This window comes from Dasypus novemcinctus, chromosome 14 (genome assembly GCF_030445035.2).
Source record: "Dasypus novemcinctus isolate mDasNov1 chromosome 14, mDasNov1.1.hap2, whole genome shotgun sequence".
NCBI classification, from domain to species: Eukaryota; Metazoa; Chordata; class Mammalia; order Cingulata; family Dasypodidae; genus Dasypus; species Dasypus novemcinctus.
The window spans coordinates 104,675,993-104,788,712 of NC_080686.1; the positions used below are offsets into that span (position 1 = coordinate 104,675,993).

Here is a 112,720-nt window from a genome sequence, read left to right on the forward strand (position 1 = left end):
CAGGCCCCCAGCCCTTCCTCTCGAGCCAGCAGGCTGCACACCAGTGACCTGGGGGCCCCTCCAGCACGGCCCCCACCAAGCCTCTACCGTTAGCCCACCTGGGTCACACAGGCCACGCAAGCTGTAGCCAGCTGCGGGGACGCCACCAGCTCCTCTCAGCGCAACACGAGGTGACAAGGACAGTTTCAACGAGGGCCATCCTGAAATAAGCTCTTGGAAGGGGGGCTGAGGTGGTTCTCCCTGCTTGGGCCCACCCTGAGCACGAGGCCTCAGGCTTACCCGTTTGGAAACCTTGAGCCTGTTCTCATCCAAACTGCAGAGCACAGGCCCCTCCACTGGGGCCAGGCACTGATGACACTTACCCCGTCAGACCTGGACCACAAACATCCCGAAGGACGTGGCGCTCCAGAAACCTCCCGAGCACGGCCGCCTGTCGCTGACGGACGAACGGGCCCCCGGTGCTGGGTGGACAGCCGACAGCCACCAGCACCCGCTCTGCAGCGTTACGGTTACTCCAACAGGGGCCTGAGTGAGGCCTAACGTGGGGACGCGCGGCTTGTGTTTGTTTACTGTGTTTATTTATTGTGTTTATGGTGCAGTATGAGGCTGGGATCTCGAGGGCTGGTGCGCTGCTGGAGGGGTGCCGCGCCCCATGGGGACAGGCCTAAGCCCGCTTGTTCCCAAATACCTGCCTCAGGCCAGCTGCCTGCACACACGCCTGCCAGGGACCCGCGTCTGGGGCTGCGGGCCCCGTCTCCTGGGCCGGCGCTGGGCAAGCAGGGCCCCCCTCCCCCATCCCTCCTGCCTCCCCCTGCTCCCGGCCCACCTGGAGGCCCTCTGAGGAGCAGGGCCGACCCAGCGGATGGTCTGAGCAGGTCGAGAACCCAGAACCACCCTAAAGCCGCCGAAGAGAAGCACTGCACTCAGGTGACCCGAGGACACCTGGCGGAGGGGAGGGGGCAGCGCCACCCGGCCCTTGGCCCAGCTCCAAGCAAGGCGGGCAGGAGACCCTTCGAGAGGGCGGGCGACGGCCGCCGGGGGTAGGCTTGCTTTCTGGCCATGCACGAAACTCCACTACCGCCCTCCAGTCTTAACACGCTGAGGGTGCTGGGGTCTGCGCTGGCCCTTCCCGGGGAGGACGCCCACACCACGGGCAGCGCCCTCTGCTCTGCAGGAACGCCCTCACGTGAACGGGAACAGAGCAGCGGCTTGGACACAGTGAAGCACGACCTACAAGACGCCAGCAGCGACGGGCAGGGCAAAGCCAGAGGTTAGTTCAGGGCATTAAACACACTTAGCCTTTCGATACAAAGAAAATTCAAGTCATTTATTGAAAAACTGCTTGGTTTCGTCTTGAAATATATATTTGCTTTAGAATGATGTATTGCAGCATGATTCTCATGCATTTTAAAGTCCTTTACTTAAAAAAAAGTCAGCTGGAGGCGGCAGGAGTGTCACAGCCGCCGCGGCTTACCCACTGGCTGGGCAGGCCTCGCTGTCTCCTGAAACCAGTGGGTGCAGACGAACCGCTTTGAATGCGAAAAGCATCAACTGTGAGAGAGAGACTGCGCTGTGAAGCACGGTTCTGAACAGCTGAGGTGTCTGGGTACTGCACTCCCCCGGAACCTGAGGGCCTGGACAGACGAGGAACACCGCGTCGAGTCACTGGCTGAGGACGCATGCCTTCTGTTCCAGGCGGAACGGCGTCTTCGCAGCTCCGACTCCGGCGTCAAGCGAGGTGAGCAGGTGAGGAAGCTGGCAGAGATCATGGCGTGTGGGCCCTGGCGCTCACACGCGCCCTGCGCAGAGGCCAGCCGCCACCACACCCCGAGGTAGGCCTTGCTGGCAAGCCCGCGGAGGCTGCGCTGTGCCCGCCGCTCGGCTTGCGCGATTTTCCCAACGAGTGGCGTGCGGATGACGCGAGCGTCACGAGCAGCCTGCGGCTTCCTTCCCCGAGCCGGGGCGCGGAGGCCACCTGGCCTCCCTGGAGGGGCTTCAGACAGGGCTGCCGGGGACCGGGGCCGGGCACGGGCGCGCACGCGCACACACGCACGCACGCACAGCGAGGCTCTGGGATGGGCTCTGCACGCGGCCGCTCCCCACCCCCGAGCGAGAGCTGCCCGCGGGCGCCTCCTCGTCCCCTCCTCCCCGGGGTGGCCCGGCCTCTGCCCGCCGCCCACGGTCGGCGCCGCCAGCGCACAACTGTCAGATTCTCCAAGGGAGAGAGGAGAGGCTGTTCTGAGACAGGCCCGGTTGAGAACCATAAAGTAAACTCCTCTCCAGCAGCTGCAGCACCAGCCGGATGCGGGGAGACTGACGCCGGAGGTCCAGAGGCCTGGAGGCAGCCACAGGGAGCAACAGCTAAGGAGAGGTTTAGTCACCGACTCCACTGCCGCTACCTGAAGCATTTGGGTGGGACACCGCAAGGGATGTCACAACTGGTCAATTTCAATTATAATCTTAGAAATACAAAATCTTATTCTTTTCTAAATTGTGTAGTCTGTATTGCAAATTCGTTTTACAATTTAAAAACATGCAGAATAATATACCTGCAGAATAAAAGATAGAGTTGAAATCAAAAGGTCTTTTTCAATTAAAAAAAAAAAAAGGATTTCAAATGATTTCTTTTAATTGTGGAAAAAGTACTTAGTGTGGTATTTTTGCCTCGTGGCTCGAACCTGCGCTAGGAATTACGGCGCCTCGACTACTCCCGTGCGTGGACTCGGCGCCGCGCTTCAAGCGGCAGCGGCTGCAGCCCGCCTGGCAGCGTCGCCCCCGCCCGCCCGCCTGGAGCCCCGGCGTGGAATGTGTGGACGGCGGCGCTGGCTCAGACCACGGACTCCGTCTCGACCGGTCCCTGCAGGCCCTCCTTCCGCGACAGCTTCAGCACGGTGGGCGTCTCGCCGCCCACGTCTGCTTGGCTGCCCGCTGGCTGCGACGCCAGGCCCTTCTGCTCCTCCTTGGCCTCCTCGGCCACGTCGGGGTAGATGACCAGGAACGTGGCCGCCAGGAAGCCCAGGAAGGAGCCCACGGAGGCCACCACGGGGATGACGCGGACTGTGCCGACGGCGTCTACCACGCTCCCGAGGGCCGACGCCACCAGGATCTGGGAGATGTAGACCTGGCAGGAGAGGATGGCGCAGTCGATGCCGAAGCCGCGCCTGGAGTTGCCGGGGCTGTGGTGGACGTACTGCAAGAGAGAAGGACAGGGGTGAGGCGCGGAGGAGCCGGGGGCGTGTGATCTGGGCGTTACCGCGGAGCACTGGGCACGAGCCTGGCTCCTGCTGGGCTTCCGGCAAGCACGCTGCCCGCGTCCCAGCCCCGCTCCAGGGCGCGGGAGAGGCGGGAGGCCGAGCTCACCGGGCAGGCCGGGGGCGGGCGCGGGCCCCAGCCTGAGTGAGCGTTGGCTTCCCTGGGTCCGCCCGGCGGTGCGACGAGGCGATCTCAGCGCTCCCAGCAGCACCGCCTCATCGGGCGTGCGGCCGCAGCTCACCGGGCAGACAGGCAGGGCCAGGGGACCCTCATTTTTGTTTCTTGAAAAAATATGCAAAAGAAATCTGGTGTAGCTATTCTGCTAATATAGTAGACATAAGATTTATTACACAAAGTCCCTTTTTTAGAGGGAATTTTATTCCTAAAGATAACTTAAAAATATATAAATCCTCTCAGAAGATAAAAACAAAACTGTGAATGTGTGCACGTAGTCTCAAAATAGAAAAGGAAAACTAAGAGTACAGCAAAATAGACCAAACCAACAGGGGATTTTAATCCACTTTTCATGAAGCGGACAAAAACCCAGTAAGAGAAGGGAAGGGCTCGGCAGCGGACAGACTGCGCAGCGACCTGGCCTGACTGGCGCACAGACGGGCGCGGCGCCCTCGGGGTGCGGGAGGTGCCTGTGGCCGCCTGCCCGTGTGGGGCTGCAGGGGCGGCCTGTTAGCCTAAGGGCTGGGCCACGCAGAATGTGTTCTCTGTTGCGGAATCAACTAGAAATCGTTAGTGACAGGGTAACTAGAAAATCCCCAAGTGCTGGAAATTCATCAACACACTTCTAAATAATTCACGGTTGAAACAGAAATCACAACAAAAATTAGAAAAAAAATTAAACTGAAGGAAAATAAAACAACATATTAAAATTTGCAGAACACAACTAAAGGTGTGCTTAGAGAGAAATTTATAGCCTCAAGTGCAAACATCAGGATGAAAACTGCAAATTAAACCTAAAAAAAACAGAAGGTAGGAAATAATGACGCTAAGTGCAGCGATGAACAAAACGCCCAGCAAACACACACTGCAGAAGACGGGGGGCGCCAACCTTCTTTCCAATTACGTTAGCTCCCAGGTAATTAATGCCAGGACCAAAAAAGAGGGCATCGTTGCAGGTTCTGTGGATACCACAAAGATCATATTATGAATAATCTAATGCCAATAAATTTCAGAGTTCAGATTAAACAACAAATTCCGAGAAATACACAATTTAGAGTATCATCCTTCGTGCTAAAATGTTAAATACTTCCCCTCTGAGACTGAGAGACCACGGCTACACAGCATTGTATCAGAGGCTCTACCTACTGCAACAAGGCAAGAAAAAGAAAATGTATGGGGATTTGAAAGAAATAAAACTTCCATTACACACAGATAATATGACTGTGTATGTGGAAAGTCCAAAAGAATCTATGAGGGCAGCGGACTTGGCCCACTGGTCAGGGCGTCCGTCTACCACATGGGAGGCCCGCGGTTCAAACCCCGGGCCCCCTTGACCCGTGTGGAGCTGGCCCATGCGCAGTGCTCATGCGCGCAAGGAGTGCCGTGCCACACAGGGGTGTCCCCCGCGTACGGGAGCCCCACGCGCAAGGAGTGCCCCGTAAGGAGAGCCGCCCAGCGCAAAAGAAAGTGCAGCCTGCCCAGAAATGGTGCCGCCCACACGGAGAGCTGACACAAGATGACACAACAGAAAGAGACACAGATTCCCGCGCCACTGACGACAGAAGCAGACAAAAACAAGAACGCACAGCAAATGGACACAGAGAACAGACAACTGGGGCGGGGGAAGGGGAGAGAAATAAAATAAATCTTAAAAAAAAAAAAAAAGCTGTGGCCACTGAGTGGACCACAAAAAAGCCTGAAGTGCTGCCCCAAGCCAACTGCACGGGCGAGTCACTGACACGAGGCCAGAAGACGGGACAGAGGCCCCCTCTAGGGAGGTGGAGGCGCTCGGGGCCGCCGGGGCTGGTCCTGCTGGGCTGCTCGGACAGGCCCAGCTTCCCGAGGGTGCTCTCCTTCCCAAACACCCATTAAGTTGCTGACACCTGACGCGCACCCTTTCCATATTCACCTTGCACTCCGATTACACGGCGTAATTTAAAAATAATGCTGCCGTTAGATCCCCACTGGTGGTGCATTTGGGGTGCACCTAACGGTCAGCTTACCTTGCCTGAGTAATTCTGTAAGCGACTGGAGACTAACTAGTTTGGGTTTAGGAGGAAAGAGACGTGCGCTCCTGGTGTTTTTTCTCCTTTCCCTTTCCAAGGCTCTGCCTCTTAAAGCTGGGGCCATGACCAGCTGTGCCCTCAGCGCAGCCGCAGGAAACGGGGCTGGACAGGCTCGCCACGTGCTGACAGCACCACAAACACTGCGTGTCCAAGACTGGGCTGCAGCGTAAGGTACTTCTGCGGTAAACGCTACCCTGGTCTTGGGCCCTCGACTCATGCTCGTTTCCTACTGATGACCCGTTGAAACGATCACGTGTGGGTAAGTGAAACGCGCCTTCCTTAGTCTATCCACCTGAAGGGTTCAGCTCCGCCTCAAGGGGCGTGGAGAGGAACGAGCACGGCCTGGAGCCGGACAGACCTGGGACGGGCCCCGGGGTCGGCGTCCAGCCCTGGCGCCCCCGGCCCCGGCGCACCTGCTTGGCCTCGTGGTACTGCCCCAGCAGCGCGTAGGGGCAGTAGGAGATGCTCATGGAGACGATGCCCATGGTGCTGAGCATGGCCATGGCGACGTAGACGTGTGTGAACATGGCCATGACGGCCGTGCCCACCGAAAAGCCCAGGGTGCCCAGCACGTAGATGACGCGGATGCTCAGGTCGTAGTTGTCCAGGTACTTCTGTAGCAGGGCTGCAGAGAGAGGGCGGCTGCGGGAGCGGCTCGGGACGGCTGCGTCCCTCCCAGGCCCTCCCCGCGGCTGTGGCACTGACCTCCGACCCGGCTCAGGTACACACAGCCACTGCCGCCCATGCCCACCCACCCCGGGTCACACAGGCACCCCGACAGCCAGGCACCCTGCCCGCCCACCAGGCTTCCTGATCTCGGGCCATCCCTCAGGACATCCCCCTCCCCGGCCCCACACCCATGGCTTGGCCCCGCCTGCAGCACCCTGGGGGCTCCCGGACCCGCCAGGCCTGCACAGGGGGTCTGCTCTGCCCCGCCCCGGGGCTCCCCTCTCCTCTGGAGGGCAGCACCTGTCCGCAGGGGCTGCCGCCCACACCCGGCCCTGGCTTCGGGATGCAGGTCACTGCTGGATTGCTGTGGCTGCTCTCCAGCCACCCTTCCTGACCTCTTCCAGGGTGCGTCTCCAGAGCCCCCCGAGCGCGCCTCTGTCAGAACCCGCAACACCCTGATTCTTGCAGGCGGGCAGCCGGCCAGGTGGCGTTCCAGGACACGGAGGGCGGGACGTCTCGTGCTCGTCCCCAGGCCAGGCCGAGGCCAGAACAAAGCCGGCCTCCCCCCTCCCCCTTCAGCTCGAGGGTGGGCAGCAGCCCAGCCCGTCTTCCCAGGCCTGCCCAGGCCGCGCCACGCCAGGAGCCAGCCACCTGCCCCTCTGACGAGCGAGAGCTGTGCCTCAGGGGCAGCCTCTTCCCAGGGCCAGAGGCTCCCACTGCCCCTCGCCCGTGGGCCTCGCCCCCAGGACGGGGCCACCATGTCCTCTGCCTGCCCCGTGCCCTCCTGCTTGGCTCCCCGGCTCCTGCAGGCACCGGCAGCACCCCGTGCCCGCCCTGCTCTCTGTCACCGTCGGAGGCCAGCTCTGAGCCCCCAGGGCCAGGAAGTGGGTGGCTGGGGGCCAGCGAGCTGCTGCGACAGGGGACGGGGCCAGGCGTCTTTCCGAGCGGCGGCCTTGCTCGCTGCAGGCAGAGCTGCTGCCGGAACCGCCTCGGGAGTCCTGGCCTCCAGGCAGCACCGGGTGCCGCCACGTCCCTGCCGCCGGGCAGCGCTTACCTGAGCAAATAGCACCAGTGGCCGCGTAAATGACCAGGCCCCAGCAGCCCATCTTCACCCCGGCGTTGTAGGCGTGCCAAGCGGTCGAATTCGAGGGTGCCTGTTTCAGAGATAGAAACGTGTCTCAGGGGGTGGGGCAAATGCCAGTCTCTCTGGATAAGAGCGCTTAGTCCCTGTTTCAGCTGCAGGCAGCTGCTTATCTCAAAAGAAATGATGAAAACTATACTCGAAGGGTTCTCCCAGCCTCCCAGAGCCGTGCCCTTCTAACGTGTGGTGACTGCCATGCGCCTGTCAGGAGTGGCTGCTCCGTCCCTCGCCTGCGTCTACCTGGACCTGCTGGGCCAGAGCTCAAGCCCCCTCTCTTCCGGGCCTCACCCAAGAGGCCTGCAGCCAGGCTGGGCAGCTCAGAGCAGACACCCAAAGGTGCCGGGCCGCGGGGTGGGCCACCCAGACCTCCCAGCCGGCCCGGCCCAGCCCCCGTGCGGCCACGGGCACGGGCCCAGCCAGGGCTGGGGTCTGAGGAGCTCACAGCCGGGCCTGGCCAGGGCCGTGGGAGGTCATGGGCCAGCCGCTCTGTCTGGGGTGGTGGGGGGCGGGCTCACCTGAGGTCTGCTTTAGAGACCCCAGCCCAGCCCCGCACCCCAGCTCGTCGCCAGGCCCGTGCTGCCGGCTGGCGCCCGCGTGCCCACTCAGCCCTGCACGCCAAGCCCGGCACAGCGCGGCCTGCGCCCCACGCCCGGCCCAAGGGCTCGAGGACGCGCGGCCTCGGCGGCCGGTGGGCGCGCCCCGCGGAGGGGGGTTCACACGCCGGCGTCGCCCGCTGCCGCTCGCGCCTTCCCGCGCGCGCCTCTCCTCCTCGGCGCCCCCGTCCCGCACGCCCGGCAGGGGAGGGGGCGCCGCTCACCTTGGGGTCCCCCTTGAAGATGACCTGGCCCATGAAGTCGGTGTAGAAGACGGCCTCGGCGATGACGGAGAACCAGGTGAGCAGGTGGCAGAGGCAGAGGCGCAGCAGCTCCCGCGGCATCTTCAGCATGGAGAGCCAGAGCAGCCGCACCGTCGTCTCGCCCTCGCCCTCGCCCTCCTCGCTCTCCGTGTCCCCGCTGGAGGTGGTGGCGCCGCTCTGGTTGCGGCGCCGGCAGCGCTGCCGCTGCCGCTGCTGCAGCTCGTACAGGTCGTTCATGCTGCGCGAGGGCTTGATGAGCACCACCGCGTTGGCCCGCCGGAAGCGGTAGCAGTGCGAGCCCATCTTGCCGTAGTAGGAGAAGGTGCTGGAGGCCTGCCGGCGGAACGCGTGCCGCCGCCGCCGCGCGGAGCCCAGCGCGCCCGAGGGCTTCACGTCCCCGCGGGTGTAGCCCCGGAGCACGTCTCCGCGCGGGGAGCTGCTTCCGTTTGGGACTTTGGCTTCGTTCAAGTGATTATCGAGCAGCCCGCCGTCGTCCCTTGCGCCTTCCCTGAGGAACGCCGACAGGCGGAGTGGCGTGGCGTCCGCCAGCTCCTGGCTGGTGCTCCGCGGGGTGCTGGGGCTGGAGGCGTCGCGGAAGATGGACGGCTCGATGTCGCGCAGGAAGAGCAGCTCGGGCTCCAGGTCCAGGGCCGCGTCGGGCACGTGGAGCGCCGAGTCGCTCTTGCTCCGCACGATGCCCACGTCGAGGTAGTCAAGGCTGAGCTCGTGCTCCGACTGCACCTCGTCGGGGAGCAGGGCCACGCCGTAGGGCCCGGCCCCATCGGGGGCCTCTGCGCGGGCAGCAGCCAGCAGGGGCCCGAGCCTGGCGTGGGCCTTGTCAGCGCCCCGCTCCTGCTGGGGGCTGTACTGCTCCTCCTCGATGCTGAAGAGGTGAAGGGCCACGGACACCGTGAAGACGATGGCGGCGAAGAAGAAGAGCACCTGGTTCTGCGTTTTGAACCAGCTGCCCAGGAACGTCTGCGTCCAGTCCAGGCCTCCCAGGACGTAGCCGACGGCCCCGCCAAGGCCTGGGGGTGACAGAGAGCAGAGCGCGGCTGTGAGGAAGCAGGAGCGGCTCGCGCTAAAGGTCTAGAAGGTTCCACCCTCCGGTGGGGCAGGGCCACTGCTCAGCTGCAGCTACGTTACCAGGGAGGGGCCACTGCGTACGGACGGCGAGGAAGGAAACGGTGAGGAAAAACAGAACAAGGGAAACATGAAAAGCCGACTCGAATCTAACCAAATCTGCAGAACCCAGCTCAGAACCGGGGGCGAGCCGCGGCCGGAACCCGCCTCCTGTGCAGGCGACTCCCCCGGGGTCCTCCCTGGGCATTCCCGCTCCCTGGGGGGGCCCACACGGGGCCCTCGGCTTCTCCCACTGGGGAGGCCGCCACCATGCCGGCTGGCCCCCCGCCCTCCCCACTCCCAGCTCCCACCGTCCCCTGGTCCCGCTGGGTCCCGTGGTCAGCAGAGGACGCCCCGGTGGCCCTCCAGCCAGAGCCCTGTGGCTCTGAGGCCCTTGGCCGCGAGTGGCCAAGGATGCAAAGGGAGCCGCCACCGTGCAGGACCGTGTCGCCTGCCCAGAAGCTCGGGAAGGGGCCTGCCAGGGCGCCAGCACCCAGCCCCCGCGCCGCCCATGCTCTCCGTGCACCAGGACCCAGGCCGGGGCGAGCATTACCGGCAGAGAAGGCGTGGATGTTGAGGGCCATGTCCTGCTCCTCGCTGTCCACCACGTCCAGCAGGTAGGCGCGGATGGGCCCCTCCGTGGCGTCTGCGCTGAAGTCCAGGACCACCACGCCCAGCACCGTGAGGACGATGCCCACCGGCTGCCGGCCAGGGACATCGCCGAGCGCCAGACCTGCGTGGGGCACACGACCAAGGACAGGTCCAGGGACAGGCGCCGCACCTTGGGGCGTCGCGACCACGTGCCCGGGGCCAGGAGGGGCGTCCACGCCCCGTGCCCCGGGCCCTCGGGAAAGTGGCTGGCCTCTGTTTCCCATGCTGGCTGGCAGCAGGGTTATTTTCCCTCCTTCCTCACAGCAGATGTCCACAGAGCCTTAAAGAGCTTCTCCTCCTCCTCTTTTTAATCAAAAAGGAGAAAACAGCCCCTCCTGTCCCCACACCGCCACGATGGCAGTGGCTGCGCGGGGAGCAAGATGGACGCAAGTCCGCGCTGCCCTGCGTGGAAGCTAACGCCAGCCCCACCCCAGGCCTGGGTGCCAGGGGGGAGCATGCGGCTTTGTCTGCCTCGGTGCCCCCGCCCCTGGCACAACAGCCAGCACCAACGCGCAGTCGTATCGCCTGAAGGGATAACGCATCCAAAACTGCCGCCTTCCAGAAGGAAGACCCGGTTGGACCGGTCTTTCCAGTGCTCTACAGTTAGCACACATTTCTTTATTTTCAAAGTTTCTTTAAGAAAACTTCATCTCTGATGGCCAATCCTCAGACTGTTCGAAGAACCAGGCTGCAGCCAAGGCATCCAAAGGAGACCCACAGCTACCTGCACGATATCCCGGAGGGACTCGAGACCTGGAGGAAAGTAACACCGCAGCGCACTAACTGCTTCGCTGGGCGATTTCCAAGCTAAGTCTCTGATCAGCCTGGCTTTCCGGGAGAGATGCAGCCACGAGGAGAAAGATGCTAATGGTCTCACCTCCTGAGCGGGTTTTAAACCCCCCCAAAGCAGCTTTGATCACACCTGAGTTCCACCTGCCGCAGAGGAATCTGCTCTTGAGCCCAGGGATCAAACTGCTCTCCCACAATGGACGGAGCCCCCTTCACTGCTGGTGAGACCCTGCGGGACCCACCCTCTAGCAGAGAGAGGGGGCGGCGGCAGTGGCTGCAGGTCTGCAGCTGGGCCCAGGGCCAGCACGGACATGGAACACCTGCCCCCAGGAGGCCGCGAGGGGGCTTCTGGCTGGGAGCCCTGCTGCCTCCTCCGGCGGAGCTGCCCGTGGAGGGCGCGGGGCCCGAGGCGGTGCGGGCCAGCCAGCGTGTCGGGTCACTTTCGGGTGGGGTCAAGCCCGAGAACGTGCCTAAGACAGCATTCTCTCTGAACCTCAGTTTTCTTCTCAGTCAAAATGAAGGAAGTAAAGGTGACTCCCAGGCCCCAGCTGCCCCAGGCCCTGCAGGTGCCAGGACGAGTAGCAGCCCCTGGACTTCAGCCTGGGGGTCTCGGGGAAGCTCGCCCCCAGCCCCATCCTCACGGAGGGCTCTGATAAGCTAAGCAACTTTCGCTACACCGCTACCAAGTTTTCAGTGCACGTACTCCTCTTCCAGAACATTCCAACACCACAGCTACCATATGAACTGAGGCAGACCTGGAGGCAAAGGTCTCTATTTCAGAACAGATTATGCTCCTGTCTTAAAAACTTGTTGCCAGAAAATAAGGTTTTCCTTTGGACAGTTTGATAGGTGCCCTGAAGACAAACATTATTTTCCCACACACAGTTGCTTTAATTAAAAACAACAAGAATAGGCAAAACGGAACAAAACACACACGTGGAACAAAAAACAATACAAATATTGAATTAGGTTCTGGACATTTTCAATACCACATCTAAGAAAAGGAGAAAAAAAAAAGAAAAGATAATTTCTGAAAAAATGCTGGAAACAGGATGCGGTGTCAGATATGCATTAAAACAAATGGATCACAACAGGAAACCTTTTCCCTGTGAACAGGTTGCTCCGGCTTTCCCAGCAGGCCGGCTCCCGCGCTGCCGAGCGCGCCGTGCCAGCAGCCAGCGCCAGGGCAGCTGGCGGCCAGGCCCGGCTCGGCCACCCGCCCCTGAAGCGCAGGGGGCCCGGCCCAGAGCCCGCCGAGCCAGTGAACACGACGCCCCCCCGGCAGGGAAGTCACCGGCCAGGCCTCCGCTGCCCGTGCTCTGGGCTGCGCAGCACTTACCGATGGCAGAGCCGTTGAGGAAAAGCGCGATGCCGAAGAGGACGCCGATGCAGAGCGCTAGAATGAACGGCCGCCGGCGGCCCCAGCTCAGGGTGCAGCGGTCACTCGCGGAGCCAATGAGGGGTGTGCAGATGAGGCCGAAGATGGGGCTCAGGAACCAGGTGAGGCTGTAGTACTGCTCCGGGAGGCCTGGAACAGCACACGCCAGTTACACGCACACGCAGGCACCGGGGACACACACGTGCACACAGACACGCAGGGACACGCAGATCAGAGGCTGCTCAGGGTGGACCTGGTCCACCTGCGAGGTGCGGTGATGCTAAACCAGCCACCCCCGCACTGTGAGGACCAAGGGCCAGGGCCCGGAGCCGCCGAGGGCAGCCCTGGACTCTGGAGCCCGGGCGGGCCTGCAGCCGGCCCAGGTCCATCACCAGGGCTGGGAAGGAACGCGCGCACACGGCGGACACACAGCACGCTGGAGCCTGGAAGGCCCCTCTGGAGAGAGCCTGGCCCAGGGCCTGCGGCAGAACCCAGGGCCTTCTGGCACGGGAGCCGCCAACGCCACCTCAAGGGTGCTGCGCACTCTTTCTCCGAGCCCAAGACACTGTCCCTCGACAACGGACAGCCCAGAGCAGGAGCTGGATGGGACCGCGGCTCCAGAGAGGCCGTAGGAACCCAAGCCAAGTGCACACTGGGCTTCGCGGGCTGACTCGGGGCGGAGGGGCCAGCTGCACCCGACATGGCCCCAGGTGGGGTCCGCTCGTGGTGTCCAAGCGGCTGCTGAGTGGGGGACAGGAAAGAGCACCAGCTGCGTGCCCAGCTCGAGTTCGGCCTGGGGGTGGGTTATCGTGCCAGTCTGTAGATGTGGACTCCGAAGCTCAGAGAGGTCAGGCAACCTGTCCTGGGCCATGCAGCTGGAGGACTGACAGCCAGGGCTGCCTGAGTCCAAGCCCACCCCCCCACTCTATGTGCTGCTCGCACTGCCCCAGCCCAAATGCCTGCTGGCAGCAGAACGGGTAGACGACGAAGCAGCTGTCCCAAGAAGCTCTCCCCAGCAAGGAGGAGCAACAAGCCACAGCGACTCGCCAAGGCAGGGTGGCCTCTGGCGCCTCCCTGTGAGCCTGAGGCCAGACACAGAAGGGCACGTCCTGAGAGGCTGGCCACAGTGCGTGCAGCAGGGTGGCCTGCAGCGGGCGCGCGGGGGCGGGCTGGGGGCGCGGGGGCGCGCATGCGCATCCCGTGACCAGGATGGCGGTCACGTGCTGTGCTCACACGGTGGCAACTCGTCGAGCTGGGGACCTCGGATCCAAGCACTTCGGCATGTTGAACTTTAATGGAAAAGTTCACTTAAAAAATCAAGGCACGCAGGCACCGGAGAGGTGCCTGGCTAACAGCGACCCCAGCACAGAAAACTGAGAAATGGAACATTGTGTTGAACTGGTAAAAAAAATAAGCTCGTGGAGAGGAGGAAATCATTTTCAAAGAAGGGAAGCACCTTTCAAAATTACTGCTAACGTGCCCATTAAAGCATGGATGCGTGCAGGCTAGAATTTAAGGTGTTTGCTTTGACCTTGACCTATACACGACTTCAGGAAGGTTGAGTTTTATTCCTGTTTGAAGTCAGCAAAATGCCTCAGGAAACACGAAGCCTGCTGAGTGGGCTCCGGCGGGGTGTGCTGTGCTTAGGCGGCAGGCCCTGGCTCCTCATCTTTCATCGCCCAAGCTCTGCGGAAAAGGAGCAGCAGCTGCTGCCCGCCGTGGCGACGGTGGCCACGCTTAGGAATGCGCGGCCCGTGCAATGGGGCCTCCCTGCAGGGCCACGGCCCATGTGTGCCCATGGCACCTGCCTGCCCCACGGCGCCTGGCCCCGCCTGCCCGGGCCTCCGACGCCCGGAAGTGCTTCTGGCTGCCTGCACACAGGCTGACACCCGCCTCCCTGCCTTTGCTCAGCACCTCCTGTGCCCCTCCCTTACCTGGGCATACCACTGCCACTGTCATTTCCACATCGCATGGAAGCCCTCAACGCGCCTTGGGGAGACGGAGCTCCCTGTGGGCAGTGGCTGCTCAGCTGCCTCTCCCCGCTGTTGCCCACCTGGGCAGCAGACACACACGGAGGCACTGAGTGCTTGTCGAGCTGTGCCAAATGTGCAGGAGCCGGGCAGGGAAGCCCACTGCGTCCCGCTTGGGGTGCAAAGTCCACGTCTACTGGTCAGGTCTGCACTCCCCGTTCTGCCCAGCCGCTCCGCTGACCTTCTGCTCACTCCCTCTCCTGACCCAGCACTGCCACCCGGGCCAGCCCACAGTCTCCAGCACCACCTCTGCCCCTGCTCCCAGCGGCCTTCAGTGTGGCCTACCAACTCCTCTCCCAGATCCTCAGCCCCGGAAGGCCACCAGCTGCTGTCTAACTGGACGCTTTGCTTCCTGCCCTCCCAGGCCTGGCCTGGCCATACGCACAGGACCCTGCTAGCATCGCAGCTCGGGCACTGGCTGACTGGTGGGACGCTGGTCCGGGCACTGGTGGCCTGGCACCCACGTGATGAGTGGCCTGTGGGCTCCGCCCTGAGAACGCAGCCAGCAGACCGCAGACGTGGCCGCCCTCATGCCTCCCGGTCCAGGGACAGGCAGACAGCAGCAAAACAGCACGCTCGTGGAGAAGCCTGCACGCAGGAGCGCCACAGGGCGACCCGGGGTAGGGAAGCTCACGGTGCCACCGAGCCGAGGCCAGCGGGGCGAGCAGGCCAGGGAGAGGAGCAGGACGAGCTGCAGGCAGCGGGGGCAGCGTGGCGACGAGGCGGTCGAGAGGGCGGAGCTGTGCTGGCGCCAGCTGCCTCCTCGGGCCCTGCTGCCTCGGGACAGGACCTGCCTTCGGCGTCGGCAGGACCAGCGCCTGCGGTGGGCCCTGCGGCATTCCAGCCTGCTTGCTCAGGCTTCCTCCAAACCTGATGCCACATCCTGCGGACACCGTCTGCTGGCCGTGACCCTGGCCGAGGCTGCAGGGGTGCCATGCACGCGCGCCCAGCTGGGAGGTTGGCCGGAACCCCTCTGCCATCACCTGTGCTATTGGGAGAACCTTCCGTGTACACTCAGGGCTTCTCTAGTTCTCCGGGTCCATGGCTCTGAGCAGGGGTTGGCAAACCACAGCCTGGGGCCAAACCTAGCAGGCCACCTGTTTCTGTGCAACCCACAAGAGTTTTTACATTTTTAAACGGTTGAAAAGTTGGAAAAAATTCAAAACGAGACTATTTTATGTAAAAATTCTATGAAATTCACATTTCCATGTCCCAAATAAAATCTTACTGGAAGACGGCCATGTTCATTTGTTTACATAAGGCCGTGACAACGGGAGGGCTGAGCCGGGCCAACGGGGACCACGTGTCCTGCAGCGTCTAAATACCGACCGCCGGGCCCTTCACAGAAAAGGTGCGCCCGCCCGCCCCAGCTCCAGGAGGTGGCTTGGTCTTGGCATTGTTGAGAGCGGCTTTGCCTCTTGTGATTTTCTCTTTACTTGTGTCCCCAACGAGCCTCGACTCTGCCCACAGGGACGCTCGAACACGCGGCCGTGGCCGTGGGCCTGGAGGTGAGTCCCCGGCACACGCACGCTGCGGCAGTAGAGGGCCTCGCGAGCGCGCCTCCCTCGGAGCGCCTGCCAGAGCAGCACCCAGGGGCGCTGTGTCCTGTGCCAGAGCCACTGCTCTTCTAAGGCCGCGCGGCCCCAGGGAGAAGGCGGGTCCGGCTTCCTGCGCACACCCCCAAGCCCCCGGCGGCGGGACCGAGCCCAGCTGCACGTTCCCAGAGCCGGCGCTGCTGTGCCAGTCCTCAGTGCGCCGCCCGGCCTGGGGGGCCTGCCCGCTGTGAGGGGCCGTGCTGGGGTCGGCGAGCGCGTGCAATGGTGCCGCGGCGGGGGGCGCCAGGATGAGCCTCTGCCTGGGGTGCGCTGCCGTGGCAGCCAGGCATGGAGGGCGGCGCGGGCCAGGAGAGGCTCCCAGGGACGGCGTTCGTAGGAGGGGCTTTGGAAATTCACTCCTGTCTGGCAAGAGGCGTGTAATCTGAACCTGACCGCTGTGGGGAGGGGTGCTGCGCGGGCCAGGCCCACGCTTGACTCGCTGCTGCCCGCCCGGGGAAGAGCAGCGGGCAGGCCTCGGGAGGGAGGGGAGCTGCCTGTGCGCCCCCCAGAGCCTGCGCCACAGCAGGCCGTCCCGACAGGTGGCACCCCCACGCCCCTCTTCCCCCGCCCCCCCCCCCATGCCCAGACCCGGAGGCACGCTGAAGCCACGCCACCCCCCACTGCCCTGGAACCTGCTCCAGGTCACAGCAACACTCTGAGCCCCGGGGGTCTCCCAGGGCCAGGCATCGACACCCACCCCACGACTCCAGCCCCGCCCGCCACCTCCAGGCCCAGGGCTGCCTCCTCCCGCTCCAGGCCCCACCTGTGCCCTCCAGAGACCGTGGGGCCAGGGCCAGGCTGCCCCCACCCCCCTGATCGAGGGGCCGCTGCGGGCCTCGCAGGGGATGCGGCGCGGCGCTGAGGACGGAGCACCCCCAACACCCTGCCCTCCAGGGGACCAACAGCGTCCCATGAAGCAGTGGGTCCAGGGCCCCACAGGCCCCCTGGGCATGGAGCAGGGGTGCGGCTTAACTGCTCCCCTCACCCAGGGCGCCAGAGGCCATCTCCCGAGGGACAGCAGTCAGGCCAGGCCAGGGACCAGGGGACCCGGGGGAGTGGACCCGGGGGCACAGACCAGATGGTGACTGCGCTCCACCGGGCACTGGTGGGCAGGGGGCTTCCCTGACACTCTGGACCGAGAAGCCTGGGCACGGCTGGGTCACACCCGGGCAGCCCGTCTCCAGCCAATATGCCCACCCCTCACCTACTGCTGACTCGCCCAGCGGGCCATGTGCAGGCCAGCGCAGCCTGGGGACAGGCTGGTGGCGAGGTGTCCGCTCGGCCGTCATCTGCATGCCCACAGGACCCCGGAGGCACAAGAGGAGCAGAGCCCAGGGGAGGCTCCAGCCACGCCCGCTCCGCTCCGGGACAAATGCTTGGGGCCCCCAGAGCTGACACCTGCCCCCACTGTGCTGGGCGCCAGCCGGTCACTTCAACCAGCTGCCGCGAGGGCCCAATGGAGTGAGAGGTATCAAATGTCCTATGAAAGTGGGGTGCAAGCAGGGTCTCCCACACTCCTGCTGACACAGCCGGGGGTGCCAATGGGACCACCAGCAGCAGGCACCGCCCAGCACTAGCCATGTCCAGATGGGGAAACCGAGGCATGGGGAGGTTATGTGGCCTTCCCAGGATCACACACGGGCCAGAGCAGTAGTCCATCGGGAAGGCTGGCTGCAGAGGCTGGACTCCTAACCAGCGCAGGGTGTCACCCCCGTTTTGTGGGTGGGCCCCACTTCCCAGTGGATCTCGGGCTCCTTCTCAGATGTGCAGACAGATGCCACACGAATCCAACAGCTCCGGCCCCCAGGCAGCCCCGGGGCGCCGTCTCCTGGAGGGCTGTCCCTGGAGGGCTGCTCTGCCAGCAGGCCCCGCATCCAGGGGCTCGGGAGGCCGCGGCCACGGCCCTGGGAGAGCCAGAATCCCACCAGAGCGCCAGGGGAACCAACTGGGGGGGTCGGGAGGGGTGCCGCGGCTGCGCGGGCCGAGGAAGGTGGGCGTGCCCCAGAAAGCCTTTCTGCTCAACTCCCTACAAGTAAACTCTAGGCTGCAAAGAAGGTTTAAGCGCCAGGCACTCGGCCCTTGTTTCAGAGCTCCCACGGCAGAGCTCACGGACAGCCCTGCGGGAAAGTGGACACGGTGGGGGCGTCCGGGGCCCGGGGCAGCGGGCTGCAGTTAGGCATGTTGGCCAACAGGATAACTGTTACACACCATTTCTTTAAAGGAATCAGGAAGCGCACGGGGTGCAGCCGCCCCCTCCAGCCCGCCTTGCGCCCCGAGCGCCCGCTGCCCACAGGCTGCCCTGAGCCACCGGCAAGAGGTGCGCTGGGACGCGGTGGCCGCGGCACTTCCCAGAGAGCTATAAACAAACAGCACGCCAGCTCCTAGTAAATAACTGTTGTTTTTTTCCAGGCAGAAGCTGAACAACAATGGTGGGAGCAGGCAGGCTCACTGTTCACAGGAAACACTCACCGTGTCCCCTCCAGGCACAGGGCCGTGAGGTCACAGGACGGCGCGCCCGCCCCCATTCACTGCGCGCCTTTTGATAAACTGGTGCATCGGGGAGGGGGGGCAGCGGGAAAGCTGCCTGTAAGTGCTTAACAAAGGATCTGAAACAGGAGTGGGAACTCATACTCCTTCTCTCAATGAACAAAGCCTTCCACATCAAGATACGTTTGTATTATTAGACAAAATGTCACAAACACAGTAAATCCATGAGAACCAGCTCTCGGTGGGAAACACTTGACATCCTCGAGTGACCTCTGACGGCTTAAGTCAAAGATGAACGACCACGACCATCCACTCTCGGGACCACAGGCCTGGGAAAGCAGCAGGCCCTGTCCTTTGGAGGCAGGCGCAGACGCACAAATGCCACGTGTCCCCGGCTCATGCAGCAAGACCCACGAAGGGCTGCTCTGCGGCTCTGGGGAGGCCTTCCTGGGCAGATACTGCAGCCAAAGGGGAGGGGGCACAGAGCAGCAAGGAACATTCCAGAATCACTGGAGTCATGGGACTGCTAGGAGGAGGGATGCAGAGGAAGGAAAGGAAGCTCAGGTGCTTGGGGCTCTGCTTCCAACAGCACCTTCCTGCCGTTTGAAAGCAGAGGGGAGTGTAGCGGCACGTGCCCTTCCTCCTGCCACCACAGGGGCCTCTGGGCCCCTCCACACCCGGGTGCGTGGGCGAGGCCATGGAGCCCCTTTCCCAGGAGAGGCCCAGCAGCGGGAAGGCCGAGAGGAGCTGGGCCCTGAACTCGGCGCCCGGGCAGGCCTGGCCGCGGCTGCGCTGCGCAGGGGTGGAGGAGTCACCGGCACTCAGGAGCACGACGATGGCAGCGCAGGAGCAGCTCTGAGAGAGGGGCTGCTACAGAGACCCCGCCGGCTCTCGTCCGGCCACTTTCCCCACACCGCGAGCATCCTCAGGGAAGGCTGTGGCTGTAAAGAGGCGACATGGAAGGCCAGGCTCCGTTTCTCCACTGAGTGCTCCCCACAGGTCTGCAATGGCCAAAAGGGCTCCCCACACTTGGAGCGGGGGCTGTGGGAGCAGCCAGCACTCAGCGGTGGTGCTCAAACCAACGCAGGACCTACTAACGTAATTCTGGCAGTTTCAAATGATCTTTCTTCTGGTAAAACCATCATTCACGGCTCCTTACGTTGCTGCCTGAGGCTGGGCTGAGGGTCAAGGGAACAAACGGCCACGGCCACCGCCAGCCGCAGCGCCAGGGCCTTCACCACCCTGTGCAGGGGGTGCTTCTATTTGTAAGTGAGGAGGGGCCTCGACAGGCCAACAGACTCGCTTGGCCAGATCCGAGTAAGGCCTTGAGGCCCCAGTGAACCACAGGGGACCCCGCCGCCCGCTTTTCTGCTATTTTCAAACAGACCTTTGGTGCCCGGCATCCAGGGAGCTTCCGCGGCCCCTGGGCCCTTTGGGGGTGCGGCCAGTACAAGCCGGGCCCTGGCTGCTCTCTGCCCTGGCGATGACACCAGCCACCCGTCCTCACAGCTCCTTAGGACAAACGCCGCCAGGACCAAACATCCCCTTGATGACGCCGGCGATGCCGTCTTAGGTGAACAGGAGCTATGGCTCTTGGCCCTGGATCCCAGAAGACACGAAGCGCCCTGCTCCAGGGTCAGGGCCTGCTGCCACCCTCTGCAGCCCGTCAGCGCGGGTTTGTTATTCCCAGACACTAACTGAAACCCCTGACCTAAGGTGTGGAGATTTTTCTGAGACTCAGGCCTTGGAGTGCACGGAGAAACAAAAAGCTCCTCAACCAGCATGCCCAGAACCCAGCTCCCGGCCTGCCACCCCCAAATCCAGACCCCTCTGGGAGGCCCCATCTCAGGAAAGACACACCCACCCTTAAAGCTGGCTGGACCCCCGGGCCGCCCCGGGCCCCTGCGCTGAGCCCGCATCTCGGCGTTGCTGTTGTCGCTACACCGTGGTCCCAGCCGCCCCCTCTGCTCTTGTCCCTGCTGCCCACAAAGGGCCGGCACAGGCTGCTCTGGCCACCCAAACATGCGTCAGCCCACCTTACTCCCTGGGCCCTCACAGGAGCCGAGAGTGCTGCTCTCGAGGGCACCAACCTTTGCCTGCCTCTCTTTACAGCCCCTCGGCAGCCAGGGACCCTTCACAACCCAAGTGAGGCCATGCCACACCACTGCTCAGACCAGCACCTGGAAGGAAAGCCAAACCCTTCCCAGGGCCTGCTAGGGCCTGCCTGCCCCTGGCCGTGCCGCCCCGCGCCCGCTCCGGCTCCAGCCACCCCACTTTTGGTTCCTAGGACACAGCTGCTCACCTCCACGGCAGGGCCTTCGCCACAGCAGTGGCTCTGTGCGGACATGCCCCTTCATCTTCGCAAGGCAGCCTCTCCTGTCACTCAGATGCTCCCCCATGGCGCCCACGTGGCCTTCAGTGCACCCCTCACCATCCCAGCTCCTCTGTCCACTGCTTGCCGTCCTGCTATCTGGTGTGCACTTCAGGACAGCAGGGTCTCACCCGCCACCAGGTCCACCCAGGACAGCACTGGGGCACCCATGCTCTCAGCACACACAGCTGCAGCGAGGTGCCTGGTACGGCAGCTCCCGCCGGCCTCCCAGGGGCAGAGTGCATGCCAGCACTGAGGCAGAGCGGCTTGAGCACGTGCGCGTGGGGCGCCAGGCCCTTCCAAGCCAGAACCCCGCAGCGCCCACAGCTGGCTCGCAGCCGAGCCCCGTGGCACCTCCTGCTTCCTGCTGGCTGCAGGTCCTGGGAGTGGGTGGCCCAGCACCCGGCAGCTCACATGCCGGGGCCATCGTGGCTTCAACAGGGTGCGGGCACCCCCCGGCAACCGAGGCTGCAGTGGCGTCGGGATTTAAATGGGCAGTGACCTCGGAGCGCCGGGACTGTGGGTGAAAGCCTCGTGTGAGGTCACACAGGCCCAGTCTGAAGTGAGCTCCCTGCGGTCCGCAGCCAAGCCCCGCCTCCTGCCAAGCCCCGCCTCCTGCATCGTAACTCGGGTCAGGCCCCCGGGGGCCCTTCAGGAGCAGGAACTGGAAAGTTCCCCGCCGCTCTCCAGAGCCACAGAGCGGCTGGATCCAAACCACCCGGCCCACCCCAAAGGCCCAGCCTTCCACCCAGAGCCCACAGACGTGAAGGGGCAGGTGCGGGGAGGGCGTGGGGGTGAAGGGGGGCATGGGGGGCGCAGGGGGGTGCAGGGAGGGCACAGGAGGCACAGGGGGGTGCAGGGGGGCACGGGGGGGGGGGTTCCAGGGGCTCCCTCTCGAGAGGGTCTCAGGGAAGGCCTTGAGCGGCCCAGGGCCCCTGAATGTGGGAAAAGGGGGTCCTGCAAGGCGAGGGGGCCTCCGAGCAAGGGGCGAGTGGGGAGGAGGGTGCAGGAGGGACGAGCAGCAGCAGGGGGGCAGGCCCTCGCCCAGGGCGTGCCCCAATGCTCCCCACCTCCAGGCGCTGCACACCCAACTGCTGGGCTGAGGCCAAGACCACAGTCAGTGGGGCCTCCTGGCACCGCCCAGAGGGAATGGACGCAGCAGGCGGAGGCCGCCCGAGGCCCCGCCCAGTCCACTCCGCGACTTTGACTGGCCCAGACAGGAACCACCTCACCACGAGTGATGCGCCACGGCCGGTGGGGCCGAGCAAAGCGTGCTCTCCCGGGCTCGGGTTCTGGCTCCTAAACCTCTGGCTTCCTTGGGTACACAGCGCCCAGCGTCGACAAGGGCAAACGCGCGAGAACCCGGAAACGCCGCCTTGCCACACAGCTTCCGAAAACGTGCTGCCCCAGTGCACCTGAGCTGGGACGTAAAGCGAAGGTGCCGCGGCCACGGGAAGGCGGCGGGGACGACGGACGCTCACCTGTCGTGGCCCGGCGCTCAGCTCACCCAAGCGTTTGCCATCCTCGTGGGCGGCCTGCAGGAGAGGCTTCCCAGGGCCGGAGGCTGAGCGACCCCAGGTCGCACCACCTGCCAGCGTCACACAGCCACGCAGACCGGAGGCGGGAGGGGCCCCGTCCAAAGAGGACCGCTCCCCAGTGCACAGGCCTCAGGGTCCCCACGAGCCACGAGGCCTCCCCCGGCCGACCTGGGCTGGCTCGTGCCCAAGGCCTGCCCAGAAACCTGCACACGCCCTTCACTCCGCAGTTCTAGACCGTCACTTCTGGGCAAGCAGGAGAGAAAAAAACAAAACCAGCACCCCTACTTTATATATTCGGTAACAAGTGGCTAGAAGCACCGGTGGCCCGGGGGAGTGCTGGCGGGGTCTCAGGCCCCCTCGAAGAGTGCTGTCACCAGGGCGTCAGGCTCGCACAGCAGTGCCGCCAGCACCGGGCCAGGCGGGGCCTCCGGGGAACGTTCACACCCCCGCCGCGGCCGATTTCAAGCCCCCTGCATGACGGCACTGAAGGCGCAGTGGGGGAGAGGCGCAGCCTTCCCACGACACCGCGCGGAGGGCCTGGCCAGCAAAGGCAGGAGTTAGTACAGTGAAAGAGGTAGGAAAAGAGCTCCAAGCGTTCACTGCCATGGCTTTTAACCTAACTGCAAGCATGTCATTTAATTTTTAATAATGGATGTGTGTGGCAATCCATTCACAAAATCCTGAAATTTAACAATCAGTTCTCATAAACTGCAGATACCTGGAAATTACAGATCCAATCATTATACTACTAATACATCCTACCTCCTTCCACAAAGTACATTTGAAAGCGGCATCCACACCAGGGAGCCAAGAGGGCCTACAGCTGCAAGCAGGAGAACTGCATCCATCGTCCAAGTGGAGTCGAGGACCCCTCTCGACAGACGGGTGGAGTGGACACAGGCATCCCAGGATGGAGGAATAGAGTATAGATTAGAGTGGACTTACTGATATTCTATTCTGGAACTAATGTGATTAGTAGTGGAAATAAATGTAACACTGAGATGGAGAAAGTGGCCATGGTAGCTGCTGAGGGTGGGAATGGGAAGAGAGATGTGATGTGGGGGCATTCTGGGACTTGGAGTTATCCCGGGTGGTACTGCAGGGACAGTTACTGGACATTGTATGTCCTCCCATGGCCCACTGGGTGGACTGGGGGAGACTGTAAACTGTAACATGGACCATTGACCATGCGGTGCAGCAGTGCTCAGAGATGCATTCACCAAGTGCAATGAATGTCCCGTGATGATGGAGAAGGTTATGGTTATGGGGGGAGTGGGGTGAGGTGGGTGAGGGGTATATGGGGACCTCATATTTTTTTAATGTAACATTAAAAATAAATAAATTAAAAAAAAAAAAAGAAAGTGGCATGAAAATGCTACTAAAAGAAAACAAGCAAGCCTTTGGAAATGAGGGGAAAAGTCCACTCTCCGTGATGGCGCTACCCCAGGCACCACCAGGGCCTGGAGGGCAGGAGAAAGTCGCTGGCGGCCTCCTTTGTGACACCACTACCACACACAGCACGTGCTCGGGAGACCCCTGCCTGCTCGCCTCTGCCCATGGTACGGTGCCGTGGCCGGGCCACAAGAAGCCAGCAGGATGTGGGCTGTGGAAGTGGCAGGCTGAGCCGGCACCCCTGGCCCGGAGGGGGCCCTGGGCCTGGCTCTGGTTTGAATCTCGGCTCCCATGTGCACGAGCTCGGCGGGCGGCTGTCTTCTCGCCTGTGACACCTGTAAGACACTGCCTTCCGATTTTCCAGAGGACCGTGACATGGGCTAGCCCGCGGCTGGGCCGAGCACCCACACACGAAGCCTTACTGCTGGGGTCTGCACGGGGAATCTGGAGGACTGGGAAGCCCCCTGCCCCTGCGCTTCTCCCTTCCTCGATCCTCTCTCCCCTCAAGGCCGAGTTCACCTCCGTCGTGCTGGCCTGGGGGTCTGGAGCAAGGGCAGCGGCCCGGGAGCAGCCACCGCAGGTAGAGGCACGGGAGCTGCGGCTCTGGGGGAAACTGAGCTGACCATCGACATCGACAATTTCACAAGGTACAATCTATATTTACACGTAATTCAAACCGATCCTAGCACTCCTGGGAGCCTGGGCGAGCTGCTTCCCCCTTCTGAGCCGCGATTTCCTCACACGTGGCACAGCCTTGCTGTCGTCTGCCCTGGGATCCTTACGGGGGCCGGGGGGTGACAAATGAGCCGCCTGGCCGTGTGGAAAGCGAGCTCTGATGCCCAAGTAGGGCCCACTCCCTGCACCCCTGCTCCCCCATTCCCACATTCCCCCTTCGCCCTATTACCTGCTGTGCCTCTCCACCCAATGGGGTGTCGGACGGCACTCTCTCCCAGAGCACCCGCGTTGCCCAACATTACAAGGCGGTCAGGGCCCTGAGTGAGGGCAGCTTGTCTCTGGAACGTTCTCCTCCACACGGCCCCCGGCTTGGGCCCTCACACCCGTCTCGGCCACGACGGCAGCCCGAGCTGGCCTCCCCACCCCGCGGCCCGCCTCCGTGCTGGCTGGACCAGCAGAACCAGACCCAGCTTCCACACGCTTTGGCGCAAAGGCCCCGCGTGCCATGGGTTGGCGAGGTCCAGTGCCTCCCTCCGCACACAGCAGGCTCCGGGCTTGCCCCCGCCGGCCTGGACGGTCCTTGTGCGCTGTGCGCCGTGCTGTTCAGTGGCCCCGCGGCCACCCTCCCTGCAGGCAGGAATCTGAGTAGCTCCCCGGACGCCCGGTGCGCGCTGCGCCCTTTGCAAAGTGCAGCGGCTCTGGTCCTGCGTCTCCCTCAGACTGAGATGGTCTCCACACTTAGCTCTGGGGTCCAGAGCGGGGCACTGCCGAACGCCGAGCTGGGAAATAAGAGCCCTGGTTCCTCCTCTGAGCCATGCGCCACCCGCAGAAAGGCTCCCCCACACCCCTCTCGTCCAGCACCCCCCCCATGCAAACCTGAACTCCAAGCTCGCCTTAAGTTTTCCGCTTTATGATACGCCAAATTTGCAAATATCATGTACTTTTAATAAACTACGTCCAACACAAGGTATTAGGCTGACATTTGAGTTTCTTCTCTGTAATTTCCCCCAAATAATTTATAAATAGGAAGCTATACACTTCCTGCCCACTCTTCTTTTTTAAAAGGGAGGAAATGAACTAGCCTCTACCAAAAGCAAATCTCACTTATATTTTATTTATATAACGTACGTATTTGTGTAAGATTTAGATAGCTAATTTTTCTCAAAGCAGTTTTACTCACACACCACCCAAAGTGTACAGTCAAGGGCTGTCAGTATAATTGCAGAGCTGTGTTTTCATCACCAGTCAATTCCAGAACACTTTCACTGCCCCAAAAAGAAAAACCCCGCACCCCTTATACTCCCTATTACTGACACTTAGCATTGGTGTGGTACCTTTGTTACAGGTAATGGAAGAATATTAACGTATTACTGTGTTGTCCATAGTTTGCATTAGGTGCATTTTCCCCATACATCACCCCATTATCAGTATCTTGTATTAGTGATGCACATTGTTCTGGCTCGTGGAAGAACACTCCTGTATTTGCACTAGTATCCACCGTCGTCCTCCCCACAGGGTTCACTGTGCTACACAGTCCCACATTTTACCCCTATCTTCCCTGCTAGTAACATACATGACCCCAAACTTCCCCTTTCGACCCACCTGCACACATAATTTAGCACTATTAGTTACACTCAAAATAATGTGCTACCATCACCTCCATCAATTCCCAAACCTTTACTATCAATAGACTTTCTGTACAAATTAAGCATCAGCTTCCCAATCTCTGCTCCTTATCCTATCGCTGGTAACCTATATTCTAGATTCTAGCTCTATGAGTTTGCTTATTATATTTAGTTCATGTCAGTGAGATCATATAATATTTGACCATTTGTGTCTGGCTTTTTTCACTCGCCATGATGTCCTCAAGGCTCATTCATGTTGTCATATGCATCAGGACTCTGTTCCTTCCTACAGCCGGGTAATATTTCATCATGTGTATATACATGACGGAGTTTTGTTTATCCACTTGGGTTGCATCCATCTTTTGGAAACTGTGAATAACGCCACTATGACCACTGGTGCACAAACGTCTGTTTGTGTCCCTGCTTTCAGTTCTTCTGGGTATATATGTAATAGCAGGATTGCCCGATCATATGTCATTCTATCCTTAACTTCGTGAGGAACTGCCAAACTGTATTCCACGGTGGTTGCACCATTCTACTTTCCCACCAACAATGAATAAGAGTTTCAGTTTCTCCACATTCTCTCCAACACTTGCAGTTTTGTTTTTTTTGGTTAAAAAAGTTTTTTTACTAATGGTTATTCTAATAGGCATGCAATGATATCTCATTATGGTTTGGATTTGCATTTCCCTAATAGCTGGTGATGCCGAGCTTCTTTTTAGGTGCTTTTTAGTGATTTGTTTTTTCCACTGGAAAAATTCAAGTCTTTTGCCCATTTTTAAATTGGTTGGCTTTTTATCAAGTTGTAGGATCTCTTTATATATCCTTGATATTAAACCCTTGACAGATATGTGGTCTTCAAATATTTTCTCCCATTGATTGGGCTGCCTTTTCACCTTTTTAACAAAGTCCTTTGAAGCACGAAAGTATTCGATTTTGAGAAGGTCCTGTTTATCTTTTTCTTTCATTGCTTGTGTTCTGGGAGTAAAGTCTAAGAAACTACCATCAACCACAAGATCTTGAAGATGCTCCCCACATTCGCTTCTAGGGGTTTCAGGGTCCTGGCTCTTTAGGTCTGTGATTAACTTCGAGTTAAGTTTTGTATAAGGCGTGAGATAGGGATCCTCTTTCATTCTTTTCACATATGGATTAGACAGCTAATTTTTAATGACAAAATCACCCATCTAGAAAATATTTTGCTACACATTCCATACTGATTGTTTTAAAGAGCAAAGGAAAGAAGGCATTTATCCTAAAATTTACCATTAAAAAAGGATGGGAAAAAACCACTTCTCCCCATGATTCTACTTGCATTTTTTAATATGTTTAGAGAAAATATTAAACACTTGTAGAGCAGTTCCTTTGAGATGCCTGCCTCGAGAAACAGCACACCTTCCCCAAGAGGCAGGAGAGGCAGGAAGCCCCAGGGGCGCCCCCCTGGAAGGGCCGTGGTGGGGGGAGGCGTGGGGTGCAAGGGACACGCACGTGAGCCGTGGGAATGTAGGTGCCACTGCAGGGTGCCTGGCCATGCTGGTGTCTTGTCTTTTAAGTTCAACGTATGTTTGGAATATTTTACCTTTTGGTTAATTTAGTTTTAGCTTTCATCATAAACTTAAATGACTGTTTTTCGCAGGAATAATCGAAACAAGTTTTTCTGTCTTCTTTTATTCCAAGCATATATCTAGCTCATCTTCTGTCACTATATTGTAATTTTGAAAATTATTACGGTCTAATGAGTTTGGAAATTGCTACAATATAATATAATGCTTTTGCTAAAAGTTTTTCAAATGACTGTTTTACTAGCGTTCCCGGCAACTACTAAAAGCGGGCAGCCCCGTCGGGTCTCTGTTAAGTTACCTCCTTGGGGTGGCAGGGAAGGCCCCCATGATCTGGCCTCAGCGCTCCGGTCTCCTCTCACCCTGCCCTGTGCTGCACCCGAGCACTGCCGCCAGGCCCGCCCTGCCTCCCTGCAGAGCCCTGCCTTCCCTCGCCCAGCCTCGCCCTACTGTGCCCAGCACCACCACCTCCGCGCAGCCTCACGGCCTCCTGCTCTTTCTGGGTGGAGCCGGGAGCCCCTCTTTCCTGTTCCCCTGGCACCCACGCTCACCTTCGTTAGAGGAGATGACGACCTGCATTTCCAAGGAGTGCCTCCCGGGCAAAACTCACCACCTTAGCCCCAAAGCCCGGGAGGGCTCCCAGCACCCAGCGAGCCCGCGAAGCTGGCGAGGTGAAGGAATGATCCCCCCAAGCCTCCGCAGTCTCCCCAAAGCAGGCCAGTCCCAGGGCTCCACACGTGCTCCCACACACACCTGACCGCGCGGTACGTCCAGGCCTCTACCCGACCTGCAGGCACAAGCGCCTCCGTTTCACCCTTGCACCGGCCCCTGCCTGGCACCCAGCACCTAGCAGGCTGGTGCTCAGTAAGTACTGATGAACGAACGACGGCCTACGACTCCCTGGGACCAGAACACGACAGGTGACGTTTCATTATTCCTGAAGGACCATTTGGAGAGTGAGGCAGTCCAGACTCACCAATCCAAACACAACATCCCCCACAAAAAGTTTTTCCATCATTTTGGTTGAAATTCAGGAGACTCTGGCAATCTCCAGCCCAAACATACGTTGTCCTGTTGGTAAGCTGCCGGGTGCCTCTGGAGGAAGCAGTCCCTGGGCACCCTGCGCTCCCGCGGAATCCCAGGCAGAAGCCAGGGTGCCCCCACCTCCTAAAGCCCCCCCGCTGGACAAAGCAGCAGAAGCTTGGCCACGTGCCACCCTCCCCGTTTTCTTTAACGCTTCCCAACGGCAGGCAATCCTGCATTTAGCTGGCTGCCTTGTAGGCCTGCCCACTGCACCGGGCGCCCACAGCACTGGGCGCCCACAGCACCGAGCACCCACCTGAGTGTCCCGCAGGACGTGCCTACCCCGAGGGCCTTGGACCTGCCTCGTGAGGCCCTGGGGCTGTCCAGTCACTGCCTCTGCACGGGGAGCGCTGGGCAGCCATCTCTACATCCAAGTTGGGAGGAGCGGACTGCTGGTGCCTTTGGCAGTTCCTCCCCGGAGCCAATGCCAGGCATGATGCTGGATGCCGGCAGGCAGCGCCCAGGGGCCTGCGGCAGACCTGGCCCTGCTCTTGGGAGCTGGCAAACAAGCAGCCAAAGGTAGGGGCTCAGGCAGAGGGAGGTGCCAGAAAGGAGAAACCATCGGGGCGCTGAGATGGAGCATCCTGGGAGAGCCGTTCCGGTCACACCTCCCCGGGCTGCAGAAGCCTGCGTTTCCAAGCAGCGGAAGAAGCAACAACCGCAACCTCCGTTCAGATGGACACAGAGACCATCAGGGAGGCGGCGCGGCAACCAAAAGCTCCTCAACTGAGGGCGACGGGCCAAGCTAGCGCATTTGTCAGCTGCTGACAAAAGCTGAAGCGCTGACCGCAGGGTGAAACCTTGAACCCGGCGGCCTGCTCTTGGCGGCCGTGCTGGCCCCGGCCGCCTGCCACCAGCGCCGTGGGCTGAGGTCCACTTGCATGGGGGCCCAGCCCAGTGAGCCCCGGCCCCAGCTCTGCTCCCCCAGGCAACCGGAGCTCGGGACTCTTTCCAGGCATTTAGCGACGAAGCTCCCGCCTCCCCGGGCTGCCACTTACACCTGCAGGGGAGCAGGGCCACCCGACCCGAGGGCCCTGCGCAGGGCCACTCACACCTGCAGGGGAGCACGGCCACCCGGCCCGAGGGCCCCGCGCGGGGCCACTCACACCTGCAGGGGAGCTCGGCCACCCGACCCGAGGGCCCCGCGCGGGGCCACTCACACCTGCAGGGGAGCGCGGCCACCCGACCCGAGGGCCCCGCGCGGGGCCACTCACACCTGCAGGGGAGCGCGGCCACCCGACCCGAGGGCACCGCGTGGGGCCACTCACACCTGCAGGGGAGCACGGTCACCCGATCCGAGGGCGCCGTGCGGGGCCACTCACACCTGCAGGGGAGCACAGTCACCCAATCCGAGGGCGTTGTGCAGGCCCCGCGCCGCGGCAGTGCTCTCGGCCGCTAACGCAGGGCTGGCGGCCTGGGCTGCGGGGAGGCGGCGGGTCGCGTTCCGGCTCTCCGACAGGATTCTAACCCCTGTCGGGTAGGAACCGTGGCAAAGCGATCCACAAGGCACGGGGCAGGAATAGTTCTTGCCAAAAAAGACCCCAGCTTGGGTAGCCAGCTGCGAGGGCTCCTGTTTCAAAGCAGGAAAGCAACGGAGAGAGGGCGATGTGCAGGAGCCCCCTGGGGGCTGGACGCCGCAGACAAAAGCCACAGGCTTCCGCTGTGCCCTCGCCCAAGCGTCCCTATAAACCAGGGAAATTCCTAGACAGAGTCACACGCGTCCAGGGCAGGGCGCACCTCTGACTTCACATGAAGCCCCCGGGCAAGGGCAGGTGCCGTTTCCTAACTCCACACAAGTCAGTCTTCAAGGCCTGAAACACTTGTCCCTTGCTCCGCTCTGGAAAGCCTCAGCCGAACACATCCTGCAGAGGGAGCCGCAACCAGCTGTCCAGCAGCCACCCGCTGAGCGGCACCCGTGACTACGCAAGGAGAGGCCTGACCTCAGCTGGTGCTCGGAATCATGAGCTGCGCCCACCGGACGCACGAGGCCGCGGCTCTCCACGCTAACCGTGAGCTGCGCCCACCGGACGCACGAGGCCGCGGCTCTCCACCCTAACTGTGAGCTGCGCCCACCGGGATGGCACGAGGCCGCGGCTCTCCACTCAACCGTGACCTGCGCCCACGGGGACGGCACGAGGCCGCGGCTCTCCACCCTAACCGTGAGCTGCGCCCACTGGACGCACGTTCCCGCGGCTCTCCACCCTAACCGTGAGCTGCGCCCACCGGACGCACGAGGCCGCGGCTCTCCACCCTAACCGTGAGCTGCGCCCACCGGACGCACGAGCCCGCGGCTCTCCACGCTAACCGTGAGCTGCGCCCACCGGACGCACGAGGCCGCGGCTCTCCACCCTAACCGTGAGCTGCGCCCACCGGACGCACGAGCCCGCGGCTCTCCACGCTAACCGTGAGCTGCGCCCACCGGACGCACGAGGCCGCGGCTCTCCACCCTAACTGTGAGCTGCGCCCACCGGGATGGCACGAGGCCGCGGCTCTCCACTCAACCGTGACCTGTGCCCACGGGGACGGCACGAGGCCGCGGCTCTCCACCCTAACCGTGAGCTGCGCCCACCGGACGCACGAGCCCGCGGCTCTCCACCCTAACCGTGAGCTGCGCCCACCGGACGCACGAGGCTGCGGCTCTCCACCCTAACTGTGAGCTGCGCCCACCGGGATGGCACGAGGCCGCGGCTCTCCACGCTAACCGTGAGCTGCGCCCACGGGGACGGCACGAGGCCGCGGCTCTCCACCCTAACCGTGAGCTGCGCCCACCGGACGCACGTTCCCGCGGCTCTCCACCCTAACCGTGAGCTGCGCCCACCGGACGCACGAGCCCGCGGCTCTCCACGCTAACCGTGAGCTGCGCCCACCGGACGCACGAGGCCGTGGCTCTCCACCCTAACCGTGAGCTGCGCCCACCGGACGCACGAGCCCGCGGCTCTCCACGCTAACCGTGAGCTGCGCCCACCGGACGCACGAGGCCGCGGCTCTCCACCCTAACTGTGAGCTGCGCCCACCGGGATGGCACGAGGCCGCGGCTCTCCACTCAACCGTGACCTGCGCCCACGGGGACGGCACGAGGCCGCGGCTCTCCACCCTAACCGTGAGCTGCGCCCACCGGACGCACGAGCCCGCGGCTCTCCACCCTAACCATGAGCTGCGCCCACCGGACGCACGAGGCCGCGGCTCTCCACCCTAACCGTGAGCTGCGCCCACCGGACGCACGTTCCCGCGGCTCTCCACCCTAACCGTGAGCTGCGCCCACCGGACACACGAGCCCGCGGCTCTCCACGCTAACCGTGACCTGCGCCCGCTGGACACACGAGCCCACGGCTCTCCACGCTAACCGTGACCTGCGCCCACTGGACGCACGTTCCCGCGGCTCTCCACCCTAACCGTGAGCTGCGCCCACCGGACGCACGAGGCCGCGGCTCTCCACGCTAACCGTGACCTGCGCCCACTGGACGCACGTTCCCGCGGCTCTCCACCCTAACCGTGAGCTGCGCCCACCGGACACACGAGCCCGCGGCTCTCCACGCTAACCGTGACCTGCGCCCGCTGGACACACGAGCCCGCGGCTCTCCACGCTAACCGTGACCTGCGCCCACTGGACGCACGAGCCCGTGGCTCTCCACTCTTCCCGAGGACTTGGGTCCGAGGACTCGGCCCGCGTGGATTTCACACATCAACCTCACCGGGAGCTGCAGGAGGCAGCAGGGTCCCGAGGGCTGGCCTGGGGGGCGGCACCCTCGGAGGGAGGCTGTGGACGGCTCCGCCGGCCCCAGCGCCCTCTTCCTCACACTGCTGGGAGGGAGGCTGAGCAGCCCTAGCACACGTGGACACTGAGGCTTTCCTCACGGCAGGCCTTGAAAGGGCAGGCTTTTCCCACAGGAAGTAAAGGTGGATTTCAAGTTACTACACAAAACAATTCCTAGGAATCCTGATTCATACTAAGCTACAACGTAAAACGGAAAAGACTGGTTTTTAAAAATAAAAACAGACATACACAAAATGAACAGAGTACGGATGTGACTTGAGTGGCTGAGCGCCTGCTTCCCACAGGGGAGATCCTGGTGCCTCCTAAAAACAGAAAACAAGCAAACAAATGGAAAAAACCACCTCAGGGGAGCAGATGTGCTCAGGGGTTGAGTGCAAGCTTCCTACATACACAGGCCAGGGTTCAATCCCTGGTCCTGGCACCTCAAAAAAACAAAAACCATAATCTCTAGTCATTAACTCTGCCTCCTGATTGTGGCACAGAAAAGCATATCAATGGGAAATGGATAGGGCTCAAGCGATTGGGCGCCTGCCTACCACATGGGAGGTCACTAAGTAACCAGTGCTTCCTAAAGAAGACAGCGAACTGGACAAACAGGCAGGCGCGGCAAGCTGACACAACAGGATGATGCAACGAGACACAAGAAGAAAAACATAATGAGAGACTCAACAAAGCAGGGAGCTGAGGGTCCCAGTGCCTCCTAAAGAGGACGAGCAGGATGGCGAGCTGGCGTAACAGGCAGGTGTGGCGAGCTGACGTGACATGATGATGCAACAAGAGACACAAGAGGGAAAACATAACCAGAGATACAACAAAGCACGGAATGGAGGTGGCTAAAGTGATTAGGCTCCTCCTCCCACATTGGAGGTTCCGGGTCGGTTCCCAGGGCCTCCTTAAGAAACAAGGACGATGACCAGACACAGCAAGAGCAAACAACAGGGGGGTGGGGAGAGACAAATAAAACATATCTTTACTTAGAAAAATCAAAGCTAATCAAAAGGACTTTCCACACACAACCCCACAGGCCCCTGTTCCTCCCCGGGCGCCGCAGCCGTGGGGACGCTCACCCAGGGCCCCAGGCCTAGCCCACCAGTTGAGCCGAGAGCCCACGACAAGACACCTTCTCTTCTCTCCCCCTCCTCTTCCCTCGAGTTCTCCGTCCTGAACCGGAGGAGGACAAGCCAGGGGAGGACGACTCCAGGCCAAGACCAAGCCCTGCAGCCGCCGCCTGCTCGAGGGAGGCCCGCTCCTGGGGGCACAGAGCAGTCTGCTGCTAACACTGCCTTTTAAAGGGAGTGGCTTCGAGGCGGCAGCTCTGGCACCCGTCCTCGCACCCCCCGCGGCCCGGCAGGCGTGGGCAGTGGGGGCGGGCAGGGCGCCACCCTCTGGGCACACTAGGGGAGCAGGGGCTGCCTACTGGAGCAGCCCCCAGCACCCAGACCACCCCAGCCTGGCGGGAGTTGCCACCAACACTAACGAGACTGAGCCCCGACGCAGGCTGTGGGGCCCGCCCGCCTGCTCCCCGGGAATCCTGGGGCTGGGGCCTGGGGCCGTGGACATTCTCAGGACACAGCACAGTCAACAAACAGCGTCGGAATTCTGCACACAGCGAACACGGCACCCCGAAGCGGGGAGGAAGAGGTGAAGCACGGAGCAGATCCTCCACGCGGCGAGGAGGAGCAGGCGGCCGGAAGCCAGGGTGCGGCCGGCTGAGACCAGCACAGAGCCGCCCCGAGAGGAGCGCCCTCAAAGCTGCAGCGATGCGAACGCTGCGTGCCCGTGGGAGGGCCCGGCACCAACGCGGGGTATGGCCGCGGGGCAGACCGGGAGTGCGCGGGAAGGGGCCTTTGTCCCTTCTGCATGGCTCGTCTGCAAACCTACTACAAGTGCTCTAAAAAAACACACATAAAAGAGGAATCGGAACGGCTGTGGACTTCTGACTGGCAGCACTGGATGCCACAAGACAATCAAGGACATCAAAGATCTGAAGGCACGCACTCACCTTCTAAGCTAGAATCCTGCACGCTGCCGCCTGAGCAAGGGGTTGATAGAGGAGCACATGAAAACGTTTAAGAGACACAAGGTCTTAAAATCAATATTGCCTCCCATGAGCCTGGTCTCGGGGAAGCTACCAGAGGAAATACTCTATCAAAACTAGGAAATTAAACAAAAAGGACCCAGCATCCAAGAAAAAGGAATCCAACACAGCCAAGATGCCAAGGGAAATTCCAGAATGACACCACGCAAAAGGCCTAGTGGGTAGCGAGTCTCCAGCTAAACAGGGGTTCTAACCAGGGGTCCGCGGACTCCAAGGGGTCTGTGGAAAGATTTCAGGGGTCCATGAGCTCGAACTGAAAAAAAAATCAACTTATTATCTTTATATTCTCTAAGAGGAAGACGTGCTGAGTGTCATAAAACCATCTGTGCTACATGCTGGGAAGGGGTCCGTGGGGCAGGAAAGGCTAAGAAGCCCTGAGCTGGAGGCACCGACCTGGCTCAGCACCCCCTGCTCTCTGAAACCAGGCTCGAGCCTGCACTGAGGCCCCCCCACTGGCCGAACCTCGGGCAGGGGCTGAGCGGCCAAGGCCGAACTCTTCCCGGGGGACGGGGACGCGGCGGCTGTCCCTGGGCTGACGTCCGCCCCCGACAGCCCGGCCGCCCTCCTGTGCTCCCGCTCGGCTCCCCTGCTGGTGAACCCTCGCAGGCTTGGGCCCCCACCGTGTGGCGCGGAAGAGCACAAGGGCGTGGGCAGGGCAGACGAGAGCAAGAGCAGAGGGCTGCCTGGGTCGGCTCGTCCTTCAGGGCGGACTGTAAACAGACGGCTCAGAGAGTGCATGGGAATCTAAGCTGGCACCTAACAAGGCTGTGCAGCCTCTTCGTGGGAAACTGTCCTACTTTGCTCCCTGCCAAAGGGGACGCCAGCAGGAATGGGTTAGCAGGGTCCAGCCGGAATCTCAGCTCCAAGGTCAGGAATGAGAGAGCAAGGGGGCAGCCCTCGGTGCTGAGGGCGACCCCAGTCCTCCACCGAGGGCCACGCAGAGCTGCCCCATCAGCCCCAGAGCACCGCCAGCCGCACGTCCTGCCGAGCCAACGTGACGCCACACACGCTTCCAGCTGTGACAACGTGCAACCAAAACCAAAGACTCCAACTTGACTGTGAAAGAAAAACAAGCAAAAACTAGAACGTGCGCAACCAAGAATGACAGCCAGGTTGGCCACCAAGGGCCCAGATCCTTCTAAGCAGCTCTAGCTCCTGAGACAAGCAATATTTAAGGAACAAACAGGGAAGCGGATGTGGCTCAAGAGACTGAGCTCCCGCCTACCATATGGGAGGTCCAGGGTTCGATTCCCAGGGCCTCCTGGTGAAGGCAAGCTGGCCCATGCAGAGTCCTGCCCACGTGGCAGGCTGGCCTGAGGGGAATGCTAGCCCATGCAGGAATGTGGCCTGCACAGGAGTGCTGGCCCAAGCGGAGAAGTGGCGCAGCAAGATGAAACAAAAAGACACACAGAGGAGAGACAATAAGAGATGCAGCAGACCAGGGAGCTGAGGTGGCACAGAAGATTGAGCGCTTCTCTCAATCTTGGAAAGTCTGGAAAGTCCCGGGATCGGTTCCCAGAGCCACCTAAAGAAAAGACAAGCAGACACAGAGGCACACACAGCAAATGGACACAGAGAGCAGACAATGGGGGGAGGGAGGAATAACTAAAAAAATTAAAAAAAAAAAAAAACCCACCAAAATAAATACAGGAATTAGTTCTTTTTCAATCTCCTCAACCTAGGTAGCCAGTAGCCCAGACACAAATGCATTTCGTATCAGGAGAAAGTCCAGATGGCTGCTTATGATGGTTCTACATTATTCTCCTACAAGACGTTTACACGGGGAAAGAGAGCTGCAGTTACCAGCACGGGTGCCAGCACCCACCAAGCAGCCCCATGCCACGGCAGCAGAGCTGGGCACAGCTACGCCTGCAGCAGGTGCTCAGGAGGGAAGGGCGCCTGGCTCACATGCAGGCTGGGCCTGGGAGGTGCCAGGCAGTACCCCGAAGCCGAAGACCCTGGTGCTCCCCAGCTCGGCCGAGCGCGGGCGGACACACCTGTGAAACATCGCGGTGGCCCCGGCCGCGTCCTCAGGGCTGTGGGCTGAGGCTGCCCACCAGGATGGCACACCAGCACAGCCGGGGGATGCAGGCCAGGCAGCCCGTGACTGCCCTGCTTGACTGCACATGCAGAAGCACCAGGGCAGCTGCCACTGGCGTCTTTAGGAGAAGAGGCAACACTGCAGCCGAGTGGAGGGGCTGGAGAGGCTGCCTCCGTCCCGGGCCGGCAGCCCGACCGAGGCCCCGCAGGCCGCGGGCTCCCTCGCCAGCCACGGTGGGACTGTCAAAGCTGAGCGAGGCTGCCAGGCCGCGAGTCACGTCACACCCGACATTTGCCAAGTGCGTCCAGCTGACTTTGAAGGGACACATGGAACTATGAAAATTATTCAGCCCAGCAGAAAATACAGCTGAAACGCGATGCCCTCCGGCAGGCCTCGGGGCATCGGCCCGCGGGGGTGTGTCGCCTCGACAAGCGCACACCCGCCAGCGCCAAGTGCGGCTTCGGAGGGTCTTGGGACGAGGGTGCATGCAAGCTCAGTGACCCTGAAGAAGGGAAGACAGCTAAAGATGTGCAGATGGTCAGGGACACAGGCTCTGGTGGCCTCTGACCCCGCGTCACCCCCAAGGCTGACACGAAGGCCATCCAACGGGCGGCTCAACAGCTTAGGGCTCACGCGTCTTCTGGGAGGCTTGGCTGCCCGGCCATCTTTGGGGCTCCCTGGCTTTCCCGTCACATGGCAGTGCACGGCGTGCGTCGTCTCCTTTCTCCTCCAGGTTCCGGCTGCTTCCAGCGGCTTCTCTGTCGTGCCTCATTTCCTTTACTTCTAAGGACCCCTGCCACCGCGGACCAAGGCCCAGCTCATTCAGTCTGGGCCGCGCCTCAACTAACGACGCACACGGCTTCAAGCCCGCAGGTCCAGGGGTTGGGACCTGAGCATGCCTTTTTAGGGTGCATGATTCAATTCCCAACAGCCATCTTACGCAAGAACATGTGGCAAATCATGCTGGCTGCGGTCTCATTTCACTGGGAAAGCGCCGGAGAATATCCCAGCATCCACTGACACTTACTTCTGTGCGATGGGAGGTCGGCAGGGCAAGCTCAGGGAGGTGACGCGAGAGCTCCAGCCACCAAGGCTTTGCCAGGGACCCCAAAGACAATGACCGGGACTGAGACGTCAGCCCCCTCGGGGTCCCACATCTCTGGTGGCTTGTCTTCTAAGCACCCCTCTGTGCTGCAGTGGCCTGACTCCCTGTCGGCCCAGGCCCCTGGGCTGCGGGGGCCTGTAACTGTCCAGGTCCCTCCAAAACAGCTGACCCTTAGGTGTCAGATAGGGCTGCCGTTCAGGGCTGCCTAACAGAGGGCTGTGGGTGTGAGGCGGCCCCTCTCCACTCAACTCGACGCACAGCCCACCCACCAGGCACCCAGGGAAACGCCCTTATGTTCTCAGATGGTTTTTGCACCAGAGTAGAACGGGCTCTAAAAATCAGCTATTCTTATTGCTTCTGCCGTCAGAAAAACAAAATAGCCTACCATCAACTCTACTAAAACTGAAACCATAGTTGCCATATGCTTTCCAGGACTTAGACATCCTCAGTTACCCTCCCCGGCACAAGGCAACCTTGGAGCTTCCTGCACAAGTCACCTGCAGGGCTCCAGGCAGGCGGGAAGGTAGGGGGCTTGTTTGGTTCAGGAGGCCGACTGCTCTGGCTGGTGCCCTGGACCAGCGGGTGGAGCCACAGGTGCTCGGGGGCCCCGTGTGTGAGGGGGCAGGGCCCGTGCCCATCTGGGCCTTGGCTTTGCTTCAACAAACAGCCAGTGAGCCCTCCTTGCGGGCCCCCCGCGCCGCTCCCGGATGCAAAGGTGAGGAAGCGCTGCGCTGCCCAAGAACTCCCAGCCTCGTGGGTCGCCCTGCCGGGCCCACGATTCAGAGGCGGCGCTGCGCTGCTCCGAGGATGCGACCGAGTGCTGAAGGGACGTGCGAGGACGACTGGGGCCCTCAGGCAGTGGGGCCTGCAGCTAGCTGGACAGACAGCTCCTGCGCCCATCAAGGCGGCACCGCTGCCCCAGACCCACCAGCCGGGGTGGACCTGGGAGCCACCCGGCAGGATGGAATGGGCAGAGGGGACAAGCTGGGCAGGATGCCGACGAGGCCAGCCTGGGGCCAGACCACGGAGAGCAGCAAGGCACGCGCCACGGGAGGCAGTGTGCCACGGCACTAGGCCCCATGAGGTTGGCCCAGAGGCCGCTCTGGACTGGGGATGGGTGTCACCGGACCTCCATTCAGAGCACTGAGGAAGGGGAGAGGGCGGAGGCAGGTCAGGGTGGGTGGGAGGTGGTGCCAGGAAACAGCAGGGAGGGCTGCAGCTCGGGGAGCTGGCCACAGCACCCCGACACTGCGCCACCGGCTGTGGCCGGGGTGAGAGATTCATCATCTTCAACAATGGGAGACACCTGATAACTGAGGACAATTAAGTGCATTCATTATTCACTCCCCTGTATTTGTTAATAGGCTAACAACCCCAAACTATGATGTTTAGCCCCAGAAAGAAATATCTTCAATGAGCCTGGCATCTGCCCATGAGTCCTTCCATGTCTGAACAGGAGCTGGCAGGAAATGGCACACAGGCCACATCTGCAGGTCTTCCTGGCCACTTCACCACCTGGGTGTCCTGAGCTGGACAACGCGGCTGTGGCAGAAAGGGCCTCCAGTTCCCTCAGAGCTGGCGTCTGACCTGCTGGCCTTCTCCGTGGGCCCTGCTGGGCGCCGCATCCACTTCCTAAAGCTGCCGTGGACGCCCAGGACTGGGTGCCGAGGCGTCAGCGGAGCCGTGTGTGCTGAGGGAGCACCCCACTGCACCCAGCTCCTGCCGCCCAGCCCTCCTTGGCTCGTGGCAGCACCACTCCAATCCCTGCTTCGGCTCCACTGGCTTCCTCTCGGTCTTCAAATCTCCCTCTCCTTTCTCTTCTAAGGACACCTGCCACTGGGTGCAGGCCCACCCTAAACCCAGGATGGTCTCATCATGAGATTCCCAACTTAAGTCCACCCACACAGACCCTATTTCCAGGTAGGGTCACATTTACAGGGCCAGGGGTCAGGACTGGGACAGCCCCTCTACAGCTCCCAAAAAAGTAAACTCTCACCCAGGCCTGCTCTTGCTTGTGAGCCCTGCGCAGGCTCTCGGGACTGCGACCTGCTCTTCTATTTGACGCAGTACCCAGGCAGTGAGGCAGATGCTGAGCTGTCCATCTGCCGCACACGCTAGTCCAACCTCAGCCTGGGGGATCAAGCAGCATGCTCCCGGGAGGCCCCCCAGCCGCCCACGTGCCTCCCTCCTCCTGCCTCCCCTCCACCTCCCCAGCTCTGCCCCCTCCCAGCCTCCCTGCCCTGAGCCCCTCCTGCGCCATCCCTGGGGTCTGAGCCAGTCCTCCCATCGCCGGGCACCCACGCTGACACCAAGGGCCTGTGTCCCCTTGGCTCCAAGCAAGAGAAACCCCCGGCAGGCACAGCCTCATGGAACTGCTCCTGGAACTAGTCAAAACTGTTCACAGAAAGTAGCCAGGGTTGGTGAGTGGCAGTGACAACGTGCCAGGCTGCATTTGTGCTCAGCATCTTACACTGCAGGACACAGTCCCCTGCACACCAGAGAGGAAACCAAGGCACAGCCCCGCAGGGACCTTGCCCAAGGCCACGTGGCTCCAGGGGGCAGCGGGAGGCATGGCCGGCAGTTTCTGCCCACGTCACGCAGCGCAGACACCCGCCTGTGCCCGAGGGGCAGAGAGGAGACGCGGTTTACCTCGGGATCCCAGGGCTCTTCCTAGGGGCAAGTGCTTTGGCCTGAGGTCGTTAAAGGAAGACGGACAAGAGTAAAAAGGAAGGGAAGAAGGAAGAGAAAAAAGCGGCTAGAAGGCATGAAGGGCTACATCAACGATCCCGTCACCAAGGCCAGATGGCAGAAGCAGCAGGCGCAGTCAACGTGCTCGTCCGCTGGCCTCCCCCTGGAACAGAGCGTTCTGTCGCCGTGGACTTTAAAGGTGAGACCTCCAGGGCAGCTCTGAAATGTTCCAAAACCTCCAACACAGAGAACAAACGAGCCCTGCAAGCGCCGAGGCACCTGGGCTTCCGCCAGGGGCGGTCAAGAGGAGCTCGCCTGCTCACGCTCATTTTCACCTCCAGCTGCCAGTTAAGTCCTGCCGGCTACTCTAAAAAAATGGTATTTGACTAACTCACAACTGGCTTGTTTCTTTACCCTGTTCGTTCTTGTGTGTGAAGGCAGAGGCAACACAGTGGCGTTTTTTCAGCACCTAACCCATGGTGTGCGGGTGCAGTGTGCGGGGTGCGCTGTGCGGTGGGGTGCTCACGGAGCTCTTCCCGGGCCTGGGGCCCCGTGGCCTGCAGGAGGTACCGCCGCCCATGATGGCGGCAGCAGCTAACGGCGCCTGGGTGCTCCCCGTGTGCCACGCAGGTCTAAGGACTCTGTTGATGGAAACCCTTGTGAGCGTTGTGGTTTTTTCTTTTTCTTTTTAAAAGATTCTTAGATTACAAAAATGATGCATAAAAAACGCAGGAGAATTCCCATATGTCCCTCTCCCTCCCCCTCCCACACTTTCCCACGTTACCAACATCCTTCATTAGTGTGGTACATTTGCTACAATTGATGAACACATTTTGTAGCACTGCCACTAAGTGTGGATTATAGTTTACACTGTAGTTTAAACTCTCTCCCGCATAATTTTGTAAGTTATGACAAGATATATAATGGCCTCTGTCATTGCAACATAATACAGGATAATTACAACCACCCAAAAATGTTCCCATATTACACCTATTCCCCCCCACCCCCCTTACTTTGGTGGCCACTGCCTCTACATCAATGATAAAAGATCTTCCATTGCTAGAATAACAATAAGTCTATAGTGGAATAACAGTAAGGCTACTCTAGTCCATTGTTCATTCCCCAATCCTGAGGATTCTGGGATGGTGATGTCCAGTCCACCTCTAATTGAGAGGGGGCTTAGATCCCATGGGGTAGATTAATGGGACTCTCTTGCTTGCAGTTGCAGACCCTCTCTGTTTCTTGGGATGGGCATTGTCCATCATCATCACCTTGTTAGTTGTCCTGGGTGAGTCCAATGAATTAGAGAGTAGATGTTGCACCTCTGCTGAGATTCAGGGCCCAGCTGGCACATTGACAGCCCAAAGATTTAAGTCTCCTGGACATATACCTATCAACTCTAGTACTAACTATAGGTTAAAATAGAAGGGGCAGAAGAGCCATGTGTAGAGAAACCACAACTGAGTCCAGCTCTATCACACTGGGGAGCATAAATTCTGAAGTAGGGCTCACTGACAGGGTGCCAAACTCCTGAGCTGTCAGACCTGCCTATAGTGTCTGGATGTCTCCAAAGCCCTCAGGGGACCCACTATGTGAGGCAATATTTACTTTGGCAGTCAATAAGATCCTGCTGAGACGTGCATAAGAATAACCTCTGGAATAACTTCCCTACTCACTTTGAGGTCTCTTAGTCATATAAACTCATTTGTCTTTACTTTTCCCCCTTCTGGTCAAGGTCTTTTTCCAGGTGCATTGCTGGCTGGTGCTTGGTAGTAATCCCTCAGTGCCAGGGAGGCTCAGCCCTGGGAGACAGATCCCACACACCAGGGGTAAGGTAATGTATTTACATGCTGAGTTTGGCTTGGAGAGAGGCCACATTTGAGCAACGGAGGACGCTCTCAGGAGGTAACGCTTAGGCAACCTGTAATACCAGGTTAAGTTTCAATTTCAAAAGAAAAGTTTCAGAAGTAAGTCATCAATATCAAAGGCCCATCAACAGTCCATCTTCCTTCACTAGTCCTATACTCAGTGGATTCTTGCTGTTCCTTTAGAGAATGTGGCAGAAATCCCCAGGATGGGAGTTTGATATTCTTTCAGTTATTGTGTGAATCTCCACCCACCGTGACAATGCCCCATGAACACCCTGAAAGCATTTTTAGAAAGAAGAGATAATGTTATCCCCAGGCAGAAATAAGGCTACAAAGAGGCAAAATGATAGGATGCAACACCTGCCTGGGGGTGGGGGATTGGGGTCTGTGGTACTTGAATAAATAATAGAATTTAAAGAGAAACCCCAAAAGGCCATGAGTTATTATAAAGGAAAACATTACAACTCATCAGAAAAGGTGGTCCACCACAAAACGAAAGAGCTGCTGGGTTACCATGTCACTTCACCTCCTGTTTAGACCAAGCTCCCCTGCCTAGTTGACTTCCTGCCTTCCCCAGGGGCTGGCACAGCAGGTGGTCTCCAGGATTCCAGAGCACAGGGACCTGTGTGCAAATACTCCATAGCCAGCTACTGCCTGAGAGGATGGCACAACTTTAGTGGTTTTAGAAAACCATCCAAGAGGAGCTATCCCATGCATATTGTCTACTAGCCAGTTACTGCTGGATTAAAATGACTCTTCTCATTTTCAGAGTACAGCTCATGGAGTTTGAACTAATTTCCTTCTGTTTTCAGTTTACTGATTTCAATGCAAAAGTTTTCTTTGGGGGAATCAAACTTACAAAAGAGAAAAGGCAGACATGCTATGGTTTGAGATTTCAAACAAAATTATAAACTAAGATTTTATGTGGAGATATTAATCAACACAAAAAAATGTTTCTTCTGTACTTGGAACACTTTTTCCTAACATGAGGAATATTTACTTAACAGGAAAAAGGTTACATGTCCTAAGCTATCAACGGAAAAACAGGGCAGTCAGAAATTTGACGTCAGAACATTCAAAGCACATATGTATTGGTTACCTACTGCTGAGTAACAAATTATCTGCTACACTTAGTGCCTTAAATGCCATTTACTAGCTCAGGTCTGTGGGTCAGGAATCGGGGCGTGGCTTGGCTGCTCCTCTGGCCCAGGCTCTCTTCCTTGGCTGCAGTCACGGTTTCAGCCAGGACTGCGGTTGTCTCAAGGCTCGGCTGGGAGAAATGCTGCCCATCCCCTTGACTGTCAGCAGGATTCAGTTCCTCGCTGGCTCTCTGACTGAGAGCCTTGGTTCCACCCTGGCCGTGGGCTGGAGGACTCCCTCAGTTTCCTGCCACGTGGACCTCTCCAATAAGGCAGCTCGCTGCATCAAAGCCAGCAAGCCAAGAAGGCAACAGAGCTGCTGGCAAGACAGAGGGCATAACCGTTGTCACCTCATCATACCGGTCATGACATCCCCTCAACTTGACCGTGTTCTACTGGGTACAAGCACGCTACTCAGAGGGCAGGGGCTCCGTGAGACCCTGGAGGCTGCTCACCACACAGGGGTCTTGGGAGCCTCTTGGGTAACCTGCCCTTCCGTGGGTCAGCAACTCTACTTATAAGAAATTGAATCATTTCTAGTAAATAATTTTATTGGAAAAGAACGATCTAAAAACAATGATCTTAAGCATGACCTTAAGAAACCAGAAAAAGGTCAAATTCAAACTAAAGTAAGCAGAAGGGGAAAAGTAGAAATTAATGAAACAGGAAATGGACAAACAACAGGGGAAATCAATGAAATTGAAAGCTGATTCTTTGCAAGCAAATTATCAGGGTTCATTCAAAAAGAAACAGATAATCTAAACATCTCTGTTTCTATTAAAGAAATTTGGTTCACAGTTTTAAAAACCTTTCCCCAAAAGAATGCCAGGCCCCGATGACCTTACTGGTAAATTCTACCAAAAATTTAAGGAATTAAGTAAATGAATTCTATACAATATTTTCCAGATAACGGAAGAGGAACAAATATTTCCCAACACATTCTATGAAGCTAGCATGACAAGAAAACTGTAGACCAATAGCACCCATGAATACAGATGCAAAAAGTCTTACAAAAACATTAGCAAACTGAACTAACCATATTCAAAAGGATAATCATGACCAAGTGGAGCTTATCCCAGCATACAGGGCCGACTGAACATCCAAAAATCAACATAATTCATCATACCAACTGACAAAAAGAAAAACCCTATGGTCATCTTATCAGATACACAAAAAGCACTGGATAAAATCATTATCAATTGATAATATTACCAGCCAACTAGGAATATAAGGGAATATCCTTCAATCTGATAAAAGACATCTACCAAAAAAAAAAAATCTACAGCTAACATCCTATACTTAATAGTAAAATATTGTATGCTTTCCCCTTAGATTGGAAGAAGGTAAAAATATATGCTTTCATCACTTCTCTTCAGCACTCTATGGAGGGAAGCAGATATGGCTCAAGCAGTTGGACGCCTGCTTCCCACATGGGAGATCCTGGGTTTGGTTCCCAGTGCCTCCTAAAGAAGACAAATAAGACAATGAGCTGATGGGACGGGCTGGCATGGCAAGCTGACATAATGAGATGTTGCAACGAGGAGACACAACAATCAGGGAATGAATGTGGCTCAAGCAATTGGGTGCCTCTCTCCCACACAGGAGGTTCCTGGATTCAGTTCCAGGTGCCTCCTAAAAAGACAAGCAGACACAGAGAGGAGACAGTGAGTGCAAACAATGAGGGGGGGGGGTGTGATAAATAAATAAAGTCTTAAAAAAAATACTCTATGGAGGGAAGTAGCTGTGGCTCAATCAGTTGGGCTCCCATCTACCATATGGGAGGCTCTGGGTTTGTGTCCCAGGGCCTCCTTGTGAAGGCAAGCTGGCCTGTGCACCACGGGGAGCTGGCGCAGCAAGATGACGCAACAAAGGGAGACAAGCAGATACAGAAAAAATGCGCAGTGAATGGACAGAGAGCAAAAGAATGGAACAAGCTGCAAGGAGGGGAATAAATAAGTAAATAAATATTTTAAAAAAATACTCTATAGAGGTCAAAGTATGTGCAAAAGGTAACAATTATAAAAGTCATTGAGACTGAAAAGGAAGAAATAAAGTTGCCTTTATTCAACATAATTGTCTATGGAGAAAATCCAAAACAATCTTAAAAAAAAGCTGCCAAATGAGTGAGTTTAATGAGGTTTCAGGACACAAGGTTGTTATATAAAAATAAAAGCTTGTATTTCTATATGTGGCAATGAGCAAGAATGGAAATGAAAATAGTACTATTTACAATAGTATAACATAATTAAACTCTTTTTTTTAAAAAAAAGATTTATTTCCCCCATTCCCCTCCTCCCGCCCTGCTGTTTTTTTTTAATCCTCCCTCCCTGTGGCTTGCTTGTTGTCTGCTCTCTGTGTCCATTTGCTGCGTGCTCTGCTGTTTTTACTTGTCTCCCTTTTTTTTGCTGTATCACCTTGCTGAGTCAGCTCTCGGTGGCACTCCATGGTGTGCGGGCAAACCCAGGGCCTCCCATATGGTAGACGGGAGCCCAACTGATTGAGCCACAGCTGCTTCCAAGCACCCTGCTGTTTTTGCTGTCTGTGTTGCCTTCTCTTCTCATTTTCTCTCCCCTTGGATTCACCGGGATTCGGTCCTGGAGACCCCTGATGTGGAGAGAGGTTCCCTGTCAATTGTGCCACCTGAGTTCCCGGTTTCCGCTGCATTTCATCTTGACTCTCCCCTTGTCTCTCTTCTGATGCATTGTCATCTTGCTGCCTGACTCACTCGTGCACGTACTGGCTTACCATGCGCACACTTACGTGGGCTCTTGCTTGCTGTGCAGGCTCGCTTTCTCTTCTTTTTTCACCAGGAGGTCCCAGGGATCGAACCCGGGTCTCCCATGTAGTAGGCAGAAGCTCTGTCTCTTGAGCCACATCTGCTTCCCTATAATTAAACTCTTAAAGGTAAACTTAACAAAATATGTATGAGACCTGTATACTGAAAATTATAAAACTTTCCTAGGAGAAATTAAAGACCTAAGTATATGGAGAAGATATACCGTATTCACGGGCTGGAAAACACTCTAACATTAAGAAGTTAACTTCCCCTAAATGGATCTGTGGATTCAATACAATTCCAATAAAAACGTAAACGAACTTTTGTTGTAGAAATTGATAAGCCAATTATAAATTTTATATGGATGTGTAAACAAGTTTTAAAAGGTAGAATAAAGTCAGAGAACACATATTTCCCAATTTCAAGAGTTACCATAAAGCTACAGCAATTACAGCACGGGGTGGTGAAGGGCAGGGGCACAGACCAACAGAACAGAAGAGCATCTAGAAACGGGCGTGCCTCTGGGCAGCTGACTTTCAGCAGAGGCGCAACGGAATTCCGCCGTGCTGGACACCAAAGGGCGGTAGCCTTCTGTCCCTACCAGACACAAAACTAACTTAAAATACACCAGGGACCTAATTTTGAGAGTCAAAATGATAAAACATGGTAGAAGAAAGCATATGAGAAAATCTTTATGATCTTGGATCAGGCAAAGACTTCTTAGTTAAAACAAAAAGAATAAAATTTAAAAACTGACACTGAATTTCATAAAAATTAAAAACTTGCTTTCTGAAAAATACACTAAGAAGATGAAATAGCAAACCACAGACTGAGATAAAAAGTGTTTGTAGAACATAAGCTGATAAAGGACTTTACCAGGAACATGTAAAGAACTCCTGCAACTAATAAGATGATGACAAACAAGCTGATCAAAAATCAACAAAGGAACAGAAACATCACGTAAGAAGACAGAATATCCAATAAGCACATGAAAGGATGCTCAATATCATTAGTCATCAGGAAAATGCAACTGGAAACCATGAGCTACGACTTCACAGATACCAACGTCGTCAATGACTAAAATTTAAAAGACAATACCAAGTGTTGAAGTATGTGGATAAATAGGAACTCTCAACCACTGCTTGTTGTAATGAAAAATGGTAGTCCCTGAGGACAACATTGGGTCCTTTCTTAAAATGGTAAACCTATCGTAAGCACATGACCAGGCAGGCAATCCTGCTGCTAGGTGTCTACCCATGAGAAATGAAACCACATTTCCACACAAAGCCTTGCAGGTGAATGCTCATAGCAGCTTTATTCATGATAAATGGAAACAGCCCAAATGTCCATCAGCTGATGAAGAGAGAAGCCAACTGTGCCGTCCATTCAGTGGAGGACTGGTCAGCATTCACATGGGTGGATCAACTGCTAAAGTACTACGTGTATGCTAAGTGAAAGGAAGCCAGACACAAGAGGCAGACCACATACCGTGTGATTCCATTTACGCACATGAAATTCCAGAAAGGCAAAACTACAGGAACAGGACTCCAGGAAGATGGAGAATTGGAGAGGCAGAGGGCTCATTTCTCTCTAAGAAAAATAGCTGGAGGACAGAAACTGCCTAGAAAACTGTTCTAGGGCTTAGGACACCTAGGGAAGGCGGGACAGCACCTGAAGAGTCAGGAAGGACAGGAGGCTCAGCTGGCTGCAAAAATCCCGTGAAGCTGCAGCAGGGGCGGCTGGTCTACATCCCCCCCTCTGAAAAAACAGCAGGATACCAGGATAGTGGTATCCTGGCCAGAGGATAGCGACTGAGGGGCTGCAGGGGTGCTCTTCCCCAAGTAAGGGGAAAGGGAGGGACTCGGCCTATGGCAAATTCAGATTCTGACCAGCAAGCTGCACATCCCAAGGGCCACACGCTGGCAGGCCGGGTGGGGTGCAGCATGTCCGCCCTGAGAGCCAGCAGCGTGCTAAGGATAACTTGCCTTCTCAAACACTCTCCTACCGCCCGGGGCTGGGTGCTGAGGAGGCAGCCGGAGGGAGGGTGCTGCCGGCTAAGGGAGGAGAACAGCTACTGAAAAGTCTGTGTGGGAGGGGGTACCCCAAATCAGCAGGTTTCGCAGTCTTCTCAAGGGCTCATGGACCTTTCCCCAGGACAGACCTCATGCAGGGCCACAGCGCAGCTCTCAATAAATTTAAGAAGACCGAGATTATGCAATGTACCTTCTCTGATCCTAATGGAATGAGCTGGAAATCAGTAATGGGCAGGAAAGGGGGAAATTCACAAATACACGGAGGCTAAACAACACAGCCCTAAACAGTTGGTGGGTCAAAGAAGAAACTGCAAGAGAAATTAGTAGATATCTCAAGACAAATGAAAACGAGAACACAACTTATGAAAACTTACGGAATACAGCAAAGGCAGTGTTGAAAGGGCAATTTGTAGCCCTAAATGCCTGTATTTAAAAAGAAGAAACAGCTAAAATCAAAGCCCTAACTGAACACCTGGAGGAACTAGAAAAAGAATAGCAAAGCAATCCCAAAGGAAACAGAAAGAGATAAAGATTAGAGCAGAAATAAATGAAATTGAGAACAAAAAGACAACAGAGCCGCTGACGACAACAGAAGCAGACAAAGAAACAAGACGCAGCAAAAAGACACAGAAAACAGACAACCGGGGGAGGGGAGGGGAATTAAATAAATAAATAATAAATCTTTAAAAAAAAAAAGACAACAGAAAAAAAAAATCAACAAAACCAAAAGCTGGCTCTTTGAGAAGATCAATAAAATCAACAAATCCATAGCTAGACTAACAAAGAAAAAAAAGAGAAGCTGCAAATAAATAAAATCAGAAATGAAAGGGGAGATGTTATGACTGACTCCACAGAAATAAAAAGGATCATACGAGGATATTATGAGAAACTGTATGCCAACAAATTAGACAACCTAGATGAAATGGACAAAATCCCAGATATGCACAAATATACAAGAAAACAGGAACTCAACAAACCAATTATAAGAGATTGAATCGGTCACCAAAAATCTTACAACAAAGAAAAGTCCAGGACCAGATGGCTTCACAGGTGAATTCTACCAAATATTTTGAGAAGAATTAATACCAATCCTGTTTAAACTCTTCCAAAATATTGAAAAGGAGAGAAAACCACCCAGTACATTTTATGAAGCCAACACCACCCTAATACCAAAGCCATATAAAGATACTAAACAAAAAAGAAAATTACAGACCAATTTCTCTAATGAATATGGGTGTAAAAATTCTTAACAACATATTTGCAATTCGAATCCAAAGCATATGAAAAGAATCACACACCATGATCAAGTGGGTTTTATTCTTGGTATACAAGGGTGGTTCCACATACCTGTAATATACCACATTAACAAATCAAAGGAAAAAACCCACACAACTGTCTAAATTGATGCAGAAAAGGCATTTGACAAAATACAGCATCCTTTCTGGATAAAAACACTTCAAAAGACAGGAAAAGAAGGAAAATTCCTCAGTATGATAAAGGGCATATGTGAAAGAACCCACAGCGAGAGGTAGAAAGATTTCTCTCTAAGATGAGGAAAAAGACAAGGACGCCCACTGTCACCACTGTTATTCAACATTGTGCTAGAAGTTCTAGCTAGAGCAATTAGACAAGAAAAAGAAATAAAAAGCATCTCCAAATTGGAAAAGAGGAAGTAAAACACTATTCACAGATGACACAATTTCCTATATTCAGAAAATTCCAAAATATTTACACTAAAGCTATTAGAGCTAATAAACGAGTTCAGCAAAATGGCAGTATACAAGATCAACACACAAGAATCAGCAGTGTTTCTACACACTAGTAATAAGCAAGCTGAGAAGGAAATCAAGGGGAAAAAACCATTTCCAGTAGCAACGAAAAGACTCAAATATCTAGGATTTAATTTAACCAGGAATGTAAAAGATCTCTATTCAGAAAACTACATAAAACTGCTAAAAGAAATCAAAGAAGACCTAAACAAATGGAAGGACAGTCCATATTCATGGATTAGAAGATTAAACATTGTGAAGATGTCAATTCTACCCAAAATGATTTATCAAAATTTCAACAGCCTCCTTTACAGAAATAGAAAGGTCAATTGCCAAATTTATTTGGAAGGGAAAGGGATCCCAAATAGCCAAAAACATCCTAAAAACTAGGAGTGAAGTCAGAGGACTCACACTTTCTGACCTTGAAGTATATTACAAAGCTACAGTGGTCAAAACAGCATGGTGTTGTTCATCAGTAGGAACAAATGTACCACACTAATAAAAAGATGTTAATGGGGGAATATGGGAGGGGAGGGGCCAGGGTATATGGAATCCCCTGTATTTCTGATGTAACATTTACATAATTTAAAGCTCCTTTAAAAATAAAGAAAAACAAAACAAAACAGCAATTAAGAAAACAGAAAACTACAAGTGCTGGAGAAGATGTGCAGACAGGAACTCTTACTCACTGTTGGTGGGAATGTAGACTGGCATAGCCACTGTGGAGGACTGTTTGGCAGTTCCTAAGGAAGTTTAGGTATTGATCTGCCATGGGACCTGGCAAAACAATTACTACTGGATATATACCCAGAAGAACTGAGAGCAGGGACATGAACAGAAATCTGCACACCAATGTTTAAAGCAGCATTATTCACAATTGCCAAAAGATGGAAACAACTCAGGTGTCCATCAAATGACGGACACATAAACTGTGATATATACACACGATGGAATATTAGTTGTAAGATGAAATAAAATCATGAAGTACATGACAACATCGATGAACCTAGAGGACATTATGTTGAGTGAAACACATCAGACACAAAAGGACAAATACTGTACGATTTTGCTATTATGAACTAAATATAACTCATGGAGTTAATAGCTAGAATATAAGTCACCAGAAAATAGAATGTGGTTAGAGAATGGAAAGCTGAGGTTTAATCTGTGCAAAATTGGTAAAAAAGTTGTATATGTTTGGAAATGAATAGAAATGGTGAAAGCACACCACAGGATTTGTAATTAGCAGTGCTAACATATAGGTATGAATGGTTGAAAAAGAAAATCTAAGGTCATGTATATCACTAGAAGCTAAGAAATGAAACATGGAACTGCACAACACAGCAAACGTTCTTGTGAAAAATGAATATGGTTAATGATGCATATGTAAGAATCTTTTTCTCTGAACATTTAAATGCACATTAATGTTATAGGAGGTTATTATCAGGGTGCTATTTGGGCAAAATGTACAAGGAAAACATATGATGGACAACAGTGCATAGTAATATATTAATAATCTTCCAACAATGGTTAAAAAAGAAAAGCATGCTAAGTGAAAGAAACTAGACAAAAAGTACTACATATTGTTTGACTCCATCTATGCAAAATGCAAATACAAATAAATTACAGATGTGGAACCAGATGAGCAGTCATGTATGGCAGGTGAAGGACAGAGGGATTATTGAGAGGTGACTGCTAAGGGGTAAGATTTTGTGTTTTTGGTTTTTTCTTTTCTTTTTTTTTTGAGTAACAAAAATGCTCTAATATTGAGTGAAGTGATGAATGCACAACTCTGTGATTATACCAAAGGCCACTGATTGTATACTTCAGATGAATTGTATGGTTTATGAATGATTCGATTTAAAAAATTAAAAAAATAAAAAAACCGCAGGGGCAGGCGGGCCGGTGGTCACTGCGGGTGGGGGAGAGGACAAAAGAGAAGGGGGAGTGGAGCCTCTGGGGGTAGATGAAAAGATTCTAGGTCCTAACTGTGTGACGCTGCAGTGCTGCAGACATCTATCAAGGCTGACCAAACTGCAGGCTAGAGTGGGAGAATCCTATTTCATGCCAGCTTCAATCATTATTATTGGACAAAATTCAAGAATAAAGACCATACCCGTGAGGACAGCAGACCACTTCTGGAAGCAACTCTGACTCAAGTTAGAGGGAGCTATCAGGCCTCTTGGAGCCTGGCACTCACCATGCACGACCAGCAGTAAATGCGGCTGGTGTCACCCGCGCAGCCCCGTTTCCGAGTCTTGCCCAGCGGCTGCACGCAGTGGCGACTGCACGCACTGGGTGTGCACAGCTTCCCAGGCCCCTGTTTAAAATCGAGTGATTTTCACCCCCCCTACTCCTGACAATTCTCCCATTTTCAGTCATCATCACTTCTGGAACAACCATACCAACTTTTAAAAGCTACATATCATTAATAGGGAAACGGACTTTGGCCCAGTGGTTAGGGCGTCCGTCTACCATATGGGAGGTCCGCGGTTCAAACCCCGGGCCTCCTTGACCCGTGTGGAGCTGGCCATGCGCAGTGCTGATGTGCGCAAGGAGTGCCGTGCCACGCAAGGGTGTCCCCCGCGTGGGGGAGCCCCACGCGCAAGGAGTGCGCCCGTGAGGAGAGCCGCCCAGCGTGAAAAGAAAGAGCAGCCTGCCCAGGAATGGCGCCGCCCACACTTCCCGTGCCGCTGACGACAACAGAAGCGGACAAAGAAACAAGATGCAGCGAATAGACACCAAGAACAGACAACCAGGGGAGGGGGGGGGAATTAAATAAATAAATAAATCTTTAAAAAATAAAAAATAAATAAAAAAAAAAATAAAAGCTACATATCATTAATACATAGCGTTTTTATCTGAAATTACCTAAAATCGACACCAGACTCATATAAATACAAGCCAACAAGTAAATGTGCTGGAAGTGGTACGGAGACCGACGCTGGCCGTGCGGAGCGCGAGCACTCCAGAGCAGTGTTAGCGCCGGGCCTTCCACCCCCACAGACCCTACTACAGGAAGACGTGGGGCCACACTCGCCGATTTCCAGCCACCGACGGCATCGACTGGTTTCTCAGGCGCCGGGGGGTCTGAACTTTCTACCCGTCATCACAGCCACGAAGGTGCTACAGAAACGGAACCTCGCCACGCAACTCCTCCTCCTCCCCGCCCGAGCAGGGTCAGAACAAGGGCTTCTGCAATTACATTAGCCACGGCGCCAAGCCCAAGCCCGCACACACGAAGGAACCAAGTAAATGGTTGGTAACATTAATTGCTGCTCGAAGTCTCCCTCCCTAAGTCTCTCCGTTTCTGGAACACACCAAATCCTCTCTGTCCTCGGGCCTCAGGATAGGCTGAGCCTGGCAGCCTCGTGCCCCTCTCCCCGCTCTCCACTTCCCAGAGTGGCCTCCCTGGGAGGCCTGCCCACCCCAGCCCGTAGGCGGGCGTCCTGGCCCCCAAGAGCCCTCATCCGCCCTACGCCCCATGCCCTCACAGCGCTTCGCAAGGGGCGCCCCTTGTGTGGTCACTGGCTCCCCTGCCTCCCCACTGGAGCCGAGCCGCCCGAGGACAGAGGGGTCGTGCTGGCCACCCCTGGCACCTCGAATACAGCGGACTCCCGAGGAATGAGCAATGCAGAGCTGAGCAAACGGAAGCCTGGCCCACCCGTGCGCTGCAGTCCTTCAGCCTGGCTGCACCGCCAGCCCCTGGAGGTCGACTGAAGCTGTCTCAGGACACCATTTTTAAAGATGCAAAATACAAGACATAGGATTACAAATGGGAAAATAGGTTGAAATATTTTAAAAATAGAAATACTGGAAGAATATATGTGCTTCCCTAGAACAACATCTAGGGATGGGTAAAGTAACCACTATAATTTTGGAATAATGAGTATAAACGGTATTTCAAAAGACCTGCTATCACTGAAAGGGGAGAGGAAACCTACGCTTTGTAACGCTACTGGGGTCTGTGCCCACACTCCTAAGGGAAGGAAATGCTACCATTTCAGATTAAACTGCAGACCCATACACTTAACTGAGTGATTTGCATCAGAGTAGAGGTATTCCCCTCTCTCTGAGCAAGAAAAAATGTTTGTATCAAGAAACATTCCTAAAGTCACCAAAATAAGTAGATTAAAAAAAATATTTTACCATTTATATGTGGAATTCTAGAAAAACATTGCTGCTTATTTTATTGCTTGGCCCCTTTCCTCAGATCTCCTATAAGGCTAAGGAATTGGAAATTGGCAATTTTTTTTTTACTTCCATAGATAACACGGAACATTAAGTGATGTGATGAAACGTTTTAGGGCCTAAGTCATATCCCAGGGGCTGTCTGCAACAGACACGACCATGCTTCCTGGAGTGCGTCCCTGTGAGTCCCAGATTCTTGGAAAGACTCAGGTTTAAGGCAACAGCAGTGGTGCTAAAAGGGGAGCCGCCAGCGTTTGCTGTGGGCCAGGCCCTGGACTAAGCCCTTGCTTGCACCCCGTGAGCGACCTCTGAGTCAGGGCTCGGTCCCACAGCCCCCCCTTTCACAGAGGAGGAGACCGGGTGGGAGTCAGGTCGAGTGACGCCCAGATGTCCCGGAAGCCACAAGGCCCGGCTCCCGCTCTGCCACCACCCGTCACTCAATCGCCCTCCGGTGGAAGGCCTGAGGAAAAGCCACGGGGGCGGGCGAAAGGGACAGAGTGCAAGGACTGTCCCCAGGGCTCCCGAGGACAGTGTTCTCTGGCCGCGTGGCGTGTGGCCAGAGGAGAATGTGCTGGTCTCTGCGCCTCTGCTCGAGCCGTGGGCGCCGGACGCCCAGTGCCCTCCCTCCCTCGGTGCCTGGGGAGCAGCGCCTACTTACCGATCTGTAACAGTATTGGGGTGACCAGAGCTGTTTCCATGGCGTAACAGAACTCCCTGCCAAACATGACGGCCCCGTGCATCACCCACAGGCGCAGGGGGATGCGGTCGATGGAGCCCTCGCTGGCCGTCTCGTCGCGGGGCTCGGCCTCCTGGCCTCGCGGCGCCGGCCGGCCGGCCGCCAGCACAGGCAGCTCCTGAGCTTGCATAGATTCTGAGTCGGCATTCTGCGGCGCCATTCTCATTACCACCAAATATATATATATACGTGTATGTATTCTACCTATATAAATAATACTATCATATATCTGTAACGATAAATTAGGACGTCTTCTCTTTCGGCTTCAGCTGTATTCCTCGGGCAAGTAATACTTATATTCCTCTTTGTACAAATAGGTATCTCACAATTTCTCACAATCAGGTGAGACATGCAGCAGAACAAAATGATTTTTGGTTGGAGTTGAAGCATATGGCTTGCTGGTTTACTGTGAATTAGAGTTAAAAATCCATAATTGCCATTCAGTTAATACCAGTTTCATCATTATTATTGAAGAGGTGCTGAAGTTGTTTTTCTTGCTACAGAGAGGTGGAGAGGTGACACAAAAAGGCGGTCCACTGTGAATCCCCATCGAGTGACTGGTTGACCTGCAAAAGAGGAAACAACCCAGCCGCGTCAGAGGGCGGCCCGAGCCTGCCCGCTGGACCGGACCCCCCCCCCACCGCGGGCAAGGTGGGCACTGCTGCAGGCCGGGGCCGGGCCCCTAGGACAAGCCACAGGCCTCTCGGGACACGTACGCTGGTCATGTGTGTGGAAATAGCAAAAGCCAGTTTCCAGAGAAACAACATTTTCTTGTATAGAACTGCATCCCCGGGACAGGATAAAGATGGGGCAACGAGGGACTGCAGCATCAGAGAAGACGACAAGTGGGCCGCAAAAAAGGGTACATGCTCTGCTGTCGCCACCAGTGCCGTGACGCTGCCCCGGCCCCTAGAAACACGCCTGTGTGGAAGGGGGCGAGCGCCCCGCCCAGGCCTGTGGACATCAGGTCGGGAGCGGGTGATGGAAGGGGTAAGGGGAGGGAGGGAGCGGGGCGGGTGGGAGAGAACTGAAGCGGAAGCTCCCAGTGGGAGAGGGTCACCGCCAGGAGGGGACGCTCAACGTCTGCCCGTCTGCCCGGGGCTCCTGAGTGCATCCTCCCTCCGCTTTGACAGTCAAACCAAAGCCTTCGCCTCTCTCACCAGAGAAACTGCAGACATGCCAAAATCTCAACAAAGCCTCTAGGGACTCCCGCACCCCCAGGCCACGGGGCCTCCAGAACCCCGGGCCCAAAGTCTCCCGCGTCCTGGTTTCTGCGACCCAGTTTTGTGACACGGTCTCGACCTGGGTGAGCACACCAGAAGAGAGCGCTGGGTGCTGAGAACGCAGCTAACCAGAAACTTCCCTGTAGAAAGTTTTTAGGAAAACAAGGTCGATCTCCCCCGTACAAGACAAGGTTGGGTGCAGTCACATGCCTCCCCCCCATCCTCCATCCCCCACCCCCGAGAGCTGGCTCCCCAGACCGGTCAGTGCCGGTTCCGACTGCAGTGCTATAAAATAAGCCCCCTTGGAGCCCGCGACAAAATGATGCTCTCATTTCCTATTAAGGTAGGGCTGCGGGCTAACAGCTTACCAAAATTATTCAACAGGTCTGAATAAAACTATTTATGGCCACTAGTCACTACTTAACTGACAGGCGGTCTTAATGGGCTCTTCCTCCTGGTTTCTGCAGAAGGAACCAGAACGCTCGAGAGCCGAGAGCCGTCTTCCTCCACGCGCCCTGGGTGAAGCCCTGGGACTAGCTGGTGAGTCCCCAGGTGGGCTTCCCTGCCGCCAGGCCCCAGGGCATGGAAAGGCTGGAGCGGCTCCACCTGGATTTCCTCCAGAGCATCCTTGACTTCCGTCCTCCATTCCAGATCTTTCTTACATTCGCTTTCTGGCTGCAATCAAAACTTAAATCCTTACTGACTGCTCAGGAATAAAAGGTCTGAGTAGTGCTATCTATATATTTGCTTCTTGCAGCCCCCAAATTTCACAACTCCACCCTGCAGCCCTTATTTGAAAATTCTCTTAAATGCACCAAATGCTCACTACCACATAGACATGTTAAATAAACCCAGTTTCTTCCAAACTGTTGCCTCCTACCATCTTAAAAAAATTTTTATTAGGGAACTATTTCTAATATATACAAAATAAAAAGAATAGTATAATAAGCCATTAGCTTTACCAATTCCCATCATTTGCATTCCTGTTTCACCCCTATCTACTCTGAACCTACCTTATTCTAGGAGAAAACTTCCTGGTTTCCCTTCTTGTCATTCTTAAACAGAAATATTTTCAATGATTTTAAATGCCTTCTTCGAACCAGAGAAGGTGGGCCACTTCCATGTTTTATGTGAAGAAAGTGTACCAAGACTTCTTTTTCAGGCTGAAGTAGATGAGCCGGGCTTTGGCAGGAACAATGGCCACGGGCTCTCGAGGGGGTCCTGGTGACTGACCATGAACCCGGCCCCGTGCTGTTCCACTGCGCTTGCCGCACCGCTGTGCCCGTCCTCTGGGACTCTGCCTGACACAGCAGCAGCCTCTGCTCCTAAGCTCTGTGGTGAGTACACCTGAATTCTCAAGGCAGCGGCTCTCTTCTGGGGGCAGTTTTGTCCCCCCACCCCCCGGTACCTGACAATGTCTGGAGAACCTGTGGTTGTCACAACTGGGGGAAGCATCTAGCTAGAGAACAAGGACGCTGCTAAACGTCCCGCGGTGCCCCGGATGGCCCCACACAGCCAAGAGTGACCTGGCCCAAAACGCCAGCAGTGCCGCTTGCTCAACAGGAACAAGGCTATCTTGAAACACGCTTAAACCCTTGATTATCACATTCTGAATCAACTGAACCAGACCAGCAGACTATTTCTATAAAGGCTAGATAGTAAATATTTTAGGCTCTGCGAGCCACATATAAGTCTCTCTGTTGCACAGTCTTTTTTTGTTATTGCTGTTTTTTTTTTAACAACAACAAAAAACGTAAATGCCATTCTCAGCATGCTGGCTGTATAAAAGCAGGGCACGAGCTGGGTTTAACCCTGGAGCCAGTGTGCTCCCCTCCGCGCTAGAGCAGAGGGAGGACAAGCTCTGTCCTGGCGCCCAGCAGCTGTCCTTTCTAACAAGTAACAGGAAAGACGGCTGGGGGGGCGGGGGTCAGCCTCCAACACCCCCTGACTTCACGGTGCTGGTTTTGTTGAAATTGTCTATCAGGGGAAGCAGATTTGGCTCAAGAGATAGAGCATCCGCCTACCACATGGAAGGTCCAGGATTCAAACCCCGGGCCTACTTGACCCGTGTGCAGCTGGTCCATATACAGTGCTGATGCACACAAGGAGTGCTGTGCCACGCAGGGGTGTCCCCCACGTAGAGGAGCCCCATGCACAAGGAGTGCGCCGGTAAGGAGAGCCGCCCAGCGCAAAAGAAAGTGCAGCCTGGCCAGGAACGGTGCCGCACACGAGGAAAGCTGACACAGCAAGATGATGTAACAAAAAGAGACACAGATTCCGGTGCCACTGACAAGAACGCAAGTGGACACAGAAGAATACACAGTGAATGGACACAGACAGCAGACAACTGGGGGGGGGGGGCGGCGGGGAAGGGGAAAGAAAGAAATAAAAAATAAATCTTAAAAAAAAAATTGTCTATCAGAATCTTTACTCAAAGCAGAACCAAAAAATGCACACAAGTTCAAGCAAGGACCCCTGCCCAAGGCTGAGGGTGACCTCTGGCATCAGGCTTAGAGGGAAATGGTACTAAATACAACTTGTAACAAAGGGGTGCTGATGCAAAGTACCAGAAATGGGTTGGTTTTCACAAAGGGTCTATATTTGGGGTAGAAGCTTATAGTTACCAGGCCATAAAGTATAAGTCACTTCCCTCACCAAAGTCTGCTGCCACGTGTTGGAACAAGATGGCTGCCGGCGTGAGCCAGGGTCCAGCCTTCCTCTTCCGGCTCCACAGTCCCAGCTTCTTCCAGTCAGTGAAGGCTGGGGTACGTCTTCTCTCTCTCCCGGGGCTCGTTTCTCTCTGGGCTCAGCTGCTCTGCTGTCCACAAGGTCAGCTGTAAAGTAGCAGGTGAACGATGGCTGTCTCTTCTGGGCCTCTGCTGTGTCCAGTGGAGCCTTCTCTCTTTATTCACGTGTCTGCTTCTCTGTGTGCTTACTTCCCAGGCTCCAGCATTAAACTCCAAATAATTCCTCTGCCTTGTCATTTTCTCTGTGAGTCCCACCAACCAAGGGAGCAGGGACTCAATGTCCTACTGATATGGCTCAATCAAAGCCCTAATCATAATTTAATCAAGTTTAAGAGTGAAACCTCTGAATCCAATACAATCTAATGTACTCAGAGAACAGGCCAGCTTATAAACATAATCCACTATCTATTTTCGGATTCATAAAAAATACCAAAACACTATACTCCTTTTCCAGTCTACTGGGTACTTCAGGTAGCGCCATTTCTTAGCAGCTCGGTTTCAAAGGGAAGGCAAAGCAAGAAGCACTGACAAGCCACAGAGACACAGCAAACCTCTGTGGCCTCTACAGCATGCATTCAAGCTTTAGGCTCTGACCACAAGCCTGAACGGACACCTGCTAAGTGGTCTGAGGACTCAGCTCAAGATTTCTATGCAAGATACATAGTTTTTTACCTGGGAAGAGTCTTGGAGTTTATAAAACTTTAACACTTGTGTCCTTAATAGAACTAGAGGACCATACTAACTCCTCTCTCAAACTGAAGGTAAGTTATGTATTTAAGTTACTTCTAAATGTTTGATGCTTCCCTGCCAAATTCCTGAAGTTTGGTAAAATTGGACTTGGGAAGAAAGTAAAAAGGAGACTGACAGCAGCTTGACACAGGAGTTGTCCGGTCTCCGCTTCCGAGACCTCCTGAGGGCGGGAGGGCTGCTCAGGCGTCCTTCCACATCCGACACCAGCCAGGGACCAGCAAGCTCCTATGCAGCTGGCCAGCGACTTCGATCGTGAGCAGATTCTGCACCTGGAGGACTGACGCGTTGCTCTAGCTGGGTTAAGACGTGCACACATCCTGCGTCCTCGCTGCACATGTGGCCTTCTGAATGGACAACTGCCAGGGGTGGGTTCAAATCCCACCCAGCGGGCACCTGTCTCCGGGCTGCGGCCTGCTAGCATTGCCGGTCAGACCTGCAGTTCTCGCTGCAGCTAGCATCCCTCCAGCCCCCTCGCACGGCTGCCAGCTCTGCACACGGCGGCAGGCGCCCTTTACAAAGGCCTAGGGCCTGGCTGTCTGGCTCCCTTGCCCACCCCCCTGGGCTCAGCCCCTTCCCCGGGAAAAGTGAACGCCCCATGCCTCGTCAGAGGGCTACTGAGTCACGCCAGAGCTGGCCTCCAGGCCTGCAGTATCAGCCTCAGCTGTTGGCCTTGGCTCCCCTTGCCTGCACTGGGCTCGGCGGCCCCACAGGAGCTCCGTGAGGGGTGCTGGAAGACTGCCGGCTACGTAAATGCACACAGGCATGCACGGAGACTGCCAGCCGATGACGCTGAGGGCGGTCTGCACTGCCACCTGCCGCCGCCCACCGCCTTGAAGAGGCTGACGCGTGCAGGGCGCCTCCCAGAGCTGGGCACCAGGGACGCCCTGCTGAAATGCCAGGAGGCTGGTCGGGGTCGGCGGTCACGCGAGGAGGCCGGGCATGCACACGCTGCTTCCCCTCCTCAAGCAGTGCTGTGTCCACAGGAACCTTCATTGCCACCTGGACTGCTGAGCACACAGAGAAGTCACGCCTACGATGCAGGCTCTTTCGGTAGCAGCCAGGAAGCCTAAATGAGTCCCAGTGCTCCACACCTCATCACTCACCGTGCGGCGTCACACGGCTGGAGCAGGAAATCAACGCAGGCCGGCGCAGCGCCCCACAGCAGCAAGGCCTTCTAACAGAGCTCAGGCAACTTCCCCCACAGTGCACTTAAAGACTAAACTAACAACTAAAATAAAATTAACACGTTAGCAAACCTTGTGGGTTCCTTTGAATATACCTCCTGATTGGGCTAACCCAGGTGTAGTAATTTGATATTATTTATGAATCCCCAAAAAAGAGAAAAATTATGTATGTGAACTGGTCTGCCCTCTGGGTGTGATACCCTTTGGTTGTATTAAATTCACAGGTTTGATAAAGATTAGGGCTTTGATTCAACCACGTCAGGAGAGTGCGACCCCTTGGTGGGCTGGTAGAAATGGACACTCACAGAAGGGAGAGAGCTCCACAGACACAGACATAGAAGAGGAGAGAACTTCGTCATGTTCTGATCCTGCAGCCCAGGGGAGAGATGAGCCCTTCGCCTGATAGTCTGCAGCTGATACAGGAAGCCCTGAGGGACAAGCCCGGGCCAGCCCACAGCCGAGATGGGAAGGAGCTGGGCCCACGGAGCCGGGAAAGGACGAGGAAGGAGGGGCCAGGAGAGATTGCCGTGATCTTGCTCAACACATGGCAACAGACTTTGGTGAAAAAGCAGTCTTGAGTTGGACTCTTTAGGGCCTTGTAACTCTAAGTTTTTACACCAAACACATACCCTTTATAAAATCCAGCAGATTTCTGGTACTTTGCATCAGCATCTTTGGCTGACTGATGCACAATCTGGTACCAGGAAAGTGAGGCACAGTCTGATGCAATTATCAAAAATGCTGGAATGGTTTTATAAATGGGAAAGGGGTATTTTTTGGAGCAACTGTAAGATGCTTGATAGAAAAGGCCTGGATTGCTTTGGAAAGCCTGCTGGTAGGAATCAGATGCTAAAGAAACTCTTGATAAGGTCTTATAAGAAAATGATGAAACTATTATTGGAAACTGGAGGAAAGGTGATCATGTTTTAAAGTTGCAGAGAACTTAGCAAGATTGACTCCTGATGTTATATGGAAGGCAGAATTTGAAAATTATGAGCTTGGACATTTAGTCAAGGAGATTTCCAAACCAAATGTGGAAAACACAGCCTGGCTTCTCCTTGTAGCTTATAGCAAAATGTTAGAGGAAGGAGATAAGGTGAGAACTGAATTGTTGGGCACAAAGAAAACAGAAACTGACCAGAAATTCCAAGCCTCTGGAAGCCAAGCCTGCAGGCGGCAGTGCCCCATTTGAGGAATTAACTAAACATGGACCCATAAGGCAGGATTGAAAACTCCATTATCCAGGAAAGACTTGTGCAAGTCTTACTGTTTGATGGCTTAGAACCATTTCCTGCATGCTAAACCAACAAGTTTTTTGTGAGATCTGTAGGAACAAAACCACTGTCAGCCTGGACTAAGAGAGGCACGGAGAGATGGAAGGGAAAACGGCTTTAAGAGGAAACCACGGAAGCTGAGGCCTGGGACTGAGACCGCTCCTGGGGCCAAGGGAGCGAGCCCACCCATGTGTGTGGGGAGGGTGAGTGTGCCCCAGCGGCTGAAGAGGGCGGGTGCTCCAGCCCACTGTTCAGGGAGAGCTTTTGCCACCCCAGGCTACAGAAAGGGTGGAGCACATTCCCCAAGGTTTGGGGGGAGTGAGGTCGCTACTCCAGGGCTCGGAGAGGGATGGGCTGCTCCCCGCAGATCAGGACGGCCTGGTCACCACCCCACTATTCCAAAGAGGTTGGGCCTGTGTGCCAGAGATTAGGAAGAATGTTGCCACCACCCCACTGTACGAAGGGGGCTGAGACTGCCCCCCGGAGGTGGGGGAAAGTGTGGCAATTACCCCAATGATCTTGGAGGGTGAGCTCTGGAGCTCGCCGGATACCTGATGAGGGTGGAACCAAGAAAATGGTCTTTGGGCAAGCCTGTGGAAAGGGTGGGCCCCACGAGGCCCCAAAGAGAAGAAACCACCACTGTAAGAATGACTCTCAGATTTTGAGATCTAATGGTGTACGCCCCGCAGGTTTTCAGAACTATTGGGGACCAGTGATGCATGTTTCCCTCCCAAATTCTCCTTATGGTGATGCAAATGTTAATCCTATGTCTGTCCCTTTATATATAGGAAGCAGATAAATGTGTTTTGCGGGTTTCACAGTTCTACACAGCCAAACTGTATTTCTATAAACTGATTTAATGTGATTCTGTACTTAGCGTTGCTACTGATTTAGGGTTTTCTGGAATATTTTAATACATTTTTTGGGACTCAGAGGGTGCAGTGTAGCAGTTTGACATTATTTATGAATCCCCGTAAAAGAGAAAAATTATCACCAGGTTTAAAATTAGGCTACTTTTTTGAAAGGCAACAAGCTGTCCAGGCAGTAGGACATCACTGAGCATGGCTCCTGCGCCTACAACTATTCCTGCAAAGTCCTGGGATTTCGTAAGCACTCTAAGGTATGCCACAAGATAACTGTAAACTAAAGGTTAAGCATCACACATTTATAAGTAAGGTTCACATCACCTGGTCAAGGAGTATGTACAGATGCCTGAAGACCTGAAAGGTGGGGCTGGCATGGGAGAGGTCAACAAAGACAACCAGGTGACACCAGGCAGGCACTGGCCACACTGAAAAGGAAGTCAGAGGCCAAGGGGAAATGCCAGCAGAACCAGCTCTAGCCAAGACCCGAAGATGGGTTCCTGACAGTACACAGAAAAGGGACTGGTAGATCCAGCCACATCGAAGCAGAGAGACAGCGCTTCATGACCCGGTCAGGCGGACTCTGACGAGCTGTGGGGGCTGCCCTCAGACTGCCTTTAGTATCCGATGGAAAGCCAAGGGGCTCAGTTTCAGATCTCTGGCCCTGATGAAGCTTATTCTTGGTATGGTGTGCAGTAAGGAGTCGCATTTATCTTTTTCCCAATGGCCACCCACTGGCTTATCTCAATATTACTTATTTAAGAGTCCATTCCCAGCACTTTGAGATTTCTACTTTATTATATGTGAAATTTCCATTTGTGCTTGGGTCTATTTCTCGAGTTTCTATTCTTTTCCATTGTGATGCCTGCTTTCTACTTCAGTAGAAAGGGTTATAGGCAAATTATCAAATTTATTGGAAGGGTAAGAGACCCTAAATAGCCAAAAATGCCTGAAAAAGAAAAACGAAGTTGGAGGAATCAGGCGACCTGACTTTAAGGCATGTCACAAAGCTATGGTAGTTAAAACTGTATAGTATTGGCACAAAGACAGATATATTATCCAATGGAACCGAACAGGAAGTTCAGATACAGACGTGTACATCTACGGCCAACTGGTATTAGACAAGGCTGCCAAGCCTACTCGACTGGGACAGAGTGGCCTCTTCAACAAATGGTGCTGGGAGAACTGGATATCCATGTCCAAAAGAATGAGAGAAGTTCCTTATCGTGCACCCTATAAAAAATTAACTTGGGGGAAGCAGATGTGGCTCAACTGACAGAGCATCCGCCTACCATACAGGAGGTCCAGGGTTCGATGCCCAGAGCCTCCTGGCCAGTGTGGTGAGCTTGCCTACACCCAGTGCTGCTGCACACAAGGAGTGCTGTGCCACGCGAGGGTGTCCCCCGCATAGGGGAGCCCCACATGCAAGAACAGCGCCCTGCAAGGAGGGCCAACCCAGGCAAAAAGCACAGCCCGCCCCGGAGTGGAGTGGCACACATGGATAGCTGACGCAACAAAAAAAGAGACACAGATTCCGGTGCCGCCTGACAAGAATGCAAGCGGACACAGAAGAACACACAGCAAATCGACACAGAGAGCAGACAACTGGGGGGAGTGGGGGAGAGAGAAATAAATAAATCTTAAAAAAAAAATTTAACCTGGGTAGCGCATGTAGCTCAATGGTTATAAGCACCTGCTTCTCACGTACAAGGAGGTTCTGGTTCAATCCCCAGCACCTCCTTAAAAAAAAAAAAGTAAGTCCAGATGGGTCAAAGACCTAAATGTAAGAGCCAGGACCACAAAGCTCCTAGAAGATAACATAGGGAAGCATCTACAAGATCTTGTGGAAGGAAATGGTTGATAAACTTTACAGCCAAAGAAACAATAGATAAATGGGACCTCCTCAAAATTAAAAACTTTTGTGCTTCAAAGAAGTTTGTCAAGAAGGTGAAAAGGCAGCCTACTCAATGAGAGAAAATATTTGGAACCAACTTATCCGATAAGAGCCTAATATCTAGCATACATAAATCCTACAACTCAATAACAGAAGGACAAACAACCCATTTAAAAATAAGCAACAGATTTGAACTCTTTTCCAAAGAGGAAATACAAATGATTAAAAAGCACATGAAAAGATGCTCAACATCACTAGCTATTAGGGATATACAAATTAAAATTACAGTGAAATACCATTTTATACCTAGTAGACTGGCAGCTATTGAAAAAACAACAACAGAAAACTACAAGCGTTGAGGAAGATGTGGAGAAACGAGCCCGCATTCACGGCTGGCAGGAACACAGAATGGTGCAGCCCCTGTGGAGACGGCCCGGCGGTGCCTCAGGAAGCTAAACGTGGACCTGCACATGACCCAGCCTTTCCACTACTGGGTACGTACCGGAAGAACCGAAAGAAGGGACACGAACAAATACATGCACACCATTGTTCACAGCGGCAATTATTCACAATTGCCAAAAGATGGAAGCAATCCAAACGTCCATCAGCAGACGAATGGATAAACAAAATGTGGTATATTCATAAGATGGGGAAACGGACTTTGGCCCAGTGGTTAGGGCGTCCGTCTACCACATGGGAGGTCCGTGGTTCAGGCCCCAGGCCTCCTTGACCCGTGTGGAGCTGGCCCATGCGCGGTGCTGATGCGCGCGGGGAGTGCAGTGCCACGCAGGGGTGTCCCCCGCGTGGGGGAGCCCCACGCGCAGGGAGTGCACCCATAGGGAGAGCCGCCCAGCGCGAGGGAGGGAGCAGCCTGTTGAGGAATGGTGCCGCCCACACTTCCCGTGCCGCTGATGGCAACAGAGGCGGACAGGGAAACAAGACACAGCGGAGGGACACAGAAAACAGACAACCGGGGGAGGGGAGGGGAATTAAATAAATAAAAATAAATCTTTAAAAAAAAAAAAAAAAGATGGACTATTATTCAACAGTAGGAAGGAATGAAGGACTGACACATGCAATAACACAGATGAACTCCGAGGCCTTTATGTTGAGTGAAGTAAGCTAGTCACTGCAGGACAAACATTGTATGACCTCACTTGATATGAACTAAGCATAAAGAGCAGACTCAGAGAGAAAGAGCCTGGAAGACAGGCTATCCGGAGACAGAAGGGCAGTGGAGATCAGTGAACTGATGTTTAATCTGGGCAGATTTTATAATAAGGTTGATATAACAGTATGGCAATGGGTGGAGCTGATGGTGGCACAGCGACACGAGTATAATTAATGGTGCTAAAGTGTGAGTGTGAACGGCATTGGAAGGGAAAGGCTTGGGCCCCACATGATACAAGAAGGAAAGCCACACAAGTGCATGACAGTGCAACTGAGTGAACTCAGGGGAGGCTAAGGAGTGTGCTTAAGAACACAATTGTAAGAATGTTCTTTTTAGGATCCGTAACAAAGGTGTGTCTAGGACCGAAAGTGGGGCGATATGTGGGGAGAGTGTACCTAAAGCACACCTCTACGGGATATGAATGTATTCATGCTGTCATTAAGTAGGTTTCCTTGATAAAGGCCCACACAATAGATAGCAAAATATAAACGCCCATTCTGGAGAGTCCTCCCAGGAAATTTATTGGATTTTCTCCAAAAAAATGGCAAAATTCTCTGGAACATATAGACAGTACCTAATAAAAGGAAAAAAAGGTCAATATGCCAAGCCCTCAATCTTAATGCTTGTACTTAGGAACCTTATTTCTGTAAAAATGAAACTTAGCCTACTTATATTTAATGGCTAAGAGTTTCCTCCTGAAAACCTCCTTGTTACTTAATGTGGCCTCTCTCTAAGCCAAACTCAGCGAATTAACTCACCCCCTTCCCCCGCAAAGTATACATGACTCCCAGGGGTGAGCCTCCTCGGCACCGAGAGATTACCAAGTGCCATTCAACGATGCATATGGAAGTGGACCTTGACCAAAAAAGGGAAGCATTACATTTTTTCAAAAAGTTTAATGGCTAAGAGATTTCAAAATAAGCCAGGAGGTCATTCCAGAGGTTACGCTTTTGCAGGGCTCAGGCAGTTTTCACGAACTGCCACAGAAAACAAAGCCGCAAAAGCAAGTGCTTCTGAGGGCTCTAGGGACATACGGTCACTACAGGCAAGGCACACAGTCACATGGAACCAACGCCCCTTCAGCGAGCCCTGTTTGGGACTATATGATCATCTATTTCCTCAGTATAACAGAGACAGACACAATATAAATTCCCTAGTCATGATTCTTCTACCCTTTTTGTCTGAAACTGTACTTATCACTATACCTGTTAAATATGTCTCAGAGACCTCAGTCTTCGCACTGTTCCTATGCTGTGGGAGCCCTGAATCCCAGCAGAGTGGTGGCCAACTCCCACTCTCCAGTTCTTCAGACCTGCCCAAGACAACCAACAGGAACAGCAAGAACAGTTCCTTCCATCCGCCCCGTAACAGCGAAGCGCCTTCTCAGTCCCAAGCAGCCAGAGCAGACGTCACTCAAATTCCTCAAGACCGGCTAGTGAGCAAGCCTGAGGGTGGGCAGGCGAGAGTAACTGTGGCCCAACGTGGACTTACTGTTTTTTGTAGGCATTATCATGTGGTAACAGAAGAACCTGCAATGCTGATAGAAAGATAGTGGCTACCAGAGGTTCTGAGGGGAGGGGGAGGGAGGAACAGGGGGAACAAAGGGCACTTTTAGGGCACTGGGATTGTTCTGCATGATACTGCAGTGATGGATACGTGGCATTACACATTTGCCAAAGCCCATAAAACTGTACAGCACGAAGTACAAACCATAAACCACAGTCCTTGACCAGTGGCAATGCTTCAACAATTTGGTTCATCAATCGCAACAAATATAACTCACTAATATAACAGGTGTGAATAGTAGGGGAAAATGTGTATGTGGGTGAGTGAGGGTCATATGGGAATCCCCTATACTTTTAAAATGTAACTCTTTATTATTTGGCTTTTTTTTTTTTTTAGGAGCTACCGGGGATTGAATCTAGAACCTCATACATGCGAAGCAGGTGCTCAACCACTGAGCTACACCTGCGCCTTCCCTATACCCCCCCAAGATGGCTCCCTTATCTGTTTGCACTTGTTGTCTGCTCGTTTGTCCGTTTGTTTTTTTCTTTAGGAGGCACCGGGAACCAAATCTGGGACCTCCTATATAGGAGGTGGATGCGGAACTGTTTGAGCCACATCTGCTCCCTGCTTGTTTTCATTTTTTGCTTGTTGTTTATTCTTTGTCTTCTTTAAGAGGCACCAGGAACTGAACCTGGGACCTCCATGTGGGAGGTGGGCACTCAATTGCCTGAGCCATATGTGCTTCCTCCCCTATACTTTTAATGTAACTTTTCTGTAACCTAAAACTTCTTTAAAAATAACATTTATAATGATAAGGAAGGGAGGGAGGGAAGGGAAAGAGAAGGGGGAAGGAAGGGAGGGAGGAGAGAGAGGAGAAAGAGGAAGGGAGGGAGGAAGGAAGGAGAGGAAAGAGAGAAAGGAAGGGGAGGGAGGGAGGGAGGGAAGAAAGAGGCTGGCTTTAGTATGCTTTAATATCTGAGGAGGCCAGACCCCTCTCAATGCTCTTTTTCCAGACTTTTTTTAATTATTCTTACATATTTACTTACAAGACTTTTATGAGCAAATGAACTTTTAAAAACTGTTTGGGTCCAGAAAAAGAAAACAAAAAACTGCTGGTATTTATATTGGGATTCCATTAATTTTATAAACTAACTTAGGGAGAACTGACATCTTCAGGCTGCTGCTTCATCCTATCCAAGAACAAGAGATACCTTCCTTTTTGTCCTAGTCGACCTTGGTGTCTTTCTGGAGCATTTAAAAAGATTTCTTCTATAGGTTTTTCACATTTCTGCCTAAATTTATTCCTCATCATTTGACTTTTTCTTGTGGCCACTGTGATTGGGATTTTCTCTTCCCCTATGTAATGTAGCTGACTAGATCGCAGACATAAACCCTAGTAAGCATTATTATTAACTCAGGTGTAATTTACGTGAAAAACCTTATCAAGACACAAAACTTTCCATCACCTTGGAAAGTCCCCTTGTGTTCCTTCCCATTCAAGGTAGACTATTGATGTTTTTTTAAATTTCCCTTCCCCCCCTTGCGGCCTGCTTGCTGTCTGCTCTCTCTGTCCATTCACTGCTCGTTCTTCCGCATGTTTGCTTGTCTCCCTTTTGTTGCGTCACCTTGCTGAGTCGGCTCTCCGTGGCATGCAGGCCAGCCTGCCTTCACAAGGAGGCCCTGGGACGTGAACCCAGGGCCTCCCATGTGGCCGACGGGGGCCCAACTGATTGAGCCACAGCTGCTTCCTGGCTATTGATCTTTGTATCTCAATTTTATACCTGTCTGAGCAACAATGAACAAAAGAATTTAACCAAATGAATACGAAATCTACTGACCATTACTGAAATATGTCTGGCCTCCACTTTAACAAGCTGGTGGGCTGTGTTTCAGAGCTCACGCTCGCGTCTGTCTGGACGGTGAGCGCCCACTTCTGTGGGCTCAGCAGGGCCCCCGGGCCCTCCCCGGGCTGAGCTGGCTGCACCGCAGCATGCCAGGGTCCCGAGCAAGGGCCCCCGGGACATGGCTTCTGCCTCTTCTAGGCACAGAAGGCTCTGGACAGGATTTGAAAGCCCTTCCCTGTCTGGCCCCTCTAAGGCACTTTCCCCGCTGCTCCATAAGAAAAGGCAAGCAGACCAGCTCTGGGGAAGGGGGTGGGACCGCAGGCAGGGGCCGAGGCGACCGACAGGCAGGGCATGCTGCCAGGTGTCTGCTGTCGCCCTGAGGAGCAGCCCTCTGCAGGAGAGGGCAACTGGACACGAGAGAGCCGCCACGGAAAGCCAGGTCTGTGCCCGCAAAACGACATCACGGACACGACCTTACACCACGCAGACAGGCTTCTTCTAAGGAAATCATCTCATATGCATGCTGGAGTGTTAATTCTGTATCTAAAAACATTGAGAGGTTTTCTTCTGAAGTGCACAGTGTTAAATGCCCAAGCTAAAGCAGGACACCACACTAAAACAATAAGACTGTGTTGCTCCTTCCTGCATGCACAAGTGATTCCGTATTTCTAAGAGCCTCCTTCTGAGTTGTTTAAAAATATGGAGAAGTTTAATACTTAGTTATAACTACTCTAGAATCTTCTACTCAAAAGATCAGTGAACTATTAAGACAGGTTTTTCCCAGCACAGGAAAAAAAAAAAAAAAACTTCCCCCCTTTGGAGCCTTTTGGAGCATCTGGTAACAACAATTTTGTTAAGATTTGCAGATGCACTCAGACAAGGGAAACTACAATTGTTCCAATCAACAACTTCCTCTATTGTCCTGTTTCTAATTTAAGGGTAACTGATGCCAAAACATGTGACTTCCTACAATTTGCTATGTGGAAAAGCTTGTCCATAAACTTAATCTAATCAAATGGCAACCAAAGAATAATTTGACAGAAACATGAAGCTTGGTTAAAGTTTTGGATTCTACCTAATAGTCACAAATGTATTAACACAAATACAAAATGCAGTAATCCACAATTCCTGGAAAGTAGTCTAGAAAGGAGTTCACGATAGATTTTTACATCATGTTCAACTCAGTTCCCTAAACACACTCATTTGTGCACAAGCACACATGCACATGAGTCTAACACAGTGTTGCAAGCACTGCTTGTATGCAGCTAATGTTTTATGGTGATGGGTTTATTGCAACAGGTATTTCTTTTGTACATCCATCATTTAAAAACAAGCACAAACGGGGGTACCCTACTCTGAAAAGTGCCACTACAACTAGCATTTTTCTAAAAAAGGCGGCAACTACCAATCTCAGATGATCTTGTTTACTTTTTCCTAATTCAGTCCTCTAAACTACGGCCAGTGTGCCTCTCTCCCCAATGACGATGGCTACGAACACCAGCCTAGAGACAACACAGATGTCAGGGAGACCAGACCAACAGCAGCGCGAAACAAAGAATACCAGCTCTGAGCCTAAAAGTATAAAAAGATCTAAAGCCAAATCAAGCAAATCCCAAAGTGTTCTTGGTAAGAACGAAAAAAAGCAATGTAGCAAATTTGCTTATAAGGTTATGTTCTGAAAAGCATTTAAGAAATCCCGTTAATTTTCAACATAAAAGTCAATTGTCGCACCCTTAAATTTTTAAATTTTAAAAATGAAGTAAGAAAACTTCCGTCAAGAAAGGAATTAAGATAAGCTCATTTTAACTGTTATGATAATTGGGAACGCTGTGCACAGTACTTTCTCACATCTGAGATTATCTGATAGCGCATGTACCTACCTCAGGTAGTCTACCCGCAGAACCCCAGGCGGTTTCTTCTGCCCCAGTGATGTGCCTACATCTAGGAAAGTGGGCTAATGAAACACAAAAGGAAATTATTAGCCTGAATTTAAATGAGGCATGTGACTTTGTGGGGTCTCCAAAACACACAGCTTCTAAACACAGTGGATCACGACGAATCAGTCTGAATTAGAAGAGACTGGGGATGGGAGGGGGGAGGTGCCTGCTTACAAATGCAGACTCCTGGGCTCCACCCCAGATCTACTGAATCGGAGCAGCTGGGAAGGGCCGGGAACGGGATCTTAACACACTCCTGAGCCACAGCCAGGTGCACGACGGCCCATGTTACAAAGGGCTGTCCTGGCCTAAGCATTAACAAGTGCCCCTTTTCACTCGCCAGTGTCCTGGCCTGGACAGCAAACCGGCACCCTGGACATCAATTACCAAAGCTAAACCACGCCTTCAATGTTTTAATACACTAGTGCGGGAGTGTCCTGTGTCACAGGACAGTCAAGGACACTTCCAAAACCAAAACATGAAGGGCAGATTTTACATCGCTTGTTACTTTTACTCCTTTTGATCAGAGTTTGGGGCGACTCTGGTGTGGGCAGTGGCGAAGGGGGTGACTGCGGAAGGCGCGGACGGGTGTGTAACAGCCTCTGAGTACGAGGGCTGGGATCAAGGAGATCTGGAAAGGGGCTGCACCGTAACAAGTCCGTCTAATCAAGGGTTTCGCCACCCATCGAAGCCCAGCAACAAACACCAAGAGGCCGAATGCCACAGACCTCGGGGGCCCCTCCACCCGGCCTGCCCCGCCCAGGCTGCCTGCCCCCGCAGGTGCCCTGGACCACCGCGCTCACTGCGCAGCTGACCCCCACAGGCCCCGAAGGACACGGGCACGGCTGCCACCCTCTCTCCCAGGGTGCCCTGGCCTGTGAGTTACGCGGGCGCATCTCCACGTCCTCGGCCTCACTTCTCTCTTCGCTGTCCACCTAAGGAACTTCAAACCCGGTTTTCAAGATTCGGGGAGTGGGCCTGACCTTCTCGTTCCCTTTGGGCCTCGATCCGGGGATCCCCTGTCGGCTGTGGCTCCTGCCTTTACCCCATACTGGCTCCCTAGGGTGAATGCAGAAGGCGCTTCCAGGAGGCGGCCACGGCCATCGGCCACGGCAGCCCACCCCCTCCGCCCCAAGGGCAGCAAGCCACAATGCCCCTTGGGGCGCCTAGCACCGAGCCAGTGCAGGAGCACAGGTGATCTTAAAAGGAAGGAACCCACACAGCACTGACCCCGAGGGCCAAGCTAACCCTCCCTTTCAGCACTTCCAAAAAGCAAGGCAGGGAAGCAGGTGTGGCGCGAGCAGTGGAGCACTGCCTCCCACACGGGAGGTCCCGGGTTCAGTTCCCTGGTGTCTCCTAAAGAAAAAACAAAGACAACGAGCAGACAGCAAGCGAGCAGACAGCAAGCGAGCAGACAGCAAGCGAGCAGACAGCAAGCGAGCAGACAGCAAGCGAGCAGACAGCAAGCAAGCAGACAGCAAGCGAGCAGACGAGGGGGCCACCGGGGTGGGGGGAAGCAGGCAGTCATTGCTGTGATCAACTCGAGGGCCTCCCCCCACAGACAGGCTCACCTCCTCACGCTGGTCCTGGGGTGTGAACCCTGTGACAGGACCTCTGCCGCTACAGCGAGGCCGCGCTGCAGCACCTACGCCACCGTGCCGCAGTCCTTATCAGCAGAGGACACTTGGGCACAGTGGTGAGGAATGTCACGTGACAGGGCAGGGTCTGCGCTGCGCAGGGCCGACAAGCCACCCCCGGGTCACTATGGCCTCAGAGAAAGCGCGACCAGCTCACACCTGACTTGGACTTCCAGCCTCCAAAGCCGAGAGACAAAAACACCTGTAGCTTCAGCCACCAGCGTGTGGTAATTTTTATAGCAGCCCTGGCAAACTAAGCCTATCACAGCACTCAAAGAACCCACTTCTCTTCTGAACAGGAAGCAGAAGCCAGTGTGTCAATGCTGAGAGAGAGGTGACATTTTAAAAATTCCTCTGCCCTAAAACTGGTGCACGCGTGCACACACACCCCCCTTGAGGACTACGTAATCCCTTTGGGGAAAAGTCACCACACCCTGAAGATGAATCACAAGCGCTCACGATCTAATTTCACACCTACATTTAATTTTCCAGGAATCAACATACTTTAATACAGTAGAGGGCAAGTCCAGTGGCTCTCAGCGCGTGACCTGTTCTCTCAGAGGGTGAAACGTTTCAGTGTCAAGGCTCATACGTGCGGCCCAAGTGAGGGGGCAGCCCTGCGGGTCTCACCGCCAGACCACCACCACCGGTCGCGCCCTTGGTACGGCGACCTGCACCGGATGCCTACGCAGCCTGGCAGACGTACCCCAGACCAGCCGGACAAGCGTGAGGGTGACATTCACGTGTCAACTCGGCCGGTTACCGTGTCCAGCTGGTCAGTCCGGCAAGCCCTGGCCTGCTGGTTACCGTGAGGGTACGTGGCAGCCTGAAGTCCCCATGACTGCACCCCTCGCTGGCTCCATCCACCTCGACACCGGAGCCCGCCCGCAGCAGCCAGAGGCTCCTCGCGCAGGCGCACGGGGAGGCCCGAGGCCCGCAGTCAGGGTGATGCCCTTCTCGCCCGCGGCCAGCAGCCTCGCCGGGCACCGGGAAACCTTCCTGGCGGTGCGACCCGCGGCCGCCCGACGGAATCGGCCTCGCCCGTGCCCACGGCCGTGGAGCCGGGTCCCCGAGCGCCCTGTACTACATCACGCGTGCCTCCCGCTGCTCCTGTCTCCTTGGAGGAGCTGGACTAGCGCGCCCCTGGGGCGAGCGCCTTCACCTCTTCCTGCACTGCCCCTCTCCACCCTCAAGACCCCGAAGGCCCTTCCCGGGGTGGCAGGGCTTCCCGGCCGCCCCTGGATGCCCCGCCCGCCTGTGGCCCTCTGGCACCTCCCGTTCTCTGGATGATGCGTGGCTTGTGTCGGCCCCTCCCAACAGGGTGACCCCGACGGCTGGCAGGACGTGACTCAGGCAGGGACCCAAACCCACCGAAAGACGAACAAATGAAGGCATCTTTGGCGTGACTGCGGAAAGAGAGGAAGAGAACCAGAGCCGCGGGGCTGCCCCGAGGAAGGCGTGCACGGCTCCTGTTACCTGATGGAAACACCTGCCACCACCCTGCCCTGCGGATGCCGCAGGCCCGACGGGCCACCAGCTCCCCCGGAAGGGCACCTTTGAGCCCGATGGAAAGTAACAACGGGAAGTCGGCCTCCGCCACGCGGCAGCAGAGCACGGGGTCCTGGATTTCCTCGGTGGGCACGCCCGACCCTGGGAGCCCTGCTTCTTGAAGGAAGGCTTCGGGAGCTGGCTGGGTTGCGGGGGCCTCCCGGGACCCCCGGGGCGGGGCTCCTCGCCGCGGGTTAATTGAGCGGGAACCTGCCGGCCCCTTCCTCCTGAGCCGCCTGGGGTGGGGGGAGCTGGCGGCAAGCTCAGGACTCGCCCGGCACACTCTGGTCTCTAGGCCCCAACGGCTCCCGGGAGGGAGTTCCCAGCCACCAGCACCCCCTGTCCTCACACCTCCTCCAGCACAAACGCACAACGGGTGCACCCATGCGCAAACCCAGGGCTGAGCAGTAGGGCCCAGGCGCCTCTCCAAAACAGAAAAGTCTACATGTCATCAGATGACGTGCCGAAAGGAAATGCGGGCTCCCTCCTTGACATCTTCTAATTAGAGAGAAATTCATTTCAGGCTCGTAATTAGAAAAGCTACGGAAGTGGTCGGGATAGCCCCTAAAATTAAATGTGTTGAGGCCAAAATCTGGAAGAGGAAAAACACCAGGTCGAGCTAGCGTGTGGTTGTTCCGTCAGCTGCACTCGGGGCCTGCTGCCGGCGAGCCCTGCTGGGCCCACTCCAGGCAAATCCAGCCGCCGTCGAGGCCTCCGACTCCGGCCCCTGGCCCTGGCCTCTGCGTGCTGTCTCGAGACCAGAGCCAGAGCCCTCCAACAGCAAGTCAGCGCGCCTGCCTGGGGGCCCCCACCGGCGCCCCCCGCACGCCAAAGTCCCTCCCACGGCCTGGCACCTGGCCTGTCGTGCCCCCCGCCACTCCCGCCCACGTCCCGGCAACCCCTGCTCCGCCTCGGGACCCTCCGATGGCACCTTCTGAGGGGCTGCCCCAACACCCCTGCTGCACGCAGCCAGCCTCGACCCCAGGCCCCGTCTACTCCCTCCACACCACCCAGGGGACCCCAAAGCCTTTCCTCTCCCACCACGACACGGCCCCTGGTAGACGAAGAGCACAACACTGGATTAAAAGTAAAGAGAGGGGTGGATTTTGAGTGAAATAGGCCAACTTGAACAATGGTTTAAATGACGGTATTTTCTATTAATATTTGATTAAATCGCAGTATCAATTATTCTACTTCCTAAAATACTAGGGGACTAGGTATCACGGTTTGAAATGAAACATCCCTTTTAACAGAATCCCTCTTCATCTTCTACTAAAACGAACTAACTAAATATAAACAAAACTTAACATCCCACTTAGAAAGCAACTAGCAGAAGCACAATAAAGGGGGAAATTATACTGAAACAAGGACAAACTAAAAAAGGAAAAAAGAAAACATTTTCTGCAATATTTAGCTTCTGCTGAAACAGAGAGAGCCCTCCTCCCTTAATTTTTACCTCTGACCTTTACATAGTTTTCCTTGATTTATACAGTCAGCTGAGCAGTTTGTTTTTAATTAAAAGGCAGTGAGGGATTTTCCCTCCCCTTCTTGTAAATGTTCCTAGCACTGATTTGTTAGTTTAAGCCACTTGAGTCAGAATGAAGCACTTGCTACCATGGAAACAACAGCAAGCTTTTAAGCTGCACAGGTCCTGGAATCCGGCTAAGTTCAGGAAAACTCAGACTTTAGGATCAATTTATTATGCCAAATAAGCAGCACTGAAAAGTTCTAGGCTGAATTAGTGCTTCTTTGAACCCCAAATTACTTTATCCAGGAGCCAGCCCAAGTGCAAAGAGCCTCAGAATCTGCCCTCTGCACTATGGAGACGAGAAAGCCAAGTTGCAAGGTGCGTGACACCTGTGACAACCAAATGGTAAAACCACTGTCCATGTGGTGCAGCAGTGCTCCAGAGTGTATTCGCCCAATGCGATGACTGTGCCACACTGATAAGGGAGGTTGTTGATGTGGGAGGAGTGGGGTGAGGGGGGTGGGGGGTATAGGGGAACCTCATATATTTTTTGAATGTTAACATTTAAAATTTAAAAAAAAGATCGTAGAACCAAAAAAAAAAATTCCCTCACAGACAGGGTCAAAATCAAGGAGAACCACTACAGACTGCCACGATGTAACTAAAGCCACAGGCAATATCAAATCAAGGCTGTTTCGTGATCCTGATTTATTTTCTCTGAAAACAAGAAAGAAGGTAAGAAGGCAGCGCCACTAAAGTAAACCCTGGAAGTACAGCAAGGAGTTATTTAAATCACGGCTGCAAGCACCGGAACACCACACGAGCCTCTCTCTTTTTAAAGGGCCGCTGTGCTGTGGTGTCCCCAAGCCCTGGGGAGCCCCTTCTGCTTTCGCACGGGCCCCTTGTATGATGGGGTTCCACACGAGGAGAAGGAGGTCCTGGGGGCTGGGCCGGGGCGCCGGGCTCCCCCTCGGGGCCAGGTGTGCTCCGACCAGCCACCTCCTAAGCCAGGAGGGCCCCGTCGGGAGGGCCGCGGGCAGGGGACAGAGGCGAGGGGAAGGGTCACAGAAGGGAAACAGGGAGCAGGCAGCCTCCAACTGCAAACACCAGACCAGAGCCCACAGGGAACCCCCTCAACCTCCACAGGCCCGGGACCCCTTACCCGGGGCAGGGGCGGTTTTTGCCTGGGATAGGAATTCCACTTTGGTAGCAAATGAGTGGTCCTTCTGCTCCGTGGAAATGTCAGCTACCGAGAACTGGAATATGGATCGCTGGGGTTTTTAGGTATTACTATCACCTATGGAATTAATTATCACAGTCCTGACACCACTGAAGATGACTTCTCAAAAGCCGGAGGCCTGGTCCACATGCATCAAAAGGTTTAAAGTGTAGATGTCCTTTGATGCTACACCTTCACTTTTTGGAACTCTTCTTAAGAAGATAACACTATAAGGTTGCTAACTGCACCACTAAGAAACCTTAAAGTGTCCAAAAATTGGGTTATATGAAGTATGGCCTATCCATAAACAAAATTCTGCTGCAGAGCAGTATTTGTTGACATGGAAACATACTTACCAAATATTAAGTGCAAAAAGCAGGTTATAAATCAAGTACAGGGAAACAGATGTGGCTCAACCAAATGGGCTCCCGTCTACCACGGAGGAGGTCCAGGGTTCAATGCCCAGGGCCTCCTGGTGAGGGCAAGCTGGCCCACATGGGCTGCGGGCCCACACGGGAATGCCGCCCCGCGCAGGCGTGCTGGCTGGCACAGCAGGTGACACAAGAGACACAGAGGAGAGAAAATAAGAAGACATAGCAGACTAGGGAGTTGAGGTGGTGCAAGAGAGTAATCGCCTTTCTCCCACTCTGGAAGGTCCCAGGATCGGTTCCTGGAGCCGCCTAATGAGAATACAAGCAGACACAGAAGAACACACAGCAAACAGACACAGAGAGCAGATAATGGGTGGGAACAGGGGGTGGGGGGAGAGAAATAAAATCTTAAAAAAAAAATCAAGTACAGATTACACTCACATTCTGCCCCCGACGTGGCATGGAGAACTGCAGGCTCCTCCCCAGCACTCCGGCCCGTGGCGGCGAGGCATTCCGACTGCACCCTGGCAGCGGACCTGGCCCGGAGCCTCCTAGAGCTGCTCATTCAAGAGCACGGCCTTCGCCCCTGCAGCCCCGATCCCCCCTGCCTGATTCCACCCTTAGCGTGTGTGCGCGTGTGCATGTGTGCGTGCATCTCCTCGCCACACTGAAGCCTGAGCGCAGTCCCATCCCTACTCCCTCTGCCACTGGCTTCAGAGCTGGTTCTCCCACAACGCACTGCACCAGGGCATACTCCTGGGTCAGCGTCAACTACAGAAGCTGCGCCTGTCAAGAAGGGAGCTCTGTTCTCTCCAGGCTGGAAGAGACAACACGACCGAGGCGCCGGCACCAGTCTGAAACAGGTGCATGGGGCCCCAAGAAGCTCGAGTCCTTCCCTGAGCGATGTCCAGCCACCCTGCCGGCCAGGGGCCCAGCCGGCGCCAGGCTCCCAAGGCCACGTCCCGCTCAGGTTTCTTAGCTGAGAACGTCAACGGCGCCCTTCCGACACACCGATGCGTGGGTGCCGACGTCCCCCGGGCCCAGCGCCTCCCTGCAGGATCAGATTCCCTGCCGTGAGCCAGAAGAAGGCACCAAGACCACAGAAAGGGCCCCAGAGCCCGAGCTGGTGAGGAGGCCGGGACCCCCAGGCCCTGTGACCCCGAAGGGGCCGGCTCCCAGCCCGGCCCAGCTGCGCCGTGTGCCGTCCTGAAGTAGGGGGACACCAGGGCCTGTGGGGACACGCACGCCTCCTAAGATCACCGACAGGCATGCAGGAGTGTCCTCCTCCACTCTGGAGACCAGCGGCTTAATCAGAATCCACCTCATTTGCGCCATTTGCACTGGTACAGAGTCAAGTAAAATAATTATTGGCAATGTAAGTATGATTTTGTAGCTACAGATCAGAATATAAATTCAAAGAATGTCAACTGATTTTTCCCTGTATGTTAAAACCTACTGCTAAGCACCAGACAAAAGTCATGAAACTACAGCTTAAGAGTCTTTAGAACTAAGTGTGTGAACACGGTGGAAAGTGGAAGTTCTGGGCTGCGTATGTTATTAGAAGGAAAGCTAGAGGATAAAACACGGGACAGCACAACACAGTGGACCCTGTGGTGGACAACGACTGGTTAACAGCACAAACATAAGAACGCTCTTTCAGGGTCTAGGACAAAAGTACGTCACTAACACAAGGTGTTAAAAATTCGGTGGTATATGGGAAAAAATACACCTACAGCAAAATAAGAACTATATTTTAACACTCTTGCATCACCTGTAACAAAGGTACCCACCAGTGCGAAGTGCCAACAGAAGGGTGGGCACGTGGGAATACTGTATTTTTTAATTCTCAGAACAAGGTTTCGTGTCACAAAACAACACACTTCCTTGTCAGTTACACTGTTTTACTGTGAGGAGTGTCTCCAAGTGCACACGGCCAGCTGAAGGTCATAGCTTCACCTTCAGGGGAAAAAAAAGCGGCAGCAGCAGAACTTTACAGAGAAGCAAGAGACTGGCAGCTATGGCTTGTCCCCGCCGGCACAGCCCTGGACCCGGCAGGCGTGCCGTCCACCCCACTCTCCAGTTCTTGGGGTCTGCCCTGGACAACTACCAAAACCAGGACCATGGGCCAGCCCCATCCCCGAAGCAGGGCGCACCTTCAGCCACAAGCAAGACACTTCTCTGCCCCGGGCTGTCGCCGTCCCTCTCAGCCTGCAGCGGTAGCCATCAAAGCCCTCCAGAGGCAGGGGTGCACGGTAAGGGGGGGGGGACCCTGGCCACAGAGGTGTATTACTATCGCAGGTACTGTCGTGTGTTAATGGAGTGATTTGTAATATTGATAGAAAAATAATTAACTACAAAAAGCAAACAAAAAAGTATACTTAGCTAAATAAAAGGTGGAATAGATCTAGATGGGATTTTAAAGTTGCTGTGTAGAACCAGTTACATTTTTGTTTACAAACCATGGGGCCTGAACTTTGTTTTATTCCTCGTTAACGGGAACAGTGAAAAGCTTCAGCAGGACCATGCTCCTCGCCCGGGCCGAGGCCTCTCCCCTGAGCCTCCCGCGTGTCTGTCGTGGACCCGGCCTTGAGGTTCCCCGCAGGGGCGTGCGCAGGGTCCCACGTGCACTGCGCGCTGCCGGACGCGCCTCTGGTGCCCGTCCTTCACCTTCGCAGCGGTGGAGTCTTTCACCTTTGCGGCGGCGGAGGGCTTATGTGATTTTCTGGACCCTAATGCAACTTCATCATCAAGTGACCTTCCTCTGCAAATGCCACCCCCAGCTCTGCACTGCTCAGTTCCAGTCCTGACGCTGCCACTTTGTAACTGAATGGTCTGTGGCCGGTTAGTTAAATTTCAAGAAGGCTGGAACCTTGTTTTGTTTACTCTTCTATCCCCAGTTCTCAGGACACTTTCTGGCACATAGCAGTTAACAGATAGTCACTGAATAAGTGACTGAACTTCTCTGTGCTTCTATTTCCTTGCCTTGTTAGTATTAAATGGGATAAAAGTGTTAAAGAAAAAACAAGAGTCATTAAAACCTAGAAAAATAATGAAGCCAAACACGTTGGGGCATAACAGAGACCTCCAATACACAAGCACGCCGCACGTGCTTGACGTAATCCTGAAATGACGGCACAGCCTCCGAGTCCTGGTTCCAGAAATGGGTGGGATTCAGTGGTTTAGGTTTCACCCGGCCAGCGTGCTTAAAGCCACGGCTGTGAGACGCCCTCTCAGGGTGACACCTCTCTCCAGCTGTCTCCAGCACCTGGGGGCCTGGCCGTCCAGCAATGCCAGTGCCAACACGTGAGTACTGCAGACACCTGTGAACAGGTGTGAAACGTCTGTATAGCACTCACCTGGGAGCAGGTGTGAAACATCTGTACAGCACTCACCACGGGAGTGTACAGGTTAGGACAGATTTTTTTTGAAGCACTAAAAATAAATGCTGGGAAGCTGATTTGGCTCAATGGACAGAGCACCCACCTACCACATGGGACGTCCAGGGCTCAAACCCCGGGCGGCCTCCTGACCCGTGTGGAGCTGGCCCACACACAGTGCTGATGCACACAAGGAGTGCCGTGCCACGCAGGGGTGTCCCCCGTGTAGGGGAGCCCCATACGCAAGGAGTGTGCCCCGTAAGGAGAGCCGCCGCACACGAAAAAAGCGGAGCCTGCCCAGGAGTGGCGCCGCACACACGGAGAGCTGATGCAGCAAGATGATGCAACAAAGAGAGACACAGATTCCCGGTGCCACTGACAAGAATACAAGCACACGCAGCAAATGGACACAGAGAGCAGACAATGGGGGGCGGAAATAAATTTTTTAAAAATTAAAATACATTAATAAATGTTATCAGCAACAAGTGTCATGAGAGACACGCCTGTGCAGCTCAGTGCTCTCCCCTGTCCCCGTCAGAAGGGCGTGGAGAGGATCCCAGGAGGCTGGGGGCTAGCGTCCTGAAGGCGAGGGAGCCAGGTCCCTGGGCACGGCCGCTGAGCATCTGCACGTCCGGGTGCGCTGGCTGCTGACATACTCCTGTGCCTCGGTCAATAAAATCTAGGAGTGTGACATCTAGGGATGCCCGAGGTCAGTGGCCATCAGCAAAGTCCCACGGGAGAACCCCCGGCAGCATCCGAGCGCTCAGGAGCTCCCAGCCACACTCCTCTTCGTTATTAGCAGGTTAACATCGGGGAGAAGTCCAACATTCCAACACCGACCCTCTACCCAAAAACTGACACCCCACTGAATATCTGGTCACTGAGTTCTGCACACGTGAACGTTTTCAGTGAGTCGTAAAATGTTATTATCTCTCAGTCTGTTCTGAAGGAAATGTTTATCAATTTGAAAAACAGAAGGAATAGCCTTTATCTAGAGATTGTTATATTAAAACTCTCGTTTCACATGCAGTATCAGAACTTTTCACAAATTAAGATTTATAGACATTCACTATACTAAGAAGCTTAAAAAGAACAAGAAATAAAGGGTATAACCTGAACAGCAACGACAAAATAAAGAAATGAATGTGATATCAGAGGCCTACCTAGAAAATGACCTAGAAAGCGTTACTCTCCCCTGCAGGAGCTCAGTGCACGCCCCCAACAAGTCAGCAAACCCCACGTTTTACACCAAGATTCTGAAGCCATGAGTACACGGCCGTGGACAGTGGGTGCCCATGCGGCCACGCGGAGATGGCCGTGGACAGTGGGTGCCCACGCAGCCACGAGGAGACAGCTGTGGACAGTGGGCGCCCATGCGGCCCTGTGTGGCCATGAGGACACGGCCGTGGACGTGGGCGCCTGTGCAGCCACAGTGTGGGGCAGTGCGGAAGGCCAGGCCCCGGGCAGCAGTGCTCGGCTCTGGACGCTGGGCCTTCCCAGAGGACTCGCTGCGCCCCAGCGCGGGGCGAGGGCCTGAGTCAGCAGAGCGGAGAGCAGCAAGGCAGCAAGGAAGTGCAAGTCAGCCGTAGGGAGAGGAAGTCCCCGGCTCCCAGAGCAGAGCCCCCGTGCGCACGCCCCAGCACCGCCCTGGGGGTCCGTGAGCACCCTCGCTCCCCGAGGCTCGGCTCCCCCAGCACTGTACTACCTGGGGTGCGGTCCACCTCCAGGGCAGCCCTCCTGGGCCCTCTCAGCCTCCACAAGGCCAGCCCACCTCACCGCCTCACTTTCCTCCCCCAGCCTCCAGGCAGAGCCGAGCCCCAGGGGGCCCGGGTGGCCTGGCTCGCGGCCTCCCTGCCAACCCTCACTGCCCACTCGGGCACCGTGTCCCGGCAAGTCTCCCGTAGCACATGCTGCAGCCTGGCCTGTGCTGCTGCCCGCTAGGGGACAGCGCCCCTCCTGCCCCCACCCCTGCCCCCACCACCAGCTTAACAAGGAGCCTGCGCAAAGACAGGCGAGGAAGTGTGTGCGCCCCAGAGTCTCTCCCACGGCTGCGCCCGGCGGCTCTGCCGCACCCCTGCCGACCTGCTCGGAAGCCAAGGACGGCTGCCAGGTTCCGGGGGCCCCGAAAGGAGTGCTTCCCTGTAAAGCACTTGGGAAGGGTCTGTGCACATTTTGTTTTGTTTTTAAAGGATTAACTTATTTTTCTTTAGACCTGCAATCTCCCGGACCACACGTAACTAACATCTATCCCATGTCTTTGTTATTTCCCCCCAAAACAGCCCCTTTTCCGCGGGCCTTTAGGGTTCTGAAGGCAGCCTGGGGAGGCCCCGCTTTCTCTCTGCAAGAACACACCTCCAGCTTTAAAGTGACAGTTCACATAAAACTGGGGCTCCCGGGGCCAAAAGCCGCATTCCTGAAAAGCCTGCCAGGCGTCAAGGGAGCCACACCTGCGCATACCCTCCTGCAGCAGCTCCAGAGCAGGTCCCACCCCCAGCCAAAGGCTCGCCAGCAACAAACAGAAACCAGGCAGATAAAGAAGTCTTTAAAGAACAGCCAAACAATTCCATCTGTTCACAAAAGCTAACTGTTGAACCAAAGGTTGCAAGTTCAAACACAATCTGGTTATTGTAAACTGTGCCTCAGTTTATCACTAACAATAACGCTCTTTCAAAGATTAATAAAGTCCTCCGCCATGCTCTGCACTCCAGCATTTTTAAGATACTTTGTAGGATAAATATTAGCTTGGGACTTGCCTACATGAGAAGTGAAAACTGCCAATGCAGCAGTTTAGGAAGGAAAACGCAGCAGCAGCTGCAGCTGGAGGTCCCGAGGCAGCTCCCAGCCCCTTTCCTCCCCCTCCCCACCGTGGCTCCTTCCAGGGCCCCTTCCCAGGGTGCAAGGCACTTAGCCTCAGCCAGCAGCCCAGAGAATCGCCACAGGGCCGCGCACAAGGACAGCTGCGACGCCAGCTTCCCACCTGGCTTCTCGAGGCGCCCTGCTCTCAGTTCCTGCCTTCAGCTCTGCCAAGGCTCCAGGCTGGACGTGGAGCCCGCCTCACCACCCATCAGCCAGGTCCGGGGGCATGCCCACACCCTACAACTGCTGCCTCTGCCTCCCCGCGCCTGCCGGTGCCCCTCTGGGGCTCTCCCGGTGCCCTCCGCCTCCTGGCTACCTGCCGGTGCCCCTCTGGGGCTCTCCCGGTGCCCTCCGCCTCCCCACGCTGATGGAGCAGCCCTGAGGGCAGGGCTGTGACTCTCACCATCTGTCCCCAGGACTAACCAGTGCCAGGCACTCAGCAAATAAGCCACCCCAGCAAAGAGAAAGGACTGGGGAAATGGACTTAATTACAAGAAAGGATTTTAAGGTAATTGCTGGGATGAAAGACAACAAAGGAGCAACACAGCTTAAATGTGATTTAAAACTAATTTCTAGAAACATATGGGAGTTGCCTGGGTGACCACGAGCGGGCCGGCCCAGGACTCGCGGAGGCCCATCGGGGCGGGGCACGCTGCACTGCGACCCCTCGCCCTGCACGTCCTGTACGCGCACTCCGCCTGTCCCCGACCCCCTGGTGTGCGGCCCAGCTGCAAGCAGAGTCTGCCAGCCCCTGTCGGTGGCTGGCTCCAGGTGCCACGTCCCTCACCGTCAGCCGTGGGGAGCCTGTGAGTTAAACAACAGCCTGCGCCTCAGCGGACACAGGCCTTGCGAACTGGAAGCCAGCTCACCAGGACAAAGCCAGACGGACACCAGGCGGCCCTCTGGGGCAGCCAGGCTGAGGGCAGGGCTCTGCCGTGCCAGGTGCCCAGGGCTGGGGCTGGTGAGCCCCCACCTCGCGGTGAGGAAAGCCAGGCTCGGGAGGGGTGGCGGCACAGCCAGGGGCGCCTGACTTGAGGACTTCCACTCCTAAAACCCTCCTTTCCAGGCCACGCCACTTTCTCCTTTACCATTTTCTTCAGAAACAAAGCGGGGCCCTGAACATTCTTTTGGCCCTGCAAGAGGTAATGTGAAATGCACCTGAAGCTCAAGGTGGCTCCCTGCTTCCCCACGTGGCTGCAGGAAACGGCCTCCGGGGGACTCTCCAACGCCTAAGAGCTCGAGAGCGCCCGGAGGCCCCCAGGCCGTGCCCTCCCGCGGGCAGCCCGCCTCCACCTTCCGCCAGGCCTGCAGCGCCGCGGCAGCTCTCACGGAAGGAGCGGTGGCGTCACAGTCGTCAAGTCCAGAGGAAGGCTCGGTTTTTGTTTCAATGGCTCCAAAGAATGAAAGAGTAATCTAATAACGAGGAGATCACTGGCTTGGGGAAGATTTCTACCCAGAGTTGTCACGTAAAGGGACAAACCATTTTGTTTTTAGAAACAAAATTTTGGTCAGAAGTGTAATGAATGATCAGAAATGAAGTGTAGCTCACCTTTCATTTCAATGAAGATGTAAAGCACACGAAAACCTCAACCACCACCCGATTTCTGACCTCATTTTGTGTGTGGCTGCCCTGACACTGCGAACAAGCAATGTGTGTCTCAACTAAGGAAGTGTGTGGCGGCCAGGACGGAGCGTCCGGAGAGCAGGGCTTTCTCCTCCCCTGGATCATGTGCTAAGCTGCCCCCGACCAAGCAGGGCAGGGTGGGGGAGAGGGAGAGGGAGGGCAGGGCAGGGGTGGGAGAGGGGGCGGGGTGGGGTGAGAGGAGCAGGCAGTGTCCGGCCTGCACAGCCATTTGCCAGCACTGCCCCCGGAAGGGCTGTCCACCCCAAGAAGTGCTCGCAGGTCCTTTCCAGCCTCAGCCTGGGGTGTGCAGTGCGGTGGGCACTGTGGGTACCAGAGCGGCCACCGCTCTGTTAAGAAGGCAAGGGGAGGGGGGGGGTCTCCCACAGAGGGGCGCCATGGGCCAGCGGAGTGGGGGCCAGGACCAAAGCGTGCTGGGCCCAGACATACAGGCTCGGCGAGGCCTGCCCAGGAGCCCAGGGCAGTGCAGGCACAGAGGGCTCTCCGCTTTGGCCTTGGCAGGAGAGAGCAGTGCGCTCACTCGACAGCCTGCGGCACGGGTGCCAGGCAGTTTCCGGCTGCCGGGGAAGGCAGGGCCTGCCTGCACCCTTCTGAGCGCCTGCGATGGGGACGGGGCAAGCTCACAGCACAGCAGGGCACAGGGCAGCCCAGCGCTGAGAGCAGGAAAGCCTGTGGGGCGTGGGAGGTGGCAAGCGGGCAGTCCGGGAGTAGCCCTGGAGCAGCCTGGGGGGAATGGGTGCTGCAGAGAAGGCGTGGGCGGAGAGCTTCCCAGCCCGGAAGCTCCTGCCTCCAGCTTCCCACCCGGGTGAGGAGCAGGCATGAGGCACGAGGTACTAGGCCGTTCTTGACGCGGCACCTAGAACGCCCCAACTCCTCCAGAATCCTGGGTGTCGCCACCAGTCCCACCTCTTCCTACACCTCAGGACAGTCCCAGAGGCCTCACAACAGAAAAACGGCACCGTGGCGGGCCAGCTTCGGGCTTCACAGATTTCCCTGCAGCAGCAGAACTGCAGCTTGAAGGCACAGAAGAAGCCAAGACACGCTCCAGCGCAAGTGGAGGGGGAAACCCACTCCACGCTGCTCCTGGGCTGCAGCGCTGCGTAATCGGGGACAGGCGTCTGGAAGGTGACAGCAGAGGCCACGTCTCACGCCCCGGCTTCTAAGCAACACCGTTTCACTCCTAAAAACCACAAGTGAAAGTCAGAGATGGCGGTTTTCTATCTACCTTAATAGTACGTATTAAGCTGAAGTAACGGGATTCAAAGTACGTACTTGGCTTTCACTCTGAAATTCAATTATATGAGGACAGTGAACTTCTCAAGAACTAACTGCACCCGGATCCAAACTGTAGTTAAATCATGAACTTGGAAGGAACTTTCAGGTTTTGACCTAAGAAGGAAGAGTCCCGAAAGAGAGCTCAAACTCCTACGGGGTGCTGAGTGGGGAGGCCGGGGCAGTGTCTGGGAGGCTTTCGAAAGCACAGATGTCCCTCCCTGGCAGCCTGCCGGGGTCACACGGGCTGGGGGGCGTCTGCACCCAGTGCACTCCACCGACTCAGCCAGCAGGACGACCCGCGGCTAGGCCGCCCGGCATCTGTAGAAAAGCTCCTCCCAGCAGAGCTTTGGGGAACATTCCCTGATACTTCTGTACTTTTCCTTATTTGCCACTTTGAAAAGTAAGCTGCGCTTCCCATTCTGAAACGGAAGATGGGCAAAACCTTCTACACAGACCAGTGACCCAAAGGAAAAGATCACCATGTCAAAATATGTCTAGTTTGGCCGGTGGCCTAAAGTAACTCTATTCTGTTGATCTGGTTAAAGCAAAACTCTCCCGGGGAATTAACAAACCAATCCAACGCTAAGCCAGCTCATGCTCGTCGGGTCCCCAGAGAAGGGCTCAAACACAAGGGGCTTCCCAGTCCCTCCTGCTGAGCCCCGGGGCGCAGGCCACAGAGTCGGTGCCTCCTCCACATGCTGCTCCTCTGGACCACAACCCAGGCTCGGGCGGGCGGTGGGCGAGGCCGGACAGCCCTGCCCCCTCCGTCACCAGCTACACGGGTGTGGGCACTCAGGCAAAGGGCTCGCTGAGAGGACCCTAGGGGGTGCTCGCAGGCAGACGCCTTCTGCTGGGGGCCGCGGACAGGAGCTATGCGCAGAGGGTGGAAGAGGCAGGCGGCGGGGCCCCAGCCCTCCCCCAGCTGCTGCGTGGGATACCAAGGTCTCAGGCTCTGGGCCCACCGGCCCCGGGCAGTTTTGCAACTCCCTCCTGGAACGCTGGACTTGGTAATGGAAAGAGCGAGCTGGTGGCTGAGCGCATGCTGACAAGGCGTCCGTCTCCCGCTGGCAGGCAGGTGTACCAGGCAGGGCAGCGCAGCACCCAGCGAGCACATCCAGCCTGCAGCCAGAGGAGGCAGGCACGGCCTTCAGAGCAGCGCAAGTGCAACGGGGCGAGCTTGCCAGCCTGCAGAGGCATCTTATGTGCACCTCTGACGGCTTCTCTCAATTCATCCTCTGGGCAAAGCACCTTGAGTGCTTCCAGAATGCGATGAGTACAGACAGAAGGGCAGTTCTAGCTCAAACGCTAGGACCACCACCCCCCTCCCCGAGGAATGGCTGAGAGCTGCGCTGGCCCTGGGGCAGCAGGAGCCCGACCTACCGCTTCGGGTCCCTCACGTGGCTTCCCAGGAGACCCTCCAAAGGGGCGAGGACCCCAACTTCCTGCTTGCTCACGTACAGCAGCACCACCACCGCCGTCTCCTAGCTCAGCGCACCTTCCACCCCGGCAGGGGAACACAAGCTGTTCTTTGCCACCAGGTAGGCCCTACACGAACCAGATGAACCGTTCTCGGCTCAAGGCCGCGGGCAGGGGGCGGGGTCCTCCCCGGCTGGCGCTGGCCGGTGGAGCTTTACCTTCAACCCGACCCTACTGAGTCTTCCCATCTCAGACAAACACAGGCCGCAAACAGCAGGGCTCCAAGGCCACACCTGTGCGAGGCCGCGAAGGTGTCACCTACCGTCCCCGCAGGCCCGGGGGCCGGCTCTGGTAGATGCGCTCTCTGCCTCGCAGAAAGCCACGGGAGGCACCGGCAGCAGGTGGGAAGGCCTGGAGGGCTGGGCAGGAACCTGTAACAGACACTATAAACTCAGCACCTCGTGCTCTTCCAAGGGATCGTTTTAATAGGGAGAAACCATAACCTCAATGAGCAAAACCCTTCCTCGAGGACACTAATTTTCAGCGCATGACTCACCACTCAGAGACCTGGGAGGCCGGGCCACCTGAGCGTGCAAGGACGCTTTACCTTTAGGAAGAGGCTGCGGGCAACGCAGAGCGGGCCGTGTGCGCAAAGGCCCATGGGGAGTGGGGGAGGGGGTCACCAAGGCTGTTCCAGGCCGGCCCTGCCCCCCGTGCCACAGCCAGGGTGACTGACGACTCCCTCAGGACCCCCCCGCCCCATCTCCTCCAGGGCCTTCCTCCTCTGGGGCCCCCTCACCAGCCCTTCGGGGCTTGTCTGGACTTCCGAAGTCTTTCTGGAAACTCTTCCCCCTACCTGGGCGAAGAGCCAGTTAAGTACAGTTAACTGCAAATGTAACAATTACTTAAGTCCCAGGTTAAAGAGGACATTCTTTTGGGTAGCTCCTAAGTCTTACTAAAAAAGAATTCCAGGCCAAGCAAAAGGTTACACACAGCCAGAAGTTACTGCTCGGTGGGCTGCTCCTTCCTCCCGGCACCCCTGGGCCACTGCTTGGCGGGGACCGTGGCAGTCCTGGCGCTGATGGAGCACGTGCAGCCGGGCCACCTCGTCCAAAGCTCAGCGAGGGAAGCACGGGGCGCCCCGAGCATGGACACAGCGCCAGGGAGCCTCCCAGCCATCAAGCCACCAAGGGGGGTTCTTAGCAACAACCCTCCCACCTGCCCCGGCCACTCTGCGCCCCCTGCCCACAGGGGGATCACTGCAGGCCCGCACAGCTCAACCTTCTGTCCCCTGCCCTCCCACCCAGCTCCCGGAATCCCAAGCCTCCCGGCGGGATCTTGACGCACCCCTCCAGGCAGGCCCGCGGAGCCCCCCCTCTACAAACCAGGCCGGCGCCCGCCCCCCAGCCCCGCTGCCCCCTCGGCACCTGGACTATGCTTGCATGGAGGAACGACACGCATGGAAACGGCCTCCAGGGTCCCTGTGCTCTCACCCCAGCTTCTGTGCATGTCCTTCCAAATTCCACAGCATCCACAGCAGCAAACGCACAGCCGGGCTCGCCTCGCCAGCGGCCTCCGGGCCACCCCCGCTGGCCCCTCCGGCCTCACCACTCACCACCTCCTGAGCGGGCCCTGCCCTTCCCGCTCATGCAGGCGCGCGCTCCAACCACAGGCGCGAGCACGGGCCGCCTCCGGAGCCCCCCACAGCCCCGGGGTCCCAGCCCCTTCCTCTGGGAACTGCGAGGCCCTTGTACTTTGATGTCGCTCCGCAGATGCTTCATATAAAGATGCTTTGTGTGGGTACATGACAGCTACAGCCAACACTCACAAAGCACTTCCTATAAACCAAGAACGACTCTAACGGCTGTATATTTAAACTCAATCCTCACAACAATCCAGTGCAGTGGAACCTATTATTACCTCCATTTTACAGATGAGGAAACTGAGGCATGAAAGGTTCAGTCTGTTGCTAGGAAGAGCCAGGATTAAACAGGCCTCCTGGTTTGGAGCCCACCCTCTCAGCCACTAAGTTTTCTCGAAAAGATGGCAGCATCTTTGACGGAGAGGCTGGCAGCCTACACGTCCACACAGACAAGCCCCCTCGCAAAGGAGCAAAAAGAAGGCAGTGAGGGATGAGCTTCACCAAACACGGGAGGCACAGGCGAAGGGGACCCACCCCGAAGGGCGTGGAGAAGCCAGCGGGGACGCATGTGCTGGCCTTGGCCTTCCCGCAATGCCAACGGGGCTTTCTTCTCAGTTTTAACCGGACGAGGGGATTCTTAAGTTCATTTGGGAAACTGCCCGGAAAAGGGTGAAAATTAAAAGTGGCAAATGGGCACACAGGTTGGGGGTAGGGACAGGGGGGCCTGGCCCTCAGCTTTGAAAGTACTGTGACACCTCAGTAATCAAAACGGCGTGTGCCTGGCTCGTGAACAGGTGGGATCTGGCAGGACAGCCCAGAAAATCCAGGCACAGACTCACAGCTACGTGTGGGCTGAGGCAGATGAGGGCGGTGTCTCAATTCAATAAGCAAAGATCAATTATTCAAGAAGGCTCTCGGGCCACCTGGGCAGTTGTCAGAGCTGGCGGCCTGGGCTTGGTACCTCACGGAGCCCACCAGAGAGGTTCCCAGTAGGTCAGAGGTTTAAACAACTAAAAAAAGCAACAAGGGTGTTACGAGAGTTTCTCTAAGATTCTCCAAGATCTCTAGAGATATCCTGAAGGCATTAAAGAAAATACTGATCAAACGACCACAGAAAATTAAGACATCGAGCACAGGAGGGAAAGCACCACGTGAACCAAGTCAATAACCATGACAAGCCGGGGACAAACCCTCCTGGCTCCTCCTGCACAGACCAGAGAGGAGCCGCCCGCGCGTACACAACGCTCGCTCAAAACCTCAGCTATTTGCCCAAGTAACTGAAAACACACGTTTTCACAAACATTCATGAGAGCTCTCCTCAGAATTGCCAAAAACTGGAGGTAATCAAGATGCCCTTTAAGAGGTGAAAGGATAAACTGTGGCATATTGCTAGCGATAAAGAGAAATGAGCCATCAAGCCACGAAGACATGGACGGACCGCAGGTGCACGCCAAGAAGCGAAAGCAGCCAGTCTGAAAAGGCTGCACACTGGATGGCTGCGCTAAAGGACATTCTGGCAACGCAAAACTTGACAGTAAAATGGTCAGCGGTCGCCAAGGCCTCAGGGGCAGGGAGGGGGATGAACAGGGGGCACCCAGGGGCTCTGGGCAGCAGGGAAACCATGGGTGGGGCCCTGGAACGGTGCACACAAGACATCGTGCACTTGTCAGAACTCAGAGCACAAAGCCTAACGTCAACGGCGGGCTGCAGCTACTGAAGAACCCCAGGGGTTCACCCCTCATAACGACGCACCCCTCCACCAAGAGATGCTCTGCTCACTATGGGAACATGCCACCAGGAGGCAGGAGGCCTGGGATATACGAGCCCTCTGTACTGATTGCGCAATTTTTTTGGCAAACCTAAAACTGCTCTAAAAATAAAATCTATTAATTAAAAAAAAAAGAAAATTTAAGGAAAAGGCTGATAATTAAAACAAAGATGGACAATACCATGAACAAAGAGCTCAAAGAAAAGGAGATGCAAGTGGCCCTTAAATACATGTAAAGATGTTCAAGCTCACATATAGTAAGAGAATTGCAACTTGAAACCACTTAGAGGTGCCACCTTTCCCCTCGCTGTGCCCGGTGGTCACCGTGGGGCCAGGGCTGCAGAGCAAGGCCCGCGACATCTCTCCACAGAGGCCCAGCGGGCAGCAGGACCTGTGCATCGAGAACGCAGAGTCTAGGCTGCAGCAGAAATCTGAGCCAGTAAGGTAAAGCTGCACCCCTGAGTATGGATATGACGGCGAAGGGGCCAGGGGGGCGGGTTAGGAAGAGGCAGCCAAGGCGCCCAGGAGGCAGGGCAAAGAGCCAGCGCTGTCTTCCCAGGAGCCAGGAGAGAGAAGCCAGCAAGGGGTGGTGGGCTCAGAGGCCAGAGCCAGAGCAGGCTGGAGAGGCAGGGGGTGGGGCGCTGCCACGGGAAGTGCAGCGCAGGGGACGCTCCTGAGAAAACTGGACAAGGAAGGGACGCTGCCGGGCAGAGGGCGTCAAGGTAGATTCTGAAAACTGAACTGGTCAAAACTGACTGTAAACCAGCCCTCCACCTCCCGTTGCATTTTCAACAGGCAGGCGCTGGAGTAAAGCCTGAGGAGTCACATGATGTGGGGTGAACAGTGGCTCACCGCTCAAAAAGGATTCTGCTCTTTAAGGGCCGCAGAGCGTAGCAGAGTTAGTAGGAACTGCTCATACCAAGGCGCCTTTTCCCTACTTGAAGGGCATGAAGAGGCTGTGGGTTTCTCCTAGGCTGGGCTGCCACGAAGCCACGTGAGAGAAGTGACTACGTGCCAGGAGGGTGAGCAGACCCGGTGGCTGGCAGGGCTTCTGCAGAGGGGCTGTCGGGAAGAGCCGGGAGCCCGGGACCTTCCAGTGCCCAGCGGGGTAAAGCCAGCACTGCACCTGCCCTCCCAAATCCTTAATTCCAGGCCTGGTGGGCCAAGGTCACAGAGGTTCACGACAGCTCAAGCACCCGATTACACTCCCCAGACCAGCACTGCCACCCTCAAAGAAAAGGAGCCACTGGGCAACTCGAACCCAATGGCCAGGATTCCCCTCCCCACAAAGCGCTTTAAATGGCTACACTTATTGATTCACTTATTTATTTTCCCTCCTGGAATTCTTTGTGCAAACAGGTGTTGGAGTCAGGGCCTCTTCAGGACTTTCCGGCTGACACCAAAGCCCCGTAGCCCCACGCTGGGCAGACCGACAGGAGATGCATAGTCCTGTGTATAGAGATAAGGTAAACATTATGAGCTCTTTAATAGGAATTATCTCCCGAGAGCATGGGGATGGGCAGGTCCAAACTCCATAGGGCACGTCACAGGCTGGAACTCGAAGCTGGCGGCTGAAGGAGAGATGGAAATTCTCCCTCCTGCGGCTGAAGGCACAGCTTCTCCTTGTAAACCCTGAAGGCCTCTTGCTGCCGAAAGCAATCTCAGCGCTGTACATGGAATCGGCCACCGCCGCAATCAAATTATAGGCGACTTAAACCCTGAGATCCTCACCGACAGTCTGGCCAGGGCCTGCTTGACCACACAGCTGGACACCACCCCCTGGCGTGACAATGAGCAGGCTCCAAACCTGACCCTCGGCCCTGGACTCAGGACGGAGAGCTCTAGCCACCCCCACACACGCCCCCAGAGCTCACTTCTGCCACATTTCTCAACGTGACGTTGCTTCAGTCCTTGACTTTCTGTGCCTCTCAAGCAATTTTAACTACCTACACTGCCCCACAAAGTGAACCCAAGATGTCCCAACGCAGCCGCCTAGAAGCATTCTAGAAGCCACAACGCCGCACAGGTTTTAGGATTCTGCCGGTGCCTTGAGGCAGACTAAGTCCCACCCATCGTGGGACTTTACAACAAGGAGACGGAGTGAACCCTGGGGGGTAAATCTACCCACACCGTGGGCCTTGCTCACGCCCTCAGCGTCGACCGCTGGGGCTCAGAGACGGGGGTACCCAAGGAGGCTCCTCCACAGATGGGTGTTAGGAAATTCACGAACATTCCCCAGATTATACACAAGATCAGGTGTATATGCAGTTTTCTGAGACGGTCCATAGCTTTCACCAGATTATCAAAGGAATTCCATGACCAAGAAAAGCTTAAGAAAAGAAAAAAAAAGATCCCCGTCTGGGAGTGGAGCATGCACATTTGCCCAACTGGTTAAAGGAATTTTTGTTGCGATATGGTTGATACATATCCTTTTCATCAGTAAGTCCTCCCTTTTTCGTGCCTTTTATAACTTACTTGAGCAATAAAGGTTCATGTCAAAAAAAAAAGGAAGGGAAAAAAATGACAAGACAGAGGCAAAGGAAAATAATAAGCTTCTAAGTTTAGGGAAAACCCCAAGGGCCAGCCCAAACTGTTACAAAGCTAGCATTTTTCTGGAGCTCACCTAACGCAGTAACTGGCATAAGAAAGCAATGATCAACCTAGAAACTCTAGACATGATTTGAAAGGAATGGTCAGAAGTATGACAAGGAAAACTACTGTCATTCTATCAAATCAAAATAAATCAGACCAGCGTCTAGAGTCAAGCCCCTGGATAAATGTTATTTACTTGGCACACAAGGGCAATAATGAGCTTGTTTTCAACCTTTGTGTATAATATTAGCTCATTTACTTTGAAAAATAACCTAGGAGAGACCCCAGCTGAGGAAAGCCTTAGCTAGAGAGAAACCACATCACCAACACTCTGGTTTCACATTTCATAAGCAAAACGTGAGCAATACCCCAGCTTAAACACTCACGGTATCTTCACACTGGCTTAGAACACACCCTTGACCTATTCCCTCAGGGGGTGAGTCAAGGAAACCACTGCTCTGTAAAGGCCTCTCTGGCGCTCGGTGCCTGCTGCTCCTGCCTGCCTGCCGCTTGGTGGTTTGGGGAGCTACTCGAGGTCCACCATCCACAGAAACAGAATACAGCAAACACCCCAATAAGCCTTCCATGGCGCTCCTACTCCAGCCCTCCGCTGGTCCTCCTCAGCCGGAGACTCAATGGGCCCCGCCCGCTCCTGGGACTCCAGCAGGCCGCTCGGGAGATGGGCAGGCAGGAGAGGAAGGTGGCGTGCTCAGCCCCAGCACGTGTGCCCTGAGCAGGACAGTGGGGCAGACACACGGAGCCAGAACAAACCCCAAGCAGGTACCCCACCATGGGCCCGGGGCACACCAGGCCCGCCCTGGCCGGTTTCTCAGCACCACTAGCCAGGGCGGCTCTGTCCTTCTACACCTCTTCAAGAGCCCACATTCCCAAAAAACTCAGAGCTGCTCTCTTCCACCACCGAGGGATGTGCTGACCAACTCCTGCCACTGATCCAGGCAGGGAGGAACGGGGTGTGGGCAGAGATGCCGGTGGGGATGGAGGTGGGTGCTGGCGCCCAGGCCCGCTCTCCCGTGAAGGTCTCCCTGTCAAGGCTCCTCGCTCCTCTGCTGCTTCTGTGCCCTGGCATAACACAGTGATTGACACCCCTTCAGGAAACACGCACAGGTATGCACCCATGCCCACGCATGCATACGTGTGCACAACCACCACGGGGCACTGAAGCTGTCAACGATAAGAGCTGCAGCCTCCCTGCAGTTATGAAGGATGCGCGCTAAGAAGTTCTTCATCAGTGTTAGAGAAGATTTCAACAAATCAAGACTAGAACCACTGGTCTTGCAACACACCGAGCTGCAAGACAACAGCGTGTGTACGTAGGCTCCTGATGCCACGACACGTAGGTAAAGGGCTCGTGTGGCTGACGGACCCGAACTAGACAGTAATCATCGAGGAAGTTATTAGATGCCCACCTATCAGCAATGACTCAGGAACGGTGCCAAGAAAATGGCACTTCCGTGTGACTCTGCTGGAGCTGGCCATGCAGGCCCGAGTTCACGCACAGTAACAACTCATCTTAAGATGGCAAGCGACTTCACCCACGCTCAGGCCCAAGGAAGGGAAAGTCCATGCGAGCATAAGATGAACCCAAAAAAAAGGCCCTCTGAGGATAGGCCGAGTCATGCCAGAGAGAAACCTCTGGAGGTGCAGGGTCCACAGGTCTGCAATGTGAGGAAGCACAGAAGGCAGGGGCAGTGGGTGCCGTGGCTCGGGAAGGCTCCGCTGGCGGAGGGGCACCCCCTGGGGGCTCTGGACCCAGCCTCCCTATGATGCTTGCACCCATTTTACAGGCAGGGACCAGGGCTCAGGGGTTAAGCAGCTCATCCCCAGTGCATGCATGCATACGTGAGCGTGTGTGCGTGGGGGGGCCCGAGGCCATGCTGCCTCAGCCGGCCTTCCTGGCCCGCCCATGCCCAGGTCACCACCTTCTCTTGGGAGCCCCTGACCCCAGTGAGGACAAAGACTCCCATCTCCTATTTCAAAGAGGCAGAATTAATACCTCACCCAGGGCGGCCAGAAGCTGTTGTGTGACCCCTCAGCTGCCCCAGGCCCTGCCGCCCTGTCACACCAGGGGATCTAGACACAAGGACGCTGGCCAGCGGCACCGACCGCCCACGGGGCGTCCAGGCAGGCCTCGGCAGCCCCTGCCCTGACCTTCCCCACAAGCCCCTCTGCTCAAAGGTGGGCAGCACAGAAAGCCCCAGGCGCCAGGCGCACGGGGAGAGCGGGCCTGGAAGTCCGCCGGGTGCCCGGGCAAGGGCCTGGCGTGCTGGAGGGAGGAGACAGCACACGCGAGGGGGCGCTGGCCAGGAGCGGGGCCCGGGGCAGGGAGGGCAGACCCCCACCCCACGCGCTCACTGGAAACACTCGCTCCCAGCGAGCGTCTGGAGCAGCAGCGCAGGAACCGTTTCCCTGGCTTCGTGCCAGCACGACGCGCTTGAGAGAGAGTGAGCACAGGGCTGCCCGGCGCTCCAAGGCCAGCCCGCGCCGACAGGAGGGCATTCCACCAGTCCTCGGCCAGCCCGCCCTGCCAGGAAGCAGGGGTCCCCAAGCCAAGGCGGAACTGTGCGGTCAAAGGCAGACCCCCAGGCGGAGCGAGTTCTGAGGGGTCAGGAGAAAGCCCACAGCAAGCCTGAAACACCACTTTCCAAGACCGTCCCGGAACCACGCAGCAAGCCACAGCGGCTTTTGCTTGGCTGTCATCCACTCCCCAGACCCACAAAACTGAACCCAAAACCTATCTGAACTTTACAACCACAAACTGACAATATCCACAGACCTCTTATCGCCACTACCACCACACGACTCTGCTGCCCCCTGAGGTGTCTAAGCGGTCAGGGGTTGCTTGAGGACCGACGGCCTGGTGTGCTGACAATGCCCCCAGAGCGCCTCCCCCGACCCAAATGCTCCAGTGGACACAGTCCTGCCACAGAAGCTCAAAGTGCTTCCTTCTCTTCTCACACAATGTGGGAATCATCGTTGCAACTGTCACAGACTGAATTTGCTCCAATTTTATTTTTCATTTGACTGGCTTAAACATCCCCTCACCTCGCCATGTGAAAAATTAGTAATACTTGTACCAGAGAGAAAATCGTGAGACTCCAAAATTGGGAAAAGCACACACGTTTCGACAGTGCCGTGCACCCAGCTTTTCAGAGGCGGGTGCTGCCCAGGCCAGGCACTCCCAGGGCTGCCCGAGGCCCTGCCCACGAAGCGCTCGTCAGCAGCCCCTCACATCACCCGGCGGCCCCGCGCAGCCCCCACGCGAGGCGAAGGCCCCTTCCTGTGCCCTGTACCTCACTCCCATGTCCCTTCTGCAAATCCCCCCCTCCTGCCCCTCACGCCTCGCTACTGCCCGTCCTTTAAAACTCAGCGCAAAGACTGGCAAAATGTCAGTAACTGCTGAACTGGGGTGACGCGTCCGTGGCACTCAGTAGGCTGTTTCCTCTGTTCTCACACATGTTTGGAAACACCCACAGTAAAAAGCTTTTAAAAGAACTCTCCATTGAGCTCAACCCTCACCTTGCCCGGTGTTTCCCTAGTCCCACGCTAATTCCAACACCTGTCCTGTGTTCGAGTAACTTCCAGGGCGTGTGTCCTCCCAGCACCCAATGCTCCGGGCCGAACCCCAGATGGCATTGAACAGGACGCTGCTTCTGCTGCCCCTGCCTGGCCCTGCGAGGAGCAGGCAGCAGTGCCCGGTCTCCGCAGGCCTCCCAGAGCCCACAGTCTAGCCGGACTGATGGCACCCAGCACCCAGACCAAACCCCGGGCACCCAAAGAACACCAGGAGGCCATAGGCCAGGGTGCCTCAAAGGAACAGCCGTAGCTTCTCCTGGCCTCTGCCGGAGACACGGCTCGGCCCCCTGGCCTGCTCCACGGGGCTCCGGCAAGCCCCTGCAGTGCCAAAGGAGGGGACAGCTCTGCTGAGGGGCAGCCGCAGCCCTGGCCCACGGCCCCCTCCAGGAAGCCCCCATCTGAACGCGCTGGGTAAGGGGGGCGGGAGTGCTCCTGGGCAACAGGCCCGGGGCCTCCACGGAGGGTCCAGGGCTGGCGCCCAGGGCTGCGCTGGCTGACCACGGACGAGCGCGCAGCGCGTGACGGGGCACGAGTATTGTCAGTTAAGGGCCCGCCGAGAGCCAAGACCTGCGCGCCACGAGGCCCCAGGTTCTACGGCAGAAGCGGGGGGCCCCAGCCCACGTCACGGGGCTGGGGATCAGGTGAGGGCCCAGCTCCCTCTACCCTGCCACCCTCTAGGGGCTGAGCACACCCCACTCATCCGAAGAATGAGCTGGAGCTAGAAGGGTCCTAGGCGGCCTCCCCGAGGGCCAGAGCCTCCCCTCTAGGCCCCCGAGCCGCGCCCCCAGCAACGCCACAAGCAGGACCGACGCCGGGCTGAGCAGCAGGGCCCCGAGGGCGGCGGGCACGGCCGTGCGGCCTCCTCTGCACGAAGCACAGCCGGCGGCCGCAGGCCGGGGCACCCCAGGGGCACCCACCGCGCTGTTGGCCGGCCGCGGCTTCTGCTGCCGCTGCCGCGAGGGTCCTCCACCGGTGGCCACAGCCTTCTCACCGAGCCTTCAGGAGCCGGCCACCTGGACTCCAGCCCCGCGGGCCACCACAGGCTTTGCCACTCTGGAGAGCGGGTCAACACGCGCTCCGTCTTCGACTTCATCCTATTCTCCCGCAGCGTGAGCTGAAAGCGCTGCACTGGGCAGCCCGTGCTCGTCGCTGCTCTTTAGAGAAGTCCCAGGATTTCTAGAACATCCTCTTGAACTATCTTCCAAGACGTCGTGGAACTGCTATCTTCACTGATCCCCACAAACAAAGGCCTGGCAATCTGAAGACAGGGTCACCCCCAAATATTCACATGTCCAGAGTCACATGAACATCTTCTTAAGAGACGCCTTCATGGCCAGCCAAGGACAGAGAATAAAATCGCCACGATGACCCAGAATCCCAAAATCCAAAGAGTTGGGGAGCAGCTTGCTTTCTTCTCCCACCAACGTGGACGATGGCAGGGACAGGCAGCTTTTTAGAACCTCTCTGTATGTCATAAACCATCACACAATGACAGGTTCTCAGCTCGCAATCCAAGGCATGTTCCGGTTCAGAGGGTGAAGGTATGGTAATTTGGTTTTTAATTACTAAATATCTTTTCAGATCACATTTCAATTGGCTTTTAGGCTAAAAATTAAGAAACGTTTATACTTTGAGCACATCTCTGGCTTGCACAAGAAGGAACCAAGCCAGGACTTTTAGGCAAACCTGAGAAAGTCCTTGGGAAGGCGAAGTGATGACACGTCTGCAAGCCAACCATGCCCGCCCTTCTCAGGGGGAGCCCGCAGCTGACAAACCGGCCTAGGCGCCGCCACCTCAGGCTCATGGGTCCCTTTCAACCGCCCCATGGCACCAACCCTAGAGGCAACCATGAATTCCGCCAGGCCACCCGCTTCTCCACCAGGACTGAAACACACTCCTCTCCCGACACGCAAACAGGGCTGCCTGTGAAAGGAGGTGAGCAGAGCAGGACCACGGACCACGGAGCCCCAGCCCAGCTGCCTTACCCTTATCTGCTTCTAACAGAAATTTCTGGCAAATTAAGATTTTTTTTTTGAGCTGCCAGTGCCAGTGATTGAAGCTGGGACCTCATCCGTAGGAAGCTGGCACTCAACTGCTGCGCCACACTGACTCTCCTGAGCGGTGTTTTCACTTGCTTGCGTGTTGTTTTTGTATTCAGGGAACGCTGGGGACCAAACCAGGGACCGAACAGGGGCCCGAGCTGGGGCCTGAAGCAGGGCCCGAACCCGGGACCTCCCACACGGGAAGCAGGCGCTCCACCACCCGAGCCACGTCCGCTCCCCCAAATCAAGATTTAATTCAAGACGCAGTTCTGTAGGCTTATATTTTAACCCAACCAAATAAAAGCACATCACCACTGGCCAAAACCTACACATTTATGAAATGTGTCACCTTCTGCCCTTTAACAGAGCACATGTAGCAAATACATGCAATTGAATGTTAAAAGTATACACGGAGCTGTACTCCTTTCATAACTTAATGACATCACAACTGCTTTACCCCTCCATCTACCAAGTACAGCAATTACTACATAAAAGACAGACTTTAAAACACAGTCTGCAAACAGTGACTGTCTGAAATGTGCTCAGGTGAGGATAATTTTAAAAACACTATTCTCTGATCCCCAATGTCTATATAAAATCTGTTTTAGCTCAAACTGCCTGAGAATTTGGCAGTGATGGAAGTTCTAGCCCCCAATCCTCCCTGCCCATCCTCCCTCCACCTTCACTCTCCCTCTCCCCTCCTCCCAAGAGGGAGGCACTCCTCTCATGGAATGTTCCAGAGACAGAGATGTACCTGGCTACAAAACTACAGTACTTAAAACAGGCTGGCACTGGCATAAGGACAGACTAATAGAAATGAGAGTCCAGAGCTAAATCCACATGTCTATATACGGCTAGCTGATTTGACAAGGGTGCCAAGTCCATTCACTGGGGAAGGAAGAGTCTCCTCAACAAATGCTGCTGGGGCAAGTGGAAATCCAAATGCAGAAGAGTAAACGAGGATGCTACCTCTCACCATATACAACAACAAACTCAAAATGGATCAAAGACCTAACTATGAGAGCTAATACCATAAAACTCTTACAGGAAAACATTGGGAAATATCTTCAGGTCCTTGTAGTAATAAGCAATGGATTTTTAGATTTTACACCAAAAAGCATGAGCTACAAAAAAAAAAAAAAACAGATAAATGGGACTTTATCATAATTAAAAACTTTTGTGCAGAGGACATTAACAAAAAAGTGAAAAGACAACCTAGAGAATGGGAGAAAGTATCTGGAGACCATATATCTGATAGGGGTTTAATATCCAGAATATATACAGAACTTCTCCAACTCAACAACAAAAGACAAACAACCCAATTTTAAAAAATAGGTCAAGGAGTGAATAGACATTTCTGCAAAGATGATATCCAAATGCCAGTAAGTATATGGAGATAAGATCACTGTCATTAAGCCATTGCAGAAATGCAAATCAGAGCTGCAGACACGGCTCCACAGCCACTAGCACGGCTACTATCACAAAAACAGCTGAAGATAACAAGTGATGATGAGGGTACAGAGAAACAGGAGTCCTTGCACGTTTTTGGCGGGAAAGTAAAATGGTGCAGCTGCTGTGGAAAACAGGCTGGTGGTTCCTCAGAGAGTTAAACACAGAATCACCCAAAGAACGGAGAGCAGGGGCTCGGCAGACCCGTGTACCCCAGTGCTCCCCGCAGCATTACTCAGAGGCCGAGGGGCAGGAGCAAGCCGAGTGACCATCACCAGCCACGGTCAAGGACACAACGAACGTTATCCAGCCACAAAAAAAGGGACGTGCGGGTCCAGGCCACCACACGGGAGCACCGTGAAGCATGCCAGGCACCAGAGAACAAAAATTGTACGATTTCTTAGGTGAAATACTGAGGATAAGCAGATCCATAGAGACAGCAAAATAGTGGTTACCAGGGGTGGCAGGAAGAGGGGCGAGGGGTGACTGCTAAATGAGAATGGGTTTTGGTTTGGGATGGTAAAAACAGTTCAAAAATAGAAAGTGGTAAGAGTTACCTAGTACTGTCAAAGTACTTAATGTCAAAGAACTGTCCACTTAAAAAGGCTAAAATTATTTTGTTATGTATATTTTACAACCAAAAACAAATTTAAAAAATAAAATTAAGTGTGCTGAGAGGAACATAGTTTTTCAAAATTATTTTACAGAACACAGGAGCAGAAATGTCTGAAGACCCCTGCTTTAAAGCAGCATAACTCTAAAACATTTAGGATTTAACCTATCACTGATGATAAAACGGCTGCCTTCTACTGCCACCCAGCTAGCCCTCACCTATTTCCAAAACATTTTTGATAAGGTAAAGGATTTCAAGATTCCTCCCCTCAAAGAAGTTGGAGGAAAAATATTCCCTTTCCTTTCTTCCCCCAAGGGCTTTTCTGTTTGGGGGAAAAGCAAACCAAAAATCATACTTTCTGGATAATATATTCTCCTAAAAATGCTGAAAAAGCTGTTGCTGTTAAGGAGCTTATTGATTATCTGGCCTTTACCATGTCCAAGTGTTTGCTTAAGGTTGTGCAATGAGACTTGCATGCAAAAGTACAACCACCGCTAGATATGAAATGAATGAATAAGTACCCTTGTGATAGTCTAAGGCTTTTGCAGAACCTAGAAAGAAATCACGTCCTTAGAGCTAGTCCATTCCTATGGATGTGCACCTATTGCGGACGGAAACTTTCACTAAATCATTTCAGGAAGGCGTGACCCAGGGTGGGTCTTAATCCTTTTACTGGAGTCTTTTAACACAGGATGAAAAGTGAGACAGAGAGAAACCAATAGAAGCTCAGAGAGGAGGCCAGAGGAACCCAGAAGCTGACGCAAAGGAACCCAGAAGAGAGGGGAGGCCAGCAGATGCTGCCGTGTGCCTGCCATGTGCCAGAGGAGTCCAGGGTGCAGGTCTTCAGGGCGAAGGGCATCGCCCGAGGCCGCTTTGATCTGGGCGTTTCCATGGCCTCAGACCGTAAGCTTATACGTTAATAAATCCCCGCTGCAAAAGCCACCTCATTTCTGGTCTATTGCATTCTGGCAGCCCAGCTAACAAAAGCAACCCCATTTCAACTTCTCTTTTTCACCTACTTCAAGGGTTTGCTTTGTGTTTTTCACTCAAGATTTTCTTTTCTTCGAAATGGGAAGAATCTGCTTGTCAACCAACTCAACAGTCTTCTAGATTCAAAGGCGGAAACCCAGGAGATACCTTCAAGGAAAGGACAAAAATTCCAAACAAGCAGTTCAACAGGATCCCATGTTGGAAGTGACTTTTCAAATGCAGCCAAACAAAGCGCCTCTGGGGGCACCTGGCTCAGGAAGGCGGCGACCCTTTCCCCAGCAGCTAAATCCTTCAAACCACCGAGGCCAGCCAAGCAGAGGCGGCAAACAGCGGAGCCAAGCTTCCGAACCCACGAGGGGCGGGCTCCTCACGGCCCCGCAGCGGGGCGGGGCGCTCCACGGCCCTCACCCCACAGGATGGTGGGCCTGGCGCTGGCCGCCAAGGCAAGGCAAGGGCAGGCCCTCTTTTGTAAAAGAGGAGGATCCCCCTTGTTCTCACCTGAGGGTCCAAAGCTGCCCCCCAGACGAGTGAAATGAAACTCAAGGCTGGGGGCTGTGTTGGGTTTCCCACACTCCCTCTCAAAACGCTAGCAGGGTGATTAGCTAGGGAAGAGCACACACAAGTGGGAACCACACGGGGCCATCCGCTGCCTCGAAGGGCCATTGTGAGAACACAAGTGTAGAAGGCAAAATACAGTCGTGAAATAAAAACAGTGCACTGTGTTGTTGCGCCCCAGATCTGTGGATGTTTTAATCTTCTTTAAAAGCCTCCCTTTAAAGTCATTTGCCAAGGAAGCACGTTCATAAAACTAGGAGGCTCCTGCTACGTATTTCTAGGGTTACCTTCGTGGCGGCGCTGGCAAATCACTGCTGACGCTGGCCTTCTGCAAAGCCCCTTTCTGTTTTGAGGGCAAGAAGCTTCCCTTCCAAGTGCCCGCAAGAGGCCCACCAGCGCCCAGGTTACTAAAAGTGTGTCTTATGTCACGAATGCTGAGCATTTCATACTTTCAGGAAAAGAAAGGCCACTCAGAGCACTTTTTGAGAGTTCCGCGCTTAAAAGGACCCTAGTTGGCAGGCTTCGGAGGAGCAAGTAGGCTAACCTAAACAACGGGGCCTTGTCCTGCAGGGGGCAGGGGAGGCGCGCCCTGCCGACCGGGGCCTGCTCCCGTTCTCGCCCCTTCCCTGCTGCTCGGCGGCGTCCCTCGGGGTTCACCAGGTGAGGCTGAAACACTGCCTGGCTCCTGGCTGCTGCCCTGCAGCCCAGGCAGCCCTTCCAAGGGCATTTCACCTTCATTCACAAAAAGAGGTTGTAGCTTTTTTAAAAATTTGGGGCAACCCGATGAGGCAAACGTGAAGCAGACATCCTCACCCATCCTCGGCAGGCACACAGCTTCCAGCACATTCCCGCTCACAAGTTACAGGCACGGCCGGGCCGGTGGTGTCCCGAAGGGTCTGGCAATTTGGGGTTGTCTGCCACCTACAGAGCTCACCGATCACCCTCGCGGCGTGCCAGGCCGGGAAGCCGTGAGGCCGAGGCCATCGCTGCCGGCTCTCCGGGCTGGACCTCGGGCGGCACCGCGAGCCCGGAGCGAGTGCAGGGCAGGCTGGAGCCTGCGGACCTGGACAGCGGCCACCACCGACTCCAGCCCGACCGCGGCAGCAACGACCAGAGCCCCGAGGCTGCCTGCTCCCTTTCCTTGCGTCCTTCTTTCTGACAGCACAGATGCAACCTCACCCTGAGCTTGAACACCTCCCGGCGCGCCTGTCCTCCGTGGGGACGGGGGCGGGGAGCCGCTTTTGCCGCAGCCCTCTCCTCCCCTGCAGAGCTGCAGAGCGCCGGGCAGGAGCTCGGGCTCCTCCCTGCTCCAGGAGAAGGGGCAGAACCCTGTCCCCAGGCTCCTCCCCCCGCCCCGCCCCTGCTCCGAGTTGGAGGGCAGAGAGCCAGGGGATGGGAGAAGCTGCAGGACACCTTGGAGTTGGCCGGCCCGACCTCCAACCTGATTTTACAGTGAGACATGGGGCCAGGGCTGCGGCACCCAGCCTGTCTGCAGGGGGGCAAGAAGGTCCCGCCTGCCTCTGGGGCTGGCTTCCAGCCAGACAACTCGTCCCCACAAACGCGCAATGCAAGAACTAAGAAGCCTCTCAAACGATCTACCTCCTGCCCTCAGAGCCACTGCCCACAAATATAACAAGCCCGCCTGGGACTAAAATTCTGTTTTTTAAAAGACTTTCTCCCACCAAAGCAGTTTCTCACACCCGAGGCCCACTCCACCTGGGGCCTCCAGGTGGGTCCCCATCTCTCCCTGACCCTAAGCAGCTCCTGCAAGCTCTCCAGAGGCTGGAAGAAGCTCTACTCGTTTTAACACGTAACTCAGACCCAAGAGGAAACCGAGGGAATCATGCACATTTCGTCAAGGCGGCCGGGCCCGCTGCTTCTGATGCCTGACCCTTTGCGATACTTCGTCATCAGTGAACATATCCACCAGCTTTTCGTTTTTATTTCACCTTTTCTCTACTACCAGCGCAAAAGAGAAGGGGTGAGAGATTCCCACCGCGCCCTCCCTGTCTGCCAAGGTCGGGAGAACAGGGTGAGCCCGTCACCCTCAACGAGAAAGTGCAGGGCACACGCTCAGTGACACTGGCAAGAGCCAGCGCTGGTGTTTCCCAGCAGAAACAGGCTGCCACTCCGAAGGGCCTGCCCACCGCAATTCTTTCACCCCACAACTGCTTCCATCACTGTCTGCTCACCCTTCCTCCCCTCCCAGGCCAAGGCACCCCTGCCAGCCAGCCGGTGGCACCAGCCCTGCCTGGCTGAGTCAGAGCACCTCAGGCCACACTAGTCTTTTCAAAGCAGCGTCCCCGCTGGAAAAACAAAAACCTGCTCCCAAGGAGACTGAGTGTCCTCTGCCACCCCTCCCAAGCCCCCCTACCGCTGGAATCATCAGGAAACAGCCAGCCCCAGAGGCTGTGCTTTTTTCAGACCTCCCCCCCTTTCTGCTCTACTTCCCCTAGAAAAGCCCTGGACCGGAATGTGCACCCCAGAACCCCATCGAGGGAAGCCCACCTTGGGGAGGAAAGGGTTAAGCCCCAAGAGCGCTGAGCTGAGGGAGAGAGCTGGGGCCGAGATCCGGGGGGACCTGTGCCGGGACTTGGCCGACCTGTGCGGGGACTTGGCCGCAGCAGAGGCTCGGGGCTGGGCCCCGACTGGCTGTCGCACTGGAGCCATAAAGGTGTCTCGGCAGGAGCAGAGGGCAGTGCGGCCAAAGAGCGCGCGGCACGGCCGGGGCAGCTCCCGCCGCGGGGCAGCGGGCTCGGGGGGCAGGGCGGGCCGCGGCGGGGCAGGTTCGCGAGCGGCGGTGGCGGGGGCTGGACTCGCAGAAGTTGGCGGCGGCAGGCGGGGGGAGGGCGGGCGCGCGGGGGTCGCAGCCGGCGGCGGGGCGCCGCTCCCCTCGGGGCAGGGCCCGGCGCGGGCCGCGGGAGGGCGCCGGGGGGCGGCGGCGCGGGCAGGTGCGCCCGGGGAGGCTGCCGGGGAGGCTGCCCGGGAGGCGCGGGGCGGCGGGGCAGGTGCGCCCGGGGGGAGGGATGCTGCGGCCGGCGGCCGAGGCGCCTCCGAGCGGGCCCCGGGGTGCGAGGCCGGGCCGCGCGGACGGCGGGCGGGGAGCGGCAGGTGCGGGGCGCCAGGTGCGGGCGGCGGGGCCGGGCGGCGGCCGCTCACCTGTCTCCTCCGGCCGGGGCCGCGGGGGCGGCGGGGCGGCCGGGCCGGGCCGGGCGGGGCGGCGGGGGGCGCGGAGCCCCGGGCGCACCGGGGGCGGCGGGCGGCGGCGGCGGCGTCCCGGGCGGCGGGCTCTCGGCGGCCGGCCGCTCGCTCGGGCAGTCAGTCAGCGACGCGGGCGCGGAGGGAGCGCGGCGGGGCTGCGGCCGGCGCGCGGGGACAACGCCGCTTTATCGGGTCGGAAACAGCCGCTCGGCGCCGCTTCCGCTGACGCAGCGCCGGCCCCTGCGCCTCATGACTATGCAGCAGCCGCCGCCGCCGCGGGGCGGGGCGGGGGGCGGGGCAGGCGCCGCGCGCGCTCATTGGCCGGCGCCGGCCGCGCCCCGCCCCCGCGGCCTCGCTCCCGCCCGCGCCCCGCCCCCGCCGCGCCCCCGGGCCCCGCCCCTCGCGCGCCGCACCTTCCCGCCCCCCCCCGCCCTCGAAAGCCCCGCCTCCGGGGTCCAGCCCCGCCCCTCCCCGTACCCCTCCTCGCTCGACCCGGGCGAGGGGCCTTCCCGCGACCCCAGCCCCAGCTCCTCGTAACTTGAGCGCTCCCCGCCCTCCCCGAACGCCCTGGCCCCCAGCACCCAGCCCCGTACCTCCCCGCAGCTGCAGGAGGGTGACCCTGCACGGCCCCGCCCCTCCTCGCTCCCTCCCTGTACAACCCCCCAGACACCCTCCTGCCCTCCTCGCAGAAGGGCCCAGCCAGCCTGGTCGCCCCCCACCCCGTCTCTCTGTAAGCACCATTCTTCCATCCTTCCATCACCTGCTGTAGCTCCCAACCTGTAATGGGGCGTGGATGGGGGAGCAGCCCACTTTGCCCTTGCAGACTCTCTCTTTCTACTCCCCTCCTGGCCTCAGTCCACTGTCTCCTACCTCTCCTGGGCCGTCTCCCCTGAATCCTCATCCCCCACCTCCGACCCCCCCTCCCACCAACCCCCCCTCCAGCCTGTTCCACCCCACCCAGACCCGAGCACTTGGGACGTCTGAACTGGACCCTGGTCCCGGAGCCTCCCCAGGCTATCTGGGCCTCTCCCCATCTTCAGGAAGGGGCAGCAGGGAAACCCAGTGGGACCATGAAGGCAGCTGAAAACCCTGCAGGAAGACTTGACGAATGAACGATCGAAGGGCTGAAGGCAGAGAGCCCAGTTCACCTGCAGCCTGGGCTCTCACCAGGGTTTAAATGGCTTTGGCCAAATTACTTCACCTCTCAGAGCCTCGGCTTCCTCACCTGGAAAATGTGATCAAAATAGCCACCTGGTAAGGTTATGGACAGGGATTTAGAAATAAAGGGTGCACCAAAGCCTCCCAAACAGCTAAAATGTTACCATCAGACAATAGCAAGCGTTGACAAGGACGTGGAGCAACTGGAACTCTCACATCCTGCTGGTGGGAATGCAAATGGTACAGCCACTCTGGAAATCTGTTTAAAAGATTAAGTTGATTGCACTTAATCTTCTGTGACCCAGCAATTGCATTCCTAGATACATCCTTCATGTGGTCCGATTTCTGTTCATAGCAGCACTGTTTATAACAACCGAAAACTGTAAACTATCCAAGTGCCCCTCAACTATAGAATAGATGCATACATTGTGATATAATAACACAATGAAATACTATACAAGAATGACAATGAGGGGAGCAGATGTGGCTCAGGCAGTTGGGGGCCTGCCTCCCCCATGGGAGGTCCTGGGTTTGGTTTCTGGTGCCTCCTAAAGAAGACAAACAGACAACGAGCATACAATGAGCATACACCGAGCAACCAAAAAAAACCCCACAAAACAATGAGCAGACAACAAGCAGAAACAATGAGCAGACAATGAGCAAAAACAACAAACAGACGAGGGAGCCATGGGGGGTGAAAAAGAATGACAATGAATAATCTACAACTACACATAATGACTCCCACAAACTACAGTTTCCGGGACACAGGGTCCAGAGGTTTCGTCTCCATTTTGTGACCCCACCGGGTTTGGGGCAGCAGTGGCAGAAGGAGAGAGGTCCCTGCAACGTTAGCTTCCCTGATCCCAGTCCTGGGAGGAAGGCAAAGGATCGGAACTGCTGGCCTGGAGAGGGAAGAGTAGGATTTGGGTAGGTCCAGGCTTGGGAGCAGGGGGGGCATCAGCAGAGTACATGGGGGAGTAGAACAGCCTCAGGGGGGTCACCGTTTTGGGTTTGAACTTGAGCCCTGACCGTATGGTAAATCGGCCTCAGTGTCTGCCTCAGTGGGACGCAGGTGATCTAACCTGGAGAGGTATCCAGGTGGACCTCTGAGCAGTCAGAGGGGCAGACATTGGCACCCACTGGCTGGGCTGGAGCCACACTGCTGCCACTTACAGCTCTGGGACTTCAGGCATGTCCCTTCAGCTCCCTGGACTTCATATCCCTAGCTTCCCAGTAGGAAAAATGACCGTCCCACCTCTTCGGGTTGTTAAGAGTAAGCGCATATCCAGAAAGTGTGGGCTCACAGCAAGCAAGTGCCGTGCCAGCTTCAGATACGGAATGACCCTCGAGGACCCTGGGGCTGGAACGCAAGCCCTGGGGTCAGCGCAGCGGCTCACACTTGGGGGTGATTAGAGACAAGGAAATCTCTCATAGTTGAGAGCCAACTGCGTGCGCCAGGCTCCTTCCCAGAGCCCATCTCTTTAGAGACCTGAGGCCACAGCCCTCGCAGTGGGGGAGACAGGGGCACCTGGAGACTGGGAAAGAAAGGGTGGGAGCTGAGACTGCATCCCTCCTGGACAGGCCCTAGTGGACGTCCCCTCCACTGTTGGCAGCACACACCTCTGCACAGCCCCTCCCAGCAGTCACGCTGCAGGGCTCTCTAGGATGTGCCCGTCGCCCTAGGCCCCGTGCTTGGGGGTGGCACAGAGTGCACTGGACGGCCAGCCCTGCCCCTTGTGGCTGTGTGGGCAATCTGCATGGGGCCTCTGCAAAGCCAGAGTGTGGGGGGCCCGTGAGGTGGGCGTGAGGATTCCCTGGGTCCCGGGGCGCGAGGGAGCCCCCAGGGGGCAGGGTTGGAGGCCTGCGCCGGCAGGTCCCCAGGTCACTCAAGGGTATCCAAGCCCCCATTTCTGCCACCTCCCTGAGCCCCCGGAGGGGCACGTGTCTGCCCGGGTGTCGGGCAGCAAGGAACCGCCACGGGGGCCCGGAGCTAGGCTCTGCGCTCGCTGCCCCCCGGCAGTTCCTAAGCGGCACGCAGGGGGCCCCAGAAGGCTGGGGCCAGCCGGGCTGGGGACGGGGCGCTCTGCCTACCCGCACCTCATTTCCTCCTCCGTGGAAGGCGTGTCCGCGGACTCAGCCGCCACGGCCGGACCTGGTCTCCCGCCTCCTTGGCCGTGAAGCCGGCAGGGGCCGGCCACGCTCCTGCCAACCTGGTGCCCACACGGCCCACGGGCAGCGTTCCTGGCTGCTCAAGGGGAAACAGAGTCACAGAGGCGTGAGGTGATGAGTCAGGCCACGCACTGGGCAAGTGGCCCAACGGGGTTTTTTGTTTTTAAAGATTTATTTGTTTCTTTCCCCTTCCCCCCCATCCCGGTTGTCTGTTCCCTGTGTCTATTTGCTGCATCTTCTTTGTCCGCTTCTGTTGTTGTCAGCGGCACGGGAATCTGTGTTTCTTTTTGTTGTCATCTTGTTGCATCAGGACTCCGTGGGTACGGCGCCATTCCTGGGCAGGCTGCACTTTCTTTCGCGCTGGGCGGCTCTCCTTACAGGGCGCACTCCTTGCGCATGGGGCTCCCCCACGCGGGGACACCCCTGCGTGGCAGGGCACTCCTTGCGTGCATCAGCACTGCGCATGGGCCAGCTCCACACGGGTCAAGGAGGCCCGGGGTTTGAACCGCGGACCTCCCATGTGGTAGGTGGACGCCCTAACCACTGGGCCAAGTCCGCTGCCCAACGGGAGTTCTTAAAATTTTATTTTATCGTGGTAGCATACATAAAACCTAAAATCAGCCATCTGAACTGCTTTCGAGGATACAATTCCATGGTGTTAGTTACAGTCACAAGGCTGCGCTGCCCTCACTACCACCCGTCACCCCAAACAGAATCTCCATCCCCATTAGGCAGTGACTCCCGGGGCCCCCAGCCCCCGGTAACTCCCAGTCCACGTGTGTCTCTGTCACTTGGCTTTTTCTAGATGGTTCACGTAAGTGCAGTCACACAGCGGCCGTGCTTCGGCGCCTGGCTTCCCTCCCTCTGCGGGTTTCGAGGTGCATCCCCGCTGTCGCGTGCATCTGGACGTCACTCTTTTTCATGGCTGAGTAGTATTCCATAGCTTGGCCCTGCGTTCCACTTGCCAGTTCCTCTGCTGATGGACCCGTGGGGTGCTTCCACCTTTTGGCTGTCGTGAGTAATGCTCCTGTAACTGCTGGTGGCCAAGTCCCTGTTCGAGTCCCCACTTTCAATTCTTTGGGGGTAAAAAGCTAGATGTGGCCGAGCGGGGCCGTATGGTAAATCCGTGTTTAACGTTTTGAGAAAGCTGAACTGAGATTCGAACTCAGGCCATCTGGCTCCGAGTCCTGTCTCCCCAGGCCTCGGGGATATTGGAGTGGGCAGGGACAGCGGCCCTCCGGCGTGGGGCTGCCGGGGCAGGGCCCGGTGACCCAGAGGAGAGGCAGGGTGGCCAGCTGCGAGGGCAGGGGGCAGGGGGCAGCGGCTGGCAGGACCACCCCACCCGGGGCCCCAGGGCGGGCCCCATCTGGGCTGACGTCAACAAGGGTGTGGTGGGCCCCTGGGTGCCCCTCCCTCCCCAGATGTCCCCTGCCGTGCCTCTGTCCTCAGCCAGCCTCCACCTCCAGGCTCAGCGCGTTCCTCCTGCCTACGCTCACGCTACGCCTCCCGCCCGCAGTGCCCTCCCGCCCCGTGGGGTCTGCCTGCGTGTGGGCATCTCCTCCGGGAAGCCCTCCCAGACCAGCCCAGTGCGTGGCAACCCCTGCCTCCCCCAGCAGGTGGCAAAAAAAACGAGTGGGGCCGGGATGCTGCCCCGGTCATCGCGCCCGTGACCTACCTTCACAGGGCGCGGTTTCTCGCCCGTGGCTCGGGGGATCCCCCGGGCATAACCACGCCACTGGCCGCCTCTCACGGAGGCCTCGCGGGAGCCGAGGCTCGTTCCTTCCCTGGTCCACATTGCCTGCGCACCTACTCCGTGCCAGCCTCCGCCACCGACCCTGGGAAGTGGCGACAGAGAAAACACAGGGATGACACACCCTGCCTCCTGGTCTTTGTCTGCCAGCCAGGCAACAGCAGCGCTGGGCAGTGGGCGAGGCGGTGCCTGCGCTGCCAAGAGGGGGGCAGGAGCAGCCTCGGGGGTGCCCACCCTGGAGGACAGCCTGGTGCCGCCCGACGAAGGGCAGAGGGCCCCACCCGGCACCCTCGCAGCAGCGGTCCCCAGCCCCACACTCCACCCCCACCTGTCCACCTGCCCATGCCCCCCCACTCTTGGCCATCGCCTCCCTGCAGCATGAGCCCCAGACCCCCCGGCCTGGCTCCCAGCACACATTGGGTAAACAAAGGCACGGCTGGGGCAGGGCGCTGCTCACGGACGCGTCTTCCCTGGCGTGCGGGGACGGCGGGCTGGAGGGGTCTGCCCTCCTCCCCGGCCATACGGGGCTGGCACAAGTCAACCCCCGGGGGAACGGGGCTGTGTCCTGGTCCCACATTCCTTCTGCAGGAGAATCATGACAGGGGCCCACTCAGATTCGGCAGGAGACCAAGTTGCCGCTCTCGTGGGGCGCACGTCCTCGGGGGTGACCCGGTAGATCCGCGTTCAGTGTCCCGGTGCTTGTAAATAGCGCAGGGGACAGGCAAGTGGAGAAGGGGAGGCTGCCGTTCCCGGGGGGGGGTCGCAGGAGGGTCTCGGGGAGGAGGGACGAGGTGGAACCTCAGCTCTCAAAAGGCGCCGGGCGCCCCTGCGTTGCATGCCCTGGGGGGCAAGGACAGAGCACGGGACCCCGGGCCACTGTCCGCACCAGTGCTGGTGGCTGCACCGGGGGAGGCCAGAGGTGAACACTGGAGCCGCGGCGCTGACCGAGACCTGGCCGTGGCCGTGGGAGCCGAGACACTCCCAGCCTCGGAAGCCCGCCCGCGCCTCCCTGAGCCTCCGCCTTCTCATCCGTAAGATGGGGACGCCCGGCTGTCCCTGCCCAGGCTCTGGAAGAAGGAAACAGGGTGCTGGGGGGGTGCTGGGGGGGGCTGCTGGGGGGCCAGCACCCATTCATTCCACCAAATTCACCAAGCTTTATTGACCAAGGCATGGAAGAGCTGGACACCGGCCTGGGCACACGGCACACAATAGGTGCTTCGCGGGCACACAATAGGTGCTTCGTGAGCAGTGGATTCTTTTGTTTCTTCTATTAAGAGGAGGTGTAAACAACGTAAACTATAACCCCTGCCGTGCAGCAGTGCTCCA

At 56.0% G+C, this 112,720-nt stretch overlaps 1 protein-coding gene across 2 annotated transcripts; it reads right to left on the reverse strand.

Annotated features, from left to right (window-relative positions):
- Positions 1-1,306: 1,306 nt before the first annotated feature.
- SLC45A4 (solute carrier family 45 member 4) lies at positions 1,307-106,510 on the reverse strand. 2 transcript variants are annotated; one of them, XM_058276103.2, is made up of 8 exons: positions 106,276-106,510; positions 54,592-55,235; positions 12,060-12,248; positions 9,834-10,013; positions 8,120-9,186; positions 7,216-7,315; positions 5,906-6,117; positions 1,307-3,190 (listed from the first exon to the last, which is right to left on the reverse strand). In XM_058276103.2, exons 2-8 carry the CDS (start codon positions 54,833-54,835, stop codon positions 2,828-2,830), a joined length of 2,355 nt encoding a protein of 784 aa, XP_058132086.1. In that variant the 5' UTR covers positions 54,836-55,235; positions 106,276-106,510; the 3' UTR covers positions 1,307-2,827. The 2 variants fall into 2 exon arrangements, with proteins under 2 accessions (XP_058132086.1, XP_004453543.1); XM_004453486.4 differs by lacking the exon at positions 106,276-106,510 and adding an exon at positions 71,006-71,081.
- Positions 106,511-112,720: the final 6,210 nt, after the last annotated feature.

What these genes read in the sequence shown, in the direction of transcription:
- SLC45A4 (XM_058276103.2), bottom strand. Translation starts at nt 54,835, where the DNA reads ATGAGAATGGCGCCGCAGAATGCCGACTCAGAATCTATGCAAGCTCAG. An exon ending in CATCCACGCCTTCTCTGCCG is followed by an intron (nt 9,187 to 9,833) that starts GTAATGCTCGCC and finishes TGTCACCCCCAG; the next exon opens with GCCTTGGCGGGGCCGTCGGC. An exon ending in CACTGGTGCTATTTGCTCAG is followed by an intron (nt 6,118 to 7,215) that starts GTAAGCGCTGCC and finishes CTCTCTCTGCAG; the next exon opens with CCCTGCTACAGAAGTACCTG.